The sequence below is a fragment of the Apium graveolens genome, chromosome 3 (genome assembly GCF_009905375.1).
Source record: "Apium graveolens cultivar Ventura chromosome 3, ASM990537v1, whole genome shotgun sequence".
Lineage (NCBI taxonomy): Eukaryota > Viridiplantae > Streptophyta > Magnoliopsida > Apiales > Apiaceae > Apium > Apium graveolens.
Window position 1 is genome coordinate 231,670,714 of NC_133649.1, and position 144,179 is coordinate 231,814,892.

The following is a 144,179-nucleotide window of genomic DNA, read 5'->3' on the forward strand; positions in this document are numbered from 1 at the left end:
TTTAAAATTAATTTATTATCGTAATATTTTCTCAAAATTTCTTTTCTGACATATTTTTCTAAATTTTCCATCTTTTTATTTTCTTTAAAATTTCTCTTTGACTACCTTCCAAAAATATGATATGATAATACTGTTAGTGTTTGACCCTAGAGACAACACTATGATATTTTAGTTTAAGACATTAGGATTATTAATGTTTTGTTCTATCGATTATTCTATTTATAATTTAGTAATTTTTTATTTACTACGATATAAATGTTAGATTAATAAATGTCCTGGGAATATGATATGCAATTCTATATCTCTTAGTACGTGACTTAGAAATGAGATTATGAGAATAGTATCAATATTCCTAAAGGTCCCTAGTCGAGTATTATTATTAAGGGACAATAATAATGCGTTAAGACTGGTGTATTTTTTGACTGATGATCACATCTCATTGATCATAGGTATAGTGATACTAAAGTCAAAAACACAGGCAGATGTATATGTATATGGTGCTGGACAGACCCAATGTGAGATTCTACATGTCTGTTGTGTCATAAGTAATTCTCACAGTGATAATGATGTAATGGTCCTTAGACTTGAAGTCATTATATTTCTATACGAGAATTAATATACATTGATTCCATTAAAAGTTATCCTTGACCGGGTAATGATAAAAGTGGACATTAGGTATATTATGAATCGTATGAGAAATATGAATGATCTAGATGAGATTTAACCCTCCTATTTTAGGAGTAATATTATTGGCCTTTTGTGTGAGCTAGACTATGAAATGCGTGGCCACGCTCAAATGTTGATTTGATATGATAGTCTACTCATTGATCAAGTAAACTTGGATTAAACTATGATGAGGATGACACATTACATGCCTCTAGTCTAGTCTATAATATTTGGTTAAAAGGGATTATATTACATTGTACATTATTCACAAACGGTTTAATCGATCACCGATTCAATTATTATTACTTGGGTAGCAATGATGTATTACTAGATGCCACTCATTGTTTACGATTTTAAATTAGATTTAAAATTTGTTGCGAACGTAATAATAACCTATAGGGTCACACACTAAGAATGCTTGAAGGATTATTTAATTTAAATTGGATTTAAATTATATTAAAGTAATTCGAATTATTTATAATATTAATTAAGTATGACTTAATTAATTAAATAAATATTGATATTCGAATTTACTAATATTAATTATTAAATTTATTTGTTAAATAATTAAGTGAGACTTAATTATAATACAAATAGGATTTTCAAATTAATAATAACTCCTAATTAGTTAAGAGTTATAATTCGTTTTTCTACTCTCTATATAATATCTCTTGTGTGGCTGATTTTTGTAAGAAAAAGGACTTTTACTAAAACTCTAGCCACCAAGATAAAAGAGGGAGAGAGCAAGAAGAAACGAGTTTGTGCTAGTACACATCCAATCCTTGAGTTCAAGCATTCGTGTGGATACCGATAGAGCGTAGATCGTGAGAGCGGGATGCGTGGTGATTGAACAAGCTTTGGATCTCCATTAATCAACCAATTGGTAAAGCTTCTTAAGGTAAACAATCTGATCTACACATTAAATATATGTTTTTCGCATGGATCCTGCGGCGAGTTTCGAAAATTCTGTTTTTTTACACTTTTAATTACTGTTTCCGTTACGTTTATGTGGTCGAAACCCTTCAATGGCATCAGAGCTACTTGCGAAAAGTGTTTAATTCGTTTATGTGTTTACCAGTTTTATGATGATAACATGTATACAATATTTCATGAATGTTATGTATGCGATTTTGTATGTTTTACATGTTGTTATGTATATATATATACGTATGTATATATATTTTGAATATATGATATTCATTAGAGTTGTATAATAATATGATGATTATATAATCTGTATATATACTGATATATACATGTTTTGTGTTTGTTCTTATTATAAGAATCGTATTTGATACGATTTTGAATCGGATGCAAGTAAATTTGATGAAATCTGGGCCTGTTGTCCGATTTTTGCGAACGAATATGCTATTTCATATAGAATCGAGCGTCTGAGTAAAACTGATAACTAAATCTATCATCGACTGATCTGTAAGACGTTTGACGTCGTTTAGACCCTGTAATCTGCGATTTAATGTTATCAGATTTAATTTCGAATTTTCTGATTTTTGCTATATTTAGTTTTTATGATTAGATCATGATGGGTATGATATGTTAAGATCATGTTATGTGTTTTAACATGTTATTATGTGTTAATTGAGCATGGTGGATGGTTATGGCTTATGACCTTAGGTTAATGGTTTTGTTTTTTTTTTAAATACGGCTTGCATGTCGTTTCATCTTTTAATTATTAAATCTCGAATGTAACTCGAGTTCTTAGTGTAAGTATATTAGATTGGTTTTTATTTTTCATTCGTGTAATGTACATCAAGACATGAAGATTTGAAGATCAAGGAAGGGTAATCTCACATGGAGGTCATCCAAGGAAGCATAACAAGAAATAAGACATGTAATAGTTAGCCTGTATTTATTTTTCACCTTAGATTGACCTTGATCTTTTTCATTAGCTTGATGAAGATCACATAGGATAAAGCCATAACCAACCACGTTTATTTATTGTACTTTACATATATATGAGCATATGATGAATGTATGTGTAGAGTAGTTTATAAAGATGCACACTTAATTAGATTGAGGATATATGTATTAGATACGACACCCATGCCATGCTTTCTAAACAAGATAAAATCTGTAACGACTCAAGATTTTAAAATGAATAAACGATTATGAGATTCTCGTGTTTATGAAACACGGAATAAAAAAAAATTCTTTATTTCTGCCATGGGGCGATTTTGCCAAAAGCGAGTTCTTTGAACTTGTAAGGTTGTGGGTTTTAAGCGAGACCAGTTGTGACTCCCTCACTACCTGGAAATCAAACCATTGAAGAATATTGATTTGAAGTATTTTATTCAAGGAAAAATTGGGAATCTCTTTATGATGGGATCATGATCGTTTTAAAATTAACAAAACCCTAAAGTTAATATTAAGTTGATCAGATGCCTTCCAATGAGTCCAATGCGTTAACCCCTAGATCGACCAGGAGTGGGTTCGCCAAAGCGAAGTACTCCTATCTATCGTGGGAGATGTGTTGAAGTATATTGATACTTTTTGACTATTGGATTTGACTTAACTAAGTTATCACAATAGGATTGTGAACTTAGAGGCATAGAGTTTGGCTAGATTTATTAGATAAATATGAACAAATGTTGCTCCACAAAGCTATCCAAGAGTTATATAGTTGATATAATTGACAAATGTTGTCTACCTAAATAATCATGTTTTAGGAGAAAAGCCAAAGCTGACCTAACGCGTGGTGAAATATGGATCTTGGCTCACTAGAAAGGATACAGAAGATATTTTTTCCGAATTAATAGTTAGGGCTATTGATTTGATAAAAATAGTGGGAGATATATATTGTGAATATATATATATATATATATGAATAATCACTTGAACATAATTTAATGATCATATGTAGATTAATTCATTTTATGCACTTTAATATTGTAGATATCAAATGACAAATAACTTCTCTATGTAATAGTCCTTGAGAAGGACAAGCTGACATTAAATAATTTCCACAATTGACACGAGAACTTGAGGACTGTCCTCAGTGGAATAGAGATTCTGAGAGGAGAAATCGTACCTTGTTGGACATGGTGCGATCGATGATGAGTCAAGCGGATCTTCCAATCAGTTTCTAGGGTTATGCTCTAGAAACGGCTGCATATACACTTAACCAAGTTCCAACCAAAGCGGTTCAAAATACTCCGTATGAGATATGGACTGAAAAACGTCAAAGCATGTCATTTATGAAAATTTGGGGACGTGAAGCGTTTGTAAAATGTTTAGCCTCTGACACGACCAAAATTAGATAGATGCTATTTTGTGGGATACCCAAGTGAGACTACGGTATAGTTTTTATAATCCTTCCGAGAACAAAGTGTTTGTTGCTCGAGCCGCTGTATTTCTTCAGAGAGAACTACTTTCTAAGAAAATCAGTGGGAGGATAATACATCTCGATGAAGATCGAGAACCACATGATAACATTGAACCAGAGTTGGAATAAGATCAGGATGTACATCAAAATGTTGAAAGTAATCATTTCCAAGAATCACATGTTATTCTTAGATCTAGTAGGATTCACCATGAGCCCGGGAGAAATTATGAATTTCTTTTGACTCAAGATGGTGATATGATGCTTACGGATAATGATAAGCCTCTCACCTACCAAGATGCTATAAACAGTTCAGACTCCAAGAGATGGCTAGAGGCCATGAAATCCGAGATGGAATCCATGTATCAAGTTAAAGTACTGACTTTAGTTGATCCACTCGAAGGGGTAAAACATATAGGGTGCAAGTGGGTTTTCAAGAAGAAAACTGACATGGATGGTAAAGTACAGACTTATAAGACGCGACTTGTGGCAAAAAGGTTTCAAACAAATTCATGGTATAGAGTATGATGAGACATTTTCATCGGTTACTATGGTCAAGTGTATAAGGATTTTGTTAGCAATAGTTGTTTACTTTGACTATGAGATTTTGCAAATGGATGTCAAAACTGCTTTCTTAAATGGGAGCCTTGAACAAGATGAATATATGATACAACCTGAGGGTTTTATCGATCCAAAGTTTGTTAAGGTAGTTTGTAAGTTGCTTCTATCTATTTATAGATTGAAGCAAGCCTCAAGGAGAATGAATATTCATTTTGATGAAACGGTCAAAGAGTTTGGTTTTATTCAAAATGAAGATGAACCATGTGTTTACAAGAAGGTTAGTGGGAGCCATGTGATATTCCTAATATTATATGTAGATGACATATAACAAATATGGAATGACATACCTTCTCTACAGGCTGTTAAGACTTGGTTGAGAAATAGTTTCTTGGTGAAAGACTTATGCGATTCTATCTATATATTAGGGATCAAGATCTATAGAGATAGATTGAAAAGATTAATCGACCTAGTCGGAGTACATACATTGATAAAGTATTACATCATTTTATGATGAAAGAGACAAAGAAAGGATATGTTTCGATGTCTCATGGGATAGTGATCTCAAAAGATAATTGCCCCCTAAATCATTAGATGATAATGGCCGTTTGAGAAAGTTCCAGATGCATCAACAATTGGATCTATAATGTGTACAATGATATGTATTTATCCTGATGTTTTGTATGCTTTGAGCATGACGATCAGATACCAGTCTAATCCAGGTGAGGGTCACTTGATAGTTTTCAAGAATATTCTTAAGTACTTAAAGAGGACTAAAGATTTATTTTTTGAAGTATGGAGAAGATAGGGAACTGGTTGTAAAGGGTTACACTGATACTAGTTTCTGAACCTAATTTTTGGAAAGACAAGGATGATTACGAATTTATGTATGTTTTGTGTTTTGTCTAAATATAATTGATGTTAGCTTGAATAGTTCACAGCAAGAACATTGATGATTCTATGGAAGCCGAATATATTGATATTTTTTTTAAAATAGCCATGAAGACTGTTTAGACATGTCCTTAGGCAATATCGCCTTATTAATGAGATTAATGATTAAGGAGATATAAATGTAAAGTGCATAGTAATGATAGTGTTGCAGACCCACTGACTAAGGCTTTGTCACAGCAAAAGTACAATGGTCATACTAGTTCCATGAGTATTACATACATGGGTGATTGGCTCTAGTGCAAGTGGGAGATTGTTAGTGTTTGTGTCCTAGAGACAACACTATGATATTTTAGTTTAAGACATTAGGATCATTAATGTTTATGTTCTATCGATTATTCTATTTATAATTTATTAATTCTTAATTTACTGCGATATAAATGTTAGATTAATAAATGTCCTTGGAATATGATATGCAATTTTATATCTCTAAGTAGGTGACTTAGAAATGAGATTATTAGAATAGTATCAATATTCCTAAAGGTCCCTAGTCGAGTATTATTATTAAGGGACAATAATAATACGTTAAGAATGGTGTGTTTGTTGACTGATGATCACATCTCATTGATCATAGGTATAGTGATACTAAAGTAAAAAACACAGACATATGTATATGTACAAGGTGCTGGACAGACCCAATGTGAGATTCTACATGTCTATTGTGTCATAAGTCTCATAGTGATAATGATGTAATGGTCCTTAAACCTGAAGTTATTATATTTCTATACGAGAATTAATATACATTGATTCCATTAAAAGTTATCCTTGACCGGGTAATGATAAAAGTGGACATTGGGTATATTATGAATCGTATGAGAAATATGAATGATCTAGATGGGATTTAACCCTCCTATTTTAGGAGTGATATTATTGGCCTCTTCTGTGAGCTAGACTATGAAATGCGTGGCCACGCTCAAATGTTGATTTGATATGATAGTCTACTCATTGATCAAGGAAACTTGGATTAAACTATGATGAGGATGACACATTACATGCCTCTAGTTTAATCTATAATATTTGGTTAAAGGGATTATATTACACTGTACATTATTCAGAAATGGTTTAATCGATCACCGATTCAATTATTATTACTTGGTTAGCAATGATGTATTACTAGATTCCACTCATTGTTTACGATTTTAAATTAGATTTAAAATTTTTTGCCAACGTAATAATAACCTATAGGGTCACACACTAAGAATGCTTGAAGGATTATTTAATTTAAATTGGATTTAAATTATATTAAAGTAATTCGAATTATTTATAATATTAATTAAGTATGACTTAATTAATTAGATAAATATTGATATTCGAATTTACTAATATTAATTATGAAATTTATTTGTTAAATATTTAAGTGAGACTTAATTATAATATAAATAGGATTTTCGAATTAATAATAACTCCTAATTAGTTAAGAGTTATAATTCATTTTTCTACTCTATATAATATCTCTTATGTGGCTGATTTTTGTAAGAAAAAGGACTTTTACTAAAACCCTAGCCACCAAGACAGAAGAGGGAGAGAGCAAGAAGAAACGAGTTTGTGCTAGTACACATCCAATCCTTGAGTTCAAGCATTCGTGTGGATACCGATAGAGCGTAGATCACGAAAGCGGGATGCGTGGTGATTGAACAAGCTTTGGATCTACATTAGTCAACCAATTGGTAAAGCTTCTTAAGGTAAACAATCTGATCTACGAATTAAATATATGTTTTTCGCATGGATCCTGCGGCGGGTTTCGAAAATTCTATTTTTTTACGCTTTTAATTACTGTTTCCGTTACGTTTATGTGCTCGAAACCTTTCAAATACAGGCAAATAAAAAGTTCCTTATTAATATTTTTCAGAATTTTCTATTCAATTCAAAAAATACTTTAATTCACCTTTCAAAAATTTGCTACTTTCTAAACTTTCTCTTAAGCCAAAAAATAATTTATATTTTAATTTATCTTTCAAAGATTTATTAGTTTCTAAACTTCTTTTTGAAGTCAAAAAATATTTCAATTTACCTTTCAAAGATTTACTAATAGAATGAAAGTAAAAATTCTAGTTTACAACTTTCCTAAACTTTCTTCGAGTTTAATTTTTTTTAGGGTGGTCAAAAAAATAATTAATCTTGCACAACAAGTCAAAAAACAATTATAAAGTCATGTATATGAATCATTACATCGAAATATAAAATTATAAAATGAGGAGTTTATTATTGACAAAGAGTTTATACATATCGAGTGTTCCAAGTCGCCTCCTTCCATTTATTCATAAATGTTTGTATATATATGTGTATGTGTAAGTGTTGTTTCTGAATTAAACTCTTAATTTTATGATTATTTCTTAATGTATGGTGTGACTGAAGTTGTGAATGTACTAATTTTTGTATTTTATGATTTGTATTTCAGCTTGCAAGTCAAAGGGGTCTGGTGTTAGGCTTCATTTGAAGGTACTACTGGCTCAAAATTAATAGTTTCGATGACAAGAAAATCGTAGAAGAGTTAAGTAAAAGCTGATAATTTTTCTCCAAAGTCGTCATCATCTTCTCATGCTAACTCTAGGTTGACAAATATGATTCTCGAAGATGATTTTCTCGCCTGCTATCAAGTGTATATCGTCTGCTATCAGTTGCTAACTTTTAAACATTTTAGATTCAAAAAAAAATTAAATTTGTTCGCAAAAAGGACAAAACAAATAATTTTTCAATTTAAACTATTGTATTTATGTAATAAACAAATAAATATTATATAGTTCATTCTATATATATTAATTATTTTTGTAAAGAAAAATGGGATATAATCGGATATTTTAAAGAAAAAAATAATATCAATTGAGGGCCCACGAGCCACTAGTGTTTTATGCCTTTGAACTCCAATTCGATAAAATCCCATAATATTTTTGTTAGGGTATCAAATTAATCTAGCTTATTTGTGTATTTGTTAATTGTAATTAGTTATTATATGTTGTATTTCAAACTATAAAATCTATACATATGCTTGTACACAAATATTATGAAAAATATCAAGAGAAAATGCACTACATTTAATATATTACTATAATATATATAATATATGTAAGAAAAGGGACTAGATGCAATAGAGGAGAATACTAAGAAGTATCATTTTATTTAAAGTATGTCTTAAGCATATACAAAAAGCCTTTTTATAGGCCATCAAATATGAGTTACTAGGCAATTGAAAAGTCAAAGGTCATCCATCTTTTCATTTCATAACACTCCCCCTTGGATGACTTATATCAACATCATGCCTTGTTAAAATCTTATTAGGAAAAATTCAGGGGCAAAAACCCTAGTGAAGGAAAAAGAGTACATGAATTGTACAAATAAGAGTATACTATAACAACTCATATATCTTTATACTATTTAAATGTGTCATTGTTGATTAATAACCAAATAAAATATGTGTATTGGTTTTGACCGCTATGTGTTATTTTTTTATAATCTATGTGTGATTTATGGTGCACAGGGTTGTTCGCTTAATTAATTATTGAGTAGTACTGAATTGTTTTCACCTTTAAAAGTCGATTTAATGCAACTTGATTTGCATAAATATTTGGAATGTCTCTAAAATATTTTTTATGGTTTTATAATTATAAAAATTATTTTTGGGATTTTATAAAAGTTAGAAATCAATATTTCATCAATTATTTAGCCATGTATGATTTTATGATTGCATTTATATGTAAAATCCGTACTTAATTCCAGAATTCTTCAAAAATTATGAAACTCATATTTATTTAAGTTTGGAATATTCCGAGAATTTTAAAATTATTTTAGAAATTTCGGAATGGTGATTTATTGTAGTTGTTGTTGTTGTGAAATTTATGTTGTGATGTCGAATTGCTTCGACTGGTTAGACGATAAACAAAGGAAGTGCTGCCCGATTTCCGGGAAATCAAACTACAAAAATACGGAAGCGTATCCGGTAATTATCGGGAGGTCGAGCAAATATATAGATATATATACCTTTTATACGAAACTCGATTGTATGTTGTGGTGGAATAATTTTCTAAAATCGATAACCCTGATTTCGTAAAATTACGAGACGTATTTTCTGGAAACGAACACCGAACCGATTTTCGGGAACGTGAGCCCTAATTGTTGTGTGTGTTATTATAATATAAATAAGTACGAGTCGGGATGTGTTATTGTATGGGTAGGTTGTTAGTGAAGATACGTTAAGCATACCTGGTCATCTAATGTAGGGTATCTGGACTCTGTAGGTTCTAGTTGAAGGACTCCAGAAGTGATATCGAAATAAAGCTGACCTAGTGATCGGTCGATAAGTCGGATCCAGGATAGTCTGATAGTAAGGCGATAAAGCAGAGCGTCCAAGTCAGTCTAAGGTCAATCGGTATTAGTTGTAAAGCTCTGCAAGGCAAGTACCCCTGACCATACTCTTGTGGTTCAGTATATATGAGTAATTGTTTTTTTATTCTCGTAATGGAACAGAAACATTTTAAGGTACGTATCCCCTGTATTTGAAAATGTTGTTTAAAATTATGTTTTGGGGAAAAGTAACTTCTGGAAGCACCTACCTCTAAACGTGATTAAAATGGAAAGAAGTTTTGAATAGTGTGTTGTGACAGAATGGTTTTAAAAAGAGATATGTGACAGTGATTTTGGAAACTGGATAAGAGAAGGTTTTGATCCACCTATGTCGTGGAATGTTTTTATCCACCTATGTCGTGGAACTTTGGAAAGAGTAAAAAGGGAATTCAGTTGATCTATTGGAATTGAGTAGGTGTAAGTGGCTAATTCGGTTGGGCGCTATATTTGACCGATTAGTCCATCGCTGGGGAAAAGACCTAGCTAGTCTTTTCCCAAGTTCCGGAACACATTCTTTATTCTGGATGACCGTTAGTCGCTGTCCGGTGAGGGTAGACTAATCAACTATCTTCACATGTTGAACATCCAATAGATTTGATTGATTCAGTTTTAAACTTGTTTAACAAATCAACTTGTTGAGACAGATGATTTGAAAATGAAATAGCATGCTAAGATTTAACTTTGGTATTTACACACAGCACACTACTACGTTTGTTTTGTTGATAGCATGCAAGTTTTGAATATCTAGTTTATAAATTTTTACCATGTGTTGCAAATGAGCTATAATCTCTGTTCATGTCACTGTTTTATCATAAACTATTTTACTTGTTATTCATATAGTGGTATTGCTGAGCAAATGTTTGCTCACCCTGGAAGAATGTTTTATATATGTATTGCAGATGCCTAGGAGATTCTTCCGTGATAGTCGGGAAGAGTTTTTGTTACTTCCGTGTCAGGCTTCTCTGAGGTAGTTGTGTTGAACCAAAGATGGTCTATTGAGTTGTTGTATTAAGTTAGTTGTGTCAGATTGACTTGTGTAAGTTGGTGTTGTAATAGTTGTAACCTTTATACCTAAACCTGGAAAAGATCCTGGTAAAAGGGTCGTGGTTATATTTTATCATTGAATTATTTATCTTATGGTTGTTGTTAATGACGTCAACCCCTGACCCCGGGGTTGATGCCGTCACAGTTGGTATCAGAGCTACAGGTTTGAGTCCCTGATTTAGGTTAGGAATAGAGTCAAAAGAGTACGTGAAGGTTTATATCTAAATGTGAGTCAGCAACTCAATCAGAGGAGCGAGTCTATGAGTTTAGTCAAGGTTTTCAGAGACGTAACCTTGAAATCTATTGAGGATTGGCTGGAACTACCCTAGCCTAGAGTACGGTTCCTTCGTGTATATATATATTGTTGGTAAGCTTCGATAGAGACTTTTAGTTTTCCTCTCGAGAAAAACAAGTCTGATCGCGAGAATTCAGTTTTTGTGCGGATCCTTGGTGTGTCAGATTTAGAGACACCCATATTATCCCTAAATATAGCATTTTCGATGTCAAGGGATGTTGATGGACCAAGTGTGTGACCTCGGTGAGTTGGGACAATATGATAATAGTCGGTGGTTGCTATGACAGCCAAGTTCCGTGAAATACGGGGATCAGTACTGTTGTTATATCTTAAATCTTAAATGCATTTTTTGAGACATTTTTGTTTCCCAGAATGAATGTTTGTTTCCCGATAAGTTGCTTATTTATCTGCAAGGAAGTCAAATTTGAAGTAAGTAACTTAGGTTTCTGTTGATCCCATTATTAATCAGATTTCTCCCTCCCTATTTGTGAATTTTCTATTTAAACCTTGCTTCTTTCCTCGGTTATTCTATCGGATGATTGAGGCAAACAATGCACATGATTTGACTGTTTGTCTGTGTGACAAAGGGTCTGGTGGGACGCCACCGAATTATGTGTTATGACCGTATGGTACTAAGACTGGCCATCTTCTTCACGATTTCTTCTTATTTGATTCACCTGAGTTGGAAATTTCATATTCTGTAATAATGAATTTCTGCGATTAGATGGTCCTCGTTATTGAGAGCAAATAAGAGTGACTGTCGGGAAGAATGAGAGTCCTATATCAAGATCTTATTTAAGAATAATGGTAACCGCGAGAGTTCAGGATCTGACGATGGAGTTATAGCCTCGGGAAAAGTGAATCAGTGGTTGATGAATCACTTGTGGGTGAAAAGAAATCATCTCTAGAGGAATGGTTGGTTGAAATTTGGACTATGGTGCCTTGAAGAGTCCCGCTTTCCTTAATCCGACCTGATTTACCAGTTTGATCTATGTAATTGGTGGTTGATATAGCCAGCCAAATCTTGTAGTATATCAGATTAGTGTTGATGTGGTAATAAAGCAGTGACGGGAAGTTAGTCAGTTGTTGATGTATTAAGGAGCCATGCTACGGTGATTAGTTTCTTTATATTTCAGTTTTTCTGTACTGTTGTTGATTCTGCTACTATCATTCTTGCTATTGTTGCTAGTGCTGCTAATCTAGATTTCTTTTGTAAATAGACCCCGATACTAAAGACATGGGTACTGTGATTGGGCAGCATTTTCCTGATATAGGTGCACCATTTAAATAGTGATATCTTTTGTCAAATATTTCTTTATGTTTTGAATAAACTCATTTATATCTTACAGGAAGATGCCACCCAAGAAAGCTACCCAGTCTAAAGAAAATAGTAGTAGTTTTGCGGAGGATCCAACTATAAATGAAATTCTAGACTTGTTGCGCCAGCAGCACCAATAACAGTTGTAGTTAATCCAACAGGTTCAGCAACAGCAACAGCAAGGAGTGAACCAAAGTGCTAGTTTCAAATCCTTTCAGAATGTTAACCCTCCTGAGTTTAAAGGTGAATCTAATCCAATAGGTTCTGGAGCATGGTTAATGGAGATGGAGAAAGCTTTCAATCTTGTCCAAGTAAGTGATAATCTTAAGACTTATTATGCAAGCTACTTTTTAAAAAATGAAACGAGTTACTGGTGGGAGTCAACCAGATCGTTAGAAGGAGAAGGCCATGTTCCATGGGCTAGGTTTACTGAGTTGGTTTTGGAAAAGTATTTCCCAGATTGTGTGCGGAGTCAAATGGAGATTGAGTTTCTAGAATTGAAGCAAGGAGATAGAAGTGTAGCTGAGTATGAGGCTAAGTTCACAAAGTTGGCTAGGTTTATACTAGATTATGTACGCTCTAAAGCTCAGAAGGCAAGGAGGTTTCAATAAGGATTGAAGCCTGAAATTCATAGTGGAGTGGTGGCATTGCAACTCAAGACGTATCCTTCCGTAGTTCAGGCCTCCTTAGTAATTAAATTTGATCAGAAGTTAGCTGCTAGAGAAAAAGAAGATAGGAAACAAAAGATAGATGGTATGGAAGAAGCATCAGGTCAAGAAGAATCCAGCCAGAAGTCTCAGAAAAAGGTTGGAAGGAGTAAGAATAAAGAATTTAGAGGGAAAAGTATTTCTTTAAACAGAATTAGTAACACCTCATCCGGCCCTAATCAAGCGAAGTCGATTAAGTCGCCTATATCGGAGTGTAAGCAATGTGGTAAGAGGCATGGTGGAAGGTGTAAGGCAAATAGTGAATGTTTCAGGTGTGGATAGAAAGGACACTACGCGTCAGAATATAAGGTGGAAAATCCAGGAGTCGCCTGTTACAACTGTGGCAAGGTGGGGCATGTTGCCAAGAACTGTAGAAGTGCTTCTCGAGATAGCATGGGAGGTGGTGCATCAAAAGGTTTGACGTCCAGTACAGCCAAGGCTAAGACTTATACTATGAGTAAAAGATCAACTACTCAAGACCCTCATAAAGAACCAGGGCAATGATTGATTACCATAAAAGCCAATAGTAAGGTAAGTTTATATGTGCAGAAGCAATATAGGAAGTTCTTCTAATCATGCGAGAAAAGGAGTAATAAGCTAAGAATATAAGGTAGATCCACCATGTGCAAAGATACGAAGAAGAAAATACCTAAGCTGAGGGAAGTTTGAGTAATAAATAAATGCCCTGGAGTCTCTGGAGGCCAGTGGAATGAAATAATTAGTTCGATAATTATAAAAGTTATTGGAAGGAGGAAAGTGAGCATACCAGTGATATTGTTGGAGAAGAGGAATGGAATTATGAGGTTGTGTACTTATTATCGGAAGTTTAATAAAATGACGAATAAGAATAAGTAACCCCTATTAAGAATTAACTACTTATGTGACCTAATTCAAGGAGTGTGTTATTTCTCGGGGATTGACTTAAGATCCAGTCTGAGGACATATCCAAGATTGTGATTAGAATGAGTTATGAACATTGTAAGTTCTGGTGATATTACGTGGAGTAGCAAGTGTATCTGTTGTCTATAAGGAATTAAGGAACATGGTGTATAAGGAGTTCTTGGATAAGCGAATTATATTTATTGATAACATCCTCAGATATTCAAAGATTAAGAAAGTCTGTGTAGAACGTTCAAGGATTTCCCTATGAAGACTAGAAGGGAGTAAACTATATGCTAAGTTTTCCAGTATGAATTTTAGCTGAGATAAACAAAGGATTCCGATCTTTCCATTAAAAATCACCTAAACATAGCCGATATAGTAACAGATGCCCTGTGCAGAAGGAAATGATCGAATGTGATTAAAACCATGGAGTAGTTAATAAAAGAACCGGAAAGAGTGGAATGTGAAGTTCAAATACCTGAAGGTTGGAAGAAGTGAAAATATGAGATTACTTTCTAGCCTTAATTGATGGAAATAAGTAAGAAGTGTTCGAATGTTTGGAATTAAGTTGAAAGTGCGTACCATCTATCATCCATAGACGAAGGGCCAAGGTGAAAAGATGACTCAGACAATATAAGATATGTAGGGAGTATATATGTTTGGATTTAAAAGGAAACTGAAGTAATCACTTACCATTAATTGAGTTTTTCTATGTTGATAATTATCATGCTAGTAGGGGAATGCTACCTTGCAAAGCCCTATGCGGACATAAGTATGGATTCCCCTCTATTATGAGAAAGTGGGAGTAGAAATATTGTTAAGTCCTGAGCTAATTCAGTACATCAAGAGTATAGTGGTGTTGATTCAGAAAAGAGTTGAAACAGCTCGGGATAGACAGAGAAAGAAAGCGGATTTGCATCGAAAGAATATGGATATAGAATTAGGATCGTTGGTGCATGCAAAAGTTTCACCTTGAAAGAGATTGATTAAGTTTGAATAGAAGGGACAAGTAGAGTCCTATATGTATTGAATCATTCTAGGTATATAGATATATAGGTAAAGTTGTGCTATGAGTGGATGTTGTCGCCGCAGTTGCAATATATATATATATATATATATATATAATGTGTTCCATGTGGCAATGTTAAGGCAATATATATCTGATTCGAACCAAGTCATTGATTAGGAGCCAATGGGCTCTTATCCAAATTTATTCTGCGTGGAATGACCGATCCAAATCCTAGATCGTTAAGAGTGAGTCCTTAGGAATGAGTTTATATCCCTAATGAATATGCTTTGCATAAATCCTCGAGTCAAAGAGTCTACTTGGAAGTTAGAGTCAGATATGCTTGACAAATATCCTCATTTGTTTAATCAAATCAGATTCTGGGGACAGAATCGTTTTAAGGGGGGAAGGATATAACGACTCGTATATCTTTGTACTATTTAAATGTGTCATTGTTGATTAATAACCAAATAAAATATGTGTATTGGTTTTGACCGCTATGTGTTGTTTTTTATTATCTATGTGTGATTTATGGTGTACAGGGTTGTTCGCGTAATTAATTATTCAGTAGTACTGAATTGTTTTCACCTTTAAAAGTGGATTTAATGCAACTTGATTTGCATAAATATTTGGAATGTCTCTAAAATATATTTTATGGTTTTATAATTACAAAAATTATTTTTGGGATTTTATAAAAGTTAGAAATCAATATTTCATCAATTATTTAGCCCTGTATGATTTTATGATTGCATTTATTTGTAAAATCCGTACTTAATTCCAGAATTCTTCAAAACTTATGAAACTCATATTTATTTAAGTTTGGAATATTCTGAGAATTTTTAAATTATTTTGGGAATTTTGGAATGGAGATTTATTGTAGTTGTTGTTGTTGTGAAATTTGTGTTGTGGCGTCGAATTGCTTCGACTGGTTAGCCGATAAACAAAGGAAGTGCTGCCCGATTTCCGGGAAATCAAACTACGGAAATACAGGAGCATATCCGGTAATTATCGGGAGGTCGAGCGAATATATAGATATATATACCTTTTATACGAAACTTCATTGTATGTTGTGGTGGAATAATTTGCTAAAATTCAATAACCCTGATTTCGTAAAATTACGAGTATACATATTTTCTGGAAACGAACACCGAAACCGATTTTCGGGAACGTGAGCCCTAATTTTTTTGTGTGTTATTATAATATGAATAAGTACGAGTTGGGATGTGTTATCGTATGAGTAGGTTGTTAGTGAGGATACGTCAAGCATACCTGGTCATCTAACGTAGGGTATCTGGACTCTGTAGGTTCTAGTTGAAGGACTCCAAAAGTGATATCGAAATAAAGCTGACCTAGTGATCAGTCGATAAGCGTAGTGAGGTTCCAAGCGAAGGACCTGAACATTAAAGTCGGATCCAGGATAGTCTGATAGTAAGGCAATAAAGTCGAGCGTCCAAGTCAGTGTAAGGTCAATCGGTATTAGTTATAAAGCTCTGCAAGGCAAGTACCCCTGACCATACTCTTGTGGTTCAGTATATATGAGTAACTGTTATTTTATTCTCGTAATGGAACAGAAACATTTTAAGTTACGTATCCACTGTATTTGAAATTGTTGTTTAAAATTATGTTTTGTGGAAAAGTAACTTCTGAAAGCACCTACCTCTAAACGTGATTAAAATGGAAAGAAGTTTTGAATAGTGTGCTGTGACATAATGGTTTTAAAAAGAGATAGGTGACAGTGATTTTGGAAACTGGATAAAGAGAAGGTTTTGATTCACCTATGTCGTGGAATATTTTGATCCACCTATGTCGTGGAACTTTGGAAAGAGTAAAAAGGGAATTCGGTTGATTAATTAGAATTGAGTAGGCGTAAGTGGCTAATTCGGTTGGGTGCTCTGTTTAACCGATTAGTCCAGCGTTGGGGGAAAGACCTAGCTAGTCTTTTCCCAAGTTTCGGAACACATTCTTTATCCTGGATGGCCGTTAGTCGCTGTCCGGTGAGGGTAGACTGATCATCTATCTTCACCCAATAAACATCCAGTAGATTTGATTGATTCAGTTTTAAACTTGTTTAACAAATCAACTTGTTGAGACAGATGATTTGAAAATGAAATAACATGCTAAGATTTAACTTTGGTATTTACAAACAGCACACTACTACATTTATTTTGTTGATAGCATGTAAATTTTGAATATCCAGTTTATAAATGTTTACCATGTGTTGCAAATGAGCTATAATCTCTGTTCCTGTCACTGTTTTATCATAAACTATTTTACTTGTTGTTCATATAGTGGTACTACTGAGTAAGTGATTGCTCACCCTTGCAGAATGTTTTATATATGTATTGCAAATGCCCAGAAGATTCTTTCATGATAGTCGGGCAGAGTTTTAGTTCCTTCCATGTCAGGCTTCTCTGAGGTAGTTGTGTTAGACCAAAGATGGTCTATTGAGTTGCTGTATTAAGTTAGTTGTGTCAAATTGACTTGTGTAAGTTGGTCTTGTAATAGTTGTAACCTAAATCATACCTAAACTTGGAAAAGATCTTGGTAAAGGGGTCGTGATTATATTTTATCATTGAATTGTTTATCTTATGGTTGTTGTTAATGACGTCAACCCCTTACCCCGGGGTTGAGGCCGTCACATATACCATATTTATTTCCACCTCAATCCACTATGACTATAAAAATTAGTAAATATCTCGAAGTCTGCGCATCCCAATCACGTGCACTAATTTCTTGAAAGGAGTGGTAGGAAGCGCATTTGTAAACAGATCTGCTGGATTCTCAGATGAAAAAAATTGACAAACATCAATCTCCTTTCTTTGTTGAAGTTCATGAGTAAAGAAGAACTTTGGGCCTATATGTTTCCGTTAGATATTGAATGCAAAAAAATGTAATACATAAGGAGGGTGAATGTGTTTCTTAGATTTTACTTGGCTTTTAAAACTGTTTGGATTATGGTTGAACAAAGCAGTTAAGAAATATCGAGATATTATGTTTAACAGAAATCACACAAGATACAATATATCAAAACTCACGTAATTATGTTAATTAAGTTTGTCTTGCTACAAATCTGTGTTCTTGAAAATAAGAACTCAGATTCTATCTTGAGAAAATATAAGATTTTTTAGATCTGTTTGTTGCTTCTAAACTAAGGACACGTGCATGCTTTCTAGACTAGAAACACGGGTTTACAAAACTTGCACTAAAATGTACTAAACTAATTTTTAAAGCAAACTTGTTTATTTCCTTTTCCGGTGTTAGCAAATCTGTTCATAATCTTGCAGGTCTGTGACCATCCTTTGTCCAGTGAATCTTGGCCCTTGATCTTGTATTCTTCAAGCTGCTTTTGTAGACTTTCCAATTCAGTGAATGAATTGTTTGTTGACTGATAATCTTGAATCTTGAATTTGTCTATATTCTAAATTTGAGATAGTATGTCGAGATCTCTTTTTGTTTTGTAGAGAAGTGACATATCGATAAGTAAAATGACTTATCAATATCTCAAGTTCTCGACATATGTAAATGACTTGTCGAGGTCTCCAGTTCTCGACATGTAGAATAACTTATCGACATCTCCAGTTCTCGATATAGGATTTTGACTTCTCGACATCTTGAGTTCTCTACATGAAAAATTTGACTTGCTGATCTCTTAGATCTCTACATGGAGAAATGACTTGTCGATATCTCTGAGATCTCTACATACACATTTTGACTTTTCGATATCTCTGAGATCTCTACATGAGGTATTGACTTGTCGATATCTCCAGTTCTCTATATTTTCATTGGACTTGTTGATATCCGAGATCTCTATATGCAGAAATAACTTGTCGATATCTCATGGGACTTCTCTATAAGTCATTTTGGAGTTCGTGACTGACTTCTCGATATCTCTTGATCCGTGACTTGTCGATATCTTGACTTAGAACATTTTTCTTAGAACAACATTATTCAAATCCAAGCTACTACACTTTTCTCTGAGGCATGATCAAGGATTGATCTTCTTCCATAGTTTATTCATCAGCTTGAAAACTGTTCACACAAAAATCCTCCAATCTAATCTACTAAACATATTTGTAGACTCAAGAAATACAATTACAGAATACAAATACTGATTATCAGACAACTTAGTTTTAGGGATGTCAATATGACTTAGTATTTTTATTATACAGGCATGTCTTACATAACAATCTCCCCCAATTTCTGAGAAGATTGTTTATCACAAATTAATGCTTGATAACAAGACTAATGTAATAACCCCAAAATTTTGAACTTTTTGGTAACCCTTATGAATAGTATTTTAGCTGATATTGCTGAATAAGAAAACTGTTCATGCCACACTATGTAGGGTTTCTTTTATGGATATTATGAGATTTTATTGGTACTCTATATGGTATATAAGTGTATGTAAAGATCGTCAGAATCCAAATTTGAACCTTTTGATTTTTCCCGAAAATCCACCAGATATCGAAAGAATTGAGTATAAGGTAACAGGATAAAAAGGATTTAAATTCAAGGATTTTAATAGAGGATCATAAAAAGGATTATAATGTATTGAGAAAGGTTAAGGGAACCTAAGTAATAAGATCCCGGGTATGATCCCTCAAACGAGAAACGAGAACGAAAGTTAAGCGAACCGTATAACAGATCAGCGGTCATTAGGCAAACAATTAGGAAGTTAATCAAGGAGGTTAGGGATGATGAGGTCATCCAACCATTAAGAAGAGGGCAGGTAAGGGATGATGACATCACAAAGTGACATAAGCATGACATAAGGGGAAGGAGGTGTGGTTGATTTAAAACCACACAAAGTTCAAGGTTAGAAAGGTAATTAACCAAAAACAAAAAAAAAACAACCAACCAAAATAAATCAAAGCAAAACACAAAAATCATTTCACTTCTTCAAGCATTTGCTCTCGGCTTTTCTTCATTCCAAGAAGAAAAATTTTCAAAATTCAAGTTCCAAGCTTCCTAAATTGGTAAGATAATTCTCTAGTACTCCTTATGCATAGTTATGGCTATTCTATAAGTTTAAGCCTCCAAATCATTCACAATCTTCTCCAAGAAATCAATGAAGAAGATAATGAATAGTGATTTCAAGATTTTTAACTTGATTTTTCTTGTTTTTCCTTTAAGATCTAAGCATCCCTAAGACATCTCAAGGCTTCTTAAGGCTTCCTAGCTACTCACATCACTTCAAGGAAGGTATATCATCTCCAAACCCTAGATTTACTTTGTATATTAGGATGATTTTGGTTGTTATGGTAAAAGAGTAGCTTGATGCTTGTTGGTTTAGAGTTTGGGTTGGAATGGTAGTGAATTGAATGTTGAAATCTTATTAAATGGTTAAAGTACTTAAGTATAGTTTAAATTCAAGTTTAAGAATAAGTATAATTGTTAATATTGAGTTGATTGGGGCTGTTATGATGTAGTGTGGATGGATGTTGGTTGTATGAATGAATTGGGCTTGATTGGTGATTGAATTGGAATCGTATAAAATTGGGAAATCGTGTAAACATAGCCGTCGTAATGTCCGATTACTTTAGACTGCTTTTGTTCATAACATTAGGACCTGAGAACTCCCTGCTAGGTTTTGACCATTGCCATGTTTAGATAGTTCATGTTACGAGCTTCATTTTGATATGAGGTTCGTTTGTTTCCGATGTACGGTTTAGGAGAAACGGCCGTTTTAAGTAACGACGTTTCGCGAACGAACCATTACCCCTTGCCTTACTTTGAAACATAGGTTAAGGACCTTAAAGGACTAATTGGAGTATGAAACAATTATGTTAAGTGGTTTAGGCATTGTTAAGACACTCGCGAAATAATCGCCTTAAAACTCATAATGGTTAAATTATTAAAAATGGTGGAGCCGAGGGTACTCGAGTGACTTAAGAGAATCAGTAAGCGCAAAGCGAGCGTTAGAGTCTAATTTGGTTAAAGTATAGATTTACAAGTGACTTTGATTTAATTCCAACTCACATGTTGTTTATAGGTTACCAGACTCGTCCCGAGCCATTTGTAACCCCCAGTCGCTCAGGCAAGTTTTCTACCCGTATAACTGTTATTGTGATGTATATGTGTATATGCATGATCTTGCGATAAATGCATATTTGTTATTAGCAAATTCTTGCGATATATTGTAGCATGTGATATGGTATATATGCATGCCTGTTTCATATTCTTGATTTATATATCTGTTGGTTCAAATGCTTATAGTTGCATAATACCTATGCTAGAAATAAGCAGTATTTGAGTTTACCCTTAGTATAGGGGATCAAAAGGTGAACATATTTCTAAACCGGGAGTCGATGTTCCCGAGTATATTATATATATATATTAAATATATATATATATATATGGATATAGTTTTCAAAACTATTGATCGAATAAGGTTTATTCGATAACGTTATTTTATTTAATGAATATTATTTGAATTCATTCGAGGACTTATGACTCTGTTTATTCTATTTAATGATTATTAATTGGATATTCATTTGAGGATGTAAGACTCCGATTATTTTATTTAATGAATATTATTTATAATATTCATTCTAGGTATTATGACTCCGCTTATTTTGCTAAATAATATTCTTTATTTTATTAAAGAATAATGCTTCGATAATCAAACTTATTTTCGATTATTCAAATAAAGATAGTACTTTCATATAAGTATATCTTTGGTTATTTAATATCCATTTCAAGAAGGATGAGATTCATATTGAGAATGTTGCGGTTGAGGATGTTATCCCAGAAGGGATGGTTGCCGAGGAGGATCTCGTGGAGGATCCTGACAAGAATGAAGAGAGGACCACTGAGGAATTGATGACCGTAGTCAGGGCGACTACCAGAGCAAGAATGGCCGCGAGGGTGGCACTAGAGGATGAAGAGTTACCAAGGGCACAAAGGTTAATGAGGGTAGAAGGAGTGGGGCCTTCCACGGCACCAATTATACCAGTATCAGACCCTCTTCCCGAGGTTCCTGAAGACATCCATGAGGTTCCACCAATTCATGTTCCCTCCCCTGTACAGAGCCCAGCACCTACTGAGGAAATGCCACCTTTATCTCCTGCACCATTGTCACCTGATACCGTGCTTGGTTATCCATTTGGATCCCCTGGGCCTGCACCACCTGCACCCCATGGACTGCTAGATGCAACCACTCAGGCTTCTCTTATCGCCGATTATTACATGACTTTGGGTGGCCTGTCCGAGGCCCGTAATGTTAGGAGTGATCTGTTGGATCGACTTACTGCACCGAGGATTGAGGGCGGGGTACTTCCGGCAGGATTAGCTCATAGCATGGAAAGGATTGAGGCTACCACCCGTGTTACAGCTAGAGGCCATCTTGAGGGTCAGATTGATCCCGCTCTACTTGCCACTATCTTAGACCTCATCACCTCTGTGATGGAGCAGGTTAGGGATGTCGTGCGTGCCCGCATTTCTTGATCCATGGTAGTGTGCAGAGCCAGAGCGATCAGACAAGGGTTTCATGTAGCACCGCTTTTGGAGGATTAGCCTAAGTTATGAATGATTAGTTTTAATGACTAGATGATTATCTATGGTAGTACTTTTGGGATAGAAGCGATCAGATCAATTGACGTAATTCTCTTTAATGTGTCCAGTTGTTGTACCCTCGAACAAATGGTTATGTATATATTCATTAATTTTAGTTCAGATCAATTTGTTTGTGATAAGATCACATTGTTAATTGCTCTATTAATACTTAAGAGAGTGTCATGAAGTTTATCGAACTTGAGAATTCATAATTTGCAATCGTGCAAGGACATAACGAGGGAAAGACTTAAGCAAAGTAAGTAAGACAAATATCCAGAGATTCTCAAAATTTTTCCAAGTAATATGCCCCCACAAGGAATAAGATTAGGGGCAAACCTTGAATGTGATAATCAGGGAGGTCGCAATTAAGATATAAGGAACCCAAAATATAATGAGGTGGAAAATGAAGATTTTAAACTAAAAGATGACCCCAATTATGGGGAGTAGGAAGAAATATTTAGACTGAGAAAACAGAAGTCGAGCAAGATAGGAAGAACCAGGATGGTACTCTTATTGGGCAATCCATGGACCTGCCTAAAACAAAACTTATACTTTTACCCCTAACCACCACCTTGAGGAAACAATGTGGTGTGAAATTCTTTCAAGACCTTTAAGTCTCTAAGCCCTTAGAGTTCCAAGGAACAAGCTGACCCAGCCGAGGCAAGAGCCTGGCTAAAGGAAATAGAGGAATCATTTGAGATTCTGAATGATTGACGAATCACAAAAGACTGTTTTTGTCACTTACCCTCCTAAGAGAGAGACCACCCGCCGGTGAAAGGCCAAGGAAGGCACGAAGTAAGAGATTTTAATAAACTGATTTAAGTTCAGTCAATTGTTTTCAGGAAAGTACTCCCAAGGTTATGGAGATAGTGTAAAAGCTTTAGAGCCAGAACAAAGGCAGACGAGTATGATGAATTATGAATCTAAGTTGTAAAAGTTGTCAAGATTCGTTCTGAGGACACGAATCTAGAATGACGGGATGTTTAAAATCAATGTTTATGTTGTGTTGGTTCATGAAATAATGATAAGAGAAAGGAAAATAAAAAGAAACTGAAGAGGAAAGGAATATAAAGGCAATAGAGTTTGAGGAATAATAAGGAATTTGGGTATGAGGAAACCCTAAAGACTCGTAGCAATAGAAATAGAAAAGTAAGTAATCGTCAGGATGAGGGTGATTCACCATGAGTTAAATTGATGGTTGAAGGCATAAGAGATACATATAGGTTGTACCCCCTTCAAGTTGGAAGGATTCGGGAAACCTTGAGATAGTTCGAAGGATAAATAATGAGACGCTGATAGACCGAGGAGACAAGAAAGTAAGAAATTAGGAAAATTGGATGAAGGAAGTGACCTTCAAGAATGTGGGGTGTGAGACCGGTGGCTTGATACCCAGGAAAGAAGACGCCAGGAATGAGAGATATCCCAACATTGAGATGACTGTTGAGATAAACAACAAAAGTTAAATACGGAATTATTAAGAAGGAGTTCAAGTTGAACACGACCAATATCTTCCAGAACATCCTTGTTATCATTACCGAATCAGGCAAGAAAAGTGGATAACTGTTATTGTCTTTTGAGGCCATATGGATTGACCTCATTTTGGATAAGGATATTATTATGAAAATAGGCATATACTATCGAGGTGGGAATGATTGAATAAAGACACCCTCATCAGGGATATATGACTTGATTTATCCATGGAAGGATGCATGTACCTTTTTAAAGGTGGAATTAAGGATAGAACATCGGTAACTTAAAACGAATCCTAGGGGAATGCATAAAGGTCGGCATTTCACCCTTAATAGGAACAGCATGAGTTTTGACAAGTATGAATTGGAAAGGATCAAGGTAACAATAACCTTTAAAGATCAGTGGAGAAATTTTTCAGAAGTATATAGATAATGATTCTGGTATTAATAAATGGTATCTTGATATGCCCTGTATCTAGGGAATACAGGAGGAACGATTCAAGGATAACCTTAGAGGTTTTACAAGGAGAAAGGTAATATTCAAAATTCTCAAGAATAAAAATGTTGATAAAGGAAATATGACGTAATTATAATAATGCCAAGTGGGGCACGTGTTAAACCACGAGAAAGTATGGATCGAACCAGTAAAGGTCGAAATTGTTCAGGGCAATTAGGACCTAAGATAAAAGATGTTATAAGTATGATTGAGAGTCAGTCGTGACAGTGATTAACCTCTAAAGACTGAGGCAATAACTCATGGAAAAATGGTGATTTTTTTTTACTCATCAGATTTTAAAGGAAAACATCTTCACATAAGCAGTGATTGAAATGAGGTAGAAAATTTATTTTGAGGTGGTTAAAATGACATTGACTGTAAGGAAATTTTACTATCAGGAAAGGCCAAAGAGGTGGTCGACACTTTAAAGGTAAGAGGATAATTATAGGCGCTTGTGCCAAAGGAATACAGTGATGATGGTTAAAGCTGTGAAGGTTGTATTATGGTTTGGAAGATTGACATTCCTTCTGATGACTGTGCAATATCCAACCGTAATAGTAGTTGGTAAAGGTTTAATTCGTGTAATCGCCATGAGCGGGCTATCTATCTCAGAAGGTACTATCTTGAGATAAGCCATGACCATGTTTCAAAAAGGACTAGACGAACCTTCGAGTTAAGTCTTCTATTGAAGGTATATGATTGAGAATGGGATTAACCTGCTATTGTTGCTTTGATTGAAACTCTTCTGCAATTTTATCTGCTTCATGTCATGTATGTACATCAGGATCTAGAGTGTTCTTCATGAATCATGAATGGTAATTATGTTACCTCCTTAGGAGAATTTTATACGACATGTATGGACTCCGTATGGTTAGATATTAAGATTTCATGGAAAGTGAATTACGACAGTAGGTCAGTGGTGGACCATAGTAATGCAGCAATGATTCTGCGAGTAATGAGTCGATTACAACCATGAGAGTTGTATTGGAATGGATGTTGAGATTGAGTACCACTAATCGGGTCGTGGTGGTGTATAAGTTATCATTGATAAACTAATTAAGTAGATTTTCTACCTATTGAATATTTATTCCTTCTTATCAATAGAGAGGCGTATTACTATACGAGGAAGGTTGCAGTGCAAGCATAGAATTCTAGTAACGGTGATGTCAAGAATGAAATCCCAGATTCGATTTTCGATGATGAGGGAGTTTCAAAGGTGATTGTGTATAAGCTCGTGCAAGAGCATGGGTCCATAGAATGATGAACGAAATAGCAAAAATATTTAGGCATGTGAAATGTGATGCGATAATACTTGATATATATACACATATGTTTTGTTCTCCTATGACAAACCTCTATAGTTCAGAGGTAGGTTCCAAGCCAGATATTTGGTGGCAGTATATTTTTTTATATATACAATTCTCTTCAATTCGTTCTTTTCTCTCATTTTCATTTCATGTAAGTTGAGAAGAACAACCCTTCCAGAAGGGGAGGTATTGCCGAATGACTATCTATCTGTGTGATAGAAGCCTAGTAGGACACCACATGTTGTTTAATTTCTTGTCAAGTACTAAAGGCTGGCCACCTTCTGTACTAACTATGCGATATAACAAGTGTTCATGATCATAGTGATCTCTCAATAAATTCTTTTACTTCTATATGAAGGACTAAGCTTTCGAAGATAGAAGCAGCTGAAAAAGGAGTAGTAAACTTGTGGTGGTATTCGGAATGGAAACACATTCGTGATACTTAGGTTGACGTGGTTATTAAAAGGTTATAGAACGCTAACGAGCAAAAGTATAACCAATATAATATTAGGAACGGAAGGTAGTAGCGATTACGAACTGAAAAAGAATGGGTATTGAGAAGCAAAAGCTCTAATGCTAAAAGCTATGATGAGAGCCGGTGCAATAGACTTGAAAGAAATTGGAATGATCACTTAACGCGGATTAAGTTATCTCACGATAATCGATCGTATGTCAATATCGAGGTATCGCCTTATGAGATCCTTGAGGGAAGACAATGTCGATCTACCTTATGTTAGGATGAAGTTGTAGAGCGCAAGATGCTCGGACCCGCAGTAGTCCAAAGGACCAGGGATATAATAGATCTAATCAGATGACGGCTGGTAGTAATCCAAGAGGGACATAAGAGGTATGCTGATTTGACTCGAAAGAACAAAGAGTATGAAATAGGGGACCTAGTGTTGTTATAGGTATTCCCTTGGAAAGGATTGATGAGGTTTGGAAAGAAAGGAAAGTTTAAGTCCACGAATTGTTGGACCCTTGAATATATTAAGACGTATTGGGAAGTTAGCATATGAGCTATCCCTACCCCCAAACATGTAGCAAGTCATAACGTGTTTCACGTATCAATGTTAAGGAAGTGTAATTCAGATGCCAGATAAATAGGGGCATATGAGCGCATAGACATGCAACCAGACATAACCTATATGGAGCAACCAGAAAGGGTTATAGATCGAAAAGGAACAAGTGCTTAGGAGAAGGGTGATCAAACTATTCAGAGTTTGATGGAAAAACCACAATGTGGGAAGATTGACTTGAGAGTTAGGAAGTGCAATGCTAAGAAAGTATCCCTACTCATTTTCTATCTGATTCTGGGACGGAATCCTTTTAAGGAGGGGAGACTGTAATAACCCCAAAATTTTGAACTTTTTGGTAACCCTTATGAATAGTGTTTTAGCTGATATTGCTGAATAAGAAAACTGTTCATGCCACACTATGTAGGGTTTCTTTTATGGATATTCTGAGATTTCATTGGTACTCTATATGGTATATAAGTGTATGTAAAGATCGTCAGAATCCAAATTTGAACCTTTTGATTTTTCCCGGAAATCCACCAGATATCGAAAGAATTGAGTATAAGGTAACAGGATAAAAAGGATTTAAATTCAAGGATTTTAATAGAGGATCATAAAAAGGAATATAATGTATTGAGAAAGGTTAAGGGAACCTAAGTAATAAGATCCCGGGTATGATCCCTCAAACGAGAAACGAGAAACGAGAACGAAAGTTAAGCGAACCGTATAACAGATTAGCGGTCATTAGGCAAACAATTAGGAAGTTAATCAAGGAGGTTAGGGATGATGAGGTCATCCAACCAATAAGAAGAGGGCAAATAAGGGATGATGACATCACAAAGTGACATAAGCATGACATAAGGGGAAGGAGGTGTGGTTGATTTAAAACCACACAAAGTTCAAGGTTAGAAATGTAATTAACCAAAAACAAAACAAAAAAAACCAACCAAAACAAATCAAAGAAAAACACAAAAATCATTTCACTTCTTCAAGCATTTGCTCTCGGCTTTTCTTCATTCCAAGAAGAAAAATTTTCAAAATTCAAGTTCCAAGCTTCCTAAATTGGTAAGATAATTCTCTAGTACTCCTTATGCATAGTTATGGCTATTCTATAAGTTTAAGCCTCCAAATCATTCACAATCTTCTCCAAGAAATCAATGAATAAGATAATGAATAGTGATTTCAAGATTTTTAACTTGATTTTTCTTGTTTTTCCTTTAAGATCCAAGAATCCCTAAGACATCTCAAGGCTTCTTAAGGCTTCCGAGCTACTCACATCACTTCAAGGAAGGTATATCATCTCCAAACCCTAGCTTTACTTTGTATATTAGGATGATTTTGATTGTTATGGTAAAAGAGTAGCTTGATGCTTGTTGGTTTAGAGTTTGGGTTGGAATGGTAGTGAATTGAATGTTGAAATCTTATTGATTGGTTAAAGGACTTAAGTATAGTTTAAATTCAAGTTTAAGAATAAGTATAATTGTTAATATTGAGTTGATTGGGGCTGTTATGATGTAGTGTGGATGGATGTTGGTTGTATGAATGAATTGGGATTGATTGGTGATTGAATTGGAATGGTATAAAATTGGGAAATCGTGTAAATATAGCCATCGTAATGTCCGATTTACTTTAGACTGCTTTTGCTCATAACATTAGGACCCGAGAACTCCCTGCTAGGTTTTGACCATTGCCATGTTTAGATAGTTCATGTTACGAGCTTCGTTTTGATATGAGGTTCATTTGTTTCCGATGTACGGTTTAGGAAAAACGACCATTTTAAGTAACGACATTTCGCGAACGAACCATTACCCCTCGCCTTACTTTGAAACATAGGTTAAAGACCTTAAAGACTAATTGGAGTATGAAACAATTATGTTAAGTGGTTTAGGCAGTTGGTAAGACACTCGCGAAAGAATCTCCTTAAAACTCGTAATGGTTAAATTATTAAAAATGGTGGAGCCGAGGGTACTCGAGTGACTTAAGAGAATCAGTAAGCGCAAAACGAGCGTTAGAGTCTAATTTGGTTAAAGTATAGATTTACAAGTGACTTTGGTTTAATTCCAACTCACATGTTGTTTATAGGTTACCAGAATCGTCCTGAGCCATTTGTAACCCCCAGTCGCTCAGGCAAGTTTTCTACCCGTATAACTGTTGTTGTGATGTATATGTGTATATGCATGAGCTTGCGATAAATGCATATTTGTTATTAGCAAATTTTTGCGATATATTGTAGCATGTGATATGGTATATATGCATGCCTGTTTCATATTCTTGATTTATATATCTGTTGGTTCAAATGCTTATAGTTTCATAATACCTATGCTAGAAATAAGCAGTATTTGAGTTTACCCTTAGTATAGGGGATCAAAAGGTGAACATATTTCTAAACCGGGTGTCGATGTTCCCGAGTATATTATATATATATATATATATTAAATATATATATATGGATATAGTTTTCAAAACTATTGATCGAATAAGGTTTATTCGATAACGTTATTTTATTTAATGAATATTATTTGAATATTCATTCGAGGACTTATGACTCTGTTTATTCTATTTAATGATTATTAATTGGATATTCATTTGAGGATGTAAGACTCCAATTATTTTATTTAATGAATATTATTTATAATATTCATTCGAGGTATTATGACTCCGCTTATTTTGCTAAATAATATTCTTTATTTTATTAAAGAATAATGTTTCGATAATCAAACTTATTTTCGATTATTCAAATAAAGATAGTACTTTCATATAAGTATATCTTTGGTTATTTAATATCCATTTCAAGTATAAGTTTTAAAACTTCTACTTCGATTATTTTTATAAGGATTATCTTTATAAGAATATTATTTAAATTATAATATTCAGATATTTCTAATATATCGGGACTGATTTATTTTAATAAATCAGCAGTACTCCAAACATTCTTAAAAATATTTTCGAGTCTTCAAAATGATTTTTAAAAGTTAGGGCGGATCCCAAAACTCATTTTTATATTTAAGATCCTCCTTTCAAAGGGGATTTAAATACTCGCTCAAAACCTGAGGGATCCGGCTCTGTGGTGTATTTTATATTCACAACGAGGTTGTTGTTTTGACAAATGAAATGATTACTTACCCAACGTTCGGGAAGTAAGTCCATCTAATTGAGTCGGCATAAGCGACAGGCCGGGGTACGGTCTATCGAAGTGTAAGTGGCTGGGTGGCAGTCCATCAACGCGTAAGAGGCCGGGTGGCGGTCCAGCACAAGGTCCTTATGTGGCCAGGGTGATGACCGGTGGGGGATTCATCCATCTACTAGTAGAAAAGGTTACTTATTGGTATCTTTGCCTGATCAGCGAGATATCGGGTTTATGCCAAAATTCTTTTCCTTTCCAAAATTCATTAGATGTTACAAACTCTGTTCATACTTTACATAACAGAGGTTCCAGGAAATGTTTAAGAGATATATATGTGGATATATATATCGGGACTAAATAAAGTATCTCGTAACTTTATTTCATTCAATAATATTTCAAAGATTGAATCTTTTCAAGTCTTAACTTGTGGTCTCATCTATGGGATGACCTTTTGAAACCTATAATACTTTGAACAGTGGTAGTTCAAGTAGCTTTATAAATGATATAAGTATAGTGAAGTATTTGATAACTTCATCCCTTGTTTTTACTTATATCCAGTAAGTAATTATCTTTCACCTGATAAAGGTTTCCGGAAAGTTATCTATTTAGATGCTTGCGTTATTGTTTACACTATATATTATCTTGCGAGTTGTAATGCTCACTCTTGCTTTATTTCTTCATCACATAACAACAGATAGGAAAGATGAACAGGACCAAGCTCCCGATTCGTAAGCGGTTAGAAAACGTTCCGCAGTCTTCTGGAAGCGTTGATGCCGCCGTAGCTGAGGTAGGAGCTACCAATAGGCTAGGTTTTCAACTATTGATGAACCAGACTTATGTATAATATGAATTGTAATAATGGCAAGGAATATGTAAATTTATTCAGAACCCTTTTAAGGTGTAACAGTTTATAATTGTGGAATATAAGGACTTGTGTTATTTTTTGAGTGCTCATCTCTGAGACTATAACTTGTGGTGTGTGTGTTTATTGTGGGGTCACAGTACAGAGTAGTTGATTATTTATTAAGATTGGGTGTTATTAAGGGAAATGGAACTCGTGACAACCCGGATCCCCGACCCCGGATCGGGGGGTGTTACAACTAACCCCAAGCTAAAATTAAATACAAATAAAATTGGCAGATTGATAGAATACACTTTTTGTACATTGAAAATTTACATCAGTTCACAATTACAAATATTAGGTGAATTTCTCATAATTAGACTCTTTTCTAATGAAATCATTGATTTTGACTAGCACTTCAAGTTCTTCAATTATCTCAGTCCCTCTTAGAGCTTCCACCAGTTTGAGCCATTATTCCAATTTGTAATTATTGAGAAAATGAATTCTGAATCTTGAAAATCTGCCAATCTTGATATTTAGAAAGTGTCCATCCTTAGAAACTCTGCTCAGTCCCCTTGCCTTTAATTCTTTAGATCTACTTTCAAACATCTCATTTTCTTCAGTATATTTTATTTTTCTTTCCTCCCTCTCAACTTTTTCTCTTAAAAGCCTGATATCCCTTTCTTTCAACCTTTCAGTCGATACAGCCTTTCATATTCTTGTACTGGAATCCTTAACCTTCATCAAATTGAGCACCCTCTTCAATTCACAGTGGAAAATTTATCTAGTACTTCTCTACTCAGCAAAATGAAGGAGCCATCCTTGTAGTAGATCATGACTTCTATCAGAGAAATAACCCAAACTTTGACTATCTCCTCAGCTAGTTGTTGGTGATAATCATCATCTGTTATGCTCCTTGAAATTGGTAGAAAGTCATCCTGATTGAAACAGTTCCAGATCGCACCAGCATCAACTTGAATTTTTCTTGATTTTATTCCTGAAGTCTTAAAGTGAGTTTTGGTTGGAGGTTTGAATGAAGGTGTTTTTGATATTTTCTTTAAAAAGACTTGGTTGGTTGTGATAGGTATCTTGAGTATGGAGTTTGCAGTTGGCTTGTATAGGTACTTGGATTTTTGAGATTGGACTGATTGAGTGTCTTTTTAGCTAGATTTAGAGGTTTGAGTTTGTGAGATTTGAGTTCCATGGACATTATGTTGCTTTGTAATTCCTTCTCTGTCCTTTCTTCTTCTCTTACCATCACCTCCTTTCTTTTCTTCCTTCTCATTTTTCTTATCATCATCCAAGTTATCCTTTGTATTGATTTGAGCCAGAAGATTTTTGTTCATCTTTCTTTTGCTCATCATCATCCAAGTTATCCTTTGTATTGATTTGAGTTCTAGGAAATATGGTTTCAGCATTCTTCAGAGATTTGCTCAAAATCGATCATTTCTTCATCTTCAAATCTCTTGTTCTTCTTGGTCTTCAAATCAGTCTCTAAAGTCATGATCAATCTCAAATTTCCCATGACACAGTGCTTAGGGATCATGAAGTGTTTGCACCTTTTGGTAGTTGAACATATGTAAGCCACTCCCTTGCTAGGTTGAAGGTAAGCTTATGAAAATGCAGCTACTTGTCCCTTTTTGAGTTCATTTAGCAGGAGAATGTCCTCCGGAATCACCCTGTTGTCTTTGTTTATAACGACTCGTGTATTTTTATTTTATTTCTAATATTTGGAAGTGTAATAAAAGTTTAAGTAAATAAATAAAAGGTGTGTATTGATTTTGGCAGCGGTTACTGATTGTTATTTAATTATTTGTGATTTGTTGATCTGTGGGATTGGAATTATGTGATTTATTGGTGAGTTATATGATTTTATTTCGCTTGTAAAAGTGATTTTATTGTAATTTTAATTCCATAAATATTTGGGTTGTCTTTAAAATTGGTTTTCTAATTTTATAATTTCAATAATTATTTTTAGGACTTTATAAAATTGAGAAATCAATATTTCGTTAATTATTCATTTTTAAATGATTTTATGAGCGTGTTAAATGCTAAAATCCATATTTAATTATGGGAATCTTTAAAAATTATGAAAACTATATTTTATTAAGCTCATATTATTCTGAGAATTTTAAAATTACTTTGGGAATTTTCGGGAATCGTTTCAACCGCGCGTCGTCTCGTTATTTGTTAAAAAAGCGGGTACAAACTGTATTTCAGAAATTATTTTCAAATTACGAAAGTTACATTTTTACGTACTCCGGGATATTTCTGACATTTTAAGATTAACATGGATTTATTTTGATGTTTTTTTAACCGCACCTTGTTTCGTTCGATCGCTAAGTCCGGGTATTTATTACATTTTTAAAAATTCGTTTTAAAATTTTGAAATTTATATTTTACTAAACTTGGGATGTTTACAATATTTTATGATTATTTTGACAACATTTTGATTAAAATTTATTCTCGAGTTATATCATTAGCGATAGATTAAAGCGGTGGGAAGGGCTTACAGTCGGTCGGAATAAAAATAAAATGACACGTATCCAATAAGTTGGACACGTGCCGTGTGGTTAAGTTGGGTGTTGACTTTCTCTTTTACTCCTGATAAACATCAAATCTTTGGTCTCTCATCTCTCGGCCTCTCTCAAATTCTCTCTATTTTTCCCTCATAAAAATCTTTTCCTATCCTCTCTCCTCTACTCTCCTATTCGTGTCTCTTTCCCTCTTCCTCTAGGTGCTTTCGGTCTCCGCCGTTCTTGTTTCTCCGGATTGTTTCCTCCAGCGAGCCGCGCTTATTTGGCTTGGCTGGTTCAATTTATATATGTATATGCATGTAAATGTGTATATGATTATGTGTTGTGTGTGTGCCTTTGTGTTGTGTTTGTGTGTCTGTGTTGTGTGTGTATTGGCCGTGATGGTGGCGATGTGCTTCTCTGTTCCGTTTGTTCTGTGCTGTTGGGCTCTTTGTGGTTTGGGCTTGCAGTTTGGGCCGGATTATTCGGGCCTTTACTATTGGGCCTATTTACGCAGTTGGACTTGGTTATTATAAATTGATTTTTTATTTAATTTTCTGCAGGGAAATAAATGAGTGATATTCGTGAAATAAAATTTTTCATTGCGGGGAAATAATATTAATCGGTATAATTCATTCGGGAACCCGTATTATATCGGGCGCCAATAAATTATGCCGCCGTTGACGATGACCTTCGGTGAGTCGACGGTGGACGGTGATGACGATGTTCTGAGTCCTAAATATTTTAATAAATAAAATTTGTATAAAGTATGTTCAGGACTAAAATTTAGTTATGTGACGATTCAATTTGATTTTGTTCGGATTTGACATCGATTGATGTTTCGACGGGTAGACCTATAAACAGAGGAGTCGCTGTCCAATTTTTCTAAAGAATTACCCTAAATTATAAATCGAGTACATATATCTCGTTTAATACAAATTAAACTCTGATTATTATGTGCACCATTATTAAGTATATGTTATTGATATTAATATACTTGCGAGTCGAAGAATTATAGCATTGGGTAATTAGTTAGTGAGGAAAAGTCAAACATAATCGGTTGTCTAACCTAGGATGTTTCGATTTCGTAGGTTCGAGTCAAAGGACCCGGTAGTTCAAGTCAATTAGAGTTAAGCCAAAGTTAGTGCAAAGCTTCGCAAGGCAAGTACCCCTGAACTAATCTTTTACAGTTCAGTATATATGAATAGTTGTTTATTTAAAATATGTATTGGAACAGAACGTTTTAAGTTACGTATTCCCCGTATTTAAATATGTTTTGTTAACTGAGGTTTTGGGGAAAAAGTAACTTCTGAAAATGACTATCTTTAGATTATGATTAAAATTAAAAAGGGATTTTAGAATGTGTGATGTAATGGTTTAAAAAGAGATATGTGTAAATGGTTTTGGAAACTGGATAAACATAAATCAGATATTGGATGGTTAGTTGGCGTAAGAGGTCCGTTATTAGGTAACGGCCCAGCGTGTTTGCGTAAGAGGCTAAGTCCGATGCGCGCACTGGTAGTCCGCTTAGTCCAGCATGACAGAGATCTAGCTAGTCTCTGCATTCCGGAACGAAATTTGTGGTGGGATAGACTGATCAGCTGTCCCTAGAATTCATCCTCTTTTATATATCTGATAAAGGTTGAATAGTTTATAGTCCCCGTAAAGGGACCGGTGATTTATTGGTCCAGCAATGGACAGTGGTTTTGGAACGGAAATAGCATGCTAAAATTGAACTCTGGTATTTTTACACAGCACACTACAAATGATGTTATTTTGCAAAGCATGCTAGTTTTGATATCTAGTTTATACCTATTTTACGGATTTCTCGTATATCAGTTTAATATCTGTTCCTATATTATTTTATACAACCTGATGCTGGTTATTCATATAGAGGTACTGTTGAGCAATGGATTGCTCACCCTTGCAGTTTGTTTTGTATTTATTTATTGCAGATGTCTAGAAGATCAGGTCAGCGTAGAGTGTCAGCCTCCGGTCCCGGCTCCTCTGAGGTAGTTTGTATCAGGCCCTGAGGTCTGATGAGTTGCTGTAATAAGTGAGAGTGTCTGGTTTTGAATAAGTTAGTGTGTGTGTGTTGTAACCTAAATAATACTTGAACCTGTTTCGGCTCCTGGTTGGGGTCGTATATTATAATAAAGTTTATTTAGCAGTTTTTGTTATAATTTAGCATTTTTTTGGTGACGTCAGCCCCTGACCCCGGGGTTGAGGCCGTCACAGTTGGTATCAGAGCCACAGGTTCAAGTCCCTAATTTAGGTTAAGATATGAGGTAGTAAGGTGTAGGAAGTATGTCCTATAGTGTGAGTCAGCAACTCATGTCGATGAGCAACCTTAAGTGTAAGTCGAGGGTTCCGACGGCGTTACCCTGGCATCTATTAATATTTTAATAGACTTGCCCTAACCTTGTTCCGTCTTTCCTGTATATCGTTATGATTGACAGTGGCCTATAGTGATCTCCAGTTCTCCTTCTCGGGGAAACCCGTCAGACTCAGATGATTCAGATTCTGAGCGGACCTTGGATGTAGTAGCCGAGGAGACTCCCATGCCTCCTCCACCTATTCCTCCAGTTGTATCAGGAGGTGTGTCAGGACCTAGTATCCATCCTCACTGGATACGAAGGTCAGTGTTGGCTGTTAGGGATTTCCCTCCAGGATGTGGTCCTAGTTCTTCCACCTCGAGACCACCTGTTCCTCCCTCTATTCCTTCAGGTGCATCCTCCCCGATCCCTTACCATGTTCACCGAGCGGTGAACCAGTCTTTGATCAGAGAGCAGAGCTCAGGGTTAGCAGCTCAGCTTGACCAGATTCCGGTCGGGCCTTTCTAGGGTATTCCTGCCCCTTTCCCAGATGTGCAGGAGAGAGTTCGATCCTTGACTCAGGCTGCAGTAGAGAGAGTTCGGACCATTGACTGTTTCATTAGCTCCGAGTTCAGAGCTGTTCAGTACCAGGATCTTGTGAACTGGTTGGTATTTGAGTTAGGATCCATTGGTGGCAGTGGCAGTGGCTAGATTAGACTTGCTGCAGTGAGATACAAAGCCCGGAGTTAGTTGCAGGAGTTCTGTAGATGCTTTTCTTATGTATATTTTCTTTGTATTGTAGTTTGTATTAGGCAGGGCTGCTATGACAGCCAATTTTGTTGTGTACTTAGTATGCTATGAGTGTTGTACTGTAGTTGTTAGATGGATTTGTACTGTTGTTGTATTATTATTTTCTGATGTTACGGTTGTCGGTTTTATTTTATTGCACTTTTGTTATTGCTGTTATTATTATTGTTGTAATTGTTGCTGGATTGTTAAATTTGGTTATGCATCATGGGTGGACCCCAAATAAACAGGGAAGGGAATATTTAATTGTGACCGCATTCTCCTGATGCATAAAATTGTTGCTACCCGGGGGCACAATTTTCATATAAAACCTTTTTGTTGTGTTTCAGGAGAATGCCTCCCAAGAAAAATTTCCCGTCCAATTCCTCCAGTAGGAAGTCTGAAGGGGGCCCAGTCATGGATGGATTACTAGATTTGCTGCGCCAACAGTATAATCAGATGGCTCAGCAGCAAGAACAATTCCAGCAGCAGCAACAACAATTCCTACAACAGCAGCAACAACAGCAGCAATTTATACAACAACAACATCAACAAATCCAACAACAGTTACAGCTTCAACATCAAACCCATCCAAGAGAACTGAACCAGACTGTTAGTTTCAAGTTTTTTCAGTCAGTTAAACCCCCAGAGTTTAAGGGCGAGGTAGACCCGATTGCTGCTAGAATTTGGCTTAAAGAAATGGAGAAAGCCTTCACCCTTACTCAGGTGAGTGATGATTCTAAATCAGATTATGCTAGTTATTTTCTGAAAGGTGAAGCAAGTTTTTGGTGGGAATCTGTGTGTGCCTTAGAAGGAGAAGGCCCTGTTTCTTGGGCTAGATTCACGGAGTTGTTCCTAGAAAAGTATTTTACGGATTGTCTGCAGAGTCAGTTGGAAGTAGAGTTTTTGGAATTGAAGCAGGGAGAAAGGAGCGTGGCTGAGTATGAGGCCAAGTTTACGGAGTTGGCTCGACTAGCCCCTGGATATGTAAACACTGAGATTCAGAAAGCTAGGAGATTTCAGCAAGGACTAAAGTCGGAAATTCGTAGCGGAGTGATAGCCCTACAACTTAAGATGTATACCTCTGTAGTTCAAGCCGCCCTGGTGATAAATAGTGATCAGAAGTTGTCCTCCAAGGAAAGGGGTGATCGGAAAAGAAAGTTTGAAAGTGGTACAGCTAATGCAGACCAGGAGGAGTCTAGTCAGAAGTTCCCAAGGAAGTTTGGCCGGAATAAGAATCGGAGATTTAGAAGGCAAGGCATGGCTCAGACAAATTCCGCTGTCACTTCAGTTGCCTCCACCCCAGTCCAGTCAACCAGACCAGTTGTGGATTGTAAGTTATGTGGTAAAAAGCATAGTGGTCTGTGTCGGAAGGATGTCCACTGTTTTAAATGCAATAAAAAGGGTCATTATGCGTCAGAATGTAACCCAGGAAATGTCGGAGTCACTTGCTTCAAGTGTGGTAAGGTTGGGAACATCTCCAGAAACTGCAAGATGGCTACTCAGGGTAATGTAGGAGGTAATGAATCTCAAGGACCAGCAACTAGTACAGCGAGAGCCAGAACCTTTAAAATGACCAAGAAATCTAATGCTCAAGATTCAGATGTGGTTGCAGGTACGCTTTCTCTAAATTCAGTGCCTGTTAAGGTTTTATTTGATTCGGGAGCATCTAAGTCCTTTATATCTAAAGAATGTGTAAGTAAAATGAATTTGATGTTAAAAAATTTAGATGAGCCTTTATCGATAGAGGTAGCTAATCAGGATAAAGTCTCAGTAAACCATTTTTGCCCTAGATGTCGAATAGAAATTTGCGGGCATCTCTTTTTGGTGGATCTAATACCTTTTCAGTTAGGAGAGTTTGATATAATTTTAGGAATGGATTGGTTGTCTCGGCATAAGGCATATATTGATTGTAAGAAAAAGAAAGTTTTGTTATACTCAGAAGACAATAAAAGGATGGTTTATCAAGGACAAAAATAGGACAAGCAATTTCTTTCTATCTTGGAAGCGAAGAAGTTATTGAGACAAGGTTGTGAAGCATACTTAGCCCATGTTATGGACATTGAGAAGAGAATACCCGAATTGGAGAAGATTTCGGTAGTTAATGAATTTCCAGATGTGTTTCCAGATGAGTTACCAGGATTACCACCAGATCGGGAGATTGAGTTTTCTATTGATTTGATTTCGGGAGCAGAACCAGTTTCAAAGGCACCTTACCGTATGGCCCCAGTAGAAATGAAAGAACTAGCTAAACAACTTCAGGAACTTTTGGATAAAGGGGTAATCAGACCAAGTGTATCCCCGTGGGGTGCGCCAGTGTTGTTTGTGAAAAAGAAAGATGGAAGCATGAGATTGTGTATTAACTACAGGGAATTGAATAAGTTAACCATCAAGAATGAGTACCCCTACCCAGGATTGATGATTTATTTGATCAACTGAAGGGAGCATGTTGTTTTTCCAAGATCGACTTAAGATCGGGCTATCATCAGTTGAAGATCAAGCCTGAAGATATACCAAAGACTGCTTTTCGAACCAGATATGGCCATTACGAGTTTCTAGTAATGTCATTCGGGTTGACTAATGCGCCAACAGCTTTTATGGATTTAATGAACCGGGTGCATAAGGAGTACTTGGATAAGTTTGTTATTGTATTTATCGATGACATCCTCATCTATTCAAAGACCAAAGACGACCATGCCGGACATCTAAGGATTGCATTACAAAGGGTGAGAGAAAAACGATTATATGCTAAGTTCTCAAAGTGTGAATTTTGGTTGGTGGAAGTCCAGTTTTTAGGTCATATAGTTGGTAAGGATGGAATTAAGGTAGACCCTGCAAAGATTGAAGCGGTATCCAGATGGGAACAACCAAAGACCCCTACGGAAATTAGAAGTTTTCTTGGATTAGCAGGCTACTACCGAAGATTTGTGAAGGACTTTGCCAAGATCGCAACCCCGTTAGCCAAGCTGACCCGGAAGAATGAGAGATTTGTTTGGACGGAGAAATGTGAAGAAAGTTTCCAAGAGTTAAAGAAGAGACTAGTGACCGCACCAGTGTTAGCATTACCCGATGAAACCGGGAATTTCGTAATTTACAGTGATGCTTCTCTTAAAGGATTAGGCTATGTGCTCATACAACATGATAAGGTTATTGCGTATGCGTCTAGGCAGTTAAAGCCCCATGAGCAGAAATATCTAATTCATGATCTTGAGTTGGTGGCTATAGTGTTTGCTTTGAAGTTATGGCGTCATTACTTGTACGGAGAGAAATGTGATATCTACACGGATCATAAAAGCTTAAAGTATATATTCACCCAAAAGGACTTAAACATGAGACAAAAGAGATGGTTGGAGTTGATTAAGGACTATGACTGTTTAATTAACTACACCCAGGTAAGGCTAATGTGGTAGCTGATGCCCTTAGTAGAAAAGAAAAATTAAACATGGCCCGTATCGCGAATGAATTAGCACAGGACTTGGGAAAGATGGAAATCGAAATTCGAGTATCAGGTGAAAACCGGGAATCGTTATACGAGATTATTTTCCAGCCAGCGTTAATGGAAAAGATTAAAAGATGTCAAGAAGGAGTTATGGAACGAGAATTGGAAGATCTGACAGGAGAAATATTATGTACTCAAAAGGATAACCGCGGTCTATACAAGTTTTCCTCTCGCATCTGGATTCCTAGCGTAGCAGAAATGAAGAATGAAATATTGCATGAAGCGCACAATTCTAGGTTTTCTATTCACCCTGGTAGCACGGAGATGTACCAAGATTTAAAGAAACAATTCTGGTGGCCAGGAATGAAGAAAGAGATTGCGGAGTGGGTTAGCAAGTGTCACGTGTGTCAAAAAGTAAAAGCAGAGCACCAAAGGCCCAATGGATTGTTGCAGCCTCTAGAAGTTCCACAGTGGAAGTGGGAAGAAATTGCAATGGATTTTGTGGTAGGCTTGCCGAGGACAAGATTGAATCATGATGCCATTTGGGTGATCATTGATAGAAGGACCAAGTCAGCGCATTTCCTCCCAATCAATGAAAAGTATTCTCTGGAAAAACTAGTTAAAATATATTTAGATGAGATAGTTTCCAAGCATGGGGTACCTGTGTCTATAGTATCAGATCGAGATCCAAGATTTAATTCAAGGTTTTCGACAAAGTTTCAAGAGTATTTAGGAACTAAATTAAATATGAGCACCGCTTATCATCCTCAAACTGATGGCCAAAGCGAGAGAACGATTCAGACGATCGAAGATATGTTAAGGGTATGTGCTTTGGATTTCAAGGGAAGTTGGGACGATCATTTACCATTAATAGAATTTTCCTATAATAACAGTTACCATGCCAGCATTGGAATGCCACCCTACAAAGCTTTATATGGATGAAAGTGTAGGTCACCTCTATACTGGGATGAGGTAGGAGAAAAGAAAGTGTTAGGACCTGAATTAGTGCAGCGGACAAAAGAAGCAGTGGTGTTAATTCGGAAAAGATTGGAAGCCGCGCAGAATAGACAGAAAAAGAATGCAGATTTGCATCAAAAAGACATAAGTTTTGAAACAGGATCATTGGTGTTACTAAAAGTTTCGCCATGGAAGGGATTGGTTCGATTCGGTCAGAAGGGTAAATTGAGTCCGAGATATATAGGACCATTTGAAGTTCTGAAGCAAATAGGGAAAATGGCATACGAGATAGCTTTACCCCCGCAGTGGAAGCATATCCATAATGTATTTCATGTGTCTATGTTGAAGTCGTACATTCCTGCCTCGAATCAAGTAATTGAATATGAACCGATCGAGCTTCAATCGGATTTATCCTATGTGGAGCAGCCAATCCAGATATTAGATCGTAAGGAGCGTGTACTTAAAAATAAATCTATTCCTATAGTTAAAGTACTTTGGAGAAACCCTAGGGTAGAAGAGTCTACCTGGGAACTAGAATCAGATATGCTTGCCAAATATCCTCACTTATTTAATTAGTAAAGATTCCGAGGGCAGAATCTTTTTAAAGGGGGAACGATATAACGACTCGTGTATTTTTATTTTATTTCTAATATTTGGAAGTGTAATAAAAGTTTAAGTAAATAAATAAAAGGTGTGTATTGATTTTGGCAGCGGTTACTGATTGTTATTTAATTATTTGTGATTTGTTGATATGTGGGATTGGAATTATGTGATTTATTGGTGAGTTATATGATATTATTTCGCTTGTAAAAGTGATTTTATTGTAATTTTAATTCCATAAATATTTGGGTTGTCTTTAAAATTGGTTTTCTAATTTTATAATTTCAATAATTATTTTTAGGACTTTATAAAATTGAGAAATCAATATTTCGTTAATTATTCATTTTTAAATGATTTTTTGAGCGTGTTAAATGCTAAAATCCATATTTAATTATGGGAATCTTTAAAAATTGTGAAACTTATATTTTATTAAGCTCATATTATTCTGAGAATTTTAAAATTACTTTGGGAATTTTCGGGAATCGTTTCAACCGCATCAACTTGAATTTTTCTTGATTTTATTCCTGAAGTCTTAAAGTGAGTTTTGATTGGAGGTTTGAATGAAGGTGTTTTTGATATTTTCTTTAAGAAGACTTGGTTAGTTGTGATAGGTATCTTGAGTATGGAGTTTGCAGTTGGCTTGTATAGGTACTTGGGTTTTTGAGATTGGACTGATTGAGTGTCTTTTTAGCTAGATTTAGAGGTTTGAGTTTGTGAGATTTGAGTTCCATGGACATTATGTTGTTTTGTAATTCCTTCTCCGTCCTTCCTTCTTCTCTTACCATCACCTCCTTTCTTTTCTTCCTTCTCATTTTCCTTGTCATCATCCAAGTTATCCTTTGTATTGATTTGAGCCAGAAGATTTTTGTTCATCTTTCTTTTGCTCATCATCATCCAAGTTATCCTTTGTATTGATTTGAGTTCTAGGAAACATGGTTTCAGCATTCTTCAGAGATTTGCTCAAAATCGATCATTTCTTCATCTTCAAAACTCTTGTTCTTCTTGGTCTTCAAATCAGTCTCTAAAGTCATGATCAATCTCAAATTTCCCATGACACAGTGCTTAGGGATCATGAAGTGTTTGCACCTTTTGGTAGTTGAACATATGTAAGCCACTCCCTTGCTAGGTTGAAGGTAAGCTTCTGAAAATGCAGCTACTTGTCCCTTTTTGAGTTCATTTAGCAGGAGAATGTCCTCCGGAATCACCCTGTTGACTTTGTTTATAACGACTCGTGTATTTTTATTTTATTTCTAATATTTGGAAGTGTAATAAAAGTTTAAGTAAATAAATAAAAGGTGTGTATTGATTTTGGCAGCGGTTACTGATTGTTATTTAATTATTTGTGATTTGTTGATATGTGGGATTGGAATTATGTGATTTATTGGTGAGTTATATGATTTTATTTCGCTTGTAAAAGTGATTTTATTGTAATTTTAATTCCATAAATATTTGGGTTGTCTTTAAAATTGGTTTTCTAATTTTATAATTTCAATAATTATTTTTAGGACTTTATAAAATTGAGAAATCAATATTTCGTTAATTATTCATTTTTAAATGATATTTTGAGCGTGTTAAATGCTAAAATCCATATTTAATTATGGGAATCTTTAAAAATTGTGAAACTTATATTTTATTAAGCTCATATTATTCTGAGAATTTTAAAATTACTTTGGGAATTTTCGGGAATTGTTTCAACCGCGCGTCGTCTCGTTATTTGTTAAAAAAGCGGGTACAAACTGTATTTCAGAAATTATTTTAAAATTATGAAAGTTACATTTTTACGTACTCCGGGATATTTCTGACATTTTAAGATTAACATGGATTTATTTTGATGTTTTTTTATAACCGCACCTTATTTCGTACGATCGCTAAGTCCGGGTATTTATTACATTTCAAAAATTCATTTTAAAATTTTGAAATTTATATTTTACTAAACTTGGGATGTTTACAATATTTTATGATTATTTTGACAACGTTTTTATTAAAATTTATTCTCGAGTTATATCATTAGCGATAGATTAAAGCGGTGGGAAGGGCTTATAGTCGGTCGGAATAAAAATAAAATGACACGTATCCAATAATTTGGACACGTGCCGGGTGGTTAAGTTGGGTGCTGCCTTTCTCTTTTACTCCTGATAAACATCAAATCTTTGGTCTCTTATCTCTCGGCCTCTCTCGAATTCTCTCTGTTTTTCCCTCATAAAAATCTTTTCATGTCCTCTCTCCTCTACTCTCATGTTCGTGTCTCTTTCCCTCTTCCTCTCGGTGCTTTCGGTCTCCGCCATTCTTGTTTCTCCGGCTTGTTTCCTCCGGTGAGCCGCCATTTATTTGGCTTGGCTGGTTCAATTTATATATGCATATGCATGTAAATGTGTATATGATTATGTGTTGTGTGTGTGCGTTTGTGTTGTGTGTGTGTGTCTGTGTGTGTGTCTGTGTTATTTGTGTGTTGGCCGTGATGGTGGCGTTGTGCTTCTCTATTCCGTTTGGTCTGTGCTATTGGGCTCTTTGTGGTTTGGGCTTGCAGTTTGGGCCGGATTATTCGGGCCTTTACTGTTGGGCCTATTTACGCAGTTGGGCTTGGTTATTATAAATTGATTTTTTATTCAATTTTCTGCAGGGAAATAAATGAGTGATATTCGTGAAATAAAATTTTTCATTGCGGGGAAATAATATTAATCGATATAATTTATTCGGGAACCCGTATTATATCGGGCGCCAATAAATTGTGCCGCCGTTGACGATGAACTTCGGTGAGTCGACGGTGGACGGTGATGACGATGTTCTGAGTCCTAAATATTTTAATAAATAAAATTTGTATAAAGTATGTTCAGGACTAAAATTTAGTTATGTGACGATTCAAATTGATTTTGTTGGGATTTGACGTCGATTGATGTTTCGACGGGTAGACCTATAAACAGAGGAGTCGCTGTCCAATTTTTCTAAAGAATTACCCTAAATTATAAATCGAGTACATATATCTCGTTTAATACAAATTAAACTCTGATTATTATGTGCACCATTATTAAGTATATGTTATTGATATTAATATACTTGCGAGTCGAAAAATTATAGTGTTGGGTAATTAGTTAGTGAGGAAAAGTCAAACATAATCGGTTGTCTAACCTAGGATATTTCGATTTCGTAGGTTCGAGTCAAAGGACCCGGTAGTTCAAGTCAATTAGAGTTAAGCCAAAGTTAGTGCAAAGCTTCGCAAGGCAAGTACCCCTGAACTAATCTTTTACAGTTCAGTATATATGAATAGTTGTTTATTTAAAATATGTATTGGAACAGAACATTTTAAGTTACGTATTCCTCGTATTTAAATATGTTTTGTTAACTGAGGTTTTGGGGAAAAAGTAACTTCTGAAAATGCCTATCTCTAGATTATGATTAAAATTAAAAAGGGATTTTAGAATGTGTGCTGTAATGGTTTAAAAAGAGATAGGTGTAAATGGTTTTGGAAACTGGATAAACATAAATCAGATATTGGATGGTCAGTTGGCGTAAGAGATCCGTTATTAGATAACGGCCCAGCGTGTTTGCGTAAGAGGATAAGTCGGATGCGCGCACTGGTAGTCCGCTTAGTCCAGCATGACAAAGACCTAGCTAGTCTATGAGTTCCGGAACGAAATTTGTGGTGGGATAGACTAATCAGCTATCCCTAGAATTCATCCTCTTTTATATATCTGATAAAGGTTGAATTGTTTATAGTCCCCATAACGGGACTGGTGATTTATTGGTCCAGCAATGGACACTGGTTTTGGAACGGAAATAGCATGCTAAAATTGAACTCTGGTATTTTTACACAGCACACTACAGATGATGTTATTTTGCAAAGCATGCTAGTTTTGATATCCAGTTTATACCTATTTTACGGATTTCTCGTATATCAGTATAATATATGTAACCTATATTGTTTTATACAACCTGTTGCTGGTTATTCATATAGAGGTACTGTTGAGCAATGGATTGCTCACCCTTGCAGTTTGTTTTGTATTTATTTATTGCAGATGTCTAGAAGACCAGGTCAGCGTAGAGTGTCAGCCTCCGGTCCCGGCTCCTCTGAGGTAGTTTGTATCAGGCCGTGAGGTCTGATGAGTTGTTGTAATAAGTGAGAGTGTCTGGTTTTGAATAAGTTAGTGTGTGTGTTGTAACCTAAATAATACTTGAACCTGTTTCGGTTCCTGGTTGGGGTCGTATATTATAATAAAGTTTATTTAGCATTTTTTGTTATAATTTAGCATTTTTTTGGTGACGTCAGCCCCTGACCCCGGGGTTGAGGTCGTCACATTTAGGATGTCCTGCTCAGATGCTCTTCTTGATTGGAGATAAGAAAAAGACACCTGCATGCACCTGTCAACACCTGAGTCATTGATGTTTGTAACAATCCTCTTTTCCTTGAAGTTCCACTGATCACCATCACTACCCTCAAAAAATTTATATTTTTGTCCAAGGCCTTCTTGTAGGTGAAATGATTATTGTTTAGAGAGATTCTGAGAGCCTTGAGGAATTCATCAAATTCCTTGTCAAGACAAGGCCGCTTAGCTGCTGTCAAAAGTCTGCCCATTCTAACATCATCCTTCTTTTGAATTTAAATTATGGCTTGGATTGATGATTTTAGTTGTAGCTGAGACTCCATCTCCCCCTTAGTCTGGGTAGCAGGCATATTGATTGTAGGTAGAGGGATTTGGGTCCTTACTTGATTGTGGTGATTCTGGAAGGGGTATCTTCAAAGCTCCCATAATAGCTTCCAAAGATATTGAATTATGCATCTGTAGATGTTTTTGGAAGTCTACTAGGGACTTAATGTCTTGTTGCTGGCTTTGCACTAGTAAGGTTAATTGAGAGACTTGAGCTGAGAGAGAGATGTTGGAGGCTTGAAGATCTGTAAGATGAGCTTGGAGATTCTGTATTTGAAGATTGGTTGAGGTGGATATAGGTTGTGAACTGGATGCATCTAAAGTGCCAAAAGAATTTTGAACAGCATTCTTGACCTCCTTCATGACCAAAGCTGAAGGTTCAAACCTACCCTTGTACAATTGATTCATCTTGACCTTGGAGTCATTGTATTGAGTTATCTGCTTCTGGATCACTTCATGCAAGGCTATGAAAGAGTCTCTCAACTTGGATACACTTTCCTCAACTGGTGAGAGGGAGAGAGCTTGAAGTTTGTCTGAAAACTTGTTTAACTTTGACTTGATATATGTGAATGTAGGCATCAGTTCATCAATCCTGTCATTTACCAACTTCTTGACTACAACTTGATGCTTGTCCAGGGTTTGTTCCATAGCTTTTCCAATAAGATGAAATGCCTTTAATTGAGCTTTATACACCTCTGTCACAATATCATAAACCTCTTGAAGAGTGAGGACCTTAGCATTGCTTCCTAGAATGGTCACATACTCTTCTCTAAATTTTTCTAAGGCCTCATCCATTGTTATTGTGAAGTCTTTGAAAATCCATGCATCCACATTACCATCTACTTCATCTACCATGTTCTCCTATTGATCCTCAACATCCTCCTTGTATGAGAGTAGAATAGCTTGATAGTCTTGGTTGGACATATCAGTGGTAAGGATTTGTTGGGTTATGTTTGCAAGTCCTGCTAGCTGGTCTACAAGAAAATTATTCATTGTAATTGGCTGATTTTGAGAATCCTGCAACCATTGAGATATGAGGTGAAAGGGTTGATGTGTTGTGTTTGAGGTTGAGGTTGATGGTTGGTCTGTTGTGTTTGAGGTGGTTGGGATGGATGTGATAATTGTGCATATGACAGGGGTCATAGTTTGACTCACAACATGAGTTGTGGTTGTGATAGTGTGTTGTTTCACCACTAGTGAGAACTTCCATTTGAATTAATGGGGAGTTGACCAGGTTACTATCATGTACCATGGCCTCAAACCCTTGTTCCTCTTACAAGGAACTAGCACATGAATGTGCTATACTTCCTCCTCGATGAGTGTATCATTGGCAATTGTACTACTAGCTTCAATTGGCAAAGCAATTTCGGCCAAGATTGTGAGGGGAGTTGTTCCCACTTGAGAAACCTCCAATTGAACTGGAGAAGATTTGAGTAGCTCCGCCTCAAGAGGACTACCCTCAAACCTAGCAGTCTTTGAAGACCGTGGTGCACATGAAGGTGCTAAAGTAACCTACACAGGGTCTTTAGTAAAACTGATGAAACCCCTGTGTTTGTGATGGTGTCATCAAGGTCTACCTCAGCACGCAGCCTCTCACCATCTGAATGTAGTGTCTGAGTGGTGATCACGGTTTCTTGAACTGTGTCACTTGAGTCTGGAAAGGCTTGCGAAGTAGATTCAAGCCTTTTATTATAAGAAGAAGAAATTTGGGAAATAAGAGTAGAGATTTCATATTTGATTTTTTGTAACTCCCCTGAATGGATGAGTGAGTTTCAACAGATGTGCTCTCATGGTGTGTGCCAACCAAATTACTTCTTTTAACCTCCTGAGAGTGCTTAAGAGGTGGTGTAGACTCTTTACATGATGTAGTGAGGAGACTGCTTTGTTCAGTAGTGACACTATTAAGAATATGTTGTGAACTTGATGATAAGTTAAACAAAACACCTTAGTAGATTTAACTTGGTGAATTTTGTAGCTCTGACAGATGTTCTTATATAGTCCCGACGGATGACAATTTGACATCAATCGAGAGTGTAGCTTATGTAACAAATAATTACTGTAGCACATTCCTGCAAACAACATGTTTTAGTCTAGTAGATTCTGTAGGATTCTCTAAGTCATGTTGACTACTAGATTGATATGCAGAATAGGTTGGCTAATTGTAAATATGAGATGTCTTGTAAATTCTGTATAAGTGAATGTTAGGCACAAATCATGCACTAAATAATTCACACAAGTATACGCGTTCGCAAGTAATATAGAATGATTTCTAGTTCGTTCCCATAGAGACTCTGATTAATTATATCTAATTAACACTTACTCACCAATGTATGATTGTTCTTCAATGTCAAGATAATAACAATTAAGGTTGATTAACTAATATTAACTACGAGAATTAAACACTTAAATTAACAATATTAAACACACATGAGATCATAACTTCATTACTATTTCATTCAATAGTCATTGTTATTACCCTTAGCATGTAATGGTGATGATATTAATCGAACAACACGAAACTGATAGACGTCAACTTTCGTTGTACGGATACCATTCTACCAAGCATCCACAATTAAGATAAAAGTTGAATAGGCATCAATTATGTTGAGACCCTATATGTCTACAGAATTTGACAATATAATGATTTAAGTGCAAGTAATTCATTATGATTACATAGGGAAAGTAAAATGGTTAGAGTTACCCACTAATCATGCATACAATACATGAACCTATGCTAGCATGACAAGTTCTAAATCTCAAGATTCAATGCCGCTTCACAAGAGATTAACAAGATATCTTATATGTTCGTGACACACATAAGACGAATAAACACAACCTATGCTAGATATCATACAATCACCACATACCAAGGTATTAAACAATTAACTAAAGAAATCCTTAGTAAATCCGCTATGATCCCATGATTACGATTAGCCCATAATAGAACTCATTGTCACCATGGGTTTATATGAAAATATGATAAAAACACAACGATATAAACTAATAAAAATATTTAATAAATAATGAAGTACATCACAAGAGTATTAAGGTTCAAAGCATAAAGAAAACTAGCATCCACTGTTACAACAAATTAAAAGAATCACAAGATAAACGTATGCTTCCTCTTCTTCGTTGTTGCGTGCTAAAATGGTCTTCTTGATCTTCTTGCCTTCGCTCCTTGTTACTTGTTGTCAAAAAAGTCTTTCAAGATTGTTTATATAATAGCCCAAAAGAACCAGCGCTAACAGAAGCCCAATGGAACTCGAATTCTAAAAATCAGATTCTGAAAATCCGCACCCAGGCAGCCGCCTCCTTCTTTCAGGCGGGCGCTTGCTACCGGGCGGTCTCCTGCTCTCATCAGGCGGGCGCCTGCAACCCTTCTGCAAAAATTATTATTTTGCTTCTGTTTTTGCTGAATTTTTTGCACATCAACCTGGGACTGACTCCAAGCACTTCCTTAAGCTTATTTTGATGAAATCCACCTATCTAAGCAAGTTATACCCTGAAATGCAAAAACACTCGAAAATGCGTCAAATACACAAAATACTCGAGTTCAAGACACCAATTCAAGCCGTTATGAGACGCTCTAAGTGGTATAATGTGCCACTTATCAGTGAAATAGAGTCAAGTGACAGATAGGCTCCCGACGGATTATCTACAAGGCTCCTGACGGATGATCAACATATTCCCGACAGATGTTCAACATAATCCCGACAGATGATCTTATTCAAAATAGCTGTTGATAGTGACAACACAGTCACATACGTCGGGTGTTTGCAAAAGGAATGTGGCAGCCTGTTAAGCAAGATTTTGAGAACAAAGAAGCATTACCATTTTCATACAACTAAGAAGATGTTCAAAGATGCTGGAATAAAGTAATAAAGTAGCATGGAGTTAGACTAGATATAGTTTTGTTTTATTATCTTGTCTTACTTTCAAGTAAACTTGGTGATATATAAACCAAGTGTAGCAAGTAGAAGAATTAACTAACTAAGCTTATTTTCAGAGAAACATATCAAGCTGTATTCTGTAAGAATTTCTCTATAGTTTTGTTTATTCAACTTGTAAAGCAGCTGTGAGCTATTCAAAGCTTCACAGAGTTCTCAATCTGATATATATATCTGGTGGATACTTTTAAATCCACTAGAAAGTTTTAAAGCTTGTGTTTTATTACTTAGTATTTTGATTTCTATTACTCTTTCATTCCGCACTATTACAAATCAAACACTGTTATATATATTAAGTTAGAACAATTTTAAAATCTCAAAAAGTAGCCAGAATTACATTCAACCCCCCCTTCTGTAATTCTTGTTGTATTTTTTAGGGAGTAACAATTGGTATCAGAGCAAGCTCTTGAAGTATAAAGAGTGTAAAGATCATAACAATCAATAAGATGAACAAAAAGGAAGGAGTTAAAATTCCATTTCTGAATAAAGACAACTATCACCACTGGAAGGTGAAGACGCACCTACATCTTCTTTCTCAAGATGAAGCTTATGTGGATTGCATTAAAAGAGGTCTTCATATCCCTATGAGAGCTGTTACAAATAATGAACCGTCAGTTCCAAAATCTAGGCATGAATGGTCTGATCCAGACATTGAACAAGTCAGGAAAGATAAGAAGGCCATGAACATACTGTTTAATGGTGTTGATGGTGATATGTTTGATAACATCATTAGCTGTAAAACAACCAAATAGGTTTGGAACACAATACAGATGATTTGTGATGGTACTGAGCAAGTGAGGGAGAACAAGATGCAACTCTTGATTCAGCAATATGAGCATTTTCACTATGAAGAAAGTGAGTCACTCACTGATATTTTTAGTAGGTTTCAGAAACTACTGAATGCTCTAAAATTGCATGGAAGAGTCTATCAGACAAAAGACTCTAACCTCAAGTTCCGTAGATCTCTCCCAAAGGAGTGGAAGCCAATGGCATTCTCATTGAGAAATTCACAAGATTACAAAGAGTTCACCTTGGAGAGACTGTATGGCATCCTGAAAACCTATGAGCTTGAAATAGAGCAAGATGAAAGAATGGAGAAAGGAAGAAAGAAGGGAGAATCCATTGCACTAGTTGCTGAACTAGAGAAGGAGAAAGATGTGAAGGTGAAAGCTGTTGAATCTACATCAAAGGTTTGTGAAAGCAAGGCATAGGGTTGGTAGCTGAAAATGAAGAACAGTTGAGCCAAGATGACATGGATGATATTGATGAGCATCTAGCATTTTTATCCTGGAGATTTTCCAAGCTCAAATTTAAGAAGAATTTTGGAGCAGCCAAGCCAAACATAAACATGGTTGATAAGTCAAAATTCAAATATTTCAAATGTGGCTTGGCAGGTCATTTTGTTAGTGAATGTAGAAAGTCTGATTCCAACAAAAAGAAGTTTGAGCTTGTTGATTATAAGCAGAAATACTTTGAGTTGCTCAAGCAAAAAGAAAGGGCTTTCATCACACAGGAGAATGACTGGGCTGCAGATGGACTGGATGAAGATGAAGATATCAACTATGTCAATCTAGCCTTAATGGTCAAGTCAGATGAAACAGAAACAAGTTCATCAAGCAATCATGTAATCACACCCAATCTAGCTCATTTGTCTAAAGCTGAGTGTAATGATACAATAAATGACATGTCTACTAAACTATATCACCTATGTGTTACACTTAAGTCCCTCACCAAGGAAAATGCTAAAATTAAAGAAAATAATTTGTTTTTAAGTGAGAGGAATAATGTGCTAGAATCTCAATTTATTGAGTTTGAAAAATTGAAATTAGAATGCAAGGTTGCTAAGGATGAACTTACAGAATCATTAAAGAAAGAGGAGATTTTAAGAAAGCAACTTTAACAAGAACATGAATTAATTAAAGCATGGAAATCATCTAGAGATGTTCATGCTCAAATTACTAAAGTTCAAGACATAGAATCCTTTTGTGATGCAGCCTGGAAAAAGACCAATGAGAAGCTTGATTCCAATATGATTGAAGGACTTTTTATAGATATGGACTCAACGGATGATGAAAATCATCCGTCAGATAATCAAAAGGATTATTTGTCGAGAGACAAGGAGCCACATTTGTCGGCTATGAGTAAACCAGTTAGAAAAGCTAAGTTAGTTAAATTGATTAAGAAATATGGATCAGTTTCTAAAAACTTTATTCCAGGAAAATCAAGTCAAGTTAGAAAAGAAAAGAAATTTAATGTTGGTCATATGTCTATCAAGCAATTGAATGACAGACTGGAGAAGATTGAGGTTAAAACAGAAGCTAAAATAAAAAAAACAATAAAAATGGGAAGGTAGGGATTAACAAACATAATGCTCAAATTACTAAAGTTCAAGACATAGAATCCATTTGTGATGCATCCTGGAAAAAGACCAATGAGAAGTTTGATTCCAATATGATTGAAGGACTTTTTATAGATGTGGACTCAACGGATGATGAAAAGCATCCATAAGATAATCAAAAGGATTATTTGTCGAGAGACAAGGAGCCACATGTGTCGGCTATGAGTAAACCAGTTAGCAAAGCTAAGTTAGTTAAATTGATTAAGAAATATGGATCAGTTTCTAAAAACTTTATTCCAGGAAAATCAAGTCAAGTTAGAAAAGAAAAGAAATTTAATGTTGGTCATATGTCTATCAAGCAATTGAATGATAGACTGGAAAAGATTGAGGTTAAAACAGAAGCTAAAATAAAAAACAATAGAAATGGGAAGGTAGGGATTAACAAACATAACAACTACACACCTAATAAATATGCACCAAGAAAAATCTGTGTTAAGTGTGGTAGTGTTAATCACTTGTCTGTTAATTGTAAAATTGCTATGCCTACTCCCATGCCTGCACCTTCTTCTTTTTCCAACATGACTGCCATGTCTGCAATGCCTATGAATGCAATTCCTGCTCAGAATATGAATGCACAATTTGCTAATATGCCATTTACACCTAATCCTTATTACGCTACATTTAGAATGTCTCAAATGCCATTTAGCTTACCTTACTAGGATAACATGTTTACAAATAGCATGCCTTTTCAAGTAAACCAAAATGTGCATGATAATTCTATTTCAATGACTGGTTTCAAAGGTCAAACTCAGATGACTCAGGATGAATCTAAGATCCCTAAATCAAATGAGGTCAAACCTAAGAAACCAAAAAAAAAGGCTAACAAGGCAGGACCCAAGGAAACTTGGGTACCGAAATCAACTTGATTTGGTTTTGATGTGTGCAGGGAAATAAAAAGAATCTTTGGTATCTTGACAGTGGTTGCTCAAGGCACATGACTGGAGATTCTACCTTGCTCACTGAGTTCAAGGAAAGAGCTGGCCCAAGTATCACTTTTGGAGATGACAATCAAGGGTTATACTGTGGGATATGGCTTGATTTCAAAGGATAATGTCATCATTGAAGAGGTTGCCCTAGTGGATGGACTCTAGCATAATTTGGTGAATATCATCCAGCTTTGTGATAAGGGCAACTCAGTCACTTTCAATTCAGAAGCCTGTGTTGTGACCAATAAAAGGAGCAATAAGTGGTTCTCACAGGAGTGAGAAAAGGAAATGTGTGCATTGCTGATTTCAACTCATCAAATGCAGACTCGATAACTTGTCTTCTTAGTAAAACAAGTCAAGATGAAAGTTGGCTATGGCACAAGAAGCTGTCTCATCTAAACTTCAAGACCATGAATAAGCTAGTCAAGAAAGAGTTGGTCAGAGGTATCCCTCAAGTGGTAATTTACTAAGGATGGATTGTGTGATGCCTGCTAGAAAGGAAAGAAGATTAAATCATCATTCAGAAAGAAGCTTGATCCAACAATTGAAGAACCTTTGCAACTATTGCACATGGATTTGTTTGGACCAATCAATATGTTATCCATCTCAAGGAAAAGATATTACCTAGTAATTGTAGATGATTTCTAAAAGTTCTCTTGGACATATTTTCTAAAGTCCAAAGATGAAGCTAGTGAAATCATCATCAATCACATAAGGCAAGTCAACAATCATCCTGACTTCAAAGTAAGAAGAATGATGAGTGATAATGGAACTGAGTTCAAGAATTTTGTGATGAGATCATTTTGTGAAGAGAATGGGATTATGCATGAGTTCTCTGCAGCTAGAACTCCACAACAAAATGGAGTGGTGGAAAGGATAAACAGATCTCTTATTGAAGCTGCAAGAACAATGCTAGAAGAATCAAAGTTACCAACATACTTTTGGCTGAAGCTGTGAACACTGCCTGCTACACTCAGAATATTTCTTTGATCAATCAAGCAAAGTGCATGACACCCTACCAATTGTTCAAGAATAGGAAGCCAACTCTAAATTTCTTACATATCTTTGGCTGCAAATGCTATATCTTAAGGAATCAAACTGATCAACATGGAAAGTTTGATGCCAAAGCAGATGAAGAAATTTTTGTTGGATATGCTATCTAAGAACCAACATTGTTATGGAATTTGTACATGTTGTGTTTGATGATAAAAATATTGAAGGACCGCAAGATGAAGATTTCCATGAAAGCCTCAATTTCGATAATGTTGAGATGGTTAGTGATGACAGTGATGATGAAATTGATTAAGAAATAGTGGCTAAGGATAATACAGAAAATCTACACCTAATGAAACACATAACTCAACATCCGTCGAGTTACATAATGCAGCATCCATCAGTAGACTAATCAGCTTTATCCGTCGAGATACAAAGTGCATCATCCGTCGGAATAATAAGAGAAGCTGAGAGTCAAAAAAGGTCACATACTGAAAGAACCCCATCTTTAAGTCAAAGATCCACACACTCAGGGGGAGTTTCTTATGATCAAAACTCAGTCACACATAAAGACAACAATGAGGCCTCTTCATCTAGAGCTAATCTACCACAACAGAGAAAATGGACAAAAGATCACCCTTTTGAGCTCATTATTGGTGATGCATCCTCTAGAGTTCAAACAAGGAAAGTAATTCAAGAAGAATGTCTATATAGTAGTTTTCTTTCTAAGGAAGAACCAAAGAAGGTAGAAGAAGCTCTGTTGGATCCTGATTAAATTTTAGTTATGCAGGAAGAGCTAAACCAATTTGAAAGGAACAAGGTATGGAAGCTGGTACCCAAACCTAAAGGAAAGAATCCAATTGACACCAAGTGGGTATTCAGAAACAAGATAGATGAAAATGGCATAGTTGTCAGGAATAAAGGTAGATTGGTTGCTAAGAGCTACTGTCAACAAGAAGGAATAGATTTTGATGAAACGTTTTGCTCCTGTTACGAGGCTTGAAGCCATCAGAATTTTCTTAGCCTATGCAGCACATGGCAATTTCAAAGTCTATCAAATGGATGTCAAAAGTGCCTTTATAAATGAAGATTTGGAGAAGGAAGTCTATGTCAGTCAGCCTCCTGATTTTGAAGATCGAAATTTTCCAGAATATGTCTACTATCTTTTGAAAGCACTTTATGGATTGAAGCAAGCACCTAGAGCCTGGTATGATACTTTGTCTAAGTTTCTCTTAAAAAATCACTTCACAAGAGGTACTGTTGACAAAACTTTATTCTTTAGAAATGTTAATGGCTCTAGTATACTTGTTCAAATTTATGTAGATGATATTATATTTGGCTCTACAGATGAAAAGCTTTATAAAAAGTTTGCCAAATTGATGTAAAGTAAGTATGAAATGAGCATGATGGGAGAACTAACTTACTTTCTTGGCTTACAAGTTAAGCAAGTTAGTGATGGAGTATTCATTAGTCAAACCAAATATATTTATGATCTTTTAAAGAAGTTTGATCTAATGGATTGCACATCTGCAAAAACTCCCACGACCACTGCAACTAAGCTTGAATTAAATACTACTAAAAAGTCTGTGGATATTTTAAGCTATAGAGGCATGGTTGGCTCACTTTTGTACGTAACAGCTAGTAGGCCAGATATAATGTTTGCTACTTGTCTTTGTGCTAGATTTCAGGCTGATCTTAGAGAATCTCACTTATTGGCTATTAAGAGAATTTTCAGATGTCTCAGGGGAACACCAAAACTTGGCATTTGGTACCCTAGATATTTTGGTTTTGATCTAACTGGTTATTCAGATGCATATTATGCAGGTTGTAAAATAGATAGAAAAAGTACAATAGGAACCTGTCAATTTCTAGGAAATAAGCTTGTATCCTGGTTCAGTAAAAAGCAAAATTCAGTTTCCATTTCTACAGCTGAAGCTGAATATATTGCTGCTGGTAGTTGCTCTGCACATATTTAATGGATGAAAAACCAACTGTTGGACTATGATCTACAAGTGGACAGAATTCCTATTTTTTGTGATAACACAAGTGCAATTTCCATCACTGAAAATCGAGTACAACATTCAAGAACAAAGCACATAGACAACAAGTACCACTTCATTAGGGAACATGTGATGAATGGTACTGTGGAACTTCATTTTGTTCCAAGTGAGAAGTAGCTTGCAGATATCTTTACCAAGCCGCTTGATGAATCCACCTTTTCTAGATTGGTAAGTGAGTTAGGTATTCTTAATTATTCTTAAATTATTTCTGATAATTTTGCAAGTTATGATGCAACCATAAACTTAATTGATTTTTCTATTTTAGATGAAATTTTGGCTAAGTCAAAATTTACATCTCGACGGATGCTCACTATCCATTAGGTTTGATCATCCGTCGAAATAGAATAACTTAGTAAAAATTAATTACTTTTCTAGATCATTTTATACCCGACGGTTAACTGCTTTATCCTCATCCGTCGAATTGTCAAAATCTTAGCCGTTAAAAGTACTGAACATTATCCATCAGATATACTTACAGTCTGTAAGTATGACACGACGGATAATTGACAGAATTTTGACAGTTTATTTTATTTTTAAACGGCTTATTTAGGCTATTTTGATTGGTAATTTTATTTTACTGTATTACTTTTGACAGTTTATTACTGAGATGGTATAAAAGCTAAATTCATTTTCATACTTTTCTTTTATCATTCTCAAAGCAATTTCTTTAACTCTCTTCTTCTCCAAAGAAAATACACTCTCTCTCTCTGCAAATTTCCTCACCTTAACAATGGCACCAGTAGTCAAAATTATGTCTCAGTTGGGATTCATCTATGAGAAAAATAATTTCATAGCTCTTGTGACCAAGGAGATTACGGCTTCTCAAGATTTTCACAAAATGATGGATTTTGTGAAGGGATGCAAACTCAGTTATGCTATGTTGGAATCACCCACAATCTACTGTGAAGTTGTGGAGGAGATATGTATAACTGATGTGTACCAGTCTACTGACAAAACCATAACTTTTACTCTCAAAGGTAAGCAATACTGCATTAACAGTGATGTAATTCAAGCATGCTTTAAGATTCCTGAGAACACTACTACTGAACCATACACAGATGCTAATTTAGTTACCATGCTTAATTTTATTGGCTATGCTCTTCCTACCACTAAGTTAAGTGATATTAGAAGGCTAGGTCTTAGGAAAGTGTGGAGTTATTTGTGTGATGTAGTTACCAAAGTGTTTTCTGGTAAGATAAGTAACTTTGATTCTGTCAACACTGCCATGCTTAACTAGCTTTATATGCTAGTTACTAATAAGTACCATAATTTCAGTGACATGATCATGTTTGAGTAAGGTTACAAGTTAGGGGAAATTAAAAAGAGAACTAAAAAGATCTATTATGCTAGATTCTTTATGATTCTTGCTAACCATTTTGTTGAGGATATTGTTGTTGAGAACCCAACCAACAAACTGGATTGTTGGGTTCAAGAAAGGAGAGTGCTTGCAGATCTTAACAGAGCAAGTCATCATAATGAGGTGCCCCTTTTCTATTTTCCAATCATGGAGGGCCCTCAGGTAAGTGAGGTAAGCACCACTGTCTCTACTATTCCAACCTCTCAAATTTCTTTGCATTTGAGTGTGGTTATGGCATCTGTGTCAATGACCAAACATATGCCTACCCAAGTCACCAAAACAAAAATTTCAAAAACCAAATCAAAGAAAACCCCCTCCGATCTCTCTCAAAAGAAGCCAGTTGAAAAATCAACCAAAACTAAAGAGGGGCAGTATGAAGGGTGGCAAGGTAGGTGAGGGACAGGGTGAACATCAAAGAAACCCCAAGGATAAGGATGGAGAGGTAAGTGTACCTAAGCCCAGCCACACCACAGTTTCCCAATAAACTGTGGTGATTAATAAGGAAATCATCTCACTTCTAGTTTCATCTTCCAAAAATGATGTTACTATTGAAACAAGCTCCCAACCAGGAGCACAGGCCAAGAAGGTAAGGGACACAAGCTCACCCCAAACTTATGCCAGAAAGAAGAGATCAAAAACCATTGGGGATGCACAAGGAACACACACAGTGTAAACTGAAGCTAAAGACTCGGTCACTGCACCATCTCAAATTCAGATTGATGTGACTCCAATAAATGTGGAGTCACAGACAAAATCTTTAATCAGAGAAGCACCACAAACAACAAACTCTCCCATAAATTCTATGGATGTGGATATGATCAACACATCAGTTCCTGATTCCCCTTCTTTAACTCTGTTGGGGAAGCCAAAATCTAGTACAAGTGAGCATCATCTTTTGGATGATCTCTTGGCTCACTTTCCAATCTTTTAGGAACTATTGAGACATCTGTGCCCAAATTTTTATCAATCTGCACAGAGTCTACAATAGTCTCCACTCCAAACTCATTCATTTCTTCTATTTTGGTGGATATTGTTCATCCGTCGGTTAGTGATTGTATCCCGACGGATGTGCCTAACAGTAGTCATCTGTCGGCTATCCTAACTACTACCCCGATGGATGTTCCTCATCCGTCAAGTACTCACTATACACACTGAAATTTCAACAATTATTACAGGTGTAGATGAGTTAGTAGTTGTACAATCACTCTTAGGACTGAGGGAAGGGAGTGAAGTGAGTGAGAGGCTGAGTTTCTCTCAGGCAAAAGGAGAGGAAAGGAGTGAACAAATGCAGGCTATTTCTTCCAGCCTGGCAAAAGAGAGTGAGAGGAGTTCCACCTTAGTAGGTGATGGTGAGGGTGTGAAAGTGGTAAGCTAAGGGGAGCCCTTGATGCAAAAAAAGAGAGAAAATGAGAGAAAAGTAGGTACAGCTGAATGTTATTAATTTTGGAATATTTCGAGAATTTTAAAATTATTTTGGGAATTTTCTAGTTTTTATTTACTTGCACATCTGTTCGTTAATTTGCAAAATGCGGACCCGATGCGCGTTATAAAAATGATTTAAAAATTTTGCAAATTTTATTTTATTAACTTCTAATTATTTCAGGATTTTTAAAATTATTTTCGTGAATTTCGAATTATCTTACTACTAAATACTCGTTCAATTTTTAAATTTACGGTGTCAGAAATAGAAATAACATAACGAAGTGCGATAAAATCCCCTAATTCTTATCCCCTTTCTTTCCCTTATCCATCCAGCATCTCTCTCTTCCTAATCTCTATTTTCAAACCTCTCCTTTCTCGATCCTCTCTGTTCGATCTCACTCCCTCTTTCGTTTCCATTTCTTTTTCTTTTATTCTTTCACTTCTTCTCCCTGCTTCCCCCTTGTTCTTCTCTTCGTTTCGCCGCCGCTGCAACTTTCCGGTAAGTCGCCGCCATTTGGTTGGTGGCTCCGGTTTGTATATATATACATAGTCTTTGTGTATATATGTATATGGTTATGATTGTTGTGGTGTTTTCTTCCCCCTTCTGTGCCACCCCTGTTCTGTTCTTGTCATTTTATTCATGTTTATTTCGGCCATTTTCCGGCCGCATGTGTGAGTCGTGTGTGTGCGTGTGTGAATCATGTGTGTGTGCGTCTGTTTGTGGCTGCTGTTGTCGCAATTTTCCGGCCACCGGTGTATTTTGCGGTGACCCTGCCTCAAGTCTTGTTTGGCTTCGATGATGTTGCCTGTTACAGTGTTGTTCTAATTGATTAAATTTTATTATTGTATTTCTGCAGGATTTAATTGATTAATGTTTCGTGATTTAAATAAATTCGTGCGGGATTATAATAATTAATCGGTGAAATTCGTGTCGGATGTCCGTTATAAACGGGAACCCGCGAATTTTACTGCCATCAGTGATGAGCCTCAGCGAGCCGACGGTGGACGGTGATGATGTGTATCTGAGTCCTACGATTATAAATTAAATAAATTAGTTCGAGAAATTAGGTTTAAGATGAATAATAATAATTAATAACTGAATTGTATCGGTGATTGGGATTGCGAGTTGTGATTGGTTGTTGTGTTTTAAATGGATTAGTTGTGGTGGATTTGACGTCGAATTATTTCGACGGGTAGGCCGATAAACAATGGAGACGCTGCCCGATTTTCGGGAAATTAATTCCGAAAAAACAGGAACGTAACCTATAATTATTGGAGACGTCGAACAAGGATATGTAATTGAATTTTACGAACCTAATTACGTGTTGAGACATGATATATTATAAACGATCAATTACCCTACTATTTTAAAAATAACGAGTATACGTAATTTCGGAAAATAAATACCGAACCGAGTTTCAAAGATGTGAACCATAATTGCTATGTGTATTTCAATAATATATAAATACGAGTCAGGACTTCATATCGAATGGGTAGATTTTATAATAAGGATGTGTTAAGCCTAAACGATTATCTGAATTAGGGTATTTCAACCATGTAGGTCTTAGTCAGAAGACCCGAGGATTGACATCGGACTAAGAATGATCTAGTAGTTAGTCATCGAGCTTGGCAAGGTTCCAATCAAAGAACCTGAGTGTTTGGATCATATCCAGAATAGGGTAGTGGTTTGACGATAAAACCGAACGTTCAAGTCGAACCAAAGTCAACCAGTAATGGTGGTTAAAGCTTATCCAGGCAAGTATTCCTAATTTTTCTCGTAACACACTGATATTACTTCAATTCTATTCTAAGTTCAGAATAGTTAAATGTTTTATTTTTCGCTGCAATTACTCTTAATTATGCAAGTTCCTTTCATTATTATTCCTATATTATCGATTGCTCTCTTGAGCAAATACCCATTCTTTCGGGTTATTTGCGAACCCTGAATTGGGATGTTTTGAAATCAAAATGATTTGACATCAAAATACTCTACGGGCTGGATGGTTACTGTGAGGGCCAGTGATAAGCTGGACCCTATGGGTCGAGGATGGACCGGACCCTTGGGCGATATTGCCTGGGTACCTGAATGGATCTATATAGTGAGATATAAATTTGCACTGTATCCTAGCTGATCAGCAGGATATAAGTGTGAACTAGTGTCCAGTCTAATTTATTGTTGATCGCCATTAACAGCATTCTTTCTCGAAAGGTTTTATGATTCCAAACCTGGATAAAACCCTGATTCAGGAGATGGATTTGGGAATTGCTCGTCACTTCTATTTTATAATTCAGGGCTGGTAACAGCCAATGTTTTTCCGGAAAAGTACTTTTGATATTGATACTTGGAAATCATTTATATACTTGCTGGGCATTTTTGGCTCACTCTTGCTTTGTAAATTCTTATTTCTTTCAGAAACAGATAAGGATAAAAGTGAATAGCTTTTGATAGACAGCAGAAGCTAGAGAGAACTCCGCTGTGAGAGGACGAAGATTTTAGAAAAATAAGACATGGGCATTAGTACAAGGGTATTTAAACTTATATTCTAGTTGTTGTGAATAGTAGAAGGTTAAATTCTTGTTTCATATCATAACCTGTAAACGATCGGAATTTAAGGGGTTATTTGTATAATCATTTCAAATTATGTAAAGATTGTTAAGTGACACCAAATCTTGACCCCGGATTTGGGTTGTTACAGTTTTTGAGGAAATCTGGACTACTGCAGTGTTCAGCACCAATGACAAGGCTATTACCTTCACTTTCAATGGTAATGAACACTGTATCAACTGTGATGTAATTGAAAAGTGCTTTAAATTGCTTGAAAATAACACACTTGCTCCACACACTGATACTGATGTGAGTAACATGCTAGTCTCTATGGGTTATGCTCTAACTACCACTAAGTTAGGTGAAGTTAGAAGATTAGGCCTTAGAAAAGAATGAAGTTTCTTGTGTGACTCTTTTATCAAAGTATTTTCTGGTAAAGTCAGTAATTTTGACGCTGTATCTTACTCACTAGTTAACATGCTCTATATGCTTCTTAGTGATAAGTACTTTAATTTCAGCACCTCTGTCATGTTTGAGATAGGGAGTAAGTTATTAGATATCAAGAAGAGGTCTAAAAATATCTATTATGCTAGATTTTTAATGATGCTAGCTAATTTTGTTTCTGAGAACCTCATCATTGAGAACCCAACAAATAAGCTAGATTGATGGGTCCAAGAGAGGAGAATTATTGCTGACTTGAACATGGCTAATCATCACAAGGATGTTGAACTTGTATACATGCCAATCATGGAGCAGCCTCAGGTAAGTGAGGTAACTATTCATGTCTCTGCCACAACTCAATCTATATATTTGCCTTCAACATTGGCAATGGTATCTGTGAATGTGACCAAATAGATGTCTGCCCAAGCCACTAAACCTAAAGTTTCCAAGTCAAAATCAAAGAAAGTCCCCTCTGGTTTCTCTCAAAAGAAACTATTTACAAAATCTACCAAACACCAAGAGGGGAGTGTGAATGAGAGTGATTTGGGTGAGAGACAGGGTGAACATCAAAGAAGCCCTAAGGATAAGGTTGGAGAGGTGAGTGTTTCCCAGCCTAGCCACACTGTAGTTTCTCAACAAACTGCAGTGCTTAAAAAGGACTTAAGCTCATTACTAGTTGCATCCTCCCAAAAGTATGTGACTATTGAACAAAGCTCTTAGCCAAGAGCACATGCCAAGAGGGTAAGGGACACTATCTCACCCCAAACTTATGCCAGAAAGAAGAAATCTGAACCAACTGGGGATACACAGGGTGCACATACAGTGCCTACTGCAATCAAAGACTCTGTACATGCACCATCACAAAGTCAGCTTAATGTGGCTCTAACAAATGTGGAGTCACATCCAAATTCATTAATTATAAAAGAACCTAATACACCAAATTCACCCACACACTCACTGGATGTAGATATGATTCATACATTACTTCCAAATTCTCCATCTTTAACTCTCTTGGAGAAGCCAAATATCCAAGCAAGTGAGCATCATCTTTTAGATGATTAGTTGGCTCACTAGCCATTTCTTTCTCGAGTCTACTGAAACATTTGTGCAAAATCTCAAATCAATCACCACAGATGCAACAGTAGTTTCCACTCCAAACTCATTCATTTCTTCTATCTCGACGGATATTGTTCATCAGTTGACAAGTGATTGTCCTTCAACGGATGTGCTTAACAACAGTCATCTGTTGACACGTAAAACTACTACTTCAACAGATGTTTCTCATCCATTGACAGTCACTGCACCACCTAAAATCTCAGCTTTTATCACAAGTGCAGATGACCTAGTAGTAGTACAATCACTCTTAGGACTGAGGGAAGGGAGTGATTTGAGTGAGAGGCTGGGTTACTCCCAGGCGAAAGGAGAGGAAATGAGTGAAATTATGCAGGCTATTTCTTCCAGCCTAGCAAAAGAGAGTGAGAGGAGTTCCACCTTAGTAGGTGAATGTGAGGGTGTGAGGGTGGTGAGCCAAGGGGAGCCCTTGATGCAAGAAAAGAGAGATAATAATAGAAAATCAGGTACAACTGAATGGGAAGAGCCTATCGTAAGTGAGTTAATGGATGTCAATGAGGCTGACAAGGGATAACTAATTCAGCAAGAATATCAAGCTGTTTTAGATTCTGTTTCTTTTGAAGCTGAGGCATTTACTCACCCCGTGGCAGCATATCAAGTTCTAGCTGAGCAAGACAATGTGGCTACAGAAAAGATGCTTAACTTGGTGCATACAACTGCTTCAATGTAAAGAGCAAAGGATGCCATCACAGCCATGCCACCTAAAGCTGGTGATGATGTTGACTATGGAACTAGTGAGTCTGAAGAGTTCTTTGGAGATAAAGATGGTGATGAAGAAGAGTTCATGGACATAGGGGGAGAAGCAGGCCCTAGCTCTAGATCAAACATTCCACCTTGGGTGTTTTCTAAAGAGTGTGATGAGCAGCATTTCAAGACAACTCTTTTTCAAATCATTCAACAAACACACACTGCTCTTCAAGCCACTACCAATGCTAGCACCAAGAAGCTTCTACAAGTACACCTCAACTCTTTACAACTACATCAAATATAAGCTCTTCAACACAATCAAGATGTCACTTCAATCAAAAATGAGATTGACCAAATCAAGAAGGATGTCTCTGAAAGATTGGATGCAAAATTCCCAGATACAACAGTACTTGACATCAGCAGACAGTTGAGGAAGAATTCTACTCTTCCAACTAAAGTGGATTCCCTAGACACAAGACTGAAAGCTATAGAAGCCTCTCTCATAGCTATTCATCTATATCAAGCATATCAGACTCGGTTGCTACAAAAGCTGGTGGCTGTACAAACTTCCACCTCCACTCTACTTAATGATAACGAAAATGGGGAGAAAGATTCAATCATCCCAGTTAGTCAAGGAGGGTAAACCAGTGAGGGGGGGCATGTGATAAATGTTCAAATAAGTCAAGTAATAGTTCCAGAAATTACTTTGCCATAGCCACCAGTATTGGACAACATTGATCTGATCCAAATAGCAGCTACTAAACTGAATTCAAACTCCAATCTCAAGATGCTTGATGTTGCAGCTGTTGAGAAGGAATTAGATGACAAGTGGAAGAAAATAGATGAAGAAATTCAGAAGAAATTTGGTCAGATACAGAAACCAGACAAGACTTTTCATCACCACTCTCAAGTCAAGCAAATCTCAATGAATGAAATGAGTCTAGGTAGCTTGGAAAAAGGCCAAACTTCATGCATCAAATCTCCAAAAGCCATTCTGATTGTGAAACCTAAAAAGAACTATCCAAAGTCATCAGAAAAGAATCCCTTGGATCTCATATTTGAGACTCCAAAACTAGATGAAAAGAAGCTGTTGGCAAGGTCCATAGCATTTTACAAAGATCCATCTGATTCAGTACAAAAGAAGAGAATTGCCAAAATTTACAGGAATGGAAAAGAGATTTGTGTAGTGGCTGGACACCCTCAGTTTGTAGCAGCAAAAAGGAAAGAAAAAAAAGAATTAAGCAAGAAAAGAGGCAAGCTGCTTTAGATGCTAAGAAGCTCAAACAGAAGAAAGAGCAAGCTGCTATAGTAGCCAAACTTCAAGCAGTGAAAGCTGCTACTGAAATCTATGAAAAACCACTTGTGATTACTGAAGCTCAAGATCAGCAAATGGAAAATGAACCTCAACAGAAAAGGAAACTCAGATACAAGCTCCATTCTAAAAGAAAATTGGACTTCAGTGATGAGGAAATGGAAGACTATATTCCCAAACAGTCTACAACTTCAACTCAAACATCCAAGCCCTCAGTGGTACATGAGGAATTCAAGGTGGATCCAACAAAGAATTTTCATGGTGAGCCTATTATTCCCAAGGATGAGCCAATAGACTGGGAAAGTTTGCCAATTTCTGAACTAAATTTACCTATCTTCACAAGCCAAAGAAAACAAAGATAAGAGCAACCAAGAAGGTCAAGCTTGTGACTCTTAGAACCAAAGCCTTAGCCAAAACTCAACCAACTGTCAACAAGGGAGATCTACTCTACATCTGTGACATTAAGGAATTTTCTGATATAAATCTCTACTTGGATGAATTGGAAGAGGTAAGAGGAATTGATGCTCACAGACATCTTCCTGAAAGGCTAGTGTTTAAGTACAAGGGAGGGAAAGAGATCATATGGCCTCTTCACAGGATTCTTCAAGAAAGCCAATCTGTACTGATAAAGGTCTTCTCATCATTCAAGAAAAACTTTGGTTTTAATGTAACTACAAGAAAATTGGTCCTAAAGAAGATAGAAGATCTAAGGAGCAATAAAGCCAAAGATGCACTCCCAAAAACTCTATCAATTCCCTTCACAGGAAATATAGTGCATTTGAGGCCTTATTGGCTGATGGAATTTATGGATAACAAGGGTGTTAGAAGATTCTTCAGACTGGATGACCAATTGAGTATCTCTAGCAATGAGACTCTATTGGAAATGCAAGAAAAGCTGGACCTGTCAGATGCTGAAGAACTTGAATTCCACAGGCAACCCCAAAATTAAATAGAGGAAAACAACAGGAAGCTCGAGAGGAAATCCAGACAATCAAGGAAATAGAAATCATCTTCTCAGACTAGAGGAACACCTTGATAATGATTGTGAGAACTCTTTGTACACTTTTACTTTGTTCAATTTTCAATAAATATTGTAGCACTTATCAGTTTTATCTACTATATTTTAATCTGTACATTTAGGGTGTTTTGTTATCATCAAGTCTCTCTTAATTTATGGCTACAATTCCAGTAGACATAAATTGGGGGAGATTGTTAGGAATATGTTATGAACTTGATGATAAGTTAAACAAAATGCCTTGGTAGATTTAACTCAGTGAATTTCGTAGCTCTCGATGGATGTTCTTATATAGTCCCGACGGATGAACTTTATAGTCCCGACTGGATGACAATTTGACATCCATCGAGAATGTAGCTTATATAACAAATAAGTACTGTAGTACATTCCTGCAAATAACATGTATTAGTCTAGTAGATTCTGTAGGATTCTTTAAGTCATGTTGACTACTAGATTGATATGCAGAATAGATTGGCTAATTGTAAATTATAAATATGAGATGTCTTGTAAATTCTGTATAAGTGAAATAGAGTCAAGTGACAGATAGACTCCCGACGGATGATCTACAAGGCCCCCGACGGAAGATCAACATATTCCCGACGGATGTTCAACATAATCCCGATGGATAATCTTATTCAAAATAGTTGTTGATAGTGACAACACAGTCACATGCGTCGGGTATTTGCAAAAGGAATGTGGCTCTTCAAGTTCTGATTCATTAGGTTCTGATGAGCCAAATTCTGATAATTCTGGAAACTATGATTCTTCAAATCCTGAAGGATCCAACTTAAATTCTGAAGTCTCAGAGAGCATAACTTCAAGGGTAGCATCAGAAAATGCTGATGGAGATAGCATGGATCATGGGGGAGGATCCAGTTATAGAAATCAACTTCCATCTGCAAGGAAGTGGACCAAATCACATACACCTGACTTATTTATTGGAGATCCTGAAATAGGTGTCAAAACTAGAGCTGCAACATCAAATGATTGTCTCTATCATTCTTTTCTATCTCAGACTGAACCAAAGAAAGTGGAAGAAGCTCTTCAAGATGCTAATTGGGTGCAAGCAATGCAGGAAGAGTTAAATGAATTTGAATGAAATAAAGTCTGGACCCTAGTGCCAAGACCAAAGAACAGATCGGTTGTTGGCACAAAATGGGTGTTCAGAAACAAAACTGATAGTGATGGCATAATTACAAGAAACAAAGCAAGGCTGGTTGCTAAGGGTTAATCTCAACAAGAGGATATTGATTATGATGAAACATTTGCACCAGTTGCTAGATTGGAAGTCATAAGAATCTTTTTGGCTTATGCTGCTCACAAAAAGTTTAAAGTCTTTTAAAGGGATATAAAAAGTGCTTTTCTCAATGAAGAATTGGAAAAAGAGGTGTATATTGAACAACCTCCAGGCTTTGTAGATTAAAAATTTCCAAATCATGTCTACAAGCTTGACAAAGCACTTTAAGGCCTTAAGCAAGCTCCAAGAGCATGGTATGAGACTTTAGCTCAATTCCTTCTGGAAAGTGGATTTCACAGAGGTACAATTGATAAAACACTGTATAACCTCAACCATGAAAAGGACTTACTTTTGGTACAGATATATATTGATGATATCATGTATGCTACCTGTCTTTGTGCAAGATTTCAGGCAGATCCAAGAGAACCTCACTTAATAGTTGTTAAAAAGAATTTTCAAGTACCTTAAGGGTACAGCTGATCTAAGATTGTGGTATCCTAGAGGATCAGATTTTAAGCTAATATGTTACTCAGATGCAGATTTTGCAGGATGCAAAATAGACAGGAAAATCACTAGTGGAAGCTACCAATTTCTTGGAGGCAGATTAGTTTCTTGGTTTAGCAAGATACATAAATCAATTTCCACATCAACTGTAGAAGCAGAATATATTGCTGCAGGAAGCTGTTGTGCACAGATTCTTTGGATGAAGAATCAGTTACTGGATTATGGGTTAGAATTTTTTAAAATCCCTATTTACTGTGATAATCAAAGTGCTATTGCTATGACAGGTAATCCAGTTCAACACACAATGACAAAGCACATCAACATTAGGTACCATTTCATAAGGGAACATGTGATGGAAGGTACAGTGGAATTGCATTTTGTTCCAACAGATCAACAACTAGCAGATATCTTCACAAAACCACTATGTGAAGCTACTTTTACAAGACTGGTAAATGAATTTGGAATGGTTTCAGGTTCTTTATCTAAATCTGCTTAGTTTTTGTTCTCATGCATCAGACTTTATGATTAGTGTTTACAGATTCTCTTATCTTTATGTAATCTGTTCTTAAATTGAAATACATTAAATGTTGATTATTATCTGATGTGGACCTTTATACTCTGATAAAGATTTGAATGTTCTGTGACTATTCAATCCAATGAGGATATATGTGCTAGATGCTGACATAGTAGTCTTGAACATACTATAGATCCCATATTTGAATTAGTTGTTTATGTGGAAACTCATTAACACAAGCAAATTCTAATTTTGAGCTTAGTCAAGTTTACTTTGTGTATCTTATTACTAAGTCACAAACTAGATTCCTGCTTCTTATCTGTCAAATTCTGATGTCAGTAAACCTTAAGGATGAACCACATGCTTGATAAGCCTCACTTATCAAAAGAAAAGCAAAGAAAAGAAATATTAAAGTCAGGTACTTGTAATAACCCCAAATTTTTGAACTTTTTGTAACCCTTATGAATAGTGTTTTTGCTGATATTGCTGAATAAGAAAACTTTTCATGCCACACTATGTAGGGGTTCTTTTATTGTTATTCTGAGATCGTATTAGTACTCTATATGATAAATAAGTGTATGTAAAGATCGTCAGAATCCAAATTCGAACACTTTGATTTTTCCCGAAAATCCACCAGATACCGAAAGAATTGAGTATAAGATAACATGATAAAAAGGATTTAAATTCAAGGATTATAAGAGAGGATCATAAAAAGAATATAATGTATTGAGAAAGGTTAAGGAAACCCAAATAATAAGATCCCGGGTATGATCCCTTAAACGATAAACGAAAATGAAAGTTAAGCGAACCGTATAACAGATCAGCGGTCATTAGCCAAGTAATTAGAAGCTAATCAAAGAGGTTAGTGAGGTTGATGTCATCAAACCAACAAGAAGAGGACAATTGTGGGAGGATGACATCACATGATGACCTAAGCATGACATAAGGGAAGGAAGTGTGGTTGATTAATAACCACACAATTTTTCATGGTTAAAAGATAATTAAAACAAATCAAAAGCAACTAACCAAGCCAAAAACAATTCATTTCACCAAAACACAAAGTTGACTTCTCTTTTCTTCATCAAAGCTCTCGGCCTCTCTTTGTTTTCAAGAAGAAAAAAACCAAAATCTAAGATCCAATCCTTGTTAATTAGTGAGGTAATTATCTAATACTCCTTATGCATAGATATAGCTATCCTATAAGTTTGAGCTTCTAATTCATTCACAATCTCTTCCTAAAAATCATGGAAGAAGAGGGTGAATAGTGTTTTTCAAGAACTTAAATTTTTGTTCTTGAGTTTTTTAGATTAAGCTTGGATAAGGACTTTTAAGGGTGATTCCAAGCTAATTACTTGATTCTCCACTCTCCAAGGAAGGTATAACCCCTCCAAACCCTAACTTTACTTGAGTATTAGGTTTAGTTTTGTTGTTATGGTTCATGAGAAGCATGATTCTTGTAGACTTAGAGATTGGTTGGTTTTATTATGTTTTGGAGTTGTAAATCATGATGATTAGTTAATAAACTTAGGTAAACTCTTAGTTCATGATTGAGAAATAAGTATGAATCGGTAATATTGAGTTGTTGGGGCTGTTGTAGTATGGTATGGATGGATTTTGGTTGTATGAATGAATTGTGGTTGATTGGTGGTTGGTTTGGAGTAGAATAAAATTGGTAATCGCGTAAACATAGCCGTCGTAATGTCCTGATTTACTTTAGACTGTTTTTGCTCTTAATATCAGGACCCGAGAACTCCCTGTTAGATTTTGACCATTGCCATGATTAGATAGTTCATGTTACGAGCTTCGTTTTGATATGTGGTTCGTTTAAATCCGATGCACGGTTTAGGAGAAACTGACCGTTTTAAGTAACGGCGTTTCGCGAACGAACCATTACCCCTCGCCTTACTTTGAAACATAGGTTAAAGACCTTAAAGGACTAATTGGAGTATGAATCATTTATGTAAAGTGTATTAGGCTGTTGGTAAGGCACTCGCGAAAGAATCGCCTTAAAACCCTTAATGGTTAATTTATTAAAAATGGTGGAGCCGAGGGTACTCGAGCGACTTAAGAGAATCAGTAAGCGCAAAGCGAGCGTTAGAGTCTAAATTGGTTAAAGTATAGATTCATAAGTGACTTGGGTTTAATTCCAACTTATATGTTCTTTATAGGTTACCAGACTCGTCCCAAGCCATTTGTCACCCCCAGTTGCTCAGGTAATTTTTCTACCCGTTATACTGTTGTGGTGATGTATATATGTATATGCATTATCTTCTGATAAATGCATGATTGTTATTAGCAAATCTTGCGATATATTGGAGCATGTGTTATGGTATATATGCATGCCTGTTTTCATAATCTTTATTTCTAATCGTTGATTCAATTTCTTATAAGTTACATAATACCTATGCTAGAGATAAGCAGTAGTTGCGTATACCCTTAGTATAGGGGACCCAAAGGTGAACATTTTCTAAAACCGGGAGTCGATGTTCCAGAGTATAATATATATATATATATTGATATAATTTTCAAAACTATTAATCGAATAAGTCTTTTTCAATAACTTTATTTTATTTAATGAATATTATTTTGATATTCATTCGAGGACTTATGACTCCGCTTACTTTATTTAATGAATATTATTTTGAATATTCATCCGAGGACTTAAGACTCCATTTATTTTATTTAATGGATATTATTTTAAATATTCATTCGAGGACTTATGACTCCAGCTTACTTTATTTAATGAATATTATTTTGAATATTCATTCGAGGACTTAAGACTCCATTTATTTTATTTAATGAATATTATTTTGAATATTCATTTGAGGACTTATGACTCCGCTAATTTACTAAATAATATTCTTTATTTTATTAAAGAATAATGTTTCGATAATCAAACTTATTTTCGATTATTCAAATAAAGATTATACTTTCGTATAAGTATATCTTGGGTTATTTAATATCCATTTCAAGTATGAGTTTTAAAACTTCTACTTCAATTATTTTGATAAAGATTATTCTTCATGGGAATATTATTTAAATAATAATATTCAGATATTTTCTAATATATCAGGACTGATTTATTTCATTAAATTCAGCATTACTCCAAACATTCTTAAAAATGTTTTTGAGTCTTCAAAATGATTTTTAAAAGTTAGGGCGGATCTCAAAACTCATTTTTATATTTAAGATCCTCCTTTCGAAGGGGATTTAAATACTCGCTCAAAACCTGAGGGATCCGGCTCTGTGGTGTATTTTATATTCGCAATGTGGTTGCTGTTTTGAGACAATAATTTGATTACTTGCCCAATGTTCGGGAAGTAAGTCCATCTGATTGAGTCGGCATAAGAGACAGGCCGGGGTACAGTCTATGAAGGTGTAAGAGGCTGGGTGACAGTCCATCCACGCGTGAGTGGCCGGGTAACGGTCTAGCGCGAGGTCCGAATGTGGCCAGGGTGATGACCGGCGAGGAATTCATCCATCTACAGTAGAAAAGGTTACTTATTGGTATCTTTGCCTGATCAACAAGATATCGGGTTTATGCCACAATTCTTTTCCTTTCCAAAAATTCATTGGATGTTACAAACTCTGTTCATACTTTACATGACAGAGGTTTTCAGGAAATGTATAAAGAGATATTTATGCGGATATATATCGGGACTTAATGAAGTATCTCATAACTTTATTTCATTCAATAATATTTCAAAGATTTAATCTATTCAAATCTTGTCTTGTAGTCTCATCTATGTGATGAACTGTTGAAAGCTCATTATACTTTGAACAGTGGTAGTTCAAGTAGCTTTATAAATGATATAAGTATAGTGAAGTATTTGGTAACTTCATCCCTTGTTTTTGCTTTTATCCAGTAAGTAATTATCTTATACTTGATAAAGGATTTTAGTAAGTTATCCATTTAGATACTTGCATTATTGTTTACACTATATATTATCTTGCGAGCTGTAATGCTCACTCTTGCTTTATTTCTTCATCACGCAACAACAGTTAGGAAAGATGGCCAGACTCAAGCAGACCCAGCGCAAGAGCGTGAGAAGCACCCCGCGCCTTCCCGTTGAGATCATAACTGCTATAGCTGCAGAGGTAGATCTATCTGTAGATCAGACCTTCTACTTTTGGGAACCAAATATTGTATAATTATAATTTGTGGCAGATAATGGCAATTAACTGTAAACTTATCAAGTAATCATTTTGGGTTGTAATAACTTTTAAATTGTGGATTGAAGGACTTGTACTTATTTCAATTTCATCTCTGAGACTATAACGGGTTGTGGTGTGTATTAGTGTGGGGTCACAACATGAGGTTATTTATTATTAATTAAGTTAAGTGATATTATGGAAAGAAAGACCGTGACGACCCGGATCCCCGACCCCAGATCTGGGGGTGTTACAGAAATGGTATCAGAGCTAAGCGTTATAAACCTCAGAGATGATGCGACGATATAATAATAAACTCATAAAGATAATAAGAACTCTTGCCAAGTTCATGGTCGGACTACTTAAAGTAGCGCTGACAGTTAAAACCCTTACGGGAACCCTTATAAGTATCATGATAGTAACTTAGCTCGTTTAATGTGTAGACACATGAGATAGAGGACCCTGAGATGTTCGAGCGTGAGCATGGTGAGGCACTGCTAGATGCCGAGGATCAGGATGAGCCCGAGATGGAGGAGGATGAGTTGGACCCCTCAGAGGAGTCAGAGACAGAGGTTATTGCTATTTCAGATGAGGAGGACCCAGATGAGGTCCCAGTAGCTGAGGAGCATGTCAGAGCTATAGTGGAGTACACTGGTACCCCTTTACCCACACTCCCGGTGGTCAGAGCTCCTACCCCTCAACCACTATCTTGGAGCCCATATGATGACAGCTCAGAGACCCATACTCCCGAGCCTAGGCAGACCGAGGAGGCACCCCCAGCGGCTCCGGATTCACCACCTCTCGACCCTGCCCATAGGCAGTCTTTGTTAGCCCACGGCTATGTTCAGGATGTACTGAGGACCCGAGTGGCTGTTGCTGAGGCCCGGCTGGATGAGGTCAGGAGGGAGTTGGATGCGGAGAGGGCGGGTAGGCGTGCCCGAGCTTATGAGACTAGGGCTACTATACCCCGATCCTTGAGGAGGGAGCTGACGGGGATAGAGCTCACGTCCCGAGTGAGACTCCGATCGCTCCAGGGGGATAGGCATGGTAGGATCTCCTGGCGACAGGCCGACTATATCTTCCGTCGTGTGATGGAAAGGGTATGGGAACTAACCCGCTCCGGTGTGTGATTCAGGACCGGCGATGGGATAGTCTAGTTGTCTAGTTAGTCGAGGCCTTAGTAAGAGCCAATTTTCCGGGATAGTTGACTTGTATATAGCATCCCTTTTTCTGACTTGACAGATAGACTCTTGTGTATCACTTTTGGGCAGATGGCTGTAGCACAGTTGTACTTTTGACCAGATCAAACTATGTATTTCTCGCATTATGTATATATTTGTTTCCTTTCAGTTCAGTTCCTTAGTGATGAGATCACTGTTTTTATCATTGTTATTACTACACTTCTTATTAGAACTGTCATAATATAATAGAATTGCGAGATACATTCTCCCCATTATAGAACTGTGCAAGGCACAATGTTGTGTATGATTGTGACCTAACATTGAATTTCCCAAATATTTATCAGTATCATACCGCCAAGAAAGATTGGAACTAGGGCGAACCCTGGATCTGAGGACCAGGGAAGCCATAACCAGGACGATAGGAACCAGGAACACAGTGAAGAGGAAGATGAGGATTATGTTGAACAGGAGGACTCCCTGTATGAAGAGGAGGAGGAAACATATGATGTTGAGGGATTTGAGATAGAGGCTGAAGAAGGAGAAACTGAGGTTGAGCAACCAGTACCAAACCCAGGCATGGATCCCATGGGCCAGTTCATGCAACTACTAAGGCAGAACTTGGAACGTCAACCCAACCCACCCCCTCAAGGAAATAACAATGCTGTGGCAAACTCTTTTAGGGCTTTCAAGTCCCTTAAGCCCCCTGAGTTCCATGGATCAGCCGACCTAGTTGAGGCAAGGGCATGGCTAAAGGAAATGGAGAAATCCTTTGAGATTCTGAGTATCGATGAGGCACAGAAGACTGTATTTGCTACCTACCTTCTGAAAGGAGAGGCCAACTACTGGTGGGAGGCCAAGAAAAACATGGAGACAGATGCTATCATAACCTGGGAGAGGTTCAGTCAGTTGTTTTTGGGAAAGTATTTCCCGAGGTTTATGGAGAACCAGATGGAGCTCAAGTTCTTGGATCTAAAGCAGAATAACTTATCCGTAGCAGAGTACGAAGCAAAATTTACTAAGTTATCAAGGTTTGTGCCGGAGTTTGTGAGCACCGAGGAAAAGAAAGCTAGGAGGTTTCAGCAGGGACTGAAACCGTGGATTCAGAATAGGGTGGCAATCCTTGAGCTTACTGATTATGCCACTCTGGTGCAAAAGGCAACAATTGTAGAAGCCTGAAAGTGAACAGATGTAGAAGGAAATAGAGAAGAAGGGAATAAAGAGGAAAAGTATGAGCATGGGTGGAGGTTCCGCAGGAGGGAGCTTCCCAACTAGATTTAATCGAGGAGCAGTGTCCCTACCGGGAAAGAGTACTGGGTTTAAGCGGCCAATGGGTGTGAATGTGAGCCAGAGCGGCCAAAAGTCAGGAAGGTCCTATTCCAACCAGTCTCGACCCCCATTACCAGCTTGTAACACTTGTGGTAGGACGCATTCTGGGGAGTGTAAGGGGAAACCAGTAACCTGCTTTAAGTGTGGTCGAGAGGGTCACTATTCTAACAAGTGTACTTCGCAACCCCCTAGTGTCAGCCTGACCACCATCTGTTATCAGTGTGGAAGACCAGGCCACATGAGGAGGGAATGCCCAGGGAATAAACCAGCAGCTTCAGGAGTAAGCAGGGTTGCTTCTAATAAGCCACCTACTGCGAGGACTTTCAACATGACGGTCCAGGATACTATGAAAGACTCAGATGTCATAGCAGGTACCCTTTCTCTAAATTCAGCTAGTGCAAATGTTTTATTTGATTCGGGAGCAACTAAATCTTTTATATCAAGAGACTTTGTGCGTAAATTAAGACTTAAGGCTGAACCCTTGATAGAACCCTTACAAGTAGAAATAGCCAATCATGAAGTTATTTCTGTTAACAAGATTCACCCCGCCTGTGAGTTAGGCATAGGGGAACAATCTTTTAGTGTTGATCTGATTCCTTTTAAATTAGGGGAGTTTGATGTAATTTTGGGAATGGACTGGCTATCTAGCAATGATGCTCAGATAGACTATAAGGGGAAGAAAGTTAAGTTAAATATCTCAGGAAAGAAAGAAGTCATATTTAGAGGAAAGAGGCAGACGCAAGAATTTTTGACTATGGCCCAGGCCAAAAGGATGCTACGAAAAGGAAATGAGGCTTACCTAGCCTATGTGGTGGACACGCAGAAGGAGGTGCCCAACTTACAAGATATTTCGGTAGTCAACAAATTTGAAGATGTATTCCCACAAGACTTTCCGGGATTACCACCCGATAGAGTGATTGAATTTGCTATTGAGTTGGCTCCAGGGACGACGCCAGTTTCAAAGGCACCTTACCGGTTAGCCCCATTAGAAATGAAGGAATTAGCTACCCAATTACAGGAACTCTTGGATAAGGGTATGATCAGACCCAGTGTGTCTCCTGTGGGGAGCACCAGTGTTATTTGTTAAGAAAAAGGATGGGAGCATGAGGCTGTGCATCGACTATCGAGAGTTGAACAAGCTAACCATAAAGAACAGGTACCCGCTACCTAGAATAGACGATCTGTTCGACCAGCTAAAGGATGCTGTTTATTTTTCCAAGATTGACCTGAGAACTGGATATCACCAGCTAAAGATTAAACCCGAAGATATTTCCAAGACCGCGTTCCGTACCAGGTATGGGCACTATGAGTTCTTGATAATGTCCTTTGCATTAACCAACGCCCCAACGGCTTTCATGGATTTAATGAACAGAGTATTTAAGAAGTACTTGGACAAGTGTGTGATAGTTTTTATCGATGATAATTTAATCTACTCAAGGACTGAGGCAGAACATGCAGAGCATTTGAGGATAGCTCTAGGAATACTCAGAGAGGAACAGTTATTTGCCAAATTCTCGAAGTGTGAATTCTGGCGGAATGAAGTACAGTTTTTAGGTCATGTGATCAATAAAGAAGGAGTATTGGTCGACCCCTCCAAGATAGAGGCGGTCTCAAATTGGGAAAGGCCAACCACACCCACAGAGGTAAGGAGTTTCATAGGATTGGCCGGCTACTATCATAGATTTGTACAGGACTTTGCGAAGATCACAGCCCCTTTGACACGACTTACTCGTAAGACAGAGAAATTTGAATGGACGGAAAAATGCGAGAACAGTTTTCAGGAATTAAAGAAAAGGTTGGTAACGGCCCCGGTGTTGGCATTGCCAGACGGAAAAGGAGATTTTGTGATATATAGTGACGCGTCGCATAAAGGATTAGGGTGTGTGCTTATGTAGCACAGTAAGGTGATTGCGTATGCGTCGAAACAACTGAAGGAATACAAGATTAGATATCCTACTCATGACCTTGAGCTCAGCGGCAATAGTTTTTGCCTTAAAGATTTGGAGGCACTACTTGTATGGAGAGAAATGCGAGATTTTCACAGACCATAAGAGCCTCAAGTACATATTTACGCAGAAAGAGCTCAACATGCGCCAGAGGAGATGGTTAGAGCTAATCAAGGACTATGATTGTGAGATTCTCTATCATCCGGGGAAAGCCAATATGGTACAAGCCGTTTGATGAAAAATAAAGTCCAATATTTTATTTGAAATATCAGCTATAAAATCATGATTCGGGTCGTATAACTTTTGATATGAAAGCTATAAATAAAAAATAAAATATCTGATAAATACTCTGAAAATATCTGGACGATATAGAATACACGTAACACGTAGGAGTTAGGGTTTTACTACTAATTACACATGAATGACACATTAATACACATAATTATTATAAATATAATATAATACAAGCGTAATTTTCCCAGACATTACATCCTCCCCCTTAATGGGATTCTGTCCTCAGAATCTTGCTAAGAAAACAAATGGGGATACTTTTCCAACATTTCACTCTCAAGTTCCCAGGTTGATTCTTCAACCATAGGGTTTCTCCACAAAACTCGCACTAAAGATACAGACTTATTCCACAATACTCTCTCTTACCGATCTTGAATTCTTACCGGCTGTTCTACAAAAGACAAATCATGTTGGATATCTACCGGTTCATATTCTATTATATGTCTAGAATCAGGATTATATTGCTTAAGCATTGACACGTGAAACACGTTGTGGATATGTTGCATGTGAGGCGGTAAGGCTAACTCGTAAGCAACTTTTCCGAGTTTCTTCAAGATTTCAAATGGACCAACGTATCGTGACTTCAATTTACCCTTGTTCCAAATCTTGTCAATCCTTTCCATGGCGATATTTTGAGTAGCACATGCTCTCCTTCTTGGTAGTCATATCTTTCCTAGCTTGATCTGCATATTTACGTTGTCGATTCTCTGCTGCATCTAGTCGCTTTCGAATAAGCTCTATCTTCTCCTTGGTTTATTGAATCAATTCTGGACCTAAAATCTTGCGTCCTCCAACTTCATCCCAATACACTGGTGATGTAACGTCTGGGAAACTTACGTCTGTATTATATCATGTTTATAGTAAATTATGTGTATTAATGTGTCATTTATTTATAATTATCTGTCAAATCCTAATTGTTACGTGTTATGTGTTATTCCGATATTTTTAAGATATTTTTCTGATATTTTGTTTTGCATTCATCGCTTTCATTTCAAACGTTTTACGACCCAAACCCTGATTTTAAAGCCAGTATTTCAAATAAAATAATGGGCCTTATTTTTCATCAAACTGGCTTTTACCATCGCATTATTCTAAACATCTAGACATTTTATAAATTTTCTCGTTTTGCGAAAAATGACTTTTCCGGGCCCCATTGGGTATTAAAAACCCCACAAAAATTACATTTTTATTTTTATAAAATTATAGGACTTTTATTTATATCATTTCTTTGTATTTTTGCAATATTCACAATTTTTGGGAAATTTTGGCATATATATTGCATATATAAAATATTTATAAATTAAATTTTAATACTCAAAAATTATAAAAATTAGGGCCAAATATTTTTATTAGATGTATAATTAGCCCCTTAATTTTATTTAGGGGTATTATTTTTCATACTATAAATAGCCTAATTATTATTTAATTATAATTAATTAATCATTAAAATTCTGCAAATTTTCTGGAAATTCTCTGAAGAACACTTCAGATCGGAATTCGGGTCGGGAATCAAGCAGTGATTTTGAATGATTATGAACACCAAATCGTATCATGTGAGTACTCAAATCGATGGTTTTGAGTTGTTCTTTCAGTTTATGCAATCAATTTCTGGTTCTGATGTGTGGATTTTCAATTTGTAATTCTAGGGTTTATGTTAGAATTGGTACTTTTCGATTTTAGGGTTATCTGTTGAAATTGATGCTGGATATGGCTTTGTTTGCTGATTTATGTTGGGTTTATTGTAACACCCCCAAATCTGGGGTCGGGGATCCGGGTTGTCACGAGTTCCATTTCCCTTAATAACACCCAATCTTAATAATTAATCAACTACTCTGTACTTTGACCCCACAATAAACACACACCACAAGAGCTTTGAATGCCTAAAGAACCTTGATCCTTGCTTGTATAACCTTAAACTTTCATAAAAATTAAAGAAAACTAAAGTTATTTCTTGAAGGTTACTATTCACCATCTTCTTCCTTGATTTATTGGCAAGAGATTGTGAAGGAATTAGGAGCTTAAACTTATAGGATATCCATATCTATGTACAAGGAACCTTAGATAATTACCTTGTGATTTAACAATGCTTGGAACTTGATTTTTGGAAATTTCTTCTTTGAAAAAGAAGAAAAGCCGAGAGCAAGCTTCGAGAAAGAGAGATTTTTTTGTGTTTTTGCTTTGATTTGATTCTTTGGTTGGTTGTTTTTGATTTGTTTTTGGGTAATTACCTTTCTAACCTTGACTTTGTGTGGTTATAAACCAACCACATCTCCTTCCTCCCTATGTCATGCTTATGTCATCCTGTGATGTCATCCTCCCCTCTTTGTCCTCTTCTCATTGGTTGGATGACATCATCCCCTCTAATCTCTTTGATTAACTTCCTAATTGTTTGCCTAATGACCGCTGATCTGTTATACGGTTCACTTAACTTTCGTTTTCGTTTATCGTTTGAGGGATCATACCCGGGATCTTATTACTTAGGTTCCCTTAACCTTTCTCAATATATTGTATTCCTTTTATGATCCTCTCTTATAATCCTTTAATTTAAATCCTTTTAATCCTATTACCTTATACTCAATTCTTTCCGTATCTAGTGGATTTCCAGGAAAAATCAAAGTGTTCGGAATTGGATTCTGACGATCTTTACATACACTTATATACCACATAGAGTACTAATAATATCCCAGAAGATCAATAACAGAACCCCTACATAGTGTGGCATGAAAAGTTTTCTCATTCAGTAAAAACACTATTCATAAGGGTTTCAAAAATTTTCCAAAAATTGGGGTTATTACAGTCTCCCCTCCTTAAAAGGATTCCGTCCCGGAATCAGATAGAAAATGAATAGGGATACTCTCTTAGCATTGGCACTTTCTAACTCTCGAGTAAATTTTCCCACATTGTGGTCCTACCACCAAACTCTGCATAGTTTGATAACCCTTCTCCTAAGCACTTGTTCCTTTTCACTCTATAACCCTTCCTGGTTGCTCCATATAGGTTACGTCGGGTTGCATGTCTATGCGCTCATACGCCCCTATTTATCTGGCATCCGAATTACACTTCCTTAACATTGATACATGAAACATGTTATGACTTGCTACATGTTCTGGGGTAAGGCTAGCTCATATGCTAATTTCCCAATACTTCTTAATATATCCAAGGGTCCAACAATTGGTGGGCTTAGCTTTCCTTTCTTTCCGAATCTCATTAATTCTTTTCAAGGGAATACTTTTAATAATACAAGGTTCCCTCCTTCCTATTCTTTGTCCTTTCGTGTCAAATCGACATACTTCTTATGTCCTTCCTGGCTACTACCAGTCGTCCTCTGATTAGATCTATTATATCCCTGGCCCTTTGGACTACTGCGGGTCCGAGCATCTTGCGTTCTACAACTTCATCCTAACATAAGGGGGATCGACATTGTCTTCCCTCAAAAATCTCATAAGACGACATCTCGATAATGACATATGATCTATTTTCGTAAGAAAACTCAGTCCGTGTTAAGTGATCATTCCAATTTCTTTCAAGTCTATTGCACAGACTCTCATCATAGCTTTTAGCATTAGAGCTTTTGCTTCTCAATACCCATTCTTTTCCAGTTCGTAATCGCTACTACCTTCCGTTCCTAATATTATACTGGTTATACTTTTGCTCGTTAGCGTTCTATAACCTTTTAATAACCACGTCAACCTTAGTATCACGAATGTGTTTCCATTCCGAATACTACCACAACTTTACTACTCCTTTTTCAGCTGTTTCTATTTTTGAAAGCTTGATCCATCATATAGAAGTAAAAGAATTCATTGAGAGATCACTATGATCATGAACACTTGTTACATTGCATAGTTAGTACAGAAGGTGGCCAGCCTTTAGTACTTGGCAAGCAATTAAACAATAGCTGGTATCCTACTCGGCTTCTATCATACAGATAGATAGTCATTCGGCAATACCTCCCCTTCTGGAAGGGTTGTTCTTCTCAGTTTATATGAAATGGAAAGAAGAGAAAAGAACGAATTGAAGAGAATTGTATATATAAAAAAAATATACTGCCACAAAATATCTGGCTTGGAACCTACCTCTGAACTATAGAGGTTTGTCATAGGAGAACAAAACATATGTGTATATATCAACATCAAGTATTATAGCATCGTATTTCACATGCCTAAATATTTTCGCTATTCCGTCCATCATTCTATGGACCATGCTCTTCCTCGAGCTTATACATAATCACCTTTGAAACTCCCTCGATATTGAAAATCGAAGCTGGGATCTCATTCTAGACATCATCGTTACTAGAATTCTATGCTTGCACCGCAACCTTCCTCGTATAGTAATACGACTCTCTATTCATAAGAGGGAATAAATATTCAATAGGTAGGTACTCTACTTAATTAGTCTATCAATGATAACTTATACACTACCACGACCCGATTAGTGGTACTCAATCTCAACATCCATTCCAATACACTCTCATGGTTGTAATCAGCTCATTACTCGCAGAATCATTGCTGCATTACTATGGTCCACTACTGACCTACTGTCGTCATTCACGTTCCATGAAATCTTAATATCTAACCATACGGAGTCCATACATGTCATATCAAATCCTTCTAAGGAGGTAACATAATCACCATTCATGATTCATGAAGAACACTCCTGATTCTGACATACATACATGACATGAAGCAGATAAAATTACAGAAGAGTTTTAATCAAAGCAACGATAGCAGGTTAATACCATTCTAAATCATATGCCTTAAATAGAAGACTTACTCAAAGGTTCGTCTAGTCCTTTTTGAAACATGGTCCTGGCTTATCTCAAGATAGGACCTTCTAAGATAGATAGCCCGTTCATGGCGATTACACGAATTAAACCTTTACCAACTACTATTACGGTTGGGTATTGCACAGTCATCAGAAGGAATGTCAATCTTCCAAACCATAATACAACCTTCACAACTTTAACCATCATCACTGTATTCTTTTGGCACAAGTGCCTATAATTATCCTCTTACCTTTAAAGTGTCGGCCACCTCTTTGGCCTTTCCTGATAGTAAAATTTCCTTACAGTCAATGTCATTTTAACCACCTCCAAATAATTTTCTACCTCATTTCAATCACAGCTTATGTGAAGATGTTTTCCTTAAAATCTTGTAAGTAAAAAAAAAATATCACCATTTTCTCCATAAGTTATTGCCTCAGTCTTTAGAGGTTAATCACTGTCACGACTGACTCTCAATCATACTTAGAACATCTTTTATCTTAAGTCCTAATTGCCCTGAACAATTTCGACCATTACTGGTTCGATCCATACTTTCTCGTGGTGTAACACGTGCCCCACTTGGCATTATTATAATTACGTCATATTTCCTTTATCAACATTTTTATTCTTGAGAATTTCGAATATTTCCTTTCTCCTTGTAAAACCTCTAAGGTTATCCTTGAATCATTCCTCCTGTATTCCCTAGATACAGGGCATATCAAGATACCATTTATTAATACCAGAATCATTGTCTATATACTTCTGAAAAATTTCTCCACTGATTCTTAAAGGTTGTTATTACCTTAATCCTTTCCAATTCATACTGTCAAAACTCATACTATCCCTATTAAGGGTGAAATGCCAACCTTTATGCATTCCCCTAGGATTGATTTTAAGTTACCGATGTTCTATCCTTAATTCCACCTTTAAAAAGGTACATGCATCCTTCCATGGATAAATCAAGTCATATATCCCTGACAAGGAGGTCTTATTCAATCATTCCCACCTCGATAGTATATTTCTAATTTCACAATAACATCTGTATTAAAAAGGCGGTCAATCAATATGGCCTCCAAAAGATAACAACGGTTATCCGCTTGTCTTGCCTAGTTTGGTAACGATAACAAGGATGTTCTGGAAGATATTGGTCGTGTTCAACGTGAACCTCTTCTTAATAATTCCTTATTTACTTTTGTTGTTTATCTCAACAGTCACCTCAATGTTGGGATATCTTTCATACCTGGCGTCTCCCTTTCTGGGTATCAAGCCACCGGTCTTACACTTCACATCCTTGAAGGTCACTTCCTTCATCCAATTTTCCTAATTTCTTACTTCCTTGTCTCCTCAGTCTATCCGCGTCTCATTATTTATCCTTCGAACTATCTCAAGGTTTCCTCAAATCCTCCCAACTTAAAGGGGGTACAATATATGTATCTCTTATGCCTTCAACCATCAATTTTAACTCATGGTGGATCATCATCATCCTGACGATTACATACTTTTCTATTTCTATTGCTATGAGTCTTTAGGGTTTCCTCATACCCAACTCCCTTATCATTCCTCAAACTCTATTGCCTTTATATTCCTTTCCACTTCAGTTTCTTTTTATTTTCCTTTCTCTTATCATTATTTCACAAACTAATCACAACATAAGCATTGATTTCAAACATCCCGTCATTCTGGATTCGTGTCCTCAGAACGAATCTTGACAACTTTTACAACTTAGATTCATAATTCATCATACTCGTCCGCCTTTGTTCTGGCTCTAAAGCTTTTACACTATCTTCATAACCTTGGGAAGTACTTTCCTGTAAACAATTGACTGAACTTAAATCAGTTTATTATAATCTCTTGCTCCGTGCCTTCCTTGGCCTTTCACCAGCGGGTGGCCTCTCTCTTAGGAGGGTAAGTGACAAAACAGTCTTTTGTGATTCGTCAATCATTTAGAATCTCAAATGATTCTTGTATTTCCTTTAGCCAGGCTCTTGCCTCGACTGGGTCAGCTTGTTCCTTGGAACTCTGAGAGCTTAGCGACTTAAAGAACCTGAAAGAATTTCTCACCGCATTGTTTCCTCAGGGTGGTGGTTGGGGATAATAGTATAAGTTCTGTTTAGGCAGGTCCATGAATTGCCCAATAGGAGTACCATCCTGATTCTCCCTATCTTGTTCAACTTCTGTTTTCTCAGTATGAAACGTTCCAACCTTCTCCCATAATCGGGGTTATCTTATACGTTAAAAATCCTTGTTTTCCACCTCATTATGTTATGGGTTCCTTTTTATCTTGATGGCGACCTCCCTGACTATCACGTTCAGGGTTTGCTCTAAATCTTATTCCTCAAACTAGCTTTCATCTAAGATTTCATCTTTAAGCTCCTGAACGTTTAGAACTCAAATTATGTAGGAATACCTCATTATTCCCTTATCATTTTTCTCGGTATTAATCTTTTATCTAATTGTTGGCTCTCTGCCTTCATTCATCACTTTTTCTGGCACAATATGTTCTTTTCCGATAATTCGGTCTGTATTGCAATCTCAAACAGCTTTTCGGTACCGGCTCCGGTTACCTTCACTTCTATTTCCATTTTCTCAAAATCTCTTATAAACTCTCCCAAAGACATTTTATCTTGAGTCTCTCCTTTTTACTAAGGGCATCAGCCACCACATTGGCTTTCCCCGAATGATAAAGAATCTCCCACTCATAATTCTTGATTAGCTCTAACCGCCTCCTCTGGCTTATATTGAGCTCTTTCTACGGGAAAATGTACTAGAGTACTTATGGCTTACGTAAATCTCGCACTTCTCTCCATACACGTAGTGCCTCCAATCTTTAGGGCAAAACTATTGCCACGAGCCCAAGCTCATGGGTGGGGATATCGAATTTTATATTCCCTTAATTGTCTTGACGCGTACACGATTACCTTGATGTGCTGTATAAGAAGCACCTTAATTCCTTATGCGAAGCGTCACTACAGATCATAAAATCTCCTTTTCCATCCGGCAATGCCATCATAGGGGCCGTCTCCAATCATTGCTTCAGTTCTTAAAAGCTGTTCTCGCATTTCTCTGTCCATTCGAACTTCTCAGTCTTATGAGTAAGCCGCGTTAAAGGGGCTACTATCTTTATAAACTTGAACGAACCTCTGGTAGTGACCGACCAATCCTACCTCTGGTAGTCGCCCTAACCATGGTCATCAATTCCTCAGTGGTCCTTTATTTATTCTTGTTAGGATCCTCCACGAGATCCTCCTCAGCAACAATCCCATCTAGCACAACATCCTCAACCACTACATCCTCAATATGAACATCATCTGGTCCTGGGTTAGGACGCTCTATCGGATCCACAATCCGATCTCCAATTAGTAATAAAACATCATCGGGCTGTTGCTCCTCAACCTCAGGGTTCGAAGTCCCGCTACCATCTACGATAACGAACTACGCTTCTATCACGATATTTATAAGGGTTCCCATAAGGGTTTTAACTATCAGTACTACGTTAGGTAGCCCGACTATGAACTTGGCAAGAGTTCTTATTATCTTAGTGAACTTATTATTTTAACGTCATATCATCTCTGAGGTTTATAACGCTTAGCTCTGATACCACTTCTGTAACACCCCCAAATCCGGGGTCGGGGATCCGGGTTGTCACAAGTTCCATTTCCCTTAATAACACCCAATCTTAATAATTAATCAACTACTCTGTACTTTGACCCCACAATTAACACACACCACAAGAGCTTTGAATGCCTAAAGAACCTTGATCCTTGCTTGTATAACCTTAAACTTTCATAAAAATTCAAGAAAAACTAAAGTTATTTCTTGAAGGTTACTATTCACCATCTTCTTCCTTGATTTATTGGAAGAGATTGTGAAGGAATTAGGAGCTTAAACTTATAGGATATCCATATCTATGTACAAGGAACCTTAGATAATTACCTTGTGATTTAACAATGCTTGGAACTTGATTTTTGGAAATTTCTTCTTTGAAAAAGAAGAAAAGCCGAGAGCAAGCTTGGAGAAAGAGAGATTTTTTTGTAATTTTGCTTTGATTTGATTCTTTGGTTGGTTGTTTTTGATTTGTTTTTGGGTAATTACCTTTCTAACCTTGACTTTGTGTGGTTATAAACCAACCACATCTCCTTCCTCCCTATGTCATGCTTATGTCATCCTGTGATGTCATCCTCCCCTCTTTGTCCTCTTCTCATTGGTTGGATGACATCATCCCCTCTAATCTCTTTGATTAACTTCCTAATTGTTTGCCTAATGACCGCTGATCTATTATACGGTTTGCTTAACTTTCGTTTTCGTTTATCGTTTGAGGGATCATACCCGGGATCTTATTATTTAGGTTCCCTTAACCTTTCTCAATATATTGTATTCCTTTTATGATCATCTCTTATAATCCTTTAATTTAAATCCTTTTTATCCTGTTACCTTATACTCAATTCTTTCCGTATCTAGTGGATTTCCGGGAAAAATTAAAGTGTTCGGAATTGGATTCTGACGATCTTTACATACACTTATATACCACATAGAGTACTAATAATATCCCAGAAGATCAATAACAGAACCCCTACATAGTGTGGCATGAAAAGTTTTCTCATTCAGCAAAAACACTATTCATAAGGGTTTCAAAAATTTTCCAAAAATTGGGGTTATTATATTTATGATAGTTAATTTTACGAACGATAGTTAAATATCGTAGTTCGATTGATAGGGTTTTAATTCGATTTCGAGTCTTTTAATTTGAGACTGTTTTGCTTCAATTGAATGATATAGAGTTGTGGATCGTGAAATTTATGATCGATTGAGACTGGTTTTGTTGATTTTGGGTTATGTCTGAGGTTCGCCGGAAAATCGCCGCCTTAAATGACGATTTTGATTTTCCGGTCACCGGAATGATTATTTGACATTTTGGTGGGTTGGGTTAGCATCATAACGATGCAAGGAGTATTTTGCACTTGACTTGGTCGAGTTCTGGGTTCTGATCACCGGAAACCGCCGCGACTGTCGCCGGCATTCTTGGAGTTGATCAGAGAAGACGATACAGATATCGTCTGTATTTTTAGCCATAGGGGTTGAGTTTCCGCAAGAATAAGGATAAAAAAATCCTATGAAAACAAGATCAAATAACCCCAGGGCTACCTGAATTAAGGTCGTCGGAAACTGGGCAACGTCGCCAGGAGTTTATATCGGTCGGCGACCCGTTACTGTTCTTGCCAACCCGAATCAGATCCCGGTTTGTACCCGGTTTTGATTCATTTTTCCCCAAAATCATTTTTGTAAAACTGTTTCTGGAAAATTATTTTATTTTAAAAGATAAAATCAATTTTATTAATTCTAAAAATCTATTAAAAAATTGGATTTAAATTCTGAAAATTATTATTAATAATTCCTAAATTACTTTTCTTAATTTAGAAATTTGAATTTAATTACTTAATTAATTATTTAATTACTTATCTAATTATTTATCTATTTATTTATTTATTATTTAGTAATTAATTAAAAATTAAGGATTAAAATTAATCTAATAGTATTATTTAAAGATTCGATAATTAGTTAAATAAAATGAGTAACTCGTATTCATACGAGTAATTGAACGATGAATTAGAGTATGATTATTCGAGCGATAGTTATTTATTTGAAGAATATCAGAATAATTATTCGTAACGAATAATTAAATACAGATAATCGATTAAATTATCGTAGTAGTTCAATAATTATGCGAGAAATGCGAGTAACTCGTAGAAATACGAGTAGTTGATCGTTGAGTTGGAATATGATTCGATTAATAACTTATTTATTCGATAATTATCCTAACAGCTAATTATATCGATTATTTATTTGTAAATAATCGATCTAATCGAGTAAGTAATAATAAATTGTAAATATTTGTAATAAATTGCAATTAATCCTAATAATTAGGGATTAATTATTAAATAATTATTTATTAATTATTTATTAGTTATTTATTATTTATTATTTTAAAAAAGGGTTAATTACTTCGATAATCAATCAAATAATTTTCAATAAATTATAACATATTCATTTTAATTCTAAAAATTATAGAAAAATCATTTTTGACTTTGATTTTTCTTAAATAATTATTTAAAAATTATTTTAGGGTTTAAAATTTTTTAATAATTATTTATATTGGGTAATAAATTAAATTATCAATGTTTAATCGATATTAACTAGACCGTTAGTCCGATTTGAGCGAAATGAAAGCCCTTTGACTCAGAAAAATGAATTATTTTCATTAAAAATAATATTAAGACCTAATTTTTTCTATAAATTAGTTGACTTTGTTATTTGTTTGATTATCAGTCGAAATGCGTGCCGAGAAGAGTCCGAAAAATTCTGAAAAATGGGAAATGAGGCAGATGGTGATCAGTGGAGCGATCAACGAGTCGATTTTGATTCTAAAAATTATGAGATATAGATCTGCACTGTATCCTGTCTAATCAGCAGGGTATAGATGTGAACTTTAGTCTAGTTTAGTTCGTTTGTATTCGTGAGTAATGGCCTTTTTTCTATTCTCGTAGGGTTATATCTTTGCAGATATACCTGGGTTACGGATTCATTTAAGTTTCTTTAACACTGTTTATATTTTGCGGACTTGTTGAGCAATTTTTGGCTCACCCTTTTTGTTGTTATTCACCTTATTGTTTTCAGTTAAGAAGGAATATGAAACCCATCAGGACTCGAGTGGTAAAGAAGCGGGTCAAGCCTCGGGATCCTCTCATACCCAAGGTGTTGATCCCAATCCAGGAAGAAAGCTTTGAGTTTCCCGAACAGGTGGAGTGTAGATAGTTAGTGTGTGTGTTTGAATAAAAAATGAACATAGTTTAAAAATGATTAGACAATGGTTTGTAATAAAGAGAGTTTGTGAGATTTTGAATTTAGTTTGTAATAAAAGTAGTTAGTGGTTCTTGTTTTCATACTTCAACCTAAAAGATCCTGGTTAGTGTTAAAGGGGTTTAGTTTCATTTCTTTATTAATTGTTAATCAGATTGTACAGGTTTGGTGATTAGCTAGTAACCCCCAGACATATACCCCAGGTCTGGAGGGTGTTACAGGTGATCTGCATTTTCTTCCATATAAAGCTTCGTAAGGCGGCATTCCAATTCTCGCGTGATAGCTGTTGTTGTAAAAAAATTCGACTAAAGGTAAATGCTCGGCCCAACTGCCATCGAAATCAATCGCACAAACTCGTAACATGTCTTCGATTTTTTGGATAGTTCTTTCACTTTGCCCATCAGTTTGCGGATGATAAGCGGTACTCATATTTAATTTGGTTCAGGATATTCTTAAAATTGTCTCCAAAATCTTGAATGAAATCGGGGATCTCGATCAGACATGATATATATTAGAACTCCGCGTCGCATCACAATTTCCTTGAGATATAAATGCACTAGCTTGTCGAGTGAAAGTCTTTCATTGATCGGTAGAAAATGTGCCGACTTTGTTAGCCTATCAATGATCACCCATATCGCATCATTATTTGCTTTGGTCCTTGGTAGTCCTACCATAAAATCCATTGCTAGATGTTCCCATTTCCATTCTGGAATATCCAATGGTTGCAGTAACCCACTTGGATGTTGATGTTCCGATTTAACTCATTAGCATGTGTAGCATTTACTTACCCATTATACTATCTCCTTCATATTTGGCCACCAAAAGTTTTCTTTCAGATCGTGGTACATTTTTATACTTCCCGGATGTATGGAATATTTCGAACTGTGCGCATCTCGTAATATTTCTTCCTTCAGCTCGACCACATTAGGGATCCAGACTCTTGATGCAAAGCATAGAATTCCTTTATTATCCTTCTGGGTGGTGATTTCTTCTCCCAGTTAAGTTTCATCTTGACCCATCACTTCTTCTCAACATCGTCAAATCTTTTCCTAGTAATTCTAGTTGAAAAATCATCGTGTAGGTAGCTTCAGTAGATGCATTGGGAACACGAATCTCAATTTCTAACTTTTCAAATTCCTTGGCTAATTCTTCAGATGAAGTTAATAAATTCAATCTTTCTTTTCGGCTTAGTGCATCTACCACAACATTCGCTTTCCTGGATGATAGATAATCGTAACATTGTAATCTTTAATCAATTCTAACCATCGTCGTTGCCTCATGTTAAGTTCCTTCTGCATAAAGATGTACTTCAAACTTTTATGATCCGTGTTGTAAGTCATATGTCAAAGGCCTATTTGTATATTCGAGGATTTAACTCAACTCAAATAAGAATGTAATAAGTTAATAGTGGATCTATCGTCACAGAGATCTCGCAAAGTAATATCTGTCAAAGGATTCAGGAAACAAGGTTCATCTACAGACTTGAGGAATTAATTCACTGGAAGAAGTTCAACAAATTGATCATGCCTCAGTGATATAAATCAAGAGTGTGGATTTAATCAAGTGACAAAGATCTCGTCAGGGTATCAGATAATTACAAGGATTTAATCTGAAGAAAATCAAAGTGTCAAAGTCAAGACATGAAGAAACGTCACGGAAGTTAGTCACTCATGAACCAGACAGTACATCGAGTGTCACCATTGAAGTGGTGGAATTGATTCATAATTTTCAGTGATTTTCAGAAGATTTGCAGAAGAATGGTTGCTGCTCAAGATTAGTATTAATTCTCTATTAATTAATTAAGTCATATAATTTAATTAAGAAAATAAATTATATCTGCAAAGATTAATTTATTGATTAATTGAATTAATTGGTTAATTAATTCTGAATTAATATTATGCATTTTTCAGAAATGATTTTGAATTAATATTCAAGATTAAATCAGCAAGACAAATATTTGAACTGTTATGATAATTGGATTGTCATACCGAAAGTCTTTCCAAGCCATTTAGATAGTCCTACCGAAAGTTACACTAGGAGGAGGATTGTCTTGCTAGTTCATTCTGATTGTCTTGCTAGTTCTAACAATAGTCTTGCCGAAAGTTCTACTGGAAATGGATAGTCCTACCGAAAGTCTTGCTAGTTCAAAATGATTGTCATACTAGCTATTTTCTATTCGGTGGATTGTTTAAAAAGCAGCAGAAGCAGAACACATTTTTATCATCCAATATCAAACAAACAAAAGTCAACAAGCAAGAACATAGCAGAAAAGAAAAGAAAATATTTCATTCTTCATCTGCAGAAAATCAAGATCATATTTCTAGTTTGTAAAGTTAAATCCAAACCACTAGAATTATTTATCTTGTTCTTGTGTAACAATCTAGCGGATCAAAATCCCTAGAACTTAATCTCAAATCGCGTTTAGCATTTGATTCTAATTATTGCAAAAATAGAAAAAGTTCATGTCAAATTTATTCTAAATTTGTGATAATTAATTTGAGATTAATTCCTTGTAATCGATACAGTTGTTGTAACACCTTTCAAGTTTAATAATATTTTTATTTAACTTGAATTTTGTTTCACATTTTTTATTCCGCATTTAATTTGATTATTCGGTACTGTTTGTATTCAACCCCCCTTCTACAAACTCATTGGGACCTAACAATTGGTATCAGAGCCTTCTGATTAACGAACAAATCAAGATCCTAGACTTTTGTGATTTTTCAACTCCTTGAATTTTTATTCATTCAAAAATTCATAATGACTTCACAAAAAGTTGGAACCGTTAAAATTCCACAATTTGATAAAGAGAATTATATTATGTGGAAGAAGAAGATGCTCTTATTTTTACAAGTGGCAAATCCCAAATATTCAAACTTGTTAAAGAAGGGGATAAGAACTCCGATGGTTATTGAACCGGAGGTGATAGTAGATGATGTTGTGATCACCAAAGCCAGAACCTATCCTAAAGATCCTGAGGATTTTTCTCCTGCTGAAAAAGATGAAGCCTCTTTGGATGCCAGCCTTCAATTAATATTAATTGATTCCCTTGATCCCTTGATGAACAGACATGTGATGAACTGTAAAAATTCCAAACACATGTGGGAAACTATTGAGGTGATTAATGAAGGCACAGAGGAAGTTAGGGAGAACAAGTTGGAGATCCTAACCTCTGAATATGAATATTTTAAATCAAATCCAGGAGAAGGAATTACTGAAGTGTTTGAGAGGTACAATGCATTGATCAACAACCTGAACATAAATGGGAAATATTATTCAATCAGGGAAGTCAACAAAAAGTTTCTTTTAACACTGCCAACTCATCTTGAACATAGAATCACTGCCATTAGAGAAGCTAGAGATCTGAGTGAGATTTCTTTGGATAGACTCTATGGTGTGTTGAAAACCTATGAGTTGGAGCAGATTCAGCAAAAGGAAGTCTACGGGAAAGATAGAATGGTCAGCACATCTACTGCACTTATAGCTGAAGGTCAACAACAACAGCAATCTCAACAATTGGAGAGAATGGTACAGTGTTCCAAGGCTGAGGAAAATATGTTAGTAGCAGAATATGATCCTCCTACTACAAATCAATCAAGTTATGATTTTTATTCCTTGAAAGAGCTGGAGCAATTGGAAGACTGAGTCAATGGCCCAAATTGTCAAGAGATTCTCCCATGTCAGATTTAAGAGGAATTCCAAGCTTAAGTACAAGTCCAACTACAACAAATTCCAGAAAGGTGGATCTTCATCCTCTAACACCAGCAGTGGTGGATACAAAACAGCGATGGTTGATCAGAGCACCATTAGATGCTATAACTGCAATGAGTTGGGACACTTTGCCACAGAATGTAGGAAGCCAAAGCAAGAAAGAACTCTGAAAGGGCTTATCTGGCAAAGGGAAGAAGCTGGGATGATACTGACAGTGAAGATGAAGATGAAGGAAATCTTGCTCTTATGGCTATTGATGGAAAAGCTTCATCGTCAAGAATAGAGGTAAAACTTTCTGATGCTGAAATGGTTTATCATCTAAGAGGTAACTTAGATTGTGCACATCGTGATAATGAACTGTTAAGTTTACAGATCACAGACCTTAAGAAAGAGGTCAATGAATTAAAACTTGTGCACATTAATCAAGATAAATTAAAAGAACAAGTATCTTTTCTAGAGAATAGAGTTGACTGTTATAGAAAACTCGAAACTATTCTCAAAGACAAGATCACCGGTCTTGAGACTAAGGTTAGAGCCTACTTCAATTCTTATTCGAAGGCTAAAGAGTTCTACAATAAGCAATCTGTTAATCAAACATCTGGAATAGGTTATGATTACAATGTTGCTATTGGAGAATTAGGCATAAACTCCCCTCCTCATGTATGTGCTAAAGGGAGGGAAGTACCACATGTGCTTAATGGTGTTGATGAACCCCTCTATAAACCATCAATTGCTGAACCATTTGATGCGACCTCTTCTGTTATTCAAGAAGAAATACGTGCTGAAGATCTTGCTAATGAGAAGGTTGTTTCCAAGTCAAGTGTGTCGAAAGTTCCAGTCAAAGTTGTGAAAGCAACTGAGACTAACTCAGACACACATGAGTTGGATAACAAAAATGCCATGTCTACCTTGCATAAATTGCCTGCTGTTAATCACTCTCATAAAGCATGTGGTGTTTCTAATTGTATGTCTTGTGCTTTTAATATGATGTATGCTTATTTTAATGGTAAGCATGTTTCTAATGATAAGACTACTCCTCGTCAGCATGTGAATAACAAGAAGCATGATAGGTCTAAGACTGCCAGTCCTTCTAAGGCTAGAAAGGAGACATTTGTGCCTAAGCTTAAACAGAAATTTGTTAAGGCTGTTTACAAGGTCAAATGTTCAGTCATTGAGAAAGTTGAGACAATTAAAATTAAAAATGTTGTTTTTCCTGACAAAGGACAATTCAACAAGTATGCCGGGCCCAACCAAGTTTGGGTTCCGAAGAAGGTCTAATCCATTTGTAGTGCAAGGCATTAAACAGGTATAACCGGTAGTGTGGATTCTTGACAGTGGATCATCAAGACTATATGACCAGAGATAGAGCCCTGCTATCAAATGTGGTTGAGAAAGCTGGCCCCATGGTTACCTTTGGAGATAATAGCAAAGGTGTATCCGAGGGATATGGCTGTTTGCAAGCCGGTAATGTTATCTTGAACTTGTAAATAGTTTCTATATTTTTGCAATATTTATATAAGTTTTTATTTGTATTTTCTGTAATTGTAAATATTGTATGATATATGAAATTGAATGACGATATCTTGTTGATAGATATTTGGTATTTAATGCATTGATATTTGTTTTTATTATTATTATCTGTATTGTATTATTTTATTTTATTTTAAATTTTATGCAACATAACAATTAGTATCTAAAGTACTTGACAAGTATCGGTCAATGATATGTTGTTAACATTATATTGCAGATATTTGTAAGCTTTTGACATGAATGAGAATTACTTAGACTTTACCCTAAGTGATCAATGTTTTATCAAAAACTCATTCATATTAAAAAAAATAAAATCAAACTTCTTTCTACATTCGTGATTTCTTATTTCATGTAAAATCCTTTGAAATCACTATTGTACATCATTACTCTCAAAAGATTAAATATATAATTTTCATTCATTATAAATCTTAAATATATTTTATCTCTATAGTGCCATATATTCTGTGTTACAGGTTCAGTCTCCAATGACTTTCTTTCATTGACAGTCATGAGGTTGAAAACCCACAACGTCTATCCCAGACTGTAAAGACAAACACAAAAACAGAATCAACCAACACTCTCTTACCACTAAATGTAGTATGAATAAGCGTGAGGGAGATAGTGCCTTAGTGCACCACATAAGGAAGGTTCTATAGTAAACCCAATAGCTCTGTCTCCTACAAAGATGAGTAGTATTTAAACCGAGACAACTGCTAACCCCCATACATCTTCTCAAAAAGATGTAATGGTTGAAAAGGCACTAAAACAGTTACTAGATTCATTCTCTCAACAGGGATGCTCTATTAAATTTTGCCTGTCGGCCAAGGCATCCGATGTAGTGTCACCACTTCAAACATAAATAATTCTTGATGCACAAGGAGAGGTTACACACACAAAGGATGAGTTGACGGAAACAAGAGTTTCGACCATTTTAAGGTCAGATTCGATTGTTTAAGGTTCGTTAATGGACCAATTGCCTTTACAGGTGTTAGGAGAGGATACTGATCCGAAAAGCCATATGTCAGTGGTCAGTGTCTACCTCCCCAGGCTTAAATCCCCTGGATGCATCTGCGGATAGTGGATCTGACATAGGTGCAGATCGGCAACTTGTTGACAATGATTCAGATATTACCTGATGAGTCACAAGGAAATGTCTTCACAGACATTAGAAGGGAACTTTGATCTTTATGCTAAATTCGTTGGATCATTGTTTACCTTCCCAGAATTCAAATCTGGAACCCTAAAAGGGAAACTAGCAACTTGTAGATTATGACTCATATTCATCTGACGAGTTTAACAAGGATGGAGATTTGCGAACTCCCATTGCACCACCTATGACCTCCTTAAGGATGGCTAAGGTGATTTTTCTTGCAGGTACAGCTGATTTTTGGAGCTATGAGTGGAGTGATACACTTGTGAGAATGAGTGTAAACACGAGTGGAGAGAAGAGTGAAACACATGTGAGGTACATTAAACAGAATCACACACTCACAGTGAGGAAGAAAGAGAAACTACTTGTTATTTCTTTTCCAACCAATTGAAATATGAGAACTCCTTCAAACGATGGCATACATTCCTTCTTTAAGGGGGAGATAAAAGCTTAAGTAATAGTTTGGAGGATTCCTCAACTAAGGGGGAGAAATAGCAGGGAGGAAGAAAAAGATCCTACATATGTACACTACACCACACCATTGTTGTTTGTAACTACGGATCCTATTGTACGGGAGAGGTGGTAAACACAAGGTGATTTTCTAGTGAGGGAAGAAGCTGTTTTCAAAAGGGGAGTACCATTGGTTTTTATCTGCGGATCCTATTGTACGGGAGAGGTGGTAAACGAAGGTGATCTTCTTTAATCAGTTGATTCTCATAGGGGGAGAAGAAAGAGAGATATGTGCTTCTCAACAGGAAATGTGGTTGTACAAATGAAGATGTAACTACTTGAAGATATGTTCAGTCTAGAGGAACATCTATTTGGAATCTGGAAAAGGTTAAATGTCATCCAGAACTTTTCTACTATTTACTTTGCATTTCTGTTTATATCTTTTTCTTATTTGTTAGTTGATTTATCCTCTAGGTATTTGTGTGTTATTGTCTAACAAACAAATAGGGGGAGATTGTAAGTCATATGTCATAGGCCTATTTGTATATTCGAGGATTTAGCTCAACTCAAATAAGAATGTAATAAGTTAATAGTGGAATCTATCGTCACAGAGATCTCGCAAAGTAATATCTGTCAAAGGATTCAGAAACAAGGTTCATCTACAGACTTGAGGAATTAATTCACTGGAAGAAGTTCAAGAAATTGATCATGCCTCAGTGATATAAATCAAGAGTGTGGATTTAATCAAGTGACAAAGATCTCGTCAGGGTATCAGATAATTACAAGGATTTAATCTGAAGAAAATCAAAGTGTCAAAGTCAAGACATGAAGAAACGTCACGGAAGTTAGTCACTCATGAACCAGACAGTACATCGAGTGTCAACATTGAAGTGGTGGAATTGATTCATAATTTTCAGTGATTTTCAGAAGATTTGCAGAAGAATGGTTGCTGCTCAAGATTAGTATTAATTCTCTATTAATTAATTAAGTCATATAATTTAATTAAGAAAATAAATTATATCTGCAAAGATTAATTTATTGATTAATTGAATTAATTGGTTAATTAATTCTGAATTAATATTATGCATTTTTCAGAAATGATTTTGAATTAATATTCAAGATTAAATCAGCAAGACAAATATTTGAACTGGTATGACAATTGGATTGTCATACCAAAAGTCTTTCCAAGCCATTTAGATAGTCCTACCGAAAGTTACACTAGGAGGAGGATTGTCTTGCTAGTTCATTCTGATTGTCTTGCTAGTTCTAACAATAGTCTTGCCGAAAGTTCTACTGGAAATGGATAGTCCTACCGAAAGTCTTGCTAGTTCAAAAGGATTGTCATACCAGCTATTTTCTATTCGGTGGATTGTTTAAAAAGCAGCAGAAGCAGAACACATTTTTATCATCCAATATCAAACAAACAAAAGTCAACAAGCAAGAACATAGCAGAATAGAAAAGCAAATATTTCATTCTTCATCTGCAGAAAATCAAGATCATATTTCTAGTTTGTAAAGTTAAATCCAAACCACTAAAATTATTTATCTTGTTCTTGTGTAACAATCTAGCGGATCAAAATCCCTAGAACTTAATCTCAAATCGCGTTTAGCATTTGATTCTAATTATTGCAAAAATAGAAAAAGTTCATATCGAATTTATTCTAAATTTGTGATAATTAATTTGAGATTAATTCCTTGTAATCGATACAGTTGTTGTAACACCTAACAAGTTTAATAATATTTTTATTTAACTTGAATTTTGTTTCACATTTTTTATTCCGCATTTAATTCGATTATTCGATACTGTTTGTATTCAACCCCCCTTCTACAAACTCATTGGGACCTAACACGTGTAGATTTCGCATTTTTCACCGTAAAGATAGTGTCTCCAAAGTTTCAATGTGAATACGATCACTGCTAATTCCAGATCATGTGTAGGATATTTTTGTTCATGAGGTTTTAATTGTCTCGAGGCATATGCAATTACATTCCCATGTTGCAACATGACACATCATAGTCCGCGGTATGAAGCGTCGCTGTAAATGACAAAATCTCCATGCTCATCTGGCAATATAAGTACTAGTGCAGTTACTAATCGATTCTTCAGTTCTTGAAAACTTTCCTCACATTTATCATCCCACACTAACTTTTCACTTTTTCGAGTTAACTTGATCAGTGGCGTTGCTATTTTCGCAAAATCCTTGACAAATCTTCTATAGTATCCTGCCAATCCCAAGAAACTTCGAACTTTTATTGGTGTCTTCGGCCTTTCCCAATTTAACAAAACTTCAATCTTCTCTGGATCAACTTGAATGCATTCCCTACTAATGATATGTCCTAAAAATTGTACTTCCTTCAACCAGAATTCGCATTTCGAGAACTTCGCATACAATTGTTCCTTTCTTAGAATTTCCAAAGCAATCCTCAAGTGTTCGACATGCTCTTCTTCAGCAAGATGTCATCAATAAATATAATCACAAACTTATCTAAGTACCTCTTGAATACCCTGTTCATCAAGTCCATAAATGTTGCTGGCGCGTTGGTCAAACCGAATGTCATTACGAGAAATTCATAATGTTCGTATCTAGTACGAAAAGCAGTCTTGGGAATATCTTCAGCTTTTATCTTCAATTGGTGATAACCTGATCTCAGATCTATCTTAGAAAACCACGCGGCTCCTTTTAGTTGATCAAATAAACCGTCGATTCTCGGTAGAGGATATTTATTTTTGATAGTCAACTTATTCAATTCCCGATAGTCGATGCAAAGTCGCATGCTGTCGTCTTTATTTTTTACGAACAATATCGGTGCACCCCATGGGGATACACTGGGTCTTATGATTTATCTGTCTAGTAGGTCTTGCAATTGTGTTGACAATTTTTTCATCTCAACCAGTGTCATTCGATATGGAGCTTTCGAAACTGGTTCTGTACCTGACGCTAAATCAATTGTAAACTGAATCTCCCGGTCCGGCGGTAACCCTAGAAGCTCATCTGGAAAGACATCAAGAAATTCACATACAACTAGAATATTTTCTATTTTGGGACTTCCCTTTTCTGTATCTAATACGTAGGCTATATACATCTCACATCCTTGTCGAAGTAATCATTTGGTCTACACTATTGTCAGAAATTTCTTCCGCTATTTTTCGCCTCTGAACATTACCGTTGCATTTTCCGTAGTTTGCAATTTTACCTTCTTGTTTGCGCAATCAATCTGGGCATTATGACAAGCTAATCAATCCATTCCCAAAATAACATCAAACTCCCCTAATTTAAAAGGAATCAGGTCTACGGAGAAATGATGTCCGACTATTTCGATATCGCACGCATGACATACTCGATCTACTGGAACTTGGTCGTCATTCGCTAATTTTATAATTAACGTCTCGCCCAACCATTCAGTTTCACAATATATCTTATCAAGGAATTCTTCAGAAATAAAAGATCGTGTAGCTCCAGAATCAAATAGTACTTTTGAATTTACCTGAGTTCACCAAAAGCTGTACCAGCAATTACACTAGGACTCTACACAGCTTCTTTCATTGTCATGTTGAAAGTCCTTGCTCTGGGTTGATTAGGTTGTGGTGGAGGAGGTAATGCCAACACTTTAGGAATACTAGCTGTCATTGCTGGTCCTTTGCAATTTCTAGTGATATAGTCCTTTCTTTCCACACTGGAAACAAGTAACTCATGTTTTTCCCGCTGGACATTCGTTAGAATAGTGCCCTTTCTGCTTACATTTGAAACATGTCACATTTGCCTTGATACAGACTGCCGATATGTTTCTGACCACAAGTCTTGTAATACGACACTGGGATTCTGATGATTCCTTGTTGGTTGGGAGCTTGAAAATGATTACCTGTTTTCTGGCTGCCTTGTCCTATCCTTTTGAAATTCATATTTGTCCGGGCTTGAAATCCTGGCTTCCTGCTAGAGCGGTTCTGGAAACTTTCCCGTCCTCTTCCTTTTTGGGATCTTTCGCTTTCTCCCTCATTGATCATGACTTTCTGGACTATGGCAGTATAAGTTGTCAACTCAAAAACTGCAACTTGGCCACGGATCCACGGTCGTAATCCCTATTGGAATCTTTGGGCTCGTTTCTCCTCAGTATCAACTTGTTCTGGAATAAATCTAGCCAATTCAGTAAACTTAGCTTCGTATCTGTCACGGACATACTTCCCTGCTTCAGCTCCAGAAATTTAATCTGCATCTGATTCATCACATAGCTAGGAAAATGTTTCTCTAAAAACAACTCTTTAAACCTATCCCAGGCTATAATGTCTTCACCTTCTAAAGATTTCCTAGATTCCCACCAATAATTTGCCTCTCCTTTCAAGAAGTAGCTAGCAAAATCAGTCTTTTGGTCTTCACCTACTTTCACAAGCGTAAACGCTTTCTCTATATCTTTCACCCAAGTGGTAGCCTTAATAGGATCTGTTATTTCCTCAAACTCTGGAGGCTTAACTGAATGAAACTGCTTGAAGGTAACAACAGGTATAGCTGGTGGTATATAAGGTTCAGGACGAGGTGGTTGTTGTTGTTAGGCACAAAGCATGTGCTAAATAATTCACGCAAGTATACGCGTTCGCAAGTAATATAGAATGAATTCTAGTTCGTTCTCACAGAGACTCTGATTAATTATATTTAATTAACACTTACTCAGCAATGTATGATTATTCTTCAATGCCAAGACAATAACAATTAAGGTTGGTAAACTAATAATTACTACCACAATTAAAAACTTGAATTAACAATATTAAACACACATGAGATCCTAACTTCATTACTACTTTATTCAATAGTTATTGTTATTAACCTTATCATGTAATGGTGATGATATTAATCGAACAACACGAAACTGATAAACGCCAACTTTTATTGTACGAATACCATTCTACCAAGTATCCACAATTAAGATAGAAGTTGAATAGGCATCAATTATGTTGAGACCCTATATGTCTACAAAATTTGACAACATAATGATTTAAGCGCAAGTTATTTATGATGATTATACAGGGCAAGTAAAACAGTTAGAGTTCCCACAAATCATGCATACAATACATGAACCTATGCTAGCATGGCAAGTTCTAAATCTCAAGATTCATTGTCTCTTTACAAGAGATTAATAGGATATCTTACATGTTCGCGACGCATATAAGACGAATTAGCACAACCTATACTAGATATCATACAATCACCATATACCAAGGTATTAAACAATTAACTAAAGAATTCCATAGTAAATCCGCTAGGATCCCATGATCACGATTTACCGATAATAGAACTCATCGTCACCATGGGTTCATATGAAAGCATGATAATAACAAAACTATATAAAGATGAAAAATAATTTTAATAAATAATGAAGTACGTCACAAGAGTATTAAGGTTCAAAGCATAAAGAAAACTAGCATCCACTATTACAATAAATTAAAAGAATCACAAGATAAACGTATGCTTCCTCTTCTTCGTTGTTGCGTGCTAAAAGGGTCTTCTCAATCTTCTTGCCCTTGCTCTTGATGAAGAAAACGTCTTCCCATAAGGTTTATATAATATCCCAAGAGAACCAGCGCCAACAGAAGCCCAATTGTACTAGAATTAATAAAATCCAGATTCTGAAATTCCGCACGCACGCGGTCGCCTGCTGTCTCTACGCGGCCGCTTGCTAGCACGCGGTCGCCTGCTCCTGGCGCGCGGTCGCCTGCTACCCTTCTGGAAAATACTTTATTTTGCTTCTATGTTTGCTGATTTCTTCGATCATCACCCCTAGACTGATTCCAAGCACTTCCTTAAGATTTATTTGATGAAAACCACCTATCTAAGAAAGTTATACCCTGAAATACAAAAACACTAGAAAACACGTCAAATACACAAAATACTTGAGTTCAAGACACCAATTCAAGCCGTTATGAGACGCTCTAAGTGGTATAAAATGCCACTTATCACACCCCCAAACTTAAATCGATGCTTGTCCTCAAGTATCACAGACTCAAACTTAGAATAAAACATGCATGAATGCAACTTATATGAATGTAGCGATCCCCTTGTGATGACTAAACCAACCAACACATGACATATCAACATATGCAATTAGGCGACTAAAGATCAATCAAATCACGCAAGCTAACATACAACTAGAAACGTGGTGTGTGCGAATGCTTAAGAGATATGTTTCGAAACTAGATCAATCACCATAACTTAATAATCCTCAAGGCAATCACAAGCTTATACGAAGAATATATTCTAGACACAAAATGACTTATAACACTTCAAGATTATTAGAGTTTATTAGGAATCATGCTTTTAGTCAACAAATAAAACAAATGCTTATCTGATCGTGCAATGACTGAGGTCCACAAAACTAGGCACAAAGTCCCCTAAGAACTTAATAACTCGAATACCAAAGAGCCTACTCGTGATCAATTGTGCATTAAACCATATTTTTTTCTTTTTTTTTCTTTTTTTTCAATTTCTGAGCATGTGCGTTTCGCTCCATCTTGCTCAACCCTAGACTACTCGTATACAATACGAGCCGGCTACTAACCATTTGACACCTAGCCACAACTAACAATGAATTCCAATTTTTTTCCAATTTTTATCTGTTCATGTCTTTTATCATTAAGAGCCTAGCATGCATTCTAAGTATAAGCAATAGATTAACCTCGAAAACCATCAAACCATGACAATAATCTAGTCCTTAAGCATACTCTAAGGCTTAGTGAAATTACAAGTGTTTCTAGCATGCATGTCAACCTAACAAGATTCAACATCACTCTAACGCTTTCACTACACTCGCATTAATATCACATATTAATCGGTAAAGCAACACAGAGGGATCATGGTATATGCATGAGTTATATGACATGATAAATAAAGCTATAAATCCTTAAAAAAACTATATGGAAAAAATATGCAACTATATAAACTAAACTAACATGAAAATGCAACTACATGACACACACACAAAAATGTTCCTTAACTACTACCCCCAAACTTGAAATCTTCATTGTCCCCAGTGAAGGTAATAGAAAGGAACACAGGGTATACCTACTCAGACGAATCATCATCATCACCCTTAGAGGGTGGAGTGTTAGGAGGTGGATAAGCAGAATCCTCACAAAAAACGGGCCACTGGATGTTAGCTCCAAGGCCCCTAAATGCAGTCTGAAGTGCCTGGGTGAGCTCCTCCACAAACCGACTCTATGACTCATACATTGCATCCATCCTCCTTGAAAGCCTCATATACTGGACATCAGCCAATCCCGAACCATCTCCTTCCCGAGCTCTCGAAGAGCTTGCCTCTCCCTGAGCCTGACTAGGCCTAGCCATGGCAGCACCAGCTGCTGGAACTCCTCCTGGAAGGTGATACCCCAAACTACGTGACTCGGGCTCTCCACCGGTCCACTCCTACATCACATTCAAAGTCGATGAATCAATAGGAGCGGCCGGCATCTGCAACTGCTCATAAGAAGGCCACAGGACTCCAACATCCTTGCAAAGCTTCATGATAATAGAGGCATACGGGATAAAGTATTGTGATTTCCCCCTCAAAAACTTCAAAATCCCTTGGTAGATGTACTCACCAAGGTCCACATAATATTCATCATCAGAATTCCCCATAACAACCTCTCCCTCGCCACTGTAACATCATGTGCATGCAAAGAAGGAAGAATATTAGCACATATAAACGCATTCCAAGCACGGGCATACATGTTCATCGCGACAACAGGGAAACTATGATAATCGTTGGAATCCCCTTTTGAACTTCCACACTGTGCCCGGCTGACAGAGAGTAACAATAATCAAGTCTAAATCAAAGTCCTCAGGGGCCTTTGCATTTTAATGCTCCTCTTGTGGTTTCCTTTGTCGATGTCCAATCACTTGGTAAATCACCTCGGGCTGATAATCAATAGTGAGCCCATGAACAACAGAAAACCCATTCTTGTCGGCCTTGGCATTCGCATAGAACTCGCGAACAATACTCATCGGAACCGCCTCAGGTGACTCGCAGAATGTAATACATCCATTCTCAGCAATCATCGGTAGCAACTCACCATCCCTCTCTGATGGCAAGATCCCCTGTCCCTCATAATAGGCTTATTCAGAAGCTTGGTGTACTCTTTTTCAACAGCCACATCCAATAATTGGGGCCTCGCAGCAGTATTCCTCGAAGAATCAGCAGCAGTCGGATTGGTGCTGCTGCTACCCACGGTTCGTGATCTCTTTGGGGCCATGAGAACTGAGAATAAGAGTTGGAGAGTTTGTGTTTGGTGTGTAGGAGAGATTTTGTAGAGTGAAAGTGTGAGATGTGTATGGAGAGGTTGTATGTATTTATAGGGCAAAATTAAGGTTAGAATTTGATTAGGAGTGGGGATTGTGGCAAGTTATGGGGGGGGGAAAATTGTGGTTTAATGGGTTATAATTTTTTGGAATTTTTTTTTGTTTTTTTTTGTTTTGTTTTTTAGGCTAAAAAATGATTTTTCAAAAGTCAGGGTCGCGCGCGGTCACGTGGCACCAGCACGCGGGAGCCTGCTGGCAGGCGGTCCCGCGTTACTAGCACGCGAGCCCCTGCTAGGCTTCGGGAAAAAAAAATTCTGCGACTTTTTTTCTGATTTTTTTGGGTTTTTGGATAAAGTACTATATTCTAAGGTGTCTTATGGTCGCATATCTTGGGTTGTCCTCCCAAGAAGCGCTTCTTTTACATCATTAGCTTGACGTGGAGTTATGCGATCAAGTTGATAATAAAATGGCACTAACCACTTCACGGTTTGCTGTATACCCATAATAGTGCTTCAATCTCTGACCATTTACTTTGAATGCTTGGCCCGGATCGTTCTAAAAAATATCCACCACTCCATGTAGAAATACAGTTTTGACTGATAAATGGTCCAGACCACTTGAATTTCAACTTTCCAGGAAAAAGTCAGAGACGAGAGTTGAGTAGAAGAACTTATTGCCCCGCACGAATGACTTAGGCGATAGCTTCCTATCATGCCACCTTTTTACCTTTTCCTTGTATATTTTGTTGTTTTCATACGTTTGAAGTCGAAATTCATCAAGTTCATTTAACTGAAGCATTCGCTTCTTCCCAGCTACATCTAGATCAAGGTTTAACTTCTTCAATGCCCAATAAGCCTTATGCTCAAGCTCCGCAGGTAAATGACATACCTTACCATAGACAAGTTGAAACGAGGACATCCCAAGTGGAGTCTTGTATACTGTTCTATAAGCCCAAACAGCTTCATCGAGCTTCAAAGACCAATCTTTCCTTGACGGACAAATGACTTTCTCTAGAATGTGCTTGATCTCTCTATTAGACACTTCATCTTGACCATTAGTTTGCGGATGATAGGCAGTAGTAATGTGATGATTCACATTGTATCGTTGCATCATAGAAGTGAACTTACGATTACAGAAATGCGACCCTTTGTCACTTATGATTACTCATGGCATTCCAAACCTTGTGAATATCTGCTTATGAAGAAAACTCAACACTACCTTTGCATCATTAGTCGGTAGAGATTTGACTTCTACCCATTTCGAGACATAATCGACTGCCAGCAAGATGTACTAATTATTGCAAGATAAGATAAATGGTCACATGAAATCGATTCCCCAAACATCGAAGACCTCAACTTCAAGTAGCACATTTAAAGGCATCTCATCCTTTCTGGAAAGATTCCCAACTCTTTGGCAACGATCACACCTTAAAATGAACTGATGTGCATCCTTAAACAACGTAGGCCAGAAAAAACCTGCTTAAAGAATACGAGTTGCTATCTTTTCACCACCATAATATCCACCATAAACTGTGGAATGAAAGTCTCGTAATATTCCCTCCGTCTCACAGAATGGGATACATCTCCTGATGATCTGGTCAGCTCATTTTCTAAACAAATATGGTTCATCCCACATGTACCACTTCACCTCATGCAGAAACTTTTCTTTTGAGCCGCATTCATATTAGGAGGCATTATATTGCAAACAAGATAGTTCATAATGTCTGCGAACCATGGCTCTTCCTCTTGAATTGCGAACAACTGCTCATCTGGAAAAGATTCATTGTTCAATGTCTTATCATGTGAAGTAGAATCAGGATTCTCCAATCTAGAGAGATGGCCAGCTACTTGATTTTCAGTACCTTTTCAATCCTTGATCTCTAACTTGAATTCCTTTAGTAAGAGAACACAATAAATAAGTCTAGGCTATGAATCCTTCTTTGAGACCAGATAGCGGATGACAGCGTGATCAGTGAACACTGTCACCTTTGTCCCAAGTAGATAGATCAAAATATTTCGAAACTAAAAAGTATAGCCAAGAGCTCCTTCTCAGTAGTTGTGTAGTTCAGTTGGGCTCCATTTAGCATCTCACTAGCATAGTAGACCACATGAAAGATATTAGTCTTTCGTTGCCCAAGAACTGCTCCCACTGCATAATCACTTGCATTACACAACATCTCAAAAGGTTCTCTCCAATCAGGTGCCGTAATAACTGGTGCGGTGATTAAACTCTTCTTGAGAGTCTTGAATGCTGCCAAGCATTCATCATCAAATTTGAAAGGCACATCTTTCTCGAGCAAGTTGCACAATGGCTTAGATATCTTAGAGAAGTCCTTGATGAAACGCAGATAAAAACCCGCATGACCTAGAAAACTATGGATTCCTTTCACAGAAATAGGTGGTGGAAGATTTTCAATGACGCCCACCTTGGCTTTATCCACTTCAAGACCTTTACTAGAGACCTTATGCCCAAGAATGATGCCTTGTTGCATCATGAAGTGATATTTTTCCCAATTGAGCACCAGATTGGTTTCAACACACCTTTTAAGCACCAATCGAAGATTATTCAAGCATTCATCACACGAATATCCAAAGACGGAGAAGTCAGTCCATGAACACTTCGACATTATTTCCAATCATATCAGAGAATATGGCCATCATGCATCTCTGAAAAGTGGCAGGTGCACCACATAAGCCAAAAGAAACTCTGCAAAAAGAAAACGTGCCAAATGGACAAGTGAAAGTAGTCTTCTCTTGATCTTCTGATGCAAAGCAAATCTGATTGTAGCCCGAATAGCCATCCAGAAGACAATAATACTCATGATCAGCCAACCTGTCAAACATCTGATCAATGAATGGAAGAGGGAAGTGATCCTTCCTCGTGGCTTTATTCAACTTCCTATAGTCCATGCATACCCTCCATTTTGTGACTGTTCGAGTGGGCATGAACTCGTTCTTCTCATTTGCTACCACAGTAATACCTCATTTCTTAGGTACACATTACACGGGGCTCACCCAAGAACTGTCAGAAATAGGATATATGATTCCTGCATCCAGCCATTTTAAAATTTCTTTATTCACCACTTCTTTCATGATAGGATTAAGCCTTCGCAGTTGCTTAATAGTCATCTTGCTACCTTCCTCTAGTAGAATTTTATGCATGTAGTACGAAGGGTTGATCTCTTTTTTATCTGCTATAGTCCATCCGATGGCCGATTTGAATTCCCTCAAAATCCTCAAGAGCTTGTCCTCATCACTACCTGAAAGGTCAGATGCAATAATAACAGGAAAAGTAGATACATCACCTAAAAAAGCATACCTTAAGTGTTCAGGCAGTGGTTTATGCTCAAAAGTAGGTGCTTCCTCAATAGATAGTTTGAGCTTTCCCTCAGCATTCTTGAGATCAGTATTACCAAGAGATTCAAATGGCATGTCTAACTTCCGTTTCCAAGGAGAAGCATTCAGATATTGTAACTGCTCATTGCCTTCATCATCTTCACTGTCAAAATCCCCCAATAAGGCTTTTTCTAAGGCATCAGACCTTAGCACATGATCAAGTTCTGAAGTAACTGCAGAATCGACCAAATCCACCTTGAAGCACTCCTCATCTTCCGTAGGGAATCTCATCACATTGAATATATTGAATGTCACATCTTGATCTTGCACCCTCATAGTAAGTTCACCTTTTTACACATCTATCAAGGTACATCCTGTAGCCAAGAAAGGTCTTCCCAAGATTATGGGAATCTTCTTATCTTCCTCGAAATCCAGAATGACAAAATCTGCACGAAAGATGACATGTAGGTGGGCTTTGGATCAGGAAAATTCAGCTTTTTGAAGATAGACAACGACATCAGATTGATGCTTGCTCCCAAATAGCAAACGCACTTGTCAGATGACAACTTGCTGATGGTGCAAGAAATGGTGAAGCTACCTGGATCCTTAAGCTTTGGAGGTAACTTTTGTTGCAGCACAGCACTGCACTCTTCCGTCAGATCAACGGTATCAAGTTCATCCAGTTTCACCTTCCTCAAAAGAATACCTTTAATGAATTTTGCATAACTAGGCATTTGCTCAAGAGCCTCAGTGAAAGGTATGTTGATGTGAAGTTTCTTGAACACCTCCAGAAACTTACCAAATTGCTTGTCCAGCTTTTGTTTTTACAATCGCTTAGGAAAAGGTGGTGGAGGATAGAGGTTTTTCTCTCTTGTATTACCCTCAGGCAGAGTGTGTTCAACAATAGTCTTCCTTGGTTCCCCCTCTTTCTTCTTTTGCATTCTTTCTTCATCTACAACTTCAGCTTCTTCATCTTTTGCTTTTTCAGCATTAATAACTTTTCCAGACCTTAAGGTGACAGCTTTGACTTGCTCTTTTGCTTCCTTCCTGCCTGGCACTTCAGTATCGCTGGAAAGTGTGCCAAGTTGACGATTGAGCAAGGCATTGGCTATTTGTCCAATTTGATTTTCCAAGATCTTGATAGAGACAGCCTGACTTTTACACAACAGCTTTAACTCCTCAAAATTAGCACTAGAAGGTGGAGCAGCACCTCCTTATTGAGGATATGGTTGCCTTTGAGCAAATTGTTGAGGTTCCTGGAATCCAGGTGGATTAAACTGTTTATTTGTAGCTTGCTGATATGACTGCTGAACAACATTCTAATTATTGCTCCAGCTAAAATTGGAATGATTTCTGTTATTAGGATGATAAGTAGCGAGCACAGGCTGTTACGGTTTCTGGAAATTGTTCATATATTGAACAGATTCATTAACAAGAGAACACTGATCCGTAGCATGAGAGTCTGCACAAAGCTCACAGACACTTGATAATCGATTTACGTCATAGTTGGTTAAAGAATCGACTTTCATAGTCAGCACCGTGAGCTGTGCTGCAATAGCTGTAGCTGCATCAACTTCCAGAATACCTGCTACTTTCCCAGGCATCATCCTTTGAGTTGGGTTTTGACGTTTGCAGCCATAGTTTCAATGCGATTATAGGCCTCAGTATAGCTTTTGGCCCACAAGGCGCCTCCAGAAGCTACATCGAGCATGGATCGAGATTGGACCCCCAAACCATTATAGAAAACCTAGTGATCACCATCCAGTCAGGCATCCCATGATATGGACACTTTCTCAACATCTCTTTGTAGAGCTCCCAAGCTTCGCACATAGATTCTCCTGGTTGCTGCACAAACTGAGTAAGAGCACTCCTCATAGCTGCAGTTTTTTCCATTGGATAGAACTTCACCAGAAACTTTTACGCAAGGTCTTCCCAAGTAGTGATGGACCCAGCTGGTAAAGAATATAACCAGTCCTTAGTATTATCCCTCAGAGAGAATGGTAAAAGCCTCAGCTTGATAGCCTCATCAGTGACACCATTATATTTGAAAGTACTACAGATCTCGACAAAATTCCTGATATGCATGTTGGGATCATCAGTCACAGCCCCTCCGAAAGAAATAAAATTATGCACCATCCGAATAGTGCCCGGCTTGATTTCAAAAGTATTGGCCTGAATAGCCGGATGAATGATGCTTGAATGAATGTCATCAATTTTAGGCCGAGAAAATTCCATAAGAGCTTGATCAGCTTGAGCTAGACGATCACCCATTATTTTAGGTTCTTTCTTTTCACTCTCTTTATCCGAATCTTCAAAAACTATCTTTTCCGGAAAGTCAAGAGCTTTATCTATCTTCTCAGCTTTATCCAGATTTCTCTTACGAGTGCGAGAAGGTGTTTGCATAAACACTCGCTAGAGTACCTGAAACACAACCGGAAGCAGTAAGTAACAAGTCTTAATCAATGAATTCTAATGACCACTGATGGCAAGCACATAAACTAAACAAATTAACACCGAGTCCCCGGCAGCGGCACCAAAAACTTGTTAGGCACAAAGCATGCGCTAAATAATTTATGCAAGTATACGCGTTCGCAAGTAATATAGAATGATTTCTAGTTCGTTCCCAGAGAGACTCTGATTAATTATTTTTAACTAACACTTACTCACCAATGTATGATTATTCTTCAATGCCAAGAAAATAACAATTAAGGTTGGTAAACTAATAATTACTACGAGAATTAAACACTTGAATTAACAATATTAAACACACGAGAGATCCTAACTTCATTACTACTTCATTCAATAGTTATTATTATTAACCTTAGCATGTAATGGTGATGATATTAATCGAAAAACATGAAACTGATAAATGCCAACTTTCATTGTACGAATACCATTCTACCAAGCATCCATAATTAAGATAGAAGTTGGATAGACATCAATTATGTTGAGACCCTATATGCCTACAGAATTTGACAATATAACGATTTAAGCGCTAAGCGCAAGTTATTAATGATGATTACACAGGCAAGTAAAACGGTTAGAGTTACCCATTAATCATGCATACAATACATGAACCTATGCTAGCATGGCAAGTTCTAAATCTCAAGATTAACTGTTGTTTCACAAGAGATTAACAGGCTATCTTACATGTTCGCGACGTATATAAGATGAATAAGCACAACCTATACTAGATATCATACAATCACCATATACCAATGTATTAAACAATTAACTAAAGAATTCCATAGTAAATCCGCTAGGATCCCATGATCACAATTAGCCCATAATAGAACTCATCGTCACCATGGGTTCATATAAAAGCATGATAATAACATAACTATATAAAGATGATAAATACTTAATAAATAATGAAGTAGTCACCTGTTGCTACTGGTACTGCATCTGCTACTGCATCATTACCATCTGTTGTTGCATCAGATGGAACATTTGGTTCATGGTATCATTGGTTTGTCCTTCAGAGTTGCTGTTGGAGGTTTCGGTTCTAGTGTTTCTCTTTGGTGCCATTTTCTGATAATAAAACAAATGATTTCTTTTTAACAATTTATTAAATAATTGACAGTAAATAAGAAAACAATTTATCCTGTATTAACAAAATTTTAAATAATGATTTATGGAAGAAAACAATTTGATTAATATAAAAACAAGAATTTAAACAATCCGTTGAAATGGTTTTGTAATTTGTAATAAAAATGATGGTATATGATGTTTAAATTTAAACAGAATTTAAAATATGAAAAATTGTAAAACAATAAAGTAAATGTAAATGTTGTAAAACTGTAAAGACTGAATTTTAAATAAAAGAAAATTTGAGAAAGTTCATTTTATATATAACACCAACCTCAGGTGTGGATGCTTGGTACAAAAAGTCTCGCTCAAAACCATCCTGGCTATTGCTACTACAAGTCAAGCTAAATACTACACACATACATCACTAACCATACTATACTAGCTGCATCTATCTACATCAGTCACATATACTACACATCTGGTCTCCTGCTGTCAGATCTCAAAATCCTGGCGGAATACGCCTCAGCTCATCCCGAAGTATCTGGACAACTGTCTGTGCCAAACGAAGAACCCTATTAAACTCTGCATAAGAAGGAGGCCCTGCATGTGTCAAAGCATCTAACTCAAAAGTAGCACTCATCACTGTGGACTGTAGCCTCTGTCTTATCATATAATCCGGCTGAAGTGCGGCTAATGGTCCCCGGTCTCTCTGATCAAACAAATGTATAATCTCTCAGCACTGGGATCTCCAGTATTCAGCATCCTCTCTCACAACACTATAATCATGATACGGTACCATATATGGTTGTGTAATATATCCTACAGACTCCTGCGACGGAACTCTCTACATCCCTGCAACACCCTGATGTGATAATCCCAACTGTAACTCTATATCATGCTCACCCATACCCTCAATCGGAACCATCTAAAATACCTCTGGCTCTAGGGCATGCACCTGGATCAGAGGTAACACTGATGGGGGTGGAAACTCTGCCTCAACCTCTGGAATAAACTGATGTTCTACTGGAAGTGGAGGTGGAAGCATCGGCTCAAAGAACTCTACTGGATCAAACATCTCTACTGGATCATGAATCAGCCCTTGCCTGGTGGTGCTGGCTCCTGGGGAATGGTGGAGGTGGTGGAAGAGGTGGAAACATGTACTCAGGCACTGGTGAAATAACTGGTGCGACTGGTCCTGTGACAGTCCTCTTGGATGAACCTGAATAACCTGACGACACCATCTGATAATATACCAAAAAAAGAAGAAAAGTCACTGAATAATCCTAGAACTTATACTTTCCTATACTAAACTTACCTAAATCCTAACACTACTCTTCCTATTTGACTATTCCTATCCTATGTGATCTCCTTATATTATCTTATTCCTAATGTTCTTGTTTTCAGGGACCAAACCTACAGCTCTGATGCCAAATCCTATAACTCCCTCCGGACCCGGGGTATAAGTCTGGGGGTTACTAGTTAATCTCCAAACCTGTAAAATCTGAACAACAAGATTGATGAAATATATCTAAACCTCTTTAACACTAACCGGGATCTTTTTAGGTTGAAGTAAGAAAACAAAAACCACTAACTACTTTATTACAAACAAAATCCAAAATCTTACAAACTCTTTTTATTACAAACCATTGTCTAACCAGTTTTAAACTAAGTTCATCTTTATTCAACACACACACACTAACAATCTACACTCCACCTGTTCGGGCAACTCAAAGCTTTCTTCCTGGATTGGAATTAACGCCTTGGGTATGAGAGGGTCCCGCGGCTTGACCAGCTTCTTTACTACTTGAGTTCTGATAGGTTTCATATTCCTTCTTAACTGAAAACAATAAGGTGAATAACAATAAAAAGGGGTGAGCCAACAATTGCTCAACAAGTCCGCCAAAATATAAATAGTGTTAAAGCAATTTAAATGAATTGGTAATCTAGGTACATCTGCAAAGATATAACCCCATGAGAATAGAAAGAAAGCCATTACTAGCGAATACAAATGAACTAAACTGGACATAAGTTCGCACCTATACCCTGCTGATCAGTCAGGATACAGTACAGATCTATATCTTACTATATAGATCCAGTCGGATACTCAGGCTCTATAGCCCATTTCAAGGATGCGATTATGTCATATTCCTTAAGATCAAGTCAAACTTAATCCCAAACATCACTATCCAGTCCATGGAAGAGCAACCGGAACAATCGGTATGCTTTGATATATTCTAATCACCAGAATATATCAATGTGTATGTGTAACAATTGGAATATGAATAGAGAATTCAAAGGAAAAATGAGAAATCAAGAATCAAAATGATATAAGAACAAGAGAATAGCAATTGTGTATCAGTATTTGTGAATAAGAATCAAAAGAGTGCAAACGTGATTTACTCCAATATTCCTCCTTCATCTATCACCGGCTCAAGCTGCCTTGGCTTCTATCAAAGAAATAAACTGATTTAGTCATCTCGTATCTCAATCGTGTCTCAAACCGACTTCATGTAGCTCCGATTGTCTACCCATACACGTATTATTGACTCGTATATTATTTATCAACAAGCAAGACTCGATTAACCACATAATACACATAAGCACATAAGACACATAATCATTCTTATATTTAAAATAATTTTTAGAATCAAAATCGACTCGTTGTCCGCTTAACTGATCACTATCTGACTCGTTTCCTACTTTTTCGGGATTCATTGGACTCGTCTCTATACGCGATAGGCTTATAATTAAATAAATATCAAAGGTCAACTAGTTTCTAGAAAAAAAATTAGGTTTTAATATTATTTTTAATGAAAATAATTCATTTTTCTGAGTAAAAGGGCTTTCATTTTGCTCGAATTAGATAAACGGTCTAATTAATATCAATTAAACACATATAAATCAATTTATTATTCAATATAAATAAATATTACTAATTATTAAACCTTAAAAATATTATTAAGTAATTATTTGGGAAAAATTAGAATTAAAAATGATTTTTCTATAATTTTTGGAATTAAAATAGAATTATTATGATTTATTGAAAATTATTTGATTAATTATCAAAATTATTAATAATTTTTAAATATTTTTTAAATAATAAATAATTAATAAAATAATTAAATTTGATTTTTAGAAAATATTTCAGAATTATTTATAATATAAATCAATTAATTATATAATTAATTAATCAATTTATAAAATAAATAAAACTGATTTTTATAATTAATAAAAATAAAAATAAAAATTATTTTCCAGAAACACTTGTCAGAAACAAAATCTCTGACAAAACGGATCAAAACTGAGTTCTGGAAACGGGTCAAACGGGTCAATTCCGGGTCATGAAGAACATGACCGGAATCTGCCCAGAATCCGGCGACTGACCAGGATTCCGGCAGCCCGTTTCAGGCCAAAAACAGAACCGTTTGGTTCGTTTTTCACAGGTTTTCATTCCTATCAACTACAGCAGTCCATCTCCCGCCAACACAAACCATAAACATCACGTAATCTTCATCTCCGGCGAAACCGACTTAAAAGTTCGGCCAAACTTTGAATTTCTTAATTTGTACATGAAATTAAACATTCTATAGTGCAAATCAAAGCTAAGAACACATACAATCAAACCCCTAATGTTTCAAGAACCAAATATTCACCAAAATCACGAAGGTATAATTTGAAAATTGAACAAAAACCCTAATAATCGTAAGTCACTATCCAGGAATCGTTTGTTCAATTAAATACCATGAATCGATTGCAAATAACATCAGGAAGCTATATCGATCATCAAAGCATCATAATAACCCTATAATCAAAAAGCCCTAATTCGAACATAAACCCTAGAAATCGAAAATCAAAAACAACGAATTAAAACTTGAAATTGATGATAAAACAGAAAGATATATCAAAACCTTCGATTTGGGTAGTCGAATCACTTGATTTGATGTAGTAATCAATTAGAAATCACGGCTTGAATTCTTGACCGGAAATTGTTCTTCCCGGCCTGGTTTGCAGAGAATTTTGTGATTTTTCTGATTTTTAATTAATTAATTAATAATAATTAGGCTATTTATAGTAGTAAAATTAATACTCCTAATTAAAATTAAGGCCCTAATTCTACATCTTTTAAAATTAATTGGCCCCTAATTTTATAATTTTTTAGTATTAAAATTTAATTTTTAAATATTTTATATATATAATATATATGCCAAAATTTCCCAAAAATTGTGAATAATGCAAAAATACAAAGAAATGGTATTAATGAAAGTCCAATAATTTTATAAAAATAAAAATGTGATTTTTGTGGGGTTCTTAACACCCAATGGGGCCCGAAAAAGTCATTTTTCGCGATACGCGAAAATTTATAAAATGCCTAGATAGTTCGGAATAACACGATGGTACAAGCCGTTTGATGAAAAATAAAGCCCATTATTTTATTTGAAATATCAGCTATAAAATCATGATTCGGGTCCTATAACTTTTATTATGAAAGCTATAAATACAAAATAAAATATCTGATAAATATTCTGAAAATATCTTGACGATATAGAATACACGTAACACGTAGCAGTTAGGGTTTTACTACTAATTACACATAAATGAGACATTAACATACATAATTTATTATAAATATGATATAATACAAACGTAATTTTCCCAGACGTTACAAGAACACCTCAACAAAACGGGTTAGTTGAGAGAAAGAAAAGAACATTAATAGAAGCTGCTAGGACAATGCTACAAGATGCTAACCAGTTTTTGGGAAGAAGCTATTAACACTGCATGCTACACTCAAAACAGATATCTCATTAACAAGATTCATGGAAAATCACCGTACTCAATCATGTCTAAGAGAAAGCCTACTGTAAAGCATCTTCATGTGTTTGGAAGCAAGTGTTACATTTTAAAAGACAACTCTGAATATGTGGGAAAATTTGACTCAAAGTTTTTTGAAGCAATTTTTCTGGGATATTCATTGGAAAGAACTGCCTACAAGGTCTATGTAATTGATCAAAAAAATTTGGAGAGCACAAATGTGACTTTTGATGATGACAAGTGTTCAGGCTTGGAATGCCTTGATGACAATGAAGCTGAAGCTTTTGCATTTGAAAATCTCAATATTGACAGTGATTCTGATGAAGAGACTGAAGTCAATGTACAACATACGATAAATGAAGAGATTACTGAACAAGAAAATCATGGAAATGGAAGCTCACCTCATACACCTGAATTTGATAGCTCAAACTCAAGGGGAGAAAGAGAAGAAGGTTCTAGTAGTCATACCAATAATGGGGTAAATGATGAAGGCACCAGTCAACAAACTCACACCAGAAAATGGGACATGAGTCACAATCCAAATGCAATAATTGGTGATCCGAGTGATGGTGTAAGGACTAGAAGTGCAACTGCTAATTAGTTCCTACATGCATGCTCTCTGTCTCAAGTAGAGCCTAAGAAAACTAAAGAAGCTCTAATGGATCCAAATTGGATATCTGTTATGCAAGAAGAGCTTAACCAGTTTGAAAGAAACAAAGTTTGGGAGTTAGTTCCTGCACCAATGAACAAAAGTGTAATTGGAACAAAATGGGTGTTCAGGAATAAGATGGATGAAAATGGTATAGTTACCAGAAACAAGGCAAGGTTGGTTGCAAAAGGATATTCACAAGAAGAAGGAATTGATTATGATGAAACTTGTGCTCTAGTTGCAAGACTTGAAGCAATAAGGATTTTTCTAGCATTGGATGCACATTCAAATTTCAAATTATATCAAATGGATGTCAAGAGTGTCTTCCTAAATGGTGAGTTGGAGGAAGAAGTTTATATGCTACAACCACATGGATTTGAAGATCCAGAATTTCCAGATTTTATGTACAAACTACTCAAGGCTCTATATGGACTAAAGCAGGCACCTAGAGCTTGGTATGACACATTGTCAGAATTCTTACTTAAACATGGTTTTACTAGAGGTACCATAGACAAGACTATCTTCCACAAGAAGCATGGTGATGATATGATCCTAGTTCAGATCTTTGTGGATGATATTATCTTTGGTTCTACAAATGAAAAGCTTTTCCAAAGATTCTTTAAGCTTATACAGAGTGAATATGAAATGAGTATGATGGGGGAATTAAGTTATTTTCTTGGACTTCAAGTAAGTCAAAGAAGTGATGGAATCTTCATCACCCAAACCAAGTATGTTAAAGACTTATTGCAAAATTTTGGCATGGCTGATTGTTCACCTATATTTACACCTATGTCTATAGCAACAAAGTTGGATGAAGATAAAAAGGGCAAGAGTGTAGATATTTCAAGCTATAAAGGAATGATGGATCATTGCTTTATTTAACTACAAGTAGACCAGACATCATGTTTGCAACATGTCTATGTGCAAGATTTCAAGCCAATCCAAAAGAATCACATTTGATGGCTATGAAGAAAATTTTAGATACTTGAAGGGGACTCCAAACTTGGGATTATGGTATCCTAAGGGAACTGGTTTTGAAGCTGTTGGATACACAGATGCAGATTTTGCTGGATGCAGGGTTGACTAAAAGAGTACTAGTGGAAGCTGTTAGTTTCTAGGACAAAGACTTGTATCCTGGTATAGCAAGAAACAACAATATGTGTCAACTTCTATTGCAGAGGCTGAATACATAGCTGCAGGAAGTTGTTGTGCTCAAGTGCTTTAGATTAGAAATCAAATAATGGATTATGGCCTAGTGTTACACAAGATTCCAATCATGTGTGACAATACTAGTGCTATATCCATAGTGGCTAATCCAGTTAATCATTTTAGAACAAAGTTAATTAATGTAAGGTACCATTTTATTAGAGAACATGCTACAAATGGTACCATTGAGCTTATTTTTGTTCCAACAGAAAAACAATTAGCTGACATTTTTACTAAACCTTTGGATGAAACAACTTTCACTAGACTTGTAGGTGAAATTGGAATGCTTAATTCTTCATCCTAAGGCCAGAACTCAGCTAATGTTTTGCAGCAAATTAATTTCTGGTAAATCAAAATTCATTTGATTAATTGGAAGTTAATTGAAATATGAATTATAAATATTTCAGAAATCTCTGCATATTTATTTTTCAAAATTCAAAAATCAGCTTGGAATTTTTCAAATTCTAAGTAAACTATTTGGATGTTGATTTATATTTTCAATATCTAAAATTAGCACAAGGCAGAATCAAAATGATCAAAAGTATATTGAGGATTGAGTTCTCGATAATTCTAATTGACTTGTGGACAACTCATTTTAAGACTTCTCGAGTGAGTTCTCGATAAGTCATTTTTCTGACTTCTTGAGTGACTTCTCGATAAGCTTTATTATGACTTATCAATAAGTCATTGTAGAGTTCTCTAAGTGTTAATTTTTTTTATCGTAGGTAACCCGCAGCCGCTACCCTTCGGATGCGCACTAGGGTAAACCCTACGGGCTCACGTAATAGCCTACAAACCACGTGAACCAAGGTAAACCGCATTTAAGCGACAGGCTCTTATTCAGGAGGCATAATCATAAATTCTCCTCCCGTGGGATTCGAACCTGTGACCAAGAGGATTGTTATCCCCTCTTTAACCAACTGAGAGAACCCTTGCGGGCTCTAAGTGTTAATGCACAGAGATCTCTACAAGTACATTTTTAACTTATTAATAACTCAGAACTGAAATAATTGAATCCAATAAATTATTTTGGTAAAATACTTTTGGAAAAATTATTCTGATTTTGTTTTTTTTCAAATAAAATTGGAAATAATTCAGTCCATTTTGGACAAACTAGGTATTTATTTGACATCTCGATAACCTTATTTTTAGTTCTCTACAAGAATAAAATAAAATGACTCATCGATATGTTTTTCACTTCTTAAAATGACTTCTCGATAGACAAACTCCAAACATCTATTTCTTAGTTCTCGACAAGTCATTTACTTTATTATAAATACCCATACATCTTGTACACATATACTTACGCCTTCGAGAGCTCTAAGTGACCTAGCTTTTTCAATTCAAAACCGATTTCTCTCTCATTTTAAATCCTTTCTCACTAATTTTTCTTACCCATTCACTCTTACTCAACAACAATGGCACTCAATATTGTTAGAGCTGAAATCCCAAAATAAGGAACCAACTATCTTTCTTTCACTGATGCTAACCAAGCCCTTGACAGTTTCAAGGGGTTTGTGAAATTTTTGTCTGTATCTTATCTTGCAGGTGCTTTAACTGCTAACCCAGTCCTATACTCGGATGTTCTGCATGAATTCTGGACAACAGCTGTGGTGAGAACTGTTATGAATGACAACTCGGTGTCCTTGGTGGTAACTTGCTCAATTGGAAGCCAACAAATAGAGTTCAATAAACAAGATATGAATGCAGCTTAGGGTCTTCCAACTGCAAATCTAGTGGAGGTGCTAACATAGGATGAGCTAATTAAGTTCATGGATTTCATCAACTATGGTGGAAGAATCAACCTGGCAAGTCTGAACAGAACAAACCTAAGGAAGGAATGGTCCTTTATGTTTGATTATATAGTAAGGGCCTTCGCATGCAGGAAGACAGGATATGACAACATCTCAAGTGTGATGCAGAAGCCGGTGTTCTCCATAGCCCACAACAGACACTTGAATGTTGGTCTATTGATCCTGGAAGAACTTGACATCAAGTTAACTATGCCCCAATCTGCTAGAGGTAAGGAAATTTTCTTTCCTTTAAATCATAAAGTATCAGACATACATTTGCTGAATGGTATAGATAGCACTAAAATAGGCAATTGTAAGCAAGTGTCCAAAATTATATTTGGTTCACTTACTACAAAGAATAAGGTAAATGTGCGTCTGAAAATAACTTCATTCATGATGGAGAGGTTTAAGACTTACCCTTACCTTATGCCTAACATGAGATCAAATGTACAATCTAGTACAACTATGGTCCCTGAACCTGTAGAAGTACAATTACTAGAAAACCAACATGGGCCTTCCCAAGCTGAAACCACTTTTTAAAAACCAATAGCAGCTAGGAAACCAACCACTGCATCCTTTCATAAGGGTGAAGTGAGTAAAAAGAAGACTTAGGAGATAACCCTTACAGTACTGAATGAGAGTGGTGAGGAACAAACACCAACTGAGGCACCCTTGGTTAGAGAACCAAAGAAGGCTAAGAAAACTGAGTTGACCACTCTAGACACCTCTGCATCCTCTCAAAAGGATGTAGTTGTAAACAAGGGACTTGAACAGACTCTAGGGGCATCCTCTCAACAAATGCATCTTGTAAAGAGTCTGCACAACCATCACTTGAGAAAATGCAAGTGTATGGAAGGAGAAATAAGGAAGGCACACACAAGGAGAGCACATCTCTTGAAACTCCCTCATCCATTTAGGGGGAGCTGCTAACACTCAGTCCTAAGCTTCAAAATCTTATATCTAATATTTCTTCTTCTTACACTGAAACACTTGAATCAAATCCTCAAGTATTTCCCCTTTCAAGTGACTTGGTTCAAGAAACCTTGCTCACCACTCAGACATCAAATTTAGTTGGTGAGAGGCTATATGCTGGGGTAGACCTTGATGACACCAACACAAACACAGGGGTTTCATCATTTTTCACTGAAGACCCCGTGACAGACATAAATGCACCTTCATGTGCAAATCAGTCTTCACAGACTGTTAGGTTTGAGGGTAGTACTCCTAAGGGGGAGCTATCTAAATCCTCTCCAATTTAATTGGAGGTTCCTGTTCCATGAACAACTCTCCTCAAAATCCTGGCTGAAATTTCTCTGACAATTGAAGCTGGGAGTACAATTGCCAATGACCCTGTTATGGGAGAGGCAAGTATAGCACATTTTAAGTGACATTATGGTGCAAGACACACAAGGGTTTGAGGTTGTTGCAAATGATAGTAGCACATTCAAATCCCCTCCAATTTAAATGGAGGTTCCCACAACTAGTGAGGAACAACACCCTGTCACAACCACAGTGCAAACTGTGAGTCCAACTGTGACTCATGTCACAGGTGTTCCTAGCTCCTCTTTAATCCAAATAATTGAACCCTCAACTTCTCAACAAAATCATCTAGTCTCTAACTGGCTACAAGAAGCTGCAACTCAACCTACTCTTGAAGATTTCAGGGTTGATCAGCCAGCAGGGCATGCATAGATATCTCAACAACTCCTCACATCAGATATGTCCAATCAGGACTATCAAGCAATCATATTGTCCTATCAAACAGATATGGAGGACCAACAAGTCAAAATAGTAGATGAAGCTAGCAGAGATGTAAACTGTGATGCCTGGTTGGATAAGGAGTTCAAGATAGAAATGGACACACTCCTAGAACAGTTTAGAGAAGAGTATCTCACCATTCTAGGAAGCAATGTCAGATGCTTGTCTCCACAGGAAGTCTATGATGCAGTAAATGAAGTGATTAAATCTCAAATCAAGGCCTTTTACAATTTTGGGAAGGCCCCCACTATCACCTTAACTAGCCATCAAGACAAAATCATTAAAATGGTGAGGAGAAAGATGGATGAGACAATCCCCTCACAGGTAGAGATCAAGAACCAATTCAAAACCTGTTATTCCCTAACAATATAAGAAGAATTACAGAAGGGGGGTTGAATGTAATTTTGGTTCCTTTTTAAGATTTTAAAAATGTTCTAACTCAATATATATAACAGTGTTTGATTTGCAGTAATGCGGAATGAAAGAATAATATAAATCAAAATAATAAGTAATAAAACACAAGCTTTAAAACTTTCTGGTAGATTTGAAAGTATCCACCAGATATATATATATATATATATGTATATATCAGATTGAGAACTCTGTGAAGCTTCGAATAGCTCACAGCTGCTTTACAAGTTGAACAAACAAAATTACAGAGAAATTCTTACAAATACAGCCTTATCTGTTTCTCTTAAAATAAGCTTGCTTAGTTAATTGTTCCACTTGCTACACTTGGTTTATATATTACCAAGTTACATGACAGTAGGACAAGATAATAAAACATAAATATATCTAGTCTAACTCCATGCTATTTCATTATTCTATTCCAGCATCTTTGAATATCATCTTAGTTGCATGAAAATGGTAATGCTTCTTTGTTCTCTGAAACCGGTAATTAGGCTGCCACATTCCTTTTGCATACAATCAACGCATGTGACTATCAAGTCACTATCAACTGCTCTTTGAATTTGAAAATTCATTGGAACTTCATTGAATCATCCGTTGAAGCTATGAATTATCATCCGTTGATACTCTGGCTAATCATCCATTGAAACTTTATGGATCATCCGTTGAAGCTTTATCTGAGCATTCGTTGAAGCTTGAGTGATCATCCGTTGAAGCTTTGTGAAACATCCGTTGAGACTATTTTGTTGACAGTTAACTCCACTTCACTTATACAAGATTACAAGGCATCATCTATTTATAATTAACCAACCTATCTTGTATATCAATCTAGTAGCTAACATAACCTAAACATTTCTCAGAAATCTAGCTCATTAAGCTTGTACAAGTATGCAGAAATGTGCTATTGAACTTATTTACATAAGCTACTCTTTCAACGGATAGTGAAAGTAATCATCCGTTGAAAGCTACAAAATCACTAAGTTAAATCTACCAAGGTGTTTTGTTTATCTTATCATCAAGTTCACAACATATTCCTAACAATCTCTCCTAATTTATGTCTACTGGAATTGTAGCCATAAATTAAGAGAAACTTGATGATAACAAAATAACCTAAATGTACATATTGAAATATAGTAGATACTAATAAGTGCTAAAATATTTATTGAAAATTGAACAAAGAAAAGTTTTCAAAGAGTTCTCACAATCATTATCAAGGTGCTCCTCTAGACTGAGCAGATGATTTCTATTTCCTTGATTGTCTGGATTTCTTCCCAAGCTTCCTGTTATTTTCTTCTATTTGATTTTAGAGTTGCCTATGGAATTCAAGTTCATCAGCTTCAGATAGATCTAGCTTTTCTTGCATTTCGAATAGAGTCTCATTGCTAGAGATACTCAATTGGTCATCCAGTCTGAAGAATCTTCTAACACCCTTGTCATCCATGAATTACATCAGCCAATAAGGCCTCAAATGCACTCTACTTCCTGTGAAGGGAATTGATAGAGTCTTTGGGAGTGCATCCTTGGCTTTATTACTCCTTAGATCTTCTATATTCTTTAGGACTAATCACCTTGCAGTCACATTTAATCCAAAGTTTTTTTTGAAGGATGAGTAGATCTTTATTAGTACAGAGCAACTTTTTTGAAGAATCCTGTGAAGAGGCCATGTGATTTCTCTCCCTCCCTTGTACTTGAATACCAGTCTCTCAGGAAGATGTCTGTGAGCATCAATCCCTCTTACTTCTTCCAATTCATTCAATTAGAGGTTTATATCTGAAAACTCCTTGATGTCACATATATATAAAAGATCTCTCTTGTTGACTATAGGTTGAGATTTGGTTAGGGTCTTGGTTTTGAGAGTCACATGATTAACCTTCTTGATTGCTCTAGACTTAGTTCTCGTTGGCTTGTTGAAGATAGGTAAATTGAGTTCAGGAATTGGAAAATGTTCTCAATCTATTAGCTCATCTTTGGGAATTATAGGCTCACCATGAAAGTTCTTTAATAGTTCCACCTTAGATTCCTCATGTATCATTGAGGGCTTGGATGATTGAGTCGAAGTTGTAGACTGTTTGGGAATGTAGTCTTCCATTTCCTCATCAATGAAGTCCAATTTTTTCTGGATTCTTTGCTTGTATTTTGGTTTCTTTTTCTGTTGTAGTTCATTGTGCATTTTCTAGATCTTGAGCTTCAGTAATCACAGGTGGTTGTGCAAAATCTCAGTTGTAGTCTTCACAGCTTGAAGTTTGGTCAAGATAGCACCTTGCTTCTTCTTTTGTTTGAGCTTTTTAGCATCTAAAGCAACCTGCTTCTTTTCTTGCTTGATCCTTTCTTTTTCTTCCTTCTTAGCTTCTACAAATTGAGGGTATCCATCCACCACATAGATTTCCTTACCATTCCTGTAGATCTTGGCAATTCTTCTTTTCAGCACTGAATCAGTTGGATCTTTGAAGAATGCAATTGACCTTGCCCATAGCTTCTTTTCATCTGACCTTGGTGTCTCAAACATAAGATCCATCGGATTTTTGTCTGAGAACTTTGGATAGTTCCTTTTAGGCTTCAAAACCAGATTTGCTTTGGAGACTTAATACATGAAGGTTGGCCCTTTTCCAAGCTACCTAGACTCATTTCATTCACAGGATTTTGCTTGGCTTGTGAGTAGTGATGAAAATTCTTGTCTAGTTTCTCAATTGGCCCAAATTTCTTTTGACTTTTTTCATCTATTTTCCTCCACTTGTCATCCAATTCCTTCCCAACAGCTGCAACATCAAGCATTTTGAAATTTGAGTTTGAATTCAGTTTAGCAGTTGCTATTTGGATCAGATTAATGCTGTCCAATATTGGTGGCTTTGGCAAAGTAATTTCTGGAACTATTACTTGACTGATTTGAACATTTATCACATGCTCCCCCTCACTAGTTTGCCTTCCTTGACTAATTGGGATGATTGAATCTTTCTCCCCCTTTTGTTATCATCAAGTTGAGTGGAGGTGGAAGTTTATGCAGCCACCAGCTTTTGTAGCAACTGAGTTTGTTGTGCTTGATGTAGATGAATAGCTGTGAGAGAAGCTTCAACTGCTTTCAGTCTAGTGTCCAGAGAATCCACTTTAGTTGCAAGATTAGAATTCCTCCTCAACTGTCTATTGATGTCAAGCATTGTTGTATTTGGAAATGTAGTATCCAATCTTTCAGAGACACTCTTCTTGACTTGGTCAATCTCTATTTTGATGGAAGTGACATCTTGATTGTGTTGAAGAGCTTGAATTTGATGTAGTTGTAGAGAGTTGAGGTGTGCTTATAGAAGTTTCTTGGTGCTAGCCTTAGTAGTGGCTTGAAGAACAGTGTGTGTCTATTGAATGATGTGAAAAAGAGTTGTCTTGAAATGTTGCTCATTACACTCTTTAGAAAGTTGGAATGTTTGATCTAGAGCTAGGGCCTGCTTCTCCCCTATCTATATGAACTCTTCTTCATCACCATCTTCATCTCCAAAGAACTCTTCAGACTCACCAGTTCCATAGACACCAGCTTTAGGTGGCATGGCTGTGATGGCATCCTTTGCTCTTTGCATTGAAGCAGTTGTATATACCAAGTTAAGCATCCTTTCTGCAGCCCCATTGTCCTTTTCATCTAGAACTTGATATGCTGACACAGGGTGAGTAAATGCATCAGCTTCAAAAGAAACAGAGTCTGAAATAGCTTGATATTCTTGCTAAATTAGTTGTCTCTTGTCAGCCTCATTGACATCCATTAACTCACTTACAATGGGCTCTTCCCATTCAGTTGTACCTGCTTTTCTATTATTATCTCTCTTTTCTTGCATCAAGGGCTCCCCTTGGCTCACCACCCTCACACCCTCATATTCACCTACTAAGATGGAACTCCTTTCACTCTCTTTTGCCAGGCTGGAAGAAATAGCCTGCATAATTTCACTCATTTCCTCTCCTTTCGCTTGGGAGTAACCCAGCCTCTCACTCAATTCACTCCCTTCCCTCAGTCCTAAGAGTGATTGTACTACTACTAGGTCATCTGCACTTGTGACAAAAGCTGAGATTTTAGGTGGTGCAGTGACTGTCAACGCATGAGAAACATCTGTTGAAGTAGTAGTTTTAAGTGTCAACGGATGACAGTTGTTAGGCACATCCGTTGAAGGACAATCACTTATCAACGGATGAACAATATCCGTCGAGATAGAAGAAATGAATGAGTTTGGAGTGGAAACTACTGTTGCATCTGTGGTGATTGATTTGAGATTTTGCACAAATATTTCAGTAGACTCAGAAAGAAATGGCAAGTGAGCCAACAAATCATCTAAAAGATGATGCTCACTTGCTTGGATTTTTTGCTTCTCCAAGAGAGTTAAATATGGAGAATTTGGAAGTGATGTATGAATCATATCTACATCCAGTGAGTGTGTGGGTGAATTTGGTGTATTAGGTTCTTCTATAATTAATGAATTTGGCTGTGACTCCACATTTGTTAGAGCCACATTAAGCTGACTTTGTGATGGTGCATGTACAGAGTCTTTGTTTGCAGTAGGCACTGTATGTGCACCCTGTGTATCCCCGGTTGGTTTAGATTTCTTCTTTCTAGCATAAGTTTGGGGTGAGATAGTGTCCCCTACCCTCTTGGCATGTGCTCTTGGCTGAGAGCTTTGTTCAATAGTCACATACTTTTGGGATGATGCAACTAGTAATGAGCATAAGTCCTTTTTAAGCACTGCAGTTTGTTGAGAAACTGCAGTATGGCTAGGCTGGGAAACACTCACCTCTCCAACCTTATGCTTAGGGCTTCTTTGATGTTCACCCTGTCTCTCACCCAAATCACTCTCCTTCACACTCCCCTCTTGGTGTTTGGTAGATTTTGCAACTGGTTTCTTTTGAGAGAAACCAGAGGGGACTTTCTTTGATTTTGACTTGGAAACTTTAGGTTTAGTGGCTTGGGCAGACATCTATTTGGTCACATTCACAGATACCATTGCCAATGTTGAAGGCAAATAAATAGATTGAGTTGTGGCAGAGACAGGAATAGTTACCTCACTTACCTGAGGCTGCTCCATGATTGGCATGTATACAAGTGCAACATCCTTGTGATGATTAGCCCTGTTCAAGTCAGCAATAATTCTCCTCTCTTGGACCCATCAATCTAGCTTGTTTGTTGGGTTCTCAATGATGAGGTTCTCAGAAACAAAATTAGCTAGCATCATTAAAAATCTAGCATAATAGATATTTTTAGACCTCTTCTTGATATCTAATAACTTACTCCCTATCTCAAACATGATAGAGGTGCTGAAATTAAAGTACTTATCACTAAGAAGCATATAAAGCATGTTAACTAGTGAGTAAGATACAGCGTCAAAATTATTGACTTTACCAGAAAATACTTTGATAAAAGAGTCACACAAGAAACTTCATTCTTTTCTAAGGCCTAATCTTCTAACTTCATCTAACTTAGTGATAGTTAGAGCATAACCCATAGAGACTAGCATGTTACTCACATCAGTATCTGTGTGTGGAGCAAGTGTGTTATTTTCACGCAATTTAAAGCACTTTTCAATTACATCACAGTTGATACAGTGTTCATTACCTTTGAGAGTGAAGGTAATAGCCTTGTCATTGGTGCTGAACACTGCAGTAGTCGAGATTTCCTCAAAAACTGTAACAACCCAAATCCGGGGTCACGATTTGGTGTCACTAAACAATCTTTACATAATTTGAAATGATATACAAATAACCCCTTAAATTCGGATCATTTACAGGTTATGATATGAAACAAGAATTTAACCTTCTACAATTCACAACAACTAGAATATAAGTTTAAATACCCTTGTACTAATGCCCTTGTCTTATTTTTCTAACATCTTCGTCCTCTCACAGCGGAGATCTCTCTAACTTCTGCTGTCTATCAAAAGCTATTCACTTTTATCCTTATCTGTTTCTGAAAGAAATAAGAATTTACAAAGCAAGAGTGAGCCAAAAATGCCCAGCAAGTATATAAATGATTTCCAAGTATCAATATCAAAAGAACCTTTCCGGAAAAATCCTTAGATAATTTGTAACATTTATATTTCTTTGAAGAAGTTGAGCGAATAAACATTGGCTGTTACCAGCCCTGAATTATAAAACAGAAGTGACGAGCAATTCCCAAATCCATCTCCTGAATCCGGGTTTTATCCGTGTTTGGAATCATAAAACCTTTCGAGAGAGAATGCTGTTAATGGCGATCAACAATGAATTAGACTGGACACCAGTTCGCACCTATATCCTGCTGATCAGCCAGGATACAGTGCAGATCTATATCTCACTATATAGATCCATTCGGGTACCCAGGCACTATCGCCCAAGGGTCTGGTCCATCCACGACCCATAGGGTCCAGCTCATCACTGGCCCTCATAGTAACCATCCAGCCCGTAGAGTATTTTGATGTCAAATCATTTTGATTTCAAAACATCCCAATTCAGGGTTTGCAAATAACCCAAAAGAATGGGTATTTGCTTCAAGAGAGCAATCGATAATATAGGAATAATAATGAAAGGAACTTGCATAATTAAGAGTAATTGCATCGAAAAATAAAACATTTAACTATTCTGAACTTAGAATAGGATTGAAGTAATAGCAGTATGTTACGAGAAAAATTAGGAATACTTGCCTGGATAAGCTTTAACCACCATTACTGGTTGACTTTGGTTCGACTTGAACGTTCGGTTTTATCGTCAAACCACTATCTTATTCTGGATATGATCCCAACACTCAGGTCCTTTGATTGGAACCTTGCCAAGCTCGATGACTAACTACTAGATCATTCTTAGTCCGATGTCAATCCTCGGGTCTTCTGACTAAGACCTACAGGGTTGAAATACCCTAATTCAGATAATCGTTTAAGCTTAACACATCCTTATTATAAAATTTACCCATTTGATATGAAGTCCTGACTCGTATTTATATATATCATTGAAATACACATAGTAATTATGGTTCACATCTTCGAAACTCGGTTCGGTATTTATTTTTAGAAAGTACGTATACTCGTTGTTTTGAAAATAGTAGGGTAATTGATCATTTATAATATATCATGTCTCAACACGTAATTAGGTTTCGTAAAATTCAATTACATATCCTTGTTTGACGTCTCCGATAATTATAGGTTACGTTCCTGTATTTTCAGAATTAATTTCCCGAAAATCGGGCAGCGTCTCCTTTGTTTATCGGCCTACCCGTCGAAACAATTCGACGTCAAATCCACCACAACAATCCATTTAAAACACAACAACCAATCACAACTCGCAATCCCAATCACCGATACAATTCAATTATTAATTATTATTATTCATCTTAAACCTAATTTCTCGAACTAATTTATTTAATTTATAATCGTAGGACTCAGATACACATCATCACCATCCACCGTCGGCTCGCCGAGGCTCATCGCCGATGGCGGTAAAATTCGCGGGTTCCTGTTTATAACGGACGTCCGACACGAATACCACCGATTTATTATTATAATCCCGCGCGAATTTATTTAAATCATGAAATGTTAATCAATTAAATCCTGCAGAAATACAATAATAAAATTTAATCAATTAGAACAACACTGTAACATGCAACATCATCGAAGCCAAACAAGACTGAGGCAGGGTCACCGCAAAATACACCGGTGGCCGGAAAATTGCGACAACAACAACCACAAACAGACGCACACACACGATTCACACACGCACACACACGCACACACACGACTCACACATGCGCAACATGCGGCCAGAAAACGGCCGAAATAAACATGAATAAAACGACAAGAACAGAACAGGGGCGGCACAGAAGGGGGAAGAAAACACCACAACAATCATAACCATATACATATATACACAAAGACATGTATATATATTCAAACCGGAGCCACCAACCAAACGGCGGTGACTTACCGGAAAGTTGCAGCAGGCGGCGAAACGGAGAGAAGAACAAGGGGGAAGCAGGGAGAAGAAGTGAAAGAAGAAAACGAAAAAGAAATGGAAACGGAAGAGGGAGTGAGATCGAACAGAGAGGATCGAGAAAGGAGAGGTTCGACAATAGAGATTAGGAAGAGAGAGATGCTGGATGGATAAGGGAAAGAAAGGGGATAAGAATTATGGGATTTTATCGCACTTCGTTATGTTATTTCTATTTCTGACACCGTAAATTTAAAAATTGAACGAGTATTTAGTAGTAAGATAATTCGAAATTCACGAAAATAATTTTAAAAATCCTGAAATAATTAGAAGTTAATAAAATAAAATTTGTAAAATTTTTAAATCATTTTTATAACGCGCATCGGGTCCGCATTTTGCAAATTAACGAACAGATGTGTAGGTAAATAAAAACTAGAAAATTCCCAAAATAATTTTAAAATTCTCGAAATATTCCAAAATTAATAACATATAAGTTTTGTAATTTTTGAAGCATTTCTGAAGTTAATATTAAATTTACACTTTAATACAATCAGAAAATCATTATGGGTTAAATAATTTATAAAATATTGATTTTTAAATTTTATAAACTCCTAAAAATAATAAATAAAAATTATAAAACAAAAGAAATAATTTTAGAGATAATTTTAGCATTTATGAGAATAAATATTCAATAAAATCATTTTAAAAGCAAAATGAATTCATATAGCTCAATAATTAATTATATAACTAATCTTCGTACCCAACCAATCAAACACAATTAATAATATAGCAATACATAGCTGACAGAACCATCACATATTTTATTTATTTAATAATTCGATGATTACATTTACATATCGGATCCGAAAATAGATTACTTAGCCGTTACAGTAAAGACGATACAATTTAATACCACATTTGGATAATTATCAAAATAGAGCCTCTTATAAAACACTTTATACAAAAATAAGGTGATAAAACCTCGTCCTTTCGAGAATACGAGTTTTATCGACCTATAAAATGATTAACGTATCGAAAATTTTATGTCTGGACTCGTACAGGTCAAACCGTATCCCGGATCGAAAAAGTCAAAACACGGAAAGTGTTCAGAATTATCAAATTAGGTTAGGAAGGAGTTTACGAAAGAGTTTTGGGTTGTAAAAACACAAAAACGGTTGAAGTGGGATGATTTCCGATTCAAAAAAGTAATTTTATAAATACGTAAAAATAATCATTATTAATTCTATAAATCCTTATAAAATCACATAACAAGCCAAAAATTCCCAGAAAAATACCAAAATTATCTCTATTTTATTATGGATAATTAAAAATTAAAATATCCTAATTTTATCAGACATAACACCCAAACATCAATATCAATCATTAGATAATTCAACAAAAATTCACGTAATAATTACATAATAATTATTTATTGATAAAAATAATTACACGATATTTCCCGAATATTACATCCTACCCCTTAAAAAGATTCTGTCCTCAGAATCATGCCAAGGAACCGGACAATGGTATTTTTCGAGTATCTCACTTAGAATTTCTCAGAACTCATCACTTCAATCACTACTTAACAGTCTTTTTCCAATATCAACATCTATCAGTTGCTTCATTGCAATCTAACTCAAGTCCGCACTTCATACATATGGAGCTAACTTACTCTTCCTGGTCATACATATTTGAACGTCTTATGACCCCGTTATACCTGTGAGAACAAGGCCAACTAATTTGCAATCATTTTATCTATCTCATCAGTCTCAAAGGACTAACTTAATTTATACAAATCTTCTTTTCTTTCCAATTCTAATAATCCATGCTCATGAATGTCTCCCATTTTTACTGGTTGTTCCACTTGATTTTCCATGTCTCTTTCTGTTCGATTAGCCTGACTTATGATCATTTTCAATCGTATTCGGGAACCTTTAATTGATTTCTTGTTCTCTTCATCTCTCTGCGAATCATATACTGAACTCCTGGCATCTTCGGTTTCTAAATATCTTAAGTCCATTCTAAAATTTAAAAATTAAAGAGAAAATCTCGACAATTGCATTTAGCTCACCTACTTAATCACTATTTAAAATTTTATTGCAATGCTTTTCTCTGATGTTCCGTCACCTATAACGTTCCTTCTTTTCTTCATGCCACATTATCCGAAAGTCATCTTCTATCTTTATGTCTTGTATCATATTCTCGGAGTAACCTAAATTTCCCGAATTTCCACGATTTAACCAACCCCTATCTCTTACTTCTGCCTTATTTGTGCCTGTCTACTCATGAATGGTATCACTTATTTTGGTTCATCATGGTTCGTAGTGTTTCCCTCACTTCTGCCAACATATTAATCAGATCGATTAATCACAATTTATACTTGAATCTGGTAACATGCTACAATCTCCTTGAAGTAATAACGAACTTTATTCCCCGGGTAAAGCATTTAACAAAAAAGGATAATCAGGCTTGGTCAACCTATTCCTAATAATTTAAATAACGCTTTCTTCGTCTCTGGTTTTCGAACTATATTCATTTTGAGATCATTACAATATCATGTTCACCCCTGTGATGCAGGTTTTGGTTCTTTAGTAGCTTTCACAATTACTTACATTTCCTTCCCTTTCAAAACCGAACTCTTGATGTTAATACTCATTTTGTTGTCATATTAAATTAGATATCAGTATGAACTTTGATGCTCACAACATCCCATGCCGAAGTCAACATCAAATCATCTATACTAATACCTCTTTTGATATTTAACAACAAAGTAAGTATCAGCATAAATCAGGGACTGAATATAAACTGCATTTCACCTTTTGTTCAAAATAGAATTGATTGATAAATAATTTATTCTATGATTATTAAAACAATTTAGAAACATCAGTTTAGATTGGATCCAATTATATTTTATGTTGATCCTGATGATCAGTCACGAAACAACACCGGTATCCTGTAACCATACGGTACCTATAGGGCGCCAGAGAGGCATACATTCGCCACCAATACCTTTCTTTAATCTTCCCTGTTTAGGCGCATTCTTTGAATGAAATTCCTATCTTCAATTATCGATATTTCACTTCATTCTCATGTCGGTTCTGGCACAACTGACGTTCACAGCTTGCTTATATCCTGGACTATTTTATAAAATTTCTTTATCATCCTTATGATTCCACTTTTTTTCTTAATTAGTTCTCCATTTTCATCATTCATTATCCCTTTTAAACATAAGGAATCTCTTTTTCTTGATAATACTAATTTGTTCATTATTAGATAAGTCATTTCTGGAGTTAACACTGGAATGAAAGCTTTTATTTATAATATTTAAGTTCTTACTAACAGAATTATTAAAATTCATCGGTAGCAATTTACTTAGCCTCGCTTAAATCATCACTAATCTCATATTTGGCTTTCCCCAATTGATCAACATTTCTTTTATTCCTGAGTTCACATGCGGACTTTGTCAGTCTCTGTCTTACATCAGATACTTGTATTTGCGAGTTTTCCAGTATTTCACAGTATCTTCCGTTAAATCATCATTCGACATGGATGTACATTCACATCCTTCATGGAGTATTATTACAGATGGTGACATTTCTTTACTCTATCTTGGATCTTCAGTTCTTGCAAACGCTCTTTCCACTAGTATGTACCCATAACTTTCTGTTCTTCTTATTTATTGCAAAGGGCATATTCATCTAGATACAATCTCGCACAAACTTATAGTAACACCGCGCTAGTTCTACTAAACTTTCGATTTATGCTAATGCCATTACTTCCTCCGAATTCCTAATTGCTTTGATTTCAGATCTGAAAATCATATTAGAGTTTGACTTAATCTAATTGGAGTCGATCTCCATTTAAGTAACCATTACTTGGTAAAGTTAATCAATTAACTCTTTTAATTGATCAATTAAACCAAGTGATGACTAGCTAACTGAAATCAAAGACCAATTATATAGAGTCGGTTTGGTCATAACAACATTTTTCAAGAAGCGAGATCGTAATCATTTGGAGTACCAATGAGAATGAAAATATACTTCTTTATCCTTAAAAGTAGGGTAATTTCCAAAAATTTGGGCAGCACTCCCCCTATACCATCGACTATCAGTCGGACTTAAGCCGACACCACCAATCAACCAAATCATCCATAATCATATCCACCCACTTCCTATCAACCAAATTCATCAATTCAACATTATTCAGAATACATCATGTTGATAATCATATGTACTATTAACTGACATAGCATACATTTCTTTGAATTGACCTAAGGTCTTAAACCAACAATGATTAATACTACCATACCTTTTCTCAGTCCTTTCAAAATATTACCAAATGTTATTAGTGAACTTAAAAATTTTCTTGTTATTTCTCAAAAAATTTATTTCGAGATTCTTCTAACTTATTTCTTGCCATTACTAATTGTGAATAGTTACTTTTAAGATTTATGCAACATCCTTCAAATAATCACACCAATCCTCTATATTTGACGATACACATTCAATTTCATTAACTAATTTATTTATCTTTTAATAACCATGCATGGTCTCAATTATCATTATCACAATATGATGAAAACTCAATTAGTTTTGGAACATTATTCCTTAAAAAATTTCCTAGTCGAATCATCATTCCTTCATCTTCACTTATGTTCCCATATCGAACTTTCGTTACTGACCCGGTTATAGGTATTAGATTCACCATAACTTATTTACTCAAGTTAGAGAACCTCACAATTTCTTGAAGAACACGTTCGAAATTTGGTTGCAATTAAGATTTCTTCTATCTTGAATCTTCACGATAAATATCTTTGCACGATAAAGAGATGCTTCACGTATTAATTTCCTATCTGAGTCATTGTTCAGAATTCCCTTGATCATTGATTGTCATCCCGACACTCTTTCGCTTTGTCTGATGTACACAACTTTACTTCCTTATTTTATAACTAATTTATTTGCTACGGTTCATTAACCATTCATCTCACGTCAAATTATGTTGCCTTAAAGCACAACGCGTTACTGCAACCTACCGTACTGATGAGATCCTCGTAACAAGAACAACTATCTGACTTGATGCCTTTGCCACGTCCTTGTTATCGATGAATTTCTTCTCCCTTGCCCGCAGATGTCCACCATTTATCAGCTTACAATCATACCTATATTCGACATGTAATTCTACCTGTCACACGAGACTATTCCATTTCTTTTGAAATCTCAAATAATAGACTTTACGCGAGAGGAGAGTTTGTGTATATGATTCTGATTGAAAAACTGGATAAGGAATAACGATGCACAAATCAATTGGGAGAATCTCTGTAAGTCAATAAATTGAAGGAAGAAGAATGAGTGAGGATTTAGATATGAATGAGATAACCATATTCGTACTCAAGATGGCCAGTTTTTCGTACTATATGGAATACAGCACATGATTAGGTGGCGTCCCACCCGACTCTTCGTCATTTCCACAAAGCGTCACACCACAACACTGTTTGTCTCAATCTAGAAGCGATATTTTGAGAAGAGAAATAATTCGGAAGGAGTACAATAAATTTTCTTTCATTCTCACCTCATATAATTTATCGATAAAAGAAGCTCATACGTATTCAAGAATCAAGAAGAATATATGCTATTGTATTAGAGAAAAGAATGATAGTGTTGGTCACCGTCCATACTTCACCTGAACATATCTTCAAAGATCAGTCGAATAACAAATTCATAACTTCGATCACATCATCACTTCAGAATGTTGTCTAGAAATGCCTCCACATTAAATGCTTTGATGATTTGATCATAATCACGTCCCTAAGAAATTTATAATCACTGCTTCCGATTTCATCTATACCGCATAGAATAACCATCGATCACGCAATGTCTCAACTTCTCCGATAGAAATACGATTCTTCTCCAATCATCTGGAAGAGTCCACCATTTCCTTCAATCATCCTCTATCCGTTCGAATCATGAAGAAGCATATAAAGCATGTTAACTAGTGAGTAAGATACATCATCAAAATTACTGACTTTACCAGAAAATACTTTGATAAAAGAGTCACAAAAGAAACTTCATTCTTTTTTAAGGCCTAATCTTCTAAATTCACCTAACTTAGTGGCAGTTAGAGCATAACCCATAGAGACTAGCATGTTACTCACATCAGTGTCAGTGTGTGGAAGCAAGTGTGTTATTTTCAGACAATTTAAAGCACTTTTCAATTATATCACAGTTGATACAGTGTTCATTACCTTTGAGAGTGAAGGTAATAGTCTTGTCATTGGAGCTGAACACCTCAATAGTCCAGATTTCCTCAATAACTGTAACAACCCAAATCCGGAGTCAAGATTTGGTGTCACTAAACAATCTTTACACAATTTAAAATGATATATAAATAACCCCTTAAATCCGGATCATTTATATGTTATGGTATGAAACAAAAATCTAACCTTCTACAATTCACAACAGCTAGAATACAAGTTTAAATACCTTTGTACTAATGCCCTTGTCTTATTTTTCTAATATCTTCGTCCTCTCGCAGCGGAGATCTCTCTATCTTCTGTTGTCTATTAAAAGCTATTCACTTTTATCCTTATCTATTTCTGAAAGAAATAAGAATTTACAAAGCAAGAGTGAGGCAAAAATACCCAGCAAGTATGTAAATGATTTCCAAGTATCAATATCAAAAGAACTTTTCTGGACAAATCCTTAGATAATTTGTAACATTTTTATTTCTTTGAAGAAGTTGAGCGATTAAACATTGCCTGTTACCAACCCTGAATTACAAAACAGAAGTGACGAGCAATTCCCAGATCCATCTCCTGAATCAGGGTTTTTTCCGGTTTTGGAATTATAAAACCTTTCGGGAGAGAATGTCGTTAATTATATAGATCCATTCGGGTACCCAGGCACTATCGCCCAAGGGTCCGGTCCATCCCCGGCCTATAGGGTCCAGCTCATCACTGGCCCTCACAGTAACCATCCAGCCCGTAGAGTATTTTGATGTCAAATCATTTTGATTTCAAAATATCCCAATTCAGGTTTCGCAAATAACGCGAAAGAATGGGTATTTGCTCTAGAGAGCAATCGATAATATAAGAGCAATAATGAAAGGAACTTGCATAATTAAGAGTAATTGCAGCGAAAAATAAAACATTTAACTATTTTGAACTTAGAATATGAATGAAGTAATTACAGAATGTTACGAGAAAAATTAGGAATACTTGCCTTGATAAGCTTTAACCACTATTACTGGTTGACTTTGGTTCGACTTGAACATTCGGCTTTATCGTCAACCCACTACCCTATTCTGGATATGATCCCAACACTCAGGTCCTTTGATTGGAACCTTGCCGAGCTTGATGACTAACTACTAGATCATTCTTAGTCCGATGTCAATCATCGGGTCTTCCGACTAGGACCTACAAGGTTGAAATACCCTAATTCAGATAATCAGTTTAGGCTTAACACATCCTTATTATCAAATCTACTCATTCGATATGAAGTTCCGACTCGTATTTATATGTATTATTGAAATACACATAGCAATTATGGTTCACATCTTCGAAACTCGGTTCGGTATTTATTTTCAGGAAGTACGTATACGCGTTGTTTTGAAAATAGTAGGGTTATTGATCGTTTATAAAATATCCCGTCTCAACACGTAATTAGGTTTCGTAAAATTTAATTACATATCCTTGTTCGACTTCTCTGATAATTATAGGTTACGTTACCGTATTTTCGGAATTAATTTCCCGAAAATCGGGCAGCTTCTCCTTTGTTTATCGGCCTACCCGTCGAAACAATTCGACGTCGAAACAATTCGACGTCAAATCCACCACAACAATCCAATTAAAACACAACAACCAATCACAACTCGCAATCCCAATCACCGATACAATTCAGTTATTAATTATTATTATTCATTTTGAACCTAATTTCTCGAACTAATTTATTTAATTTATAATCGTAGGACTCAGATACACATCATCACCGTCCACCGTCGGCTCGCCGAGGCTCATCGCCGACGGCGGTAAAATTTGCCGATTTCCGTTTATAACGGACGTCCGACACGAATTTCACCGATTTATTATTATAATATCGCATGAATTTATTTAAATCACAAAATTTTAATCAATTAAATCTTGCAGAAATACAATAATAGAATTTAATCAATTAGAACAACACCGTAACAGGCAACATTATCGAAGCCAAACAGGACTCAGGCAGGGTCACCGGAAAATACACCGGTGGCCGGAAAATTGCAAAAACCGCATCCACAAACACACACACACACACACATGATTCACACACGCACACACACAACTCACACACGCGGCCAAAAACGGCCGAAATAAACATGAATTAAACGACAAGAACAGAACAGGGGCAACATAGAAGGGGGAAGACAACACCACAACAATCATAACCATACACATATATACACAAAGACATGTCTATATATATACAAACCAGAGCCACCAACCAAACAGCGGTGACTTACCGGAAAGTTGTAGTGGCGGAGAGAAGGACAAGGGGGAAGCAGGGCGAAGAAGTGAAAGAAGAAAAGAAAAAGAAATAGAAACGGAAGAGGGAGTGAGATCGAACAGAGAGAATCGAGAGAGGAGAGGTTCGAAAATAGAGATTAGGAAGAGAGAGATGCTGGATGGATAAGGGAAAGAAAGGGGATAAGAATTATGGGATTTTATCGCACTTCGTTACATTATTTCTATTTCTGACACCACAAATTTAAAAATTAAACGAGTATTTAGTAGGTAAGATAATTTGAAATTCATGAAAATAATAATTTTAGTAGGATTTAATAAAATAAAGTTCGCAAGATTTTTAAATCAATTTTATAACGCGCACTGGACCCGTATTTTGAAATTAACGAACAGATGTGGAGGTAAATAAAAACCAGAAAATTCCCGAAATAATTTTAAAATTCTCGAAATATTCCAAAATTAATAACATATAAGTTTCTTAATTTTTGAAGTATTTCTGAATTTAATATTGAATTTATGCTTTAATACAATCAGAAAATCATTTTGGGTTAAATAATATAAAATAGTGATTTTTAAATTTTATGAACTCCTAAAAATATTAAATAAAAATTTTAAAACAACAAAAATAATTTTAGAGATAATTTTAGCATTTATGAGAATAAATATTCAATAAAATCATTTTAAAAGCAAAATGAATTCATACAGTTTAATAATTAATTATACAACTAATCTTCGTACCCAACCAATCAAACACAATTAATAATATAGCAATACATACCTAACGGAACCATCACATATTTTATTTATTTAATAATTCGATGATTATATTTACATATCAGGATCTGAAAATAGATTACTTAGCCACTAAGTAACCATAAAGACGATACAATTTAATACCAGATTTGGATAATTATCAAAACAGAGCCTCTTATAAAACTACTTTATACAAAAATAAGGTGATAAAACCTCGCCTTTCGAGAATACGGGTTTTATCGACCTATAAAATGATTAACGTATCGAAAAGTTTACGACGGGACTCGTACAGGTCAAACCGTATCCCGGATTGAAAAAGTCAAAACACGGAAAGTGTTCAGAATTATCAGGTTAGGTGAAGGAGTTTTCTAGAAGAGTTTCGGGTTGTAAAAACGCAAAAACGGTTGAAGTGGGACGATTTCCGATTCTAAAAAGTAATTTTATAATTACGTAAAAATAATCATTATTAATTCTATAAATCCTTATAAAATCACATAACAATCCAAAAATTTGACGGATAATTAATCACTATTAATAATCATTATTAATCCCAGAAAAATACCAAAATTATCTATATTTTATTATGGATAATTAAAAATTAAAATATCCTAATTTTATCAGACATAACACCCAAACATCAATATCAATCATTAGATAATTCACCAAAAATTCACGTAATAATTTAATAATAATTATTTATTTATAAAAATAATTACACGATATTTCCCGGATATTACAACAACTTCACAATAAATGGTTGGGGATTCAAGCATGGCATAATTCAATTTGTTGTTTAGCATGAAGTCCATCATCTTGTGATAATCTTCAGATGCCGGAATCTGCTTGTTCACCAAAGCTACAAAGTTGTTCTTTTCATAGATAAAGCCAGTTGAGGACATAAGCTTGACTACGGGTGCCATTTCTGTGATTGAGTTTAGTTGTAGAAAGAAAGTATTCGCTTTGGAGAAGAAGAGAGTTAGAGAAATTAATTTGAGAATGATAAAGGAAAAGAATGAAAATGAATTTTGCTTTTATACCATCTCAGAAATAAACTGTCAAAAGTAATAAAGTAAAATAAAGTAACCAATCAAAATAGCCCAAAAAAGCCGTTTAAAATCATAAAATTGTCAAAATTCTAACATTATCCGTTGAAATATACATACCGGCTGTAAGTAAATTTGACGGATAATGTTCAGAATCAACGGCTAAGATTGAAACACTTTCGACATATGATAATAAGCTACCCAGAGTAATAATTGATACTTCAATGGATGATGTGTTTCAACGGATATTCATTCTCAACGGATAATGAACATTCATCGAGATACAAATTCTGACTTGATCAAAATTTTATCAAGAAAGAAATATCAATTTTAACTCTAGCTACATTACAACTTGCAAAATTATCAAATATGATTCCAAAGTAGTTAAGCATACCTAACTCACTTACCAACCTAGAGAATGTGGAATCATCAAGTGGCTTGGTAAAGATATATGTAAGTTGCTTCTCACTTGTAACAAAATGAAGTTCCACAGTTCCATTCATTACATACTCCCTAATGAAGTCATACTTGATGTCTATGTGCTTTGTTCTTGAGTGTTGTACTGGATTTTGAGTGATGGAAGTTGCACTTATGTTATCACAAAAAATAGAAATTTTGTCCACTTGTAGACCATAGTCCAACAGTTGTTTTTTCATCCAAAAAATATGTGGACAGCAACTACCAGCAATATATTTAGCCTCAGCTGTAGAAGTAGAAACTAAATTTTGCTTTTTACTGAACCAGGATACTAGCTTGTTTCCTAGAAATTGACATGTTCCTGTTGTACTTATTCTATCAATTTTACAACCTGCATAATCTGCATTGAATAACCAGTTGGATCAAAACTAGAATCTCTAGGGTACCAAATGCCAAGTTTTGGTGTTCCTTTGAGATATCTGAAAATTCTCTTAATAGCTACTAAGTGAGATTCTCTAGGATCGGCCTGAAATCTAGCACAAAGAAAAGTAGCAAACATTATATATGGCCTACTAGCTGTTAAGTACAGAAGAGAGCCAACCATGCCTCCATAGCTTGAAATATCTACAGACTTTTCGGTAGTATTTTAGTTGCAGTGGCCATGGGAGTTTTTACAGATATGTAATCCATTAGATCAAACTTCTTTAAAAGATCATAAATATATTTGGTTTGACTAAGGAATATTCCATCACCAACTTGCTTAACTTGTAAACCAAGAAAGTAAGTTAGTTCTCCCATCATGCTCATTTCATACTTACTTTGCATCAATTTGGCAAACTTTTTGCAAAAATTTCATCTGTAGAGCCAAATATAATATCATCTATATAAATTTGAACAAGTATTCTAGAGCCATTAACATTTCTAAAGAATAAAGTTTTGTCAACAGTACCATCTTGTGAAGTGATTTTCTAAGAGAAACTTTGACAAAGTGTCATATCAGGCTCTAGGTGCTTGATTCAATCCATAAAGTACTTTCAATAGATAATAGACATATTCTGAAATATTTGGATCTTCAAAACCAGGAGGCTGACTGACATAGACTTCCTCCTCCAAATCTCCATTCCAGAAAGGCACTTTTGACATCCATTTGATAGACTTTGAAATTGGCATGGGTTGCATAGGTTAAGAAAATTCTGATGGCTTCAAGTCTTGCAGCAGGAGCAAAAGTTTCATCAAAATCTATCCCTTCTTGTTGACAGTAGCCCTGAGCAACCAATCTAGCTTTGTTCCTGACAATTATACCATTTTCATTTATCTTGTTTCTGAATACCCACTTGGTGTTAATTGGATTCTTTCCATTAAGCTTGGGTACCAGCTTCCATACCTTGTTCCTTTCAAATTGGTTTAGCTCCTTCTGTATAGCTAAAACCCAATCAGGATCCAACAGAGCTTCTTCTACCTTTTTTGGTTCTTCCTTAGAAAGAAAGATGCTATACAGACATTCTTCTTGAGTTGCTTTCCTTGTTTAAACTCTAGAAGATGCATCACCAATAATGAGCTCAAAAGGATGATCTCTAGTCCATTTTCTTTGTTGTGGTGATTAGCTCTCGATGAAGAGGCCTCATTGTTGTCTTGATGATTAGTAGAGTTTTGATGATCAGAAACTCCCCTTGAGTTTATGGATCTTTGACTTGAAGAAGGGGTTCTTTCTGATTGTGATCTTATTTGACTCCCAAATCCTATTGAGGGATCAACGGATGTTGTTCTTTCCCTTTTGACGGATGATGTTCTTTGCCTGTCGACGGATGATACAGATTGTCTTTCAACAGATGATGCACTTGGTCTTTCGATGGATGTTGAGTTATGTGCTTCATTAGTTGTAGACTTTTCTGCATTGTCCTTGGATATAGGTTCTTGATCACTATCATCATCACTATCTTCACAGATCATCTCCACATTGTCAAATTTGAGGCTCTCATGGAAATCTCCATCTTGTAATCCTTAAATCTTTTTATCATCAAACACAACATGTACAGATTCCATAACAATGCTGGCTCTTAGATTGTAGACTCTATATGCTTTTCCCACAGCATATCCAACAAAAATTCCTTCATCTGCTTTGTCATCAAACTTCCCATGTTGATCAGTTTGATTTCTTAAGATATAGAATTTACAGCCAAAGACATGTAAGAAATTTAGAGTTGGTTCTTGAACAACTGATAAGGAGTCATGCATTTGTCTTGATTAATCAAAGAAATATTCTGAGTGTAGCATGTAGTATTCACAGCTTCAGCCCAAAAATATGTTGGTAACTTTAATTCTTCAAGCATTGTCCTTGCAGCTTCAATAAGAGATTTGTTTTTCCTTTCCACCACTCTATTTTGTTGTGGAGTTATAGCTACTGAAAACTCATGCATAATCTCATTATCTTCACAAAATGATCTCATCACAGAATTCTCGAACTCAGTTCCATTGTCACTCCTGGTTCTTCTTACTTTGAAGTCAGGATGATTTTTGACTTGCCTTATGTGATTGATGATGATTTCACTAGTTTCATCTTTGTATTTCAGAAAATATGTCCAAGAGAATTTTGAGAAATCATCTACAATTACTAGGAAAAATCTTTTCCTTGAGATAGATAATACATTGACTAGTCCAAACAAATCCATGTGCAATAGTTGCAAAGGTTCTTCAATTGTTGAATCAAGCTTCTTTCTGAATGATGCTTTAATATGCTTTCCTTTCTGGCAGGCATCACACAATCCATCCTTAGTAAACTCCACTTGAGGAATACCTCTAACCAATTCTTTCTTGACTAACTCATTCATGGTCTTGAAGTTTAGATGGGACAGCTTCTTGTGCCATAGCCAACTTTCATCTTGACTTGCTTTAATGAGATGACAAGTTACTGATTCTGTATTTGATGAGTTGAAATCAGCTAGGTACACATTTCATTTTCTCACTCCAGTGAGAACCACTTTGTTGCTCTTCTTGTTGGTCACAACACAGGCTTCTGAGTTGAAAGTGACTGAGTTACCCTTGTTGTCATCTCCAAAAGTGATACTTGGGCCAGCTCTTTCCTTCAACTCAATGAGCAGGATAGAATCTCCAGTCATGTGCCTTGAGAAACCACTATCTAGATACCAAATATTCTTTCTGTTTCCCTGTATACATCAAAATCAAATCAAGTTGATTTTGGTACCCAAGTTTCTTTGGTTTTTCTTTGGTTTCTTAGGTTTGACCTCATTTGACTTAGGGATTTTAGATTCATCCTTAATCATTTGAGTTAAACCTTTGAAACCAGACATTAACACAAAATTATCATGCACATTTTGGTTTATATGAAAAGGCATGCTATTTGCAAACATGTTATTCCAGTAAGGCATGCTAAATGGCATTTATGGCATACTAAATACAACATAATAAGGATTAGGTGTAAATGGCATATTAGCAAATTATGCATTCATATTCTGAGCAGGCATAGCATTCATAGGCATGGAAGGCATGATAGTCATATTGGGAAAACAAGAAGGTGCAGACATGGGAGTAGGCATAACAAGCTTGCAATTAACAAAAAAAAATGATTAACACTACCACACTTAGCACAGATTTTTCTTGGTGCATATTTATCAGGTGTGTAGTTGTTATGTTTGTTAATTCCTACCTTCCCATTCCTATTGTTTTTCCTCTTAGATTCTGTTTTAACCTCAATCTTTTCCAATCTGCCATTCAATTGTTTGATAGATAGATGCCCAACATTAACTCTCTTTTCTTTTCTC